The sequence below is a fragment of the Buteo buteo genome, chromosome 13 (assembly GCF_964188355.1).
Source record: "Buteo buteo chromosome 13, bButBut1.hap1.1, whole genome shotgun sequence".
Taxonomy (NCBI): Eukaryota; Metazoa; Chordata; class Aves; order Accipitriformes; family Accipitridae; genus Buteo; species Buteo buteo.
Genome location: NC_134183.1, coordinates 21,523,214 through 21,667,392, shown reverse-complemented (window position 1 = coordinate 21,667,392; position 144,179 = coordinate 21,523,214). Strand labels below are relative to the sequence as shown.

Sequence of the window (144,179 nt, the reverse complement as noted above, 5' to 3'; positions counted from 1 at the left end):
GAGGTGTGATTGGAAGAAACCATAATGGACCCTATAGTGTCATCAGTGGGGTCTTCTGCATATAGTTAAGATGCTGGAAAATATTACTGTTCCCTAGGTTATCCATGTCACATATCACTGTTGGAAGAGGTTGCCTCATCGGAGGCTCAGGCGGAGTGATCTGCTCCCTGGGTGGACTGAGTTGGGTGAGTAGCAAGTTGCAGGAGCATCTGAAGGGGGCTGGGGAGAGGAGGCAGAGTCCCCTTCTGCTGACACCAGTGTTTAAAAGGCTGTTGAACCTCAGCTTCTCTTTCATAGCTACAGAGGAGATGGGTTCAGGCAAACGTGATTCTCAGCTTGCATTAGCCAAAATAGCTACTTAAATTTATGCAATCAGTTCAGGTTTTTCCAAGTGATGCAAAACTAAGCAAAGTGGGACAGCCCCACTGGCAGAGTTTCCAGAGCTGAATAAAGAGCAGAACTCAAAGGCCAGGCTATTTGGGAAGAGTTTTGTATGAATGCTGCCAGAAACAAAGGCTCTAGAGTGTTGGGGTGTTCTGTGTTTTGTTTTCTTTTTTTTTTTTCTCCCCAGAGTGTAATTGTTTAGCACAATTGCTACCAAATGCAGTGAAGGGGGGAGGAAGATACATGTTGGATGCTTGACTACAGGATTAGAGGGGGTGGGAGGGTAACGTGAAGGCATCTTTTAATTAAGTTGAGCTGCATCAGTATGAAAAGGAACTGTAATGTGTTGCACTAACTCACCTTGTGCTGCCCCAGACCAGTGATCAGCAGAGCTGTCTGTTCCTGTGTGTCCCCATGGCCCCATGCTGCCCTGGACCAGGGCATTGGATGGTAGGAGCTGTGTCCTCTCCCCTCTTCCAGGTGGAGCAGGTAAGTGTCAGGATGCTGAATCCCCTGCTCATTTAAGTTTTGCTGCTTAGAGTGTCTTTGCTTTTTCTGTCAGGATTATATCAGAGTCTTGGATTTTTTTCCTCCCCATCTAGTTCTGGAACATCCTGGAGTATTGGCCACAGGCAGAGAAATGGTGTAAGATGAGCCAGACTGGGTGTGGAAAATAATTTGGGTACTAACTGGAGGATATTGCTTGCTTTTGGGGCTCTGCTAGATTTGGTGCCAATATTGGCATGGACCTTTAGAGTCTTTATTCTAATGTGGCACAAAGGTCTGCTTTCAGGGACTATCTGCTATTTTTTACAAAGCTACTATCTTCCTGTTAAAGCAATCCAGAAGAAGAGAAAAAATTCTTAATGCTCTTACCTGATATTTTTCTGAGGAACCCTGTTTTCTATAGCTTGTGGTCTCCTATGAAATAGATCTAGATTGGTCCTAAGGTACCATGAGGGTGTTTTGTGGCATCTGGAATAGCAAGTAAAAGTTGTGGACAACCCTCTGGATTGATCAACTGTAGCAGGGTTGCCTGTGATTGCAAAGCTGAGTCATGATGATCTACCTTCTTTCCTAAACTAAATTTTAAGGTGTTTGCTGGTGGTGCAGACAAGAACTTATACATTTCAGAAAACAAATACCTGTTTCCTCTACCCAATACATATCCCCTTTCTCCCTGTGGTACCCTATCTAACTTTCCAGGTTACTTGCATGTTATCAAGGTCAGAGACTGGAAGGATTCCCAGTTTGCTCCACTTAGACACCACTGTAATTATAATTTCACACTTGGCCTTCAGCAGAATTAAGTGCCTCATCTCTTGGAAAGGAATATGCATAGGAAAACAAATACAAGCACTTACCAGCTGGTGCCTGGCGAATTACACTGTTTGATATTCAAGGATATAGCAAGTAAGTACTTGATTGGTATTTATGCGGATGTTTGACTGGCACCATTTGACCCTCTCTAGCACTATATTCAGACATATATATGCTAGTGTAGTTTCTGTCTTGTGAAAAAGATGTTTAAGCTCTCATGAACTTTCCTTTTCCCTCTAGGTACTTGATCTCTTCTCTTCTTGCCAGCAAATTGCCTGGGTTGGTTCCCCTCTTTCTTGATCCCACAGAATTGCTTTCTTTGGTCCTCTTCTTGTAAAACATAGGTGGAGTCAGTTTACAGCAACAGCTGGCTGCCAGAAATGCCTTGATTGCAGTGTGATTCCAGCAAGGAGATGTGGTGTGATTTGCCTGGCTGCTGTCAGCTCTTAACCTCCTGTGTTACTGCTGGACAACTCTCCCCCTTTCTGTTTATCCCCTCTACCCTCCTCTTCTCCCATCACGCAGTAAGTGGCTTTAAAAATTGTATGTGAAGGTTAAAAGGAAAGAAAGAATGCTTTGGTCTTCTCCTCCTGGTGTAAGAGGTGTCATGTCACAACTTCCTTCGCTAGTTGCTAGATCACAGCTTGCAACATGGAAATGTTGATTGTGTTGAAAGAAAGTTTTAAAAGTTAACATGGGGGAATACTTTTTCCCAGAACCATGGCAGACTTGGGGCTCTGGTTTCTACTGAACCTGACAAACAATGGAATCATCTTCAGTTGTCCCTAGGATTTAGTAAAAATATGACACTTTGGTGCTTAGGCTACACTGTGATAGTCTGCATTGCAAGGAGTTAATATGCTTTACAAAGCAAACAGTACAACAGCATACTTGTACTACAGTGTTGAAACTTCTATATTTTGTCCTCTAATGGTCATGGAGTGAGTTGAGAATTTGTACTTGCCTAAGCAGCAGCAGCAGCACAGCTCTTGTGAAGGGATTGCTGGCAAATTTCTCTTACCAAATCTGGAAAATGCTTATGTAGCTACAATGTTCAGAGGAGTTAAGAAGCAAGTATTTTTCTACAGTGGTAAAAATCCTGGTTTTTGAAGAACCAAATCTCTTCTTCTAATTTAGTCATCTAATCTTTCTCAGATACTAAATTATTTGCATAAATTTGAGATTCATAAAGAAAATGAACAACATGATGCTTAAGTGATACATAACATTGGAACATCTTACCATGTGATTTATAGAAATGCCATAAAAGTACATGTATTATGCTAAGCATTAGAAAGCCCTTTAAAACACCCACACTCAACAGGTTGTTTTTCTTTTCCTGTTTTCTTTTGCTGTATCTTAGCTCTAGATATTGAGGATGGTAAGTGTACAGACATAAGAATCTGTTTTGGTAATTCTGTACCATAACCTTTTATTCATATCCCTATGCAAAGCAGAATATGCTTTTATTCCCAACTTATTGATGCTTGCATATCTCTTATCAGCAGTCTTGAAGCAGGATGTATAAAGCACCTGGCTGTCATCTCCGGCTGTTACCTAGAAACATCACACTCAACTTTTAGTGCTCTTTCTCCCCTCTCACCCACCTAGTCCTTAGGTAAATAATTTATATTAAAACCTTTAAGAGTAACATGTTGGATTTACTGGGGGGGGGCAGGGAGCAAGCTCTAAATACTTTTGTGTATATATATATTCACTTTGTATGAGCCTCAAACTGCTGAGACAAGAATAAGGCATTTTTTTTAAGGCTGCAGTACCATAAATCTCTAGACTGGCACTTGTAGTTTATAGGGGCTGAGTGGCTTTGGTGATCCTCCATAAACAACTCAGACATGTGGAAGATGAATTTTAATGAGTGCTCTCAAAGCTACGTGCTACCTCTCGCTTCTACAGCTCAAATTCACCCTTTTTTAAACTTCTGTTATATTGGAGACTGTTCTGTGCTTTTTTTTCCTAATTACCTATACTCAGGCTGGATTGTCAAACCCAGAGGAAAGGGAATATAGTTGTGTATGCAGAGGTGGGGTTTTCACCTGGCCTTGCTAGAGCAAGAGTTTAAGCTCTCAGTCAGAACACCTGGGCTTTTAAAGAGAAGGGATTAGCATCTTGTGCTCAGGGATTGTTTCATTTACTTTTGCCTCCGCAAAAGGCTTTTGTTTCATGTCCTGTCTGCAAAATGTTCATCCTTGTTCTAGGAAAGGCTCCAAAGTAAATTAGAGCAGCCTCGGGGGCTGTTTTAAATCATAGCAGCTGAGGCCTTACCCCAGCACTTCATGCTCCACCCTCTGCCTCTTCCACCAACACACTCTACAATAACCTCAGATCTTCACCTTTTCACAGAGAAAACTCTTTGCTTTGCAGCACTAGTAGGTTTCCTATGCTGGGAAATCATCATATCTGCTTTACAATAAGCAAAGAAAATGAGAAATAGAGCCTGGCAGCTTTGCTGGAAAATGGGCATTCATCAGTTACTGTAATTTGGCATTACTGTTTATATTGTGAAGCACATAAACTGACGAAGTAGGAAAAACACAGCTAGAATAATTGCTTCTGGCTGTTGTCCTTTCAGATGCAAACTTAACCATTCCTGAAGCTGCTGAGGACAATTTCCCTGAACTTCCAGCATTGTGCAATCAACCATATGCCTTCTCTGGGGCTTCCACTTTCCTTAGCTCTGACAAATATCGGTCTCTGACAGAGGGAAATTGATGGATCAGTGGAGTGATCCAGTACCAACAAATCCATAGTTACAAAAATAGGCAGTTATTCTTATCATTTCCTTGCTCTGACACAATTTCCTGCCCCCTGTTAGGCTGTTCTGAAGATCGCCTGGATGACAGATCTGCTTTGAAGACTGTCAAACCCCTCTGCAAAGTACTACTCCTGTTAGAAAGAGCTGTCTTGAAGAACAATGGCTGGGAGCAGGGTGAGAAGCCCTGCGATGTTAACAGCCTTTGATCACGCTTGGCACGTATCCAACCAGTGCCTGCTGTGGGCACTGCTTGTTTTTAACATTTCTGATCATATCGCTCTAAAGCAGAGGACCTGTGCTTTGCTTGATGAGTTTTATTATATCTCCTACAGAATTAGTGATCTCCAGCCTTCCTGGAGCAGCTTGGAACAGGAGAGGGATGTAGGGACCACAGAGATGTGCCTGTATGAGCTAGTTAGGACATGACTGCAGCAGATGAGGGAGGAAGGTGAACTAGTTTAATTAATAGGGTTCTGCTAGTGCAGTTTATTTTGACAGAAGAGGATTAATGAGATTTCACAGCTGCAGCTCTGCTGACAGATCTGTGTGTGATAATGTCTGGCACAAGGTGGTAGTGAGCAGATGGAATTGGTAACCTCTTTGGCAAGTACAGCTGTCCTTGGCATAGGAAGCATGGTAGCCTTTAATACTCCCATCAAGACCCTTAGGGATTGATGTGCTAATGGCTCTAAGGGTGTATGTCACAGTTGGCCTAGCTTTGCAGACTGGTCACCTTTAGGTTGTCATCACGAAACCTTGTTAAGCTTAGTTATGGTATTTTTCAGCTCACCTTTGATCACTTCTCAGTCTTAAAAGACTAAATAGTCTATAGGTTAGTGGTTTTTTTAAGAAAGTAGTCTTTCTATTTGCTTATGGGATGACACTTGTCTACATATAAACAATTGTTCTGGTCCAGGGCCCTTAATATTGCATAATTCGTTCAACATCTTGAAGTATGTGCAAGACTAATATCCCTCAGAGTCAACAGTTCTAGTTAGTCTGATTAAACAATGTACTGGAAATATGTATTATTAACATGGATGGAGTCTGCTGTGCTCCCAGTTTTAGACTTTGGATTTAGGCTTAATGAGTTTTTTGTACTACAGTGAAGTGATAAGTGCTGTAACAAAAAACAACAGTAGTAGAAATGAAAGCAAGTAGCTATTTTTCCTCATTCAAGTCAGTTATGAGAAATGTAAACCTTGCTTCTTTGCTATTAGTGAACACAGTTGAAAACTCTGCTGTGTTAAAACTTCCTGTATATGTAACTTTTCCTTCCTTCAGCTATCCCAGATTGTGATTTAGGAGCAAATACCAGTTCCAACAGGTGTGGTGCAAGGTAGGAAAGTAATCTCTTGAACGTGCACTTTTTTGAAAATAGGCATAAAGAAAAAATACCTTACTTGGTAGATTCTGGAACAGAGTTCAAATCTTAAATTCATGTCCCTGTTCTGTAGATCCAGGACTTGTCTAGAGCACACTGTATTACTCTTCTAGTCTGTGTTTGCATGCTTTTCCCATGAGGATCACTTTGTGAGAAAGCCAGGATAATCTGCGTTTAATAACTCTATACATGAAGGAACAGGGAGAGGATATTTAGGGGAAGTTTTACAAAAATATAGAAATACTTTTTTTTTCATTTTTCTATCCCTGTGTTTCTTCGTAACTTACTTGCATTGTTCAGAGTCTCTATAGCTTATGTTTTCTGTTGCTGGATTCATCTTCAAATACTTTAAAGGAACAGAAAGGGAAGAATATGAAGAAAAGCATGGCTCCAAAGAGCAAAGATTCTCTGACTTGAGTAGATGTGTTCAAATCATCACACCGGGGATGTTTCTCAGTGCCATAGGTTACAGGAGAAGTCAATTTGAAGATTTAAAGAGAAGTTAGCTAGGCAAGAGATTTCTGTAGGGTGAAAAAAGATCTTAGCATGTTGCTGGCCAGAGCCCTTGGCATTCTCTGTCACAGTAAAATTAATATTGTGTCAGTGGTTAAGTTTTAACCTGTATTACCTTTTGGTTTAATGTTTAAAGTTGACAAAGAGGAATACTATGTGCAAAGCAGTTTAGCTGGTGTCAAAGTAAAAGTGGGTTAAATATGGGAGATGCAAACTTCTGGCTCTGGGCTTCTCCTGTGTTTGGAGCTCAGCAGGAGCTGGTGCTTCCTTCTTTTTCCCATGGCAAGATCTCAACATTTCCTGAAGCACCTTCTGAGCAGCTGAAAGGGATAGGGAAGCAGCGAGGGTGCCAGCCTCACCTATTTCAAGGACCAAATGCCTCACTGCAGGGTTGGAAGATGAAAACTCCAGGGACCCGTTTTCCCTGTTCAAGAAGTATGAACAGAAAACCGAAACCAAAGTCACTCACTCATCTTTTCCTTCCCTACCAAACACTTTGGTGTTACGGGAAGGATGAAAATTTCATATTCTATTCCTGACTCACTGGTTTCCTATCTAAACTTGAGCCAACCATAAAACAAAAACTTAGCTAGTATTAGTAATTTTTATGACAATACGTCTGAGATGTATGAGGATGAATTTATTAATGCTGGTAAATTCCTTGGATATTCTTGGATAGAATTCCTTATTCAACTCCCTGAGTAGGTTTTTGTTCTAGAAGTTGTCAGCTGCTCTCAGGAGCACAGCACAGCTCTGCACTACTTCTGGGATGAATCAAAAGCTGAATTTTCAAATGTTCTTAAAGTTCATTGCTTGCACAAAAACCAGTTCTCTGCATTGCTGCTCAATGAATTGTGTCAGGAAAATGACTATGTAGACACTAAATTATAAGATCTGTCACAAAATGCAGCCTGCTTAAACAGTTTTTAAGAGCTATTAATAAATCCTGAGTGGTTGAAACAATTGTCTTGCATCTTCATTCTTTCTCACCAGGTACAGCTGATCAAAATGTAATCAGCGCTGAATGGCTTGAAATGGTTGAGTTGCACACAAACATGGGCATGTGATTGAAAAAGAATAGGAAACTTGAGGTTGTGATGGTTTCATTTCTTTGAAGTTTAAGCTCAGGTTTCACCATGCGGCATTTCCGCTGTTCAGACAAAAAATGGTCAGTGACATTTCAGAGAAGAGACTCCAGCTCTAAACAATATATAACATATCTTTAGCCTACAACGTGAATCATAATGATGTTAAATGGGATAAAAATGTGTTTTTTCAGGGTAATCTGCTGGAGTTGCAAGTGAGTAGTCAAACCATAACTAATTATCATCATTCATGTCTTAATCCCAGACTACTGACATGCTTAAATCTCCTAAGGTCTTCGCTACATTTATTTGTACTGTTGCAGAGAATGACTTGAACCTTGCAGCCACCTTGGTTTGTATTCTGGGAATGGCTTGATGCTCACAGCCCTGGAGAACAAGCAGAGCCTTGGTCCTGCTCTGAATTCTGCCTGTAAACCAGGTACTCGGCTGCAAGGAAAATGAGCTGCATCTTAGAGACTTGTAATTCTCTGTGTTGGGGTCATCAGGACTCCTGGGATCCAATTGTCCAACTTTGGAATAAAAGAAATAAAACACAACACTTAGCTCTTGCAAGAGATTTCACCTTGGGTTTTTGAAAAGCCTTTATCAGTTGCATACCTGAGGGTTTGTACCCTAGGCTAACAAGTGTCAAAAGCAATCTATTAAGCAAATTCTGTAAACAAGTCAGTGAAGTTGGTGGTGAATAGGTGGGTGCAAACAGAATTGCTCAGAATCACGATAAGAGGGTCTTCAAAGCTTCTGGTGGTGTTGCCAGTGAACACCTTCTACCTGTAGGTCAGATAACAGAAGTGAGGAGCAATTGCTCAAATGCTTTTTATTTGACTGAGCTCTAAAGACTTGTGTTACTAGATACCCTTTCTCCTGACCTCATAGGCAGGTCTGTACATGGAAGGACTGTTTTCTTCTGTGATTTGATCTCCTTACGCCCTGTACCCTCAAGTCTCTTCCTCATAGCCTGTTTCCAGCAGCACATCTTCAGGGTTATGCAGAGGGGTGGGCTGGTTACTAATGCTTCACTTGTTGCATCTCTGAAGGGCTGCAGCTGAACCTGTGATTAGGAATGCAACTAAAAGCAATATCGTAAGCAGCCTCACATTGGTCCACATTGGCCAGGTTTTGATAAAGGCTGATGAGGTCATTTTTTCTTTCAGAAGTCAGACTACAGGGGGAAAAAAAAAAAAATCGGGGCAAAGGAGAAAAGTTGCAATTTTTTCTTTGAGAAAACAGCTTTTCTTTCCCTTATGAGAAAGGGAATGTCCCTTTTGACATTCACACAAAAGATGAGTAGGATTTGATAATTCCAGCTGTGGTTCTCAATTATGTATTTTTCTCTTCCCTCAAAGGAACTGATAATGCCATACTTAAAATCTAGAAGAACATTTGTGTTCGTGAAGGGAAGGTGTACAGTGGTTCTTTGAGTATTCCTGGAAAGGTAATAAGGAATCTGGTTTAGATATGCACACTTAAATTTTTCCTGTTGAAATGTTTTTGGTTGCTGTGTTTTTAGCTGTGCATTTGTGTTTTGATGGTGTGTTTTACAGTGGAATTTAATTAGTACTTATCTCTTAGTCCCATTCTTAATGAGTTAATGTTATAATAATGAATATCTTGGCTCTTGATGGTGTCAGAGTGCATTTGATGCATTCATAAGATATCCTCGCATTGGCTCTCCTCATGTTTTACATTGATATTTTGTTGGCCTCACTAGGGTTTTGGTGATATTTCCAAAGTGTCGTGTCCCCTCATCTCTTCCCCTCAACTTGCCAGTGATGTAAAGTTATTCCCCAGAGGATCTGCCTGGTAATGTCCTCCCTTTCTTTTCTTGGTCAGCAGTGAAGTAGCAAAGAGCTTTGACATTCAGCATGCTGTGGCCTCAGATAGCATCCCACCACTGTCCTTGCAGTGGCTCTCACCAAATTTTGGCTCATTTCTCCCATCACTTCCCTTTCATTCATGTGGTGAGGATTTTCTTTGCAATTGTTGTGGTCCACTTTAGAAAGTGTGAGGCACCCTTTTGCTTCTGAAAAAAGTCAGCATACAGAAGGGAATGTTTAGTTAGCTGAGAAATACCTCCAATAAGTCATCAAATTTGAGGTCTGACCATAGCACACGATCTTTCTCCATATTATAGGGGTTTTTTTTTCAGACATAGTATACCCATATAGTGTAGTAAACTGTCTACAGGAATTGTTAAAGGCTTTTTTTTTAATAAGAATAATAAGCACTAGCACTTGTTTAAAAATATGAAGAGTTAACATGAATAGTAGTAAATAGGTGTATTGTTTCAAGTATAAGATAAAGAAGGGACAAGCTCTCAATAGTTCTGGTTTCTTGTCTATGTGCTACAATTGGGTGTTCTGGGAAAAAATTTTTAGATTACTGTGAATGTCTCAAAGAGAGGAAAGAGGACCGTGAATAGATCAAACAAGGAAAGCATCTACAGGGGCTGAAGAGTAGCACAATGAGTCACCACATCCACCGGCCTTCACAGGCACTAGAAACCAGAATGTGATTTCTCACTCTGAATATCAAATTGCAGTGGTGTATCTTCAGTGAACAAGCAAAACCAGCACTTATAGAATGTGGTTTTTTCAGCTCTGTTGGCACCTCCTTAATCTTTTTACTCTAGTCCCATCATTCTGCTATTTTCCCAACATGGCACACAGTGAATGTGTACTGGTTTTCCACCTGTTGCATATGCACTGTTGAAGGACAAATGTAAGCAGTGACATGGTCCTGGTGGGATAAAACACAAAGGCCAGGTATAGTCCTGGTAACTGGCATGTCCCAAGGCAGCTGCAACAGTTATCACCAAAGACACCTTAATATTTATGCAGAACTTAATACAGTTACATGATGTCCAAGAGAAGAAAATTTCTTAAGCTAACCTTTTGAAGAGTCTGTATTTGGGTAGTCATGTAACAGTTATTTATCTTTTTATCGTCACTAACTCATGGCAAGCTTTTCTCATTTTGATGGATACTGGGTACAAGAATTTAATTTGTGTATCTCGGTCTTCCTCCTGTTGCACCCAAGGAGCACTGTTACATTTTATTTTGGCAGACACAGACAAGCTACTTTTTTTGCTACTCCAAAAATCAGCAGCCTCCTTTATTAGAGCGCCCTTGGGCATGTTTACAGTTTTTTCTCTCTTGGCTGTAGTCTTTGACAAAACATGAACAAAACTATTTTTGATACACATTTTGTGCGATCACAGAACTAACAGAAAAGTATTTTAAAGACTATGTTGTTCTTGTTCCAAACTTGCCTAATTATCTGAATCTGATAGCTTTCTTGGTTTAGAAGAAAGGATGTCAAAAATATTAGTGGCACAAGTTTTTTTTCTTCTCTGTTTTCAGTTTAGGTGGTTGATTAGTTTTCCATTCTCGGCCAAATTCCCCTTAAATTTTTGATTGCATGAGCTGGATAAAACTGGCCTGCTCAGCATTTAGCAAAACTTTGGAAAGTTACATGCACTCTAGGAGTAGCTGCGTACTTGATATAATATTGACCACAGTAACTGATGTTCTCATTGAGGCTGTGCTGGAACATTAGGATTCGGCCAATCAAACATGACCTTTAAGTCAGGAGGCAAAATAAAGAGTTGACAATTTTTTTTTCCCTGATGCTGTAAAATTGTTTACGTGTCGAAGCAATAATCTTACTGATGCGTAGCTCCTTGCTCCTGATCTTGTGGATCCATGTGGGACCATGCATATATGTGAATTCTTCCTCTCCAGATTTGGTTGAAAGAATTGGAGTAATGGCTTTTATAATGTTTTCCCCATGTTTTTATCTCGTGGTTAGTGGACTGATTCTTTGCACTATGACAAACCCTTACCACATGTGCATGGCAATTTCTATTTTGCAATGGCATAACATGATTGCACCACCAAGTTTCAGTAGATGATATGAGGTTAGTGTCACGCTACGTCAGCTATAGTCTTAAATAATGTGCAATTTCTGTTGACGAGAATGATAGGCATGGAATGTAAAGAAATTCCATCACTAAGCTTCCCCCCCCCCCATTGCTCTGCACCTCATGTAGTGATACTGTGCTCAACTGGGGTTAGACAGCCCAGGCGGGAGCAGTGGTGATGCGTGACGTGTGTGCGACCCAGAGTGCTCCAGAAACGAGCTGGTGTTGGAGGGGCTGCTGGGGAGCGTTTGCCTGTCTGTGTTGTGGCAAACTCATGAAGAAACACGTGTGGGACCTCGCTTCAGTTGCAGATGTGCCAGGCAAGCAAGTCATCTTACCCAGTCCTGCCTCAGTTGCCTCGCCTGAAATGCACCGCTGTGGTATCTGGCTCCCTTGTTAGGCACCTGGCCACGCAGCCAAGAAAAACTGTTACGTGGCAGCGCTGCTGTTGATTTTATTTCCCTTTGCCTGTAGTCATTCCCGTAGTTTCCTTTCCAGCTCCACCCTCGCCCAGGGCTCTCCAGAGGAGTGCTGCCAGCCCACCCCCCGCCGCCCTCTGCCGCCGGGGCCTCCTTTGGGACAAAACCCTCCGGGCTTTGGATTTGGTCGGGGGATGCCCCGGGGAGGGGGGGGAGTAGTGGGGACGGGTAAAGGTCTGGGCGGGGATGCTCCGAGGGAGCTGGCCGGGGGCTGGGGCTGGAGGACCGGGGGGGGGCGCTGCCCTGAGGCCCTGAGGGACCTGTCCGCCCTGAGGGACCGGTGCGGAGGGGACGCCCGGGCGGTGGGCGGGCTGTGGTAAAGCCCCGGGGGTTCCGGGGGAGGTGCCGGCGGCGGCACCGCCCCGGGAGGCGCGCGGTGACAGCCGCACGTGCCCGCCCCGGGACCGCGTTTGCCGAGCGAGGGCGGCGGCGGAGGGGGCCGGCGGCGGGATCTCCGCGGGCTCGGCCCGGCGGCCAGGTAAACCCCGCTGCGCCGGGGGGCCCCCGGAGTGCGCTTCCCCGGGTCGGGATCCCCCCCCCCCCGGGCTGGCGGGGGCTGCGGCTGGGCTCCCCTTCCCCTAACGACCGCCTGCCTCGGTGCTGAGCACGGCCTGCCGAATGCGCTTTGGAAGAGGAGCCTCGGCTGGTCGTAGGGGTGAGGGGGTTATGTGTGGTGTTCGTTTTTCTCTCCTCGGGAGGCTCGGTGGGTTTTGCCTGGTTTGTGGCAGCCAAATTGCTGTCGCTGTTCGTACTTCCTCGGGTACCCACGAGAACGAACTTTGTAGTGGGAGGCTCGAGGTTAGCGCACGCTTTGCTTTGCTTTCTGTGTGTTGCTTCAGTGATGCTGCACGAGATACTTGGACCGTGCGTGAACGCTGGTTTTTTTTTTTTTTTAATCTCTATGAGAAAATTATGCTGGAGAAATTCTCTCCTTTCCCAGCCAACTTTCAGTGGACTGATTCATCCCTATGTATGCTTGCTTCCTGAAATTGGGTTGGTTGGTTATTGGCTTTAGTTAAAGAAATAAGCCACTTAATAATAGTAATAATTCCTAAAATAAAAACAAACAAACAACAAAAAACCCACTCATACACGTACATCAATGTAGCCAAGTTGCTTTAAGGGTACCTTTGAGGGAAATTTAAGATGTATAGTTTAAAAAATAACTAAAAATCCGTCCACGTGCTTGTAATGAGAAATAATGCAACTTTTCAGTGATGTTAGCATAGCACAACTATGGCAACTGGTAAGAGACCAGTTGGTGCCCTTAGTTTTATGATAGTCTGTTGTTCAGAGCATGCTGGAAGCCGAATTACTACTAAATGGCATTAAGAAAATAGAAATTCTCACCTGGATACTTTTGTATAAATTTTCCATGATTAAGCTGTAGAATTTGTCATGATTCTTGTAGTGATTTTGATTCATTCTCAAAAGATGATACTGTTGAGTGAGTAGATTTAGCTGACGGGATGAACGGGTGTATTTGAGTAATAGTAGTAATAATCTTATTTGTTTGATTTCTTGCTGCTGTTCAATACCATCATAAAATAGCTTATTGTAAAGCAAATAGGCTTTCATATGATGTAGTCTGAAGATGGATTCAGTGTGTGTAGTTTTGCTTTGGCAGTAGCTGTGGGAAGAACAATTTGAAGAAAACAGTGCAGAGAGGAAATTTTCAATTTTTTTTTTTTCTTAAAAATTTTTGGCATGTTCATTTTTTTTCATAGGGATGGTAAATATTGTGCTGTTAAGAAATGCTTAACTTTGATTATATTAAAGAAGCTACGGAATAGTTTGTAGATGTGTGTATTTAAGGTGTCGATTAAGAAACAAGGGCATGAGGAGGGGCACTGCTGTCATTGACAGCGGTGGAAGGTGGGTGTCTAAATGGCATGCGGGTTCCTGTAATCGTCCCCTCTTTGGCCAGTGCATAAGACCATAACAGAGGGCTAGAAGTGTTGCTTATCATGTCATTTGAGGTAATTACTACTATAACTGGCTCAACTTCACTGCAAGTTTTATTTCCCAGTGGCTTTTGCATTTAGTAATGTAAGTAGCTGCTTTCTGACTGACTACACTGATGAAATTCCTCTTACTTGAACAGATAATTATTCAAAATGTACCTGCTCAGGCAAGAAATGCTGCTGAAGAGAATAGTGGTTGTGCTTTGAATGTTGAAGTTCACTGGGAGTTGGGGCTGCCCATGATGAAGCTGGGGCTGGGCTGTCTGTGTGGCTGGGTGGTCTTGGGACAAGGGATAAACCTCACCCCAGAAGCCTCTTGGTTCTTCTCACTGAGATTTCCAGGCAATATTGAGTGTCTGCTGCTGCTGCTTTAGTCTATGTTGTGCTGATGTGCCCACCTCATCTCTAAAACTAATTTCTTATTGATACCTGAAGGTTGCCATGAGGCCTCCACCAGTGGCCGTGAAATTCATTCAGGACACCTGTAACAGCTTGTGCTGTCACTTTGTTATGAGAATCTCAGGTTTTATCCCTTTTGGTCACTCACTCCTATACCATGAACTGATTTTAGTATGGGGCTTTGAATTTCAGCCTCCCGTGGTACAGAGAGGTGGGGTCTCCTGTCACCTCCATGCTGGTTGGGGTCCCTCTGCCTGAGCAGCACCTGCTGGTGTGGGAGAGAGGGAAGCTTTACCTTAGCAGAGGAGAGCAAAGCATGCTAAATATGCTCTGCATTTCCTCTGTGCCATTTCCATTCTTGAGTGGAAAATTGCTCCTGATTTCCTCAGATTTGGAGGATTTACGTTGGCACCCTTCCCACATTCCCGTTTTACTTCCAGTTGTATTTATTAGATAACACACTCGCATAGAAGCTTGTTTATAAGCAAAAGGAATGCTTTTCCTCAAGCTATTCCTACTAAAGTTAAGCAGTTAAATGTTCTCTGGTTTCGGGGGGGGGCTGTTTCTCAAGACTAAATTGGTCTTTGCAGGGTCATGAGGCTGTCAGAGACACGAGTGCCTCAAACTCTGATTTCAAAGTGAGTATCAGCATAATAGCTGTACCTGAGTGCACCTCTATTTTCTAAGCTGTTGATACTATAAAATCAAATCACAGAAGCAGAGGGGATATTCATATTTAGGCAATTGTGTGTGGCAATATCAAGGCTTTCTTTCTATGTTCCACATAAGGATTGACTCCCCATTGCCTTCTGCGTGAGGGTCCTAATGATGACTGAGAATAAGAGAAACTGGGCCAAGTCTCCCATGTTTGATCAAATGACTGATCGCCTTATTATATGCTTGGCAATTTCTCCCTTGAAGAAATTAGTTTGGGTGTAACTACAGGTTTGCCAGCATTGCCACAGAGTGGGGTGATCACTGTGTGGGCAGACGGTTTTGGTCCAATTTAGGGATCAGTAATAAGGAAGCCTTGTTAATGGAGACTTGACTTCTGCTACACGTGCTCCATCTTCCCTGGATCTTGGGTATCTTGGGAGTAGTAAGGCACTACGGATGTGCGGTCTGTCTGTCCTGCCCTGAGGATTCCACCTCCTAAAGCAAACTCTGCTTTTGGCACCTGGATTGCAGCACGCCTCGTTGTGCTGGGTAAATACCTGCACACGTGTTAACTTTATTTGTACTGACTCTTCATGTAGCTGCTCCGCACTGATATAAAGGAGGCTCTTGCTTTAAAAGTATTTAGGAATTAGTAGGTCTCTTATTTATCAAAAAAAATGCAGTCCTTTAAAAAAAGCTACACAACCAATCTTAGGTGATTTTAAAACCCTTTAACCTGTTCCTTCCACTTAAAAAAATTTGGTTAGTTACACCTGATGATAAGACTGTGGAAAATAAGATGGTAGTTAACTTTTCTTGAAACATTCCTAGATGGTTTTGGATTTTGATTGTTTTGCACTACATCATATATTCAGACAAATCAGTTATCTCAGAAAAAAAACCCGTTTTTGTATGCCTTGTGTGTGTGCCAGTTAAGATGTTTGGATGGTAAAACAATAACCAGGCTCCTTGAATGATCTGTGCTTTTCAATTGAGAGAGGATAATGCAGAAGTGGGCAAAATCCGAGTGATACAGAGTAAACAGAGAACAATTACTCATCATTTCACATAACTCAAGATTTCAGAGGTGAGGATCAATGCGCAAATTTTTTTTTTTCTGGGGTAGTTTTCAATAAAAGGAGGTACCATTTCACACAAGCCCAATTTGTCTATGGAGCTCATTACCACAGTGTCTTCCTGTTGCTTAAGATATAAATGAGTTTTAAAAGTTGTTAGGTAAATTAGTAGAGAAGAAGTATGTTAGGACTGTTAATTACAGAGATGCAGATACAATTTCTAGATGAACAGCCTGTAAATCACAGATTCCTGGAAACTAGGAGCTTATTTTGCAGACAGAATCACTATATAATTTCCTAACCTTATATACTTCCCCTGAGCATCTGCTTTTGGTCAGAGTTAGAGGCAGCTTATTGGGCTAAATATATACTTGGAGTGATGCAGTTCACTTACATGCTATATGTGATGAAAATGTGAATTTATTTATTTAATATATATATATTATTTTTTTTTTAGATCACTACTACTTTGTCCAAAATAGTTCTAGGCAGGTGAACATTAGATGTAACTTCAGTTTTCATGCTTAGGGAAAAACTGCAGTAAATAGTGTGGTTAATGCTATATTTTCTTAAGTTTTGATTAACTGGCTATTTGTAACCTTCTGGTAAGAATGCGGACTGATCTGATGTTTTGCAAGGCTACACTACTGCTGCAAAGCTTCGTTGTTTTATCACTTGTGAAATAATTAGATTATTGTGTGAAAGTCTGGACGATGCTATGATTTCAGGTTTGATTTCTATTTTCTTAACTTTATACTGGTTTTATTTTTCTTTGTTATCATCACATAAGCAGTCTGCTGACCTTTAGGCATTTTTTTAACCTTTGTTTTTGACACTTCCACTGCCTCCTGTTAAACCCTGCAGCAGGTCTGATGGTGACAAATTGTGTGTGTCTGTGCTTTCCCATTGACTAGCTGCTGCCTGTCTAAGGAAAACGGACTCTTGAGCTGGGAGTCTTCAAGGCTGTTTATAGAGTTAGAGCTGGAACTTTCCCAGTTTGGTCATGTAGGTGTCCACCCCCCTGCCACCAGAGAAGACCCTTCTGTGGGTAGGTAGGATGTGTAGTGTGACCACCGTTGGTCTTACAGGAGAGCATCTCGGTAATGCTTTCTGGTGGTCCCTAATTAAAACTGGTTAGCTTGATTGCTTGCTTCTGGTTTCTTAGTTTAGTGTACAGTGAGAGTTGGAAGGAAGTGACCCTGAGGGTGACTTTTCTGCCTGCTGTGGTGGGTGTCTGTTTCATATGTATTTACACAGATGCTCCTTTGCTAGCTTGTTTTCACTTTCCCACAAAAACAACTTGTTAAAATACAAGCAAAATAGTAATGTAGGTTTTGAGATCTTTGTTTTGTTTTGTTGGCCTTTTGGAATGAGGAAAAAAAAAAAGGGATATCTTATTCATATCCTTCCTTTCTGGGAAGTACTTGTACTCTTGACAATTCTTCCTGTTGCCCACTCTTAAGAACTACATTTGTAGTTTGCAAAGTAAATTTTGCTTTACTGGAAACTTTATGTTTGGGCAGACTTCATTGTTTTGGAAATTCTTGGAATTGTATAGCTTTGCTACCTTAAGATCAGAGATAAGAGCTAATTTGGAAATAAAAGATTTCTAGGTCCGTGTACCACCATAAATTACGTTGCAGAAGCAGCTCTGTTGTCTTTTCAAGATTTACAAGTGTGTTCTTTCATTCTTTGCTCCTAAATAGATAAGCCCTGGTCTAGAAGTAAGTTCTACCCAGGATAGGGTGTATAATCCATATTGTTTGATAATCTCTTAATGGAGATGAATGGAAATGAGATGGCCATACTAATTTATTTGAGCAGGCATTTGTCTTTGTTGCCATTGATGTGGAGGTGGCAATGATCTGGAGCTGTCAGCAAGGATGGGGCAGATTCTCTCAGCTCATTATCATGGCTGTGAAATTTGTTTTTAAAAGCCTGGCTCATTTGGCTTTGAGAACAGGGATTGTGGAGCTCAGTTCTTTGAAATTTTATTGGATACAAGTTCCCCTTAAAGTAAAATCCTATTGAACCTAATGGTTTTGACAATTTCAAATAAAAATATCCAAATTAATAAAGTAACATAACTCAGCTCCTTGTTGCTGCTTCCCTGGGTTTCAAGTGGAATGTTTTTTGCTGTCTTCCCTCATGGGAAACATCTGCAGAACCAAACGACAAATCATTAATGCTCATTCAATAGCAGGCTTTGTTCCTGGTTTCTTGTACTTGGAAACAATTAACTGTAGAGTTTTGTTTTGTCTTGTTTTTCTTTTTGAATGCAAACATGTAATTCCAGTTTTATATATTCTAGTGGATTTCATAGAACTCCTGCTATTTGGAATTGATTGTAATTATTTTAGAATATATGCTCTCTTCCCAAATTCAGATGGTGGTAATTGTGATAGTACCTTTGTGGTTGGGGTGTGATATTTTTTTTTTTTTTAAACTTAATGTATAAGTGGCTGAATTATGTTTAACTTTGTAAAACTATAATTTAGGACACAAAGCTCATTACTAGCTAGGGGAAGATATTTGAGTTTTGAAATGCAGCCTGTTTCCTCCAGGTCAGGAAGGTTTCTGGTTCCTAAAATCCACCAAACAACTTTGAATGCCTCATAGAAACATTTAGCAAAAAATCTGTCCAGCAAGGAAAGCTGAAGAAGATCAAGCATTCACCCACTTAGGTGCAAAAGTTGTCAGAACCAGAAAACCTCCTAATCTATTTAGCTGACAGTGGGCAGTTTGTGTTTCAGGGCACTTGCTGAGTTACTGACTGTTTCCATACCTGCTAGACACAGGTAACTGGAATGTAGATAGCTCTTAAATCCCGTAAACATTACTACATCTTGAAAGGTTTTTATTGACACCTGTTGCAAAAAGTTTGGTTTTGAGCTCTAAGTGGTTTTAATCCATGAACAAGTACAGGAGATTGTAGAGTTATGATAGCTGAATTAAAATGAATTAAAATCCACCAGAACTAAGCATCCGTGATTAATAAACTCTGCATTTTGTTAATTATGGTCTAAATGGTCATAACTTACAGACTTAAAACTTAGTTTGAGAATATGTGAATGGGGCATGATTATGATGAGCATAGTGGTCAGTTGGATCTGTTCTGAACTATCCTGCCTGGAGCTATGTATGCATGAAAGGACAATTAAAAACAAAAAAACCCACCCCATTGCGGCAACAGTGTACAAATGAGCAGCCAGTGCGGTTGGGCAGCATGAGAAAGGAGCTGTAGATATGCTTAAGGGAAGGTATTTAAGGTTTAGCAAACTTTACCCCACCCTGCCTATGGCAAATTTACCCCGGATGAATCAGGACTAAAGTGTTTTTAAGGACTATGTAATGTGTCTGCAGTTTTTCACAATAAAAGTAGCTTGATTTGCGCAGAAGTTAATGTCTGCATGGGTCCACCGCTTAGATGTAGCATGCCAGGAGCTCTCTGTTTGGACCTAGGGTTTGTGTTCTTTAGTCTGATGCAACTGAAATGGGATAAAATCCAGCAAACTCTGGGTCTAAATGGAGAATCTCTTGGATTCTACTTAAAGTACTTTTATGTTGAGGTTTGGGTGTCTCATGCCAACAGATAAGGTAATCACCCCATCATTTGATGGTGTACGGTGGGGATGAATAAGGCTTTTAAAGGTGCCTGCAAGTTCTGCCATGAATCACTGGTCCGTAACAGCATTCCTCAAAGCGTGGGGTGTTTCCTTCTTCCTTCTTTCCCAAAATGCATTTAAGGGAGGTGCGAATGAGTAATATGTTGTGCTGAAGATGCTGAAGTGAGGCAGGCATTGGGATCGAGCACCACTGTGATACACACGTCAGCCCCGACTTTGGGACAGTGGCTCCAGCGACTGGTTCTGTGCAATGTGGTGATGGCCATACTGGGTGAGATCAAAGGTCCATGTCCCCAGGACCTGATCTCTGACAGTCACTGACAGGGCATGCAGTCAGAACAGTGTAATATCAAAGAAGCCCTTACTTGGGGCCCAGAGAGACAGAATATTTTGGAAAATTCTGGATTAGAAACAGAAAGCACTGGAGAAAATTGTCCATGACACCAGATCAAGTGACCAGAACACCAGTGTAATGCCAGTGAGCCTAACTCCTACGTAGAAGCTGCCTGTAAATACAGTGAGGGCAAAGATGTGCAAAATGAAAGCTACAGAGCAGGTTTGTCATGTAAACCAAATATCTCAGAATTGAATTTTAAATTACTTCATCAAGTGCAAGTAGAAGAGGTGTCATCCTAACTCAGCAGTGCCAATATTTCTGTTTTGGGGAGCTTTTCTGATTAGATTACTTCCAGGAATGCACCAGAATTAATAAAACCAGGCTTTTCTATAGAGTTGAGGTTCTCTGAACTTCTGCAGGTAAAATCCTGAGCAGGTCACTTAATATTGTAGCAAATTCTTATATTTTAATTTTTGACCCTTTTATTCAAACTTAAAATAGTTCCTGGAATCATAGTTTCTGGTTTTCTTGATAATTATGTCAGTATTTAGGGGCTTCAGCTTTAGCAAACCGAAGCCCCAGGGTTAAGACTTGGGAAGTGCCAAAGTGTAACTGCCAATGAACACGAGTTAAATTTGTCAACTTTATCTGACTTCTCAATGAGAAAATAATGCTGTAACAAAACCTGGAGACAAGGTGAATATTTCTAGTGCCAGGAGGCTGAAAGCTCAAATGGTGTATGGAAAGATAAACCTCAAAGCTGGTTCTCTTCTGTGAGAAATGACTGGCATTTAGACATGTGCTGGCATGCACTTAAGTCTCTACAATTGGAAAAAAAAAAGTTTAAAGGAGTCTTGAGGTTTATTCTGCCATTTGTGTACTGAACATTTTACTGTCATGACTTCAGGGGAGCAATATGACTGGTTTTAGTTGTATGCATTGGCTTCTTCATGTTTAAAGTACTAAATTATTGTCCAGCATGAAATTTATTCCCCAGAATCACAGTTATGAGTAAGGATGAAGCTCCTTTAGTCCAGGAGAAAGGTATATTGATGCATTTACTTGCTTTTCTGTGTGTAACGGAAACTTGCTAATGCAAGTTTTACCCCGAAGTCAGGCTTTTAAGCAAGAGAAGTTTTCTTGGCATTAGTAACTAGTTTGTATGTATCTCTTTTTGCATAGTTTGTTATCTGACTAGGTGTTTTGCTGCTTAACTTTATGAAGTTAGCAGTATAACTTACAGCTTACTAGCTAAACTACTGTCATCTGTAAAAGCATAGCTTATTGCCGATTGTTAAAATTTCTCCTAAAATTGCCTTTCTCCCCTTTCTGTAGCAGGTATACCATACCCTTATTGCCATTTAGCCAGTACAAAACCATGGCTTTTAAAGATCTTTATGTTCAGTTGTTGTTCCCTAGTAATTATCTGCTCCTGCTTCAGTATTTTTCAGTGTCTTATCTCAGGATCCTTTGTAACTGAATTTTGGAGTATCTGAGGATCCATGAAGCCCACTAAAATGTTAAAGTATTTTGAAAAAAGTTATGTGGGGGAGCTTTGTGCTAAAGACACTGTGCTTGTAATATGGGTGTAAGTGTGCAATAATTCTGCATACTCACAGTTGATTTCTTTAAGATTTAAGAAATACTGTGTGTCTTCCAGCAATACTCCCCTAGAAAAACACACCAGTGACAAGGAGGGTTTTTTTGTCTCCCTGTAAATAAACACCTGTTTACCAGTTACAGCCTGGAGGTTGGACACAGGTTCATTGTGGCTATGAGTAAGTGCCTTCTGAGGCTAAGGATCTGAAGACTGCTTTGAATGCTAAATACTTGTTTTATTCTTCATTTAAACTCCCCTGTGCTTCTCCCAGGCTTTATTTCACTTGTGGTTGTGGTCTCTGTCCATCATCAGTCTGTGTGCTGTTAACTAGGTACAAGTTAGTTGCACTGATGATTGTGTGATAGTGCAGGAGATGGCACTGAAACCCTCAAACATTTGGCTTCACCAGGAGCTTCCTGAGGGCTTTGTATGTGGGTTTTCCAGTCTCCCTTTCAGCTTTCTCAGTGGCAACGCACAACACCGGGTATCTAAGTGCAGTGATTCTCTGTAAGGAGGCTTGTAGTTCTGGCAGAAAATGAGGGCTATTACTGGTGCAATTCCCTCATTCAGTGATGCGCTACAACACACCAACCTCTGTTTTCTTTAGGGCCTGTTGCCTTCAGCCTCCTACCTTTGTGAATTAAGAGACTGTAAAAACACTGGCTCATTTTATCTACAGATATACCCAAACAGTGTGGAGATACTAAATGTGAAAGGGCACGTAATCTCACAGGTCAATACAGATTCAAAGTAATCTTGTCTCCCCTGTGTACCTAACTTTCACCATGAGCTCTGGCCCCGGCAAGTGCCACGTTGCTTTTGCGAAGAGGAACATGCTGCTTTAGTAAGGAAGAGAAAGGGCAAACTAACAGCTTGCTTAGTGCAGGCATTTGTCCTGTTCAAGTTAGCATCAGGCTATTTCCATGGATCAAAACTGTTCTGTTTAGGCCAGGTTGGTAAATTGTTGTTTAATAGAGAATCAGGCAGATCTTTTAATAGATCTTTCCTCTATTGTCACTGAGTTTTGAAAAGTAGTGTGACAGTAATAGTAGTTATTTAGGGAGCAATGCTGGCACATGCACAAGTAATTTGCATATAAACACAAATTTCTTTTATATAAATATGTGACTTAAGTGCTAGTAAAAGGCAGTGGCTGATTTGGCCTCCAGCGGAAATGAGTCTCCAATTTCCTTCCTAGGTTTGTTTTCTCAGAGTTATGAAAAGGGTTGATCTATTTCTGTGCACCTCTTGTTGTAAAAATACACCTTTTGTTATGAAAGAGGTGAACAAGGGCTTGAAGGAGAGAGTGAGGAGGAAGGAGGCTGCAGGGCTAGATTCCCACCAGAGCTCCTCTGGATGGGCACCAGCTCCTTCAACACATGGGTCCTGATCTTGTTTGGCTTCTCACGTGAGCCCTGATAAACCTCTCATTTTTCTGTTTATTTTAGAGCTCTTATTATCTCACTCTTACTCTGCTTGTACCTACACCTCTCCTTCTCCTTGCTGCTCATAAGCTTTCCCTCTTTCTCTGCAGGTGCCCTGCTCTAGGGCAGGCACCTTTCCCAGGGATCACCCGATGCAATTGGGAACAATGAAGCAAAATAAAAAACAGATATAGTCAACGGTAAAGAAATCTCCCGATTGCCGGCATGATCTCAGCATGTGGCACAGTGTCTTCCAAGGGCAGGACCTGTCACTCTAAGATCTTTCTTGGAGTCTAGTTTGACATGCACATCGTCCCCTGCAGTACAGGGCTGCAGGAAGCAAATCTTTATGCATAGGTGTCCCCGGAGGGGTCTGGTGCTTGGCAGGTGTGATTGCACTGTAAAGATCATATTTGAGCAACTTGGTACAGTCCTATGAATTAGATGGAAAAGATTGAAGGGGTCTTCCGGCTTGCACAGGTACAATTACAAGCTACAATATTTTGAAGGCAGCTGAAAGGGCGGAAGGAATTTGTGAAATATTTTTGTAAAAACACACCCAAACACTTCCTCCTTCATTTCCTCCATATGTACTCATCATTTTTCTTCTGCTTTAGAATAGATAGAAACAAACCGAAAGGAATACTTTTATAAGCTGGAGGCAGGTGCAGGTTTTTTTCAGTAACTTTCACTATCAGATGCTATTTTAAATGCTTGTAGCAGCTGGTCGTTCTGTTACTTCTCATGGTTACTGTCTGCTCATAAATGTTGAGAAAAAAGCTCTCCAGATTGTGCAAAAAACTCTCTAAGGAGTTAAAGCATCCCTGTTCCTCTCTTGTGTGATAAGTGGAGGAAGATGTGTGCTCGTTTCATGTGTTTGTGAAAGATGGAGCTCATCACATTTGAGCCAATTAAAAAACAAAAAGCCAAGCGTGGGATCTAAAAACCCAGGGATCTGTAAAAAACGCCCCCAAAACAACAAAGCCAAAACCTAAAAAAAAAAAAAAAAAGTCTGTCTTAGGGTGCCTGTATTATCTGGATATAATAAACATGCTTTTCTTAAGCTTTGTATTTACCCTAGATGGTATTTGTGATCTTCTGCAAGGACTGTAGATTTCTTACACCTTACATCAAGAAAACAAGGCTGGTTTCTTTTGGTTGTCTTATTTCCATTCAAGCATTGAAGCATATAAAATTATCTTTTATGAAGCACTTGTACTAGTTTGGTTGACGAAAACAGGTCAAGGTTTTATTTTATATTATTTTATATTTAAGTTTAGCATCCCACTATGCTGTGCAAATGAGTCTGTAACAGTGGAGGAACAGGATCTGTATCAACAGACTGGCATCATTTGAAGCCCTACAGGGAAGCCTAAGCTCAAATGCAATGGCAAGATTTGGAAGCTGGCCAAGACATGACCCTGCTTTTGCAGCAAGTTGGCTATGCAATGGAGATGTTAGCTACACTTCAGCAGTGCGCTCCCTTTGATGCTTGTTAGTACTAAAAATAAATGTAACACTGATTTCCCTGGGGTAATTATATAAATAGCCTGTGCAGAATCAGATTGATATTAGACTTTTTCTGGTGCCTTATGAAATTTAAGTTCAGGTATTTACCATATGCTGTAAGACACAGCTGTAGGAAGAAAAGGCTGTCTTAGTATCTCAATATTGTGATGTATGCAGCATCTAATTCACTGTCCCTTGTTAGCTTCTGTGATCATACCCAGGGAGGAATGGTCTCAGGCCCACTTAGGTCAGCCTTTTGTTTTGGACTTGTTCTTTCCTCAAAGGAAGGGCAATGCTTGAAGGTGTTGATAATCCAAGGGACATCCTGTCCCTGGTAAGGTACTCCCTTTTCTTTTAAATGTTTTAGATGCCATATATGAATGTAACTGGTGCTGGGTTTGGAATGCTCCAGGAGAAACTGGTAACTCTGAACAAAGGTTTACTTTATTTGGAGGATATTCTCTTATCTCCATGGCTGTTGATGCTTACCATAAAGCTACTGCATTTCCAGATAAGGTACTGAAATAAGCCATTGCAAAAAAGGAAGTGTAGGTTTCTTTTTCTAAAGTAATTCTACTCTTAGTAATGATTCTTATTTGACTGTGTTCTAGAAACAGTGATGAGAAAAGCCTGGAGTACTTAGTATGATCTGTTGTAGAAATAACCACCCAGCACATACAGTTGTTATTTAGCCAGCTGAGAGCTGTTTCCCTGATATTTTCCTTTTTCTCCCAGGGGAGGAATGGTTTAATTTATGGCTCCTAGGGCCAGAGGGTGGAATTGATAGCAAAAAGCTAGAAGGGTGTGAAAAGAGGATCCCAGTCCCTTTCCCCCCTGTTCCCTTACCTCCTATTTGATGCCAGCCTCGTTTCTCAGTGCACTGAATTCAGAAATTATAAATCTAAAGGGGATATACTCTTATTATAACTTTCAATAGCCAAATACTATGCTGCATAGCAGAAATGTAATTAGCTTTACTTGTAACTTGTACAATGTCTCATGCGTTAGGTTTTCAGCCAGTGAATCTGTGCCAGGCAGGCAGAGATTGGGGTAAATATCCTATGCCAGAACAGCCAGAATCAATAGAGGTTTTACAATGAGGGAGTTTCATTAATTCCTTCCAGTTGGAACCTATGTTAAGATGTATGCAGGTGAGGAAATTCTTCCTAACAGCTTCTAATGCATGTTAGTGTTTTCAGCTATGATGGGTTTAAATGTTGGCTAGCATTTAGTTGTAGCTGAAAACATACTGACTGAATTGGCCATTATGAAGATGGATGGCATGCAAACTGACCCAATGTTTTCACCTTAATTGGATAAGCAAGTTGAGTACAATGATTACTAGATTTATGAAAGTTGTAATAGCAGTGGTGGTGTGCTCATGTGCATTTTTACCTTCTTGCTGGCTTTGAGGATGCTTCTTAAAAGCATTAGCAGGGAGCGTTTCAGGGGTGCTTCAGTGAGCATTATACACTTCGGAGTGTGCAGGGAATGGTTACTTAGTGAAGAAAGACAATATATTCCATAACTTCCAATATGTAAATCAATTTGGTTTTGTTTGGCAGTTTAGTTATATTGGGCACTTTCATAATGTTTTCAGAGTGTCTTGCAGTATTTCTCACTTGCGGCTTTTCTGGCTTCCTGACAAGACAGTAAGTGAAGTAGAATTGCAGAATGATTTCTCTAGGCTTTTGATGGCATTTGAAATATCTCTTATAGCCACCTGCTAGAACATCTAAAAAAAAAAAATTTAGCTCTAAATATTATAACAAATTAAGGGAGTAAGTAGGGAGTGTTATAGTGAGAGAAACCAAAGCACATCAAAAAATAAAAAAAAAATCCCAAGGACCATAATTAGAAGATGCTTAAGGGAGGATAAAATGCTAGAAATACTTGTTACATCAGTCAGACGGTGAGCTGTGACCAACTTTTCTGTCACTAATCCTTTCCTTCTTGCCCCAATTGCCCCCCAAAGAGGAAGAGACGGCAAAAGAGGTGCAATCAAAAGTGGTCTCTGAAGTAAGAGATTAAACTATATGGATTCTTCTGAGCATCTGAGATTTAGCAGCATATTAAAGAGAAGGCTGAAGAAGATAAGAAAAAAAAAGTATTTTTAACCTACTACATAAGAACAAGGAGCCATTCAGTTAAATTAAAAACAACAAAGTTAAAATTGATAACAGGAAACATTTCTCTTTGAATGATTACTGTTTGCAGATTTTTGTTACAAAGTGCCAATGATGCAGGGAAAGAATAAAGAGGCCAAGCTTAGACCCAGAATTTGGCAAAGTACCCGTTCCCGGTGGTTGCTTAGGGAGTATTTGGTGATACAGTTGGCACCGAACTTCTGAGTCTGTGGAAGGAAGAGGGAAAACTTCCAGCCTGTGGAGGATAAGGAGCACATGAACAACGTGTTGGTACCGAGAACACACTTTTTTACAAGCACGGGAGAATTTCTCTCTCTTTAAAATTATGTGTCTCTATTGCTGTTGCTCAGTATGGAAAAGAAAAGCAGGAAAAATTTGATGTAGGAAGAAGGAACAGTTGTGCATGTGAATACATGCTGGTGTGGCACGGGGGTACCCCAGGAAGCCTGGCACCCCTGGCTCCAGCACTGCGTGGGGGACAGTGTGGTCCACAGCCGTGATCTTCCAGTGACCTCTCTGGGGGACAGATTTCTGGTCATGGTGCTGATGTGTGTGTTTTCTGCTTGAACTCGGGACGTGAAAAAAGTACCAGTCTGTTGATGGCTGATGTCAGTGTGCATTTGCCCATCAGACTGTATTTACCCTTTTCTCAGATTAGAACAGATTGTGTATTTATTTTTTTTTGTATTTTATAGCCATAATTTGGATTAATTTGTACAATTTTTATAAAAGGAAAGTTATAGCTGCGGCAGGAGTGTGGGTGTAAAGGTTCAGAGGCAGAGTACGGCCAAACTCCTTAGCAATCCAGGGATGGGCTTGTTTCTTCTGTTCTTCCGTGGCCTCAGTTCAGGCAACCCAGTGCTCCCTAGGCAGCAAATATCACCACCATGTTGCACCAGCATGGAAGCTGGAGTGGAAGCTGCTAGGCAGCAGGCAGCTGGAGCCATCCCTGTTGTCTTAACCAAAACCCAGAAACTTTTACCCCTTTTTTTCCTTGTTTTTTTTTTTGTTTGTTTTGTTTTGGTTTGTTTGTTTGTTTGTTTGTTTTGTTTTTTTTTTGTTTTTTTCCTTCCACCATGGTTCTGCCTGGCTTGAGAAGGACTCTCCTCAATTTGGGGTTAAATGCAAGTGGGTCTCAGGTACGGTATGGTCCCTGCACCATCCTTGCTGAATGGGCATTTCTATTCAGCAACCGAGGGAATGTAACTGGAAAAAGCATTCAACTGGGGGAAAGTAACTGGAAAAACCTACAGGAACAAGTCTGCTGCTAGGAAACAAAATCTCAAAGCAAACAAAACTGACAGCAGTGGGTCGTGAAAATGAGAGGGGTGGAGAATAACAGGAAGGGAATAGGAAGCAGTAAGAGCCTTGGGAAGTGGATGCTGAGCGGGGTCCTGCCTTTATTTACAGTGTCTTTATTTCAGCAGGTTTCTACACATATAGGCAAGCAAAGCAGAGAGCACTGGCAGTAGATGAGTTGGTTAAATGAGTCCCAACAGCGTGTTTCATAACGTGTTTAGCCTAATAATTTCTGTTATTGGCATGCGATGTAACACTACCAAGGAGGCCTGTGGCTGCATTGTCAAGTTTTTATTTAAAGAGGGAAGAGCCTAAGTGAAAGCTGTCAGCCAACAAGAACAAATTCAGCCACATCTCTGGTGAGCTTGTGCAGGGTGTCAGGTGCTGTTCCAACACAGGTACCCCTGCAGCTCCAGTCAAATGTGTTAGGGTAGGCATTTATTTCTTTCCTCCTCCCCCCTGTAAATCTGATCATCTTGCTCTTCACCCCAAGTTCAGTGAGAAAAGAAAGCCCCTCCATGCCTTTGTGTGCCTCAAATCTCCCTCTGGGAGGTTCGGAAAATTGTTTTTGTTTCTCAGTGATGCTGTGAAGGAAAAAAATATCTTCAGTTTGTCCATGTGCACTTTGATACTGGGTCTGACTTCTGGAGGTGAAAATACTGTGTTAAGCTGATATGGCTATACTAGTGTACCTACCTATTTGGGCAAAACTTGTTACTGCCTTGTGAATGCATGTAATGTCATTAAAGCTTATTATTTTTTGTATGGAATATAATGATGCTGATATTAATCATTTATATAGCAATATAAATGGGAGGGAGGATTGTGCAGCTTTAGTTACGTAGTAATACAGTTAAAGCATTTCTTGTAGATGCCTGAACACTCTGTAAGTATGGTGGGGTTAGTCATAAAATTATTTAAATAAGTTAAGTAACTGGCTATACAACCTCATTCAAATTATTGAATGTAAGAGTAGATTTCTTTGGAAGGAGGCAGTGATTTCTCTATCTGGATTCAACCAACAGTTGTATTTCTATTGCCTGTTCTGGCATTTTCCCTAGTGACCAGGAAAATAGTGGGGTAAATAATTTTTGATCAGCTATCCAATTGTTATAACGTAAATACACTGTGAATTTTGGAAGCAGCAGTCCATGTAGTTAACAGTATATATTTCTAAGGACATAGGTATATACTGTAACCTCTGTGTGGGTCTTTGGGACTGTAAAGGAATAAATCTGCAGGTTTCATCAGCTTTTTTCTTAATGAGTTTTGGTGATGATTTGACTCTCTCTGCCTCACAGAATAAGGATGGTTGCTCAGCTGTTAACCACGAAAGACGCTGTCCGTGAGAGTATTCCTGTGCGCAGAGTTGTCCGTTCGACTGCTCCCTTACGATGCAGATACAGTAGGTGATTTTGCTTTGGCTCTTTTCTCCCTACTGTATAAATGCTCAATGTGAATCAACTCAAAGTCAAGAGTCCACAAGTAGATTTTCAAAATCTGTAAGTGATCCATCCATCTATTTTTGTTCTCATTTTCTCTCAGTCGCCTTCTTTATGAGGAAGATTAATTGTGCAGCGGTGACTTTCACTGGCAATGGGTTAATGCAAGGGAGTGTGTTGGGGTCTCAGCTCGGATTCCTCATGTCCTGTGTGTCCTCTTCAGCCTCAGCCCCTTTGTGGAGCTGTTTTTCGTGTTGTTCTTTTCTGCTAACACATCGTGCAAGAATCCATATAGCTTAGGAAATAGCCACAAACCCCTTATATAGGCTGGAAAAGCGTCAGCAGAAATTACAGTGCCAGCTTTGCCAACATTTTTTCGTGTGGTAGCATTATCGTGATTTAACTCCCATCAGTAAGTTTTGTACAGAAACAGTTTCAAACTGGATAAATCTCAAATTTTCACAAATCAGGACTTAGCAGAAGAAGAAATATAACATCTCCTCTTAGCAATCATAAAGTAGTGGGCAGACATTGCATTTTAGTGTAGGATTAAATACTTGTTCTGGCTGTTTTCCTCCTAAATAATCAAACCTACCCACCAGATTGTATTTGGAAGGACTTACTAATGTGGCATGCTTTGTTTTAACTGTTTAGAAAAATGATTGAAAGTTTCAAGATGAGACAACATGAATCATAATCTTCAGCGGCTGTTCACTTTCATGATTGACTTGCCTTCTTCCTACGTTCCTTTGAGTCACCCTGGGAATCGCTGAAGCCGTTTTGTGCAGGAGGCATTGCTGAAATTCCCCTTGCAGCAATGGACTTGGATAAACCATCCGTCTGGGGATCCCTGAAGCAGAAAACTAGACCATTCCTGCAGAACCTAAGTGTGAAGAAGACAAAGAAGAGGTCTAGCAAAATGGTAGAGAGGAAGGTCCACTCCCTGGACCGACGCCTCAGCGTTTCAGTGCCTGACATGCTGGAGGTGGAGGCTCTTACGGAAGAAGAAACGACTTATTCGAGTACTCGGGTGTTGTCGAGCTGCTCCCCCAAGAGCTTTTCCAGGTCTGTGGTGTCCCTGAAAAGCAGAAGCACTTCGGTGAGGCCGGTGGGAGAGGACTGGCCGTGGGCATCGCAGCAGGCGACACGCACGGAGGTGACAGTCGCCCACCTGGATGCGCAAGTCGTGGGCAGCCCTGTGTCCCAGCAGAAGAGGAAATCCAGTGACAACCTCTTTGATCTGCTGCAGAGCGCCCGCCTGAGTGCTGCTCTGATGGACGAGGGGGTCGAGGTAGGTGGCTTTGGGCATCAGCCAGGCTCGGTGCCTGCCTCGGGCTTGTTGTGTTTCTCCTTAACTGTCTGGGTTATAAAGGGAGGAGGAGGGGGCCCTACTGAAGGAATGAATGGGGGATAAAAATAAGCATGAACCGTACATGATACACAAATTATTGGAGACTAATTCAGGTAGCCTTTCTGTCAGTCTGGAGCTGCAAAATAACCCTGCTCCATTTTTTTTTTATTTATTCTGGCAAGGTTATAATACTTCAGTTTTTTTGGATTTGTTGGAATTGCTTGCTTAAGTCAAAAGTTGTTGCAGCCCTCTGAGCTCTGAAATGTGCTGCTGCGAGACTTTGCTGTGGTTATCCTTTCTAGTTAATATAGCTTACTAGGATTGCTATATAGCAAAATCAATTTGCCATCTGCCCACGCAAGACCCAGATGAAGGCAAGAGGTGAAAGATGATGGGTGAGTGAGGTGAACTCTGCCTCTACCTGGAATTAACCAAAACAAGCACGTGATGGAGAAGAGTGAACACATAGCATCACGCTCAGGGCTGTCCTTTGGGGTTGCATTGTGATTATTTAGAGGAGGTGCAAACCCGAAATATTTCCTCTGCTTTCCCTGTCTTGTCCCCCTTCTTCCCTCGCCCTCCCCACCCCGTGGTCAGTATTTCTGTGATTAGAAATAATATCCCATGAACAGGAGGATCAGAGACAATGGGCTTCAAATCTGACATGAAACAGTAATTCCTGCCTGGCCTGAGCAAAGAGGGGGATACTGTGGAGTTGCATGACGACTTTGTAATATAGACAGCAGGTGAAGATTGTGACTGCATGAAACATTTTAAGCAAAATTTGTTTTCTTTACATTTTGTGGAAGTGTATCTCCTCCTGTTGAGTTTTCACTGGGAAGGTTAGATTTTGAACTTTGTATTGAGGCTTTTTTCCCATTACCTAGTTATTGCAGGTAAGGTAGCTGCTTTCCTTAGTCATCTGAGATGCAAAAATGGGAAACAGACGTTTTGGTTTAAAGTCGTCCTTTGGGAGTGGTGATTTCACAGGTTAATTAACATTTTTTTTAACTGCATGTTCAAAATGATGGTTAGTGTTGCTATGGGGAAAATGGTCCTTTCTGATATAAAACTGCTTGTTCTGCATCTCAAAGGTCTGTGTATTCTTATCAAATCAGTGTCAGCTCCTAGTCTGTTGTGATGCAAAATGTCAGACTGGTGGTTACTGACCATCACTTCCACTTTAGTGTTGCTAAATTGTTAACACATTGGCTTCAACTTACTGGAGTGTACCATTATTCAGAGAAAAATAGCTGAGATGGTATATCACTTTGTTTCTGCGTTTAAACTTTACTCAAAAGTTGTAGCAAGTCACTCAGTATAAGGTAGATTGGACATTATGAACATGCCATTATTTTAGGAGTTTTTCCATGTTGTTATAATGATAGCAGCAGTTCTTTCCTGCTGTTGTAGACCAAACCCTCTAACATAAAATTTACCATAGCATCACCAAAATTAATCCTAAATCCTGCTTTGACTTTGGGCAAAGTGCTTTAGGAGGAGGTACCTGTATAGTGATGGCATAGCTTAACTTCAAGTCAAGTTTCCTCCAGACGCACAGTCTGAGTCTGGCTTATTCTCTGCAGCATTTATATCTTTCCCAAAATGTGAATTTGTATATGTGCTTGTGTGTCTAAAACCTTTAGTATTTACTTTTATGGCAAATCATCTCACTATGTGAATATCCTACCTTCCTTCCTGTAATCTGCCTCCAATTACAACTTTTAAATGCAGAAAGATTTTTTTTCCCTGAAGAATACATAGGAGAGAGTGAAGCAAAAGAAAGCAGAAAAAGATAAGGAATACTGAACAAATTTCACTATGTTTAAGTTGAATATGGTGAAAAATTCAATATTCAGCTTTTCTTGTACTTCATTGAACAGCTACAAAATTTGTACTCTGTGGGCCTCGGATGGGAACAGTTTATTGCAGAGGCTGTTGGTCTCCTATTAGCGGCTGGGGTTGCTGAGGAGCATGGCAATGGTTTGTATCATTCTTTTGTGAGCATCCTTCATGGATCAGTGAGGTAAATCAGAAGGAAGGCAGATCCCTGGAACAAAACAAACTAAAAAAAGCAAAAATATAGGTTGAGCTTCCCCCCCACCCCTGAATTGCTTGTCACATGCCGCCTACTCATTTCCTGATTATCTTTGGTCACCCAACATCATGAGATACTTTCCGAGCCTCATGCATGAGCTCAGTGGGGACTTGTGGTTTTTACACTCGTCTAAACTCTCACTACAGAGCTGTCAGTGCTTGGAGCGTGCCATCTGCAATAAAGGCTCTTGCCACAGGTACCATATTTCCATTTGCTAAGAGATTTACTTTATCTGTTCTCTATTGCAGCCCAGCTAGGCAAATTGGAAGGGTGAAGAAACAACTGAAGTTGCATTGAATCCCTCCCTGATTGATTTAGGTTGCAAAGGGCACTGTTAACGCCACTTTTTGCAGTTAGGTTTTGCCCGTGGTCACACGTCATTGCTGAAGTGCTCTAACACCACTTCTTCGTCTTCTTACTAACACCTTGCAGTGAGTCACTGGCAACCCAAAGCCATGTCCCGTTGCTGATGCACTCAGTGCCCTTGTATTTTGAATCACTCTTCTGCAGAAAGCAAGAGGAGGTAGAGGTTGACAGGCGGAACATTTGATTGATATTTTTTTATATATATATACATTCATATATATACTCTCATTTGATTTGTTTTTACACAGATATACTTGGGACTGTGACCTGCTTGGTGGATATGGCCGCATTTGTTTAAAGTTCGGAAATGCCACTGTAGTTAGATAAAAATCAACATTTTAGGACCATATTTTCAGCGAGGCTGTTGTCTATATTCAGCAGTCTCATTGCAATTAGCTACCTAGAATAATAGCAATTTACGTTATATGGAGCTAAAATGAAAGAACAAGCTTTTTTATTTAAAATTATAGTCTTTGTTCAAAATCTGTTGATTTAATGCAAGTAAACAAAAAGCAGACTAAAGACCAAATTATAACTTTGAGGGTAATTTTTTTTATTATAAAAGATATCAAGCTAGCAGAGAGAGAACTTTATTTTAGAATTTCAATACAGTCCCTTGATTCTGTGTTTATGCCATGTAAAACAAGCTGTAAAGAGAAACCATTATCAGTGCCAACGATGGTGCCTGAAGGAGATTCCTGTGAAGCCAGAGACTACAAGATATACTAGGTTTAATGCACACAAGTGAAATTTTATGCATACTAGTCAGGAAATTCAAAGTTAGGGTTCCCCTAGCAGCTGTAACTCAGCTCTGTTGTGCGAGAAAACTCTTCTGCTGCTCTTTATGATGATAATTTTTCTACTTTTAATGTGTTTTTGCAAGGTGGCCAAGTTACGATTACTGTGGGAACCATAATGTTAAATTTCGTCTGTCATGCAAGTGAAATTTTACTTGCAATGCTGGATTACTGTACTTCCTGATATGTAATATCTGTATTTGGAGGGAGGAGAAGAATTACACAAAAGCATATTTATATTTATTTCAGCATATCAATATCTCTAAGATTTATGATCTTTGGTGCAGGAGCTGGGGTTTTTTTTGTTTGTATAGTGCTCCACACAATGCAGCTCTCATCGGAGAGATTTGGATGTTACCACACTGCACATAATAACATTTTCACATGAGGATCGAATTCCACCTTGTGTGCGTTTCTGTAGACTGAGGTTATTTTTAGTATAAATCTTTGTATTTGAATGGGCTGTGATTGCCCTGCATTAGACCAAAAGAGTTGCCTGGGTGTGTAAGTCCTCTTCAGCTAAAATGATGATCATAGACTGTTGTGGCAGTCAAAATAGCATCAGAGGTGTCTTGACCAATGAATCCCTTCTGTGTGTCCAGATAGTCTAGATGCTGTGCCACCATAGTCTCAAGTTTTTAGATGAGTCAGTATTTAAGAAGAAATGTTGGACTTCCTCTCCTATGCTGGGCATTAGATAAAAAAAAAAAATCCTTTGAATCTTCCAGTTACTGCAGTAAGCGGGGGGAAGCACATGTCCAACATCTTTTTTTCCCTTTGACCATTTCTTTCTTTTTCCCCTGAGTTTTTTGTGTGGTGTTGTTTGTTTTTTTTTTTTTTTTTTGTAAAAAAAACCCAAACAAACAACAAAACTTTTCCTGGACCTTGCCTTTTGGGTGATGAAGAAGAAATTGTAGTCAAGTGAGAGAGCAGCCAGCTCTCCAACCCCAGGATATTGCTGCTGCTGCCACTGCTTCACCACTTCTGGCATTTTTTTATTTCATCTTAGCGAGCACACTTGAGATTCAACAAATAAATTTCTGCTCAGGAATAGGGATCATCATTGCAATGCTGACTGACGAGTCACCAGATGCAATAACCTTCAGGCATCGGGAGAGTTTGGGGGAAGGACCTTCATCACTGAAAGCACAGGTCCATACTGGGGAGGAGAAGAATTTATTCCAATAGCTGGAAGCAGGCACTTACTGTTTTAGATTAAACTCAAGAGACTAAGTGCAGTTACTGTAAAAGAGGAAAAAGAATTGTCTATTTAAATTATGGAGGGGAAGGTTCTATAAGCAGAAGTAAAAGGATTTCACTGGTTACACGTATGTATGAGTACTTTCTTGACTGATACTAGGACTATTTTCTTGATCCCTATATTAGTGTTGTCTCATTCATTGTATCTTTTTTTTTATAGTACCCATGTGGAGAAATGGATCTAGACTCTTCCATATCGTCTCAAATTTTTGATAACCAGATGGTAAGTCCTTTCATATTAAAACATTTTGAAACTTGATCAGAAGCACAATTTATTTTAGGTTTAGGTTCTTACAAATTTAAACACCCAGCAGAAGAAGCCTTCTATAGATTTCTCCAGTGTGGTTTTTTTGTTTTTTGTTTGTTGGGTTTTTTGTTTGTTTAGTGGTGGTTTTGTGTCTTTGTTGTTGTTTTGGTTTGTGTGTTTGGTTTTTTTTTTTTTTTTTTTTAGTAGTGCAAAGCAGTTGCTAATGTTTTAAATAGACCTAAATGTTCTGGATTTTTTTAAAGTATTCTATAATTTCTATGTTTTACTGGTAACTGATGAAAGCATCAGCATAAATGCTCAACTAGAAGCCCAGGAACAAACTAGATTAAAACAAAGGCAGCAAATACCTTAACATAGCTGTAGGGCTTGATGGACAACAAAACCAGCTTTAGGGCAGCCTGAAAAGGCATTGGCAGTGTTTTGACACGTGCTTTTCTCATGTAAAGCATATTTGCCTATTCCGGATGAACTTCTCTACCTTTGCCCCCCCCCCCCCCCCCCCCCCCCCCAAGTGCTGTCCAGAGGCTGTTTTCACTTAATGTGCCGGCTGGATGCTGCTGCTGCTGAGGTGTGTAACCCTGGCAGCACCTCTGATGAACAAGAATCCTCTTGAGTTTGCTACTGCAAAACCTCACAACTAGCATTGCCCAGTGCTGCGTTTCTCTCTTTTAGAACTGTATAATGAAATGCTGTCCTCTTAGTAGCTATGTGAAATGTGTACTTCCTCATGAGGTCAGCAGATGGGTACAAATAGACTCGATGATCCTTACGGGTCCCTTCCAACTTGAGGCATTCTATGAATACACAAGAAACAGCTAGAAAAAAAAATGCAGTAAGTTGGTAGGATTTGGAAAACCTGTGCATGTGTTTGATTAATATTACCACTCATTTTCAGGTGTAGCCCTCCTTGTGTTACCACTTGCTTTTGTTGACCGTACCTGATGCTGGTAATTAGCTATTTGCATAATGAAACAAAGTCTGGGAAAGAAATTTTTTTTTTTTTTTTCTTTCTGTGAAAGCTGAGAACTTTGTCTCTGCAAAACTGAGAGAACACCTGGTTCATTCATGGTCCACTTCAGGAGGTGTGCAGCGGTGACTGACTTCTTTGTTCTCCTTAGACTCTAGAGGAAGCAAACGATTGCTTGAGTGACCTGCCCAGCCCCTTTGCCTACCTGCTGACCATCCACCTGAAGGAAGGCCGGAATCTGGTTATCAGAGATCGTTGTGGTGAGCCTGACCTTTCAGCTGATTTCCTTTAAAATTCACATGGCTCTTCTTTCACTGACTCCAGTCTGGCAGCAGTTGGCTTCTTTTCTTATCACTGGTACAGAAACTCATTGACTTGTGTCCCTTGCCCGGGTCAGAGCACTCAACAATTGGGTTTATCCACCTTAGGTACACAGGGGAGGGAGCTGCCCTCTGCTCGCTGCTCCTCTGGTCTGACTGTGCAGCTGCAAAGCACCTCCTTGGCTGGACTTAGCACCTGTACCTATTCTGGAACTGCAGCGTCATTAACCTTGAGAAATTCTATTTGAGCTTAAAAAAAAAAAAAAAGGCCAAAGAATACTTTGAAATTCATTGAGTAATGGAGCTGCTCTAGGAGTGCTTTTGGGGTTATCTGTAAAGATTTCAATAAAAGGGAAACCAGGGGAGCAGTGCTGTAAGCCAACAATCCCCTCTCTAATCTGAGATGCAATTTAAGGATGACAACATGCAAAAACCCACCCAAACCCTCAAAACCCACCCCCAAATGATGTATCAATTAAATTAGAAAAGATTTGGGGAATTCCTGGAAAACCTGTGTGAAAGTACCTGCTGTTCACCTGTCTCTTTTTCAGGCTGTTGCAACAGGGAGTAAAAGTGCTTGTAAATAGCCAGTTGGTAGTTTCTCCGCTTACTGCAGAGGGAAGAGCTGTCCTGCCAGAGGCTCTGCAGAGGCTTGTAGGGCTCTGCAGCAGCAGCTGCTGCAGGACCTTCGATCTGAACCTGTCAGAGAGCTCTTCCATATGGCCAACCTTTCTGCATTTTATATTTATTCTCTATTTTGTTTTTTTTTTTTCTGCATGTGGAAACAGTTCTAATACTTTTGCATTGCAAGCGTATGAGCAATTTCTGTCTTTTGAGATGAAACCATAGGGTTTATTCGTACAGTTTTAAAGAAAATAAATTTTCACAGGCTGAAGGCCTGTGATGGTTTGCATCTAGAGGGACCTGTATGGATTTAGAAACCTTCTCACGTGGGGTGCTTGTTGTTGGGATTTCTCTTATCTATTATCTCAGTTAACTTTTTCCATGCTAGTTTTTCATGTCTTCACCAAACAGTAACTCTTGGCCACGTGTATGCTTGTTTTTCCTCCCAGATCCCAGCTTTTGGAAGGAGTGAATGAATACTTAGATTAAGATCTTTACTCTTTAAACAAAAACATACATTTTCTAACAGTGTAGCAGTTCATCAGATTTATTAGCAAGCTGCACAAGTCAGGACACATCCAGCTGCTTGTATGGAAAAGATGCTATAAATGAGCAATTCCAGTAGAGTAGTATTTCTAAAGAAACCAAAGCATAGTTTGCTCTAGGCTGTGTTTTGATGCGTAAGAAAGCAAATGCTTGTCTTAGTGAAGCATTGGACAACACAATGAAACAACATAAGCAAGTGGGGGGAAAGAAAGCATTTTGATGGGTCTCTGTTGCTTTGGGGCAAATGACCACTCATTTAGTAAACCAAGTATGTGAGGTGATGCATCATTCAATAAAATTCCTGCTTTTTTTTTGCACAGACACTGGGAAGGGGGGAAATAGTGACTTAATGATTATTCTTCAGTCACCATCATGTTGCAGTGGTAGCTCCTTAAAAAAAAAAAAAAAAAAAAAGGCATGCTGCCTATGCCCTGATGCACATCCTTATAGGTGTCTGCTGTCGTACGTGTTACTTAGGGTTTTTACATGACTCTCAGGCCTAACCTGCAGCCACTGTGCTTTTTTGCAATGCACTTTTAAAAGCGGGAAGTTGTCAGCTTTGCTCATCTCGTCAACGTGAGAAAACCTCAGAGAAAACTTGTGGGCTGGGAGAATGCAATTTCCCCCTTCTATCCCCACCACGATGCCAGATACAGCCGCTGCACTAGGGTATACCAGCCTACTCCAAATAATCTGAATATAGGAACATGTTGTCCACAGCCGACATATCCTGCAAGTCAGATGGTGGCGTGGGCTGAAGGCTAAGTCGTCCTCATTCATGTTTTGGGAACAGCAAACCTCTAGAGCTAACCAAGCAGTGCTGCCTGACACAGCCGAGAGAGGGTTTCAGTCCCTCTTCCCCGTGGTTTTGTGTGTGTGACGAGGCACTGGAGCTCTCCAGTGGGTAATGCTGTATTGCTGGTTCTGTGTTTTGTGTGTGCGTTGGAGTTGGAAACGTCCTCTGGTCAGCCGTGTGTGAGCAACCGCAAAAATGCTCTGCTTAGGTAGCAGTGGTGGCAGAGTGCTGGAGTTCGTAGGTAGCAGTAGCAACGTCCTCCTTTTATTCAGATAAAGTGGTCATACCTAGTAGTAACTTCTTGCCTGGTCATTGATGGAAACTGACTCCAAATACTGTGTGGAGTCTGTTATACATTAAATAACAAAATGTTCACATGAAAAACCAGACTGAGTGAAGAGTGTCCGCCAGCATCTTTAGCCTAAATCAGGTTTAACTTAAGTTTTGTAAATCTTCTAAATTTTAGTATCTGGTTGTTCCGGTATCAGCAGTTGCTCTGGAAAAAAGCCTCAGAGCAGTCATCGACCCCATCAGTTCCCATTTTTTGGGGGGGGCAAGTTCCGTATCTTCTCAAAGATGAGGAAAACGGCCCTTCGGTGTGCTGTCCTACCCCTTTTCTCCCGCGTGGCCTCTTCCCCCTTCGTTGTCACTCAGCTTTGTGCCTAGCTGGGGCCGAAGGGAGGCGAGCCCCCCCAACGTGGGTGGTTGATGCCCTCTCGTGGCAGCTCCCAGCGCTGCCCGAGCCCCGCCGCCGGGGACGCCCCCCCGCTCCCCGCCCCAATGCAAGAAGTGGATATCTCTGTGTATATAAAAATAAACCGAAGGTGCGTGGCAAAGGAGAAATATTTCTGCCACTGGAAAGAGCTGTTGCTGGAAACTCCTGGCTCTACTCGGCAAATTCCCAGGGCTCTCCTTGAATTTAAGCATTATATGCTTAATAGTTATTAATTATATTTGGCTGAGTAAAAGTGAGGAGTAGTTCTGCTGATAACTGCAGGCTCTAAGACCAATATGTGACTCTACTTTCCCCCAAACTTTCCAGGTATTTTTTCAGGCTTTTTAACTCGCTGTGTACTGCACTTTTCAGGATATATGTTCCCTTTGGTGTGATTTAAATTCTTCCTTCACTTTACCAGATTTTTATTAATCTTCCCCACACCCCCTTCATAATATTATACCTGTTAACTGCTGTTCTTCGCTGCTTTCCTCTTCATCTTCTGCCTCTTGCGCTGTTTTTCATCAGTCCGTTGTCTTTCCAGTCCCTACTTTCTGTGGCTCCTCTCCTTGTACCTGCTCTCTATAGACCAGGTGCGGTGCATCAACCTGACTGGCTCAGTGGCACGTGCTCCCTGTTGCTTCCTGTAAAGTGCATACACGATGGAGGAAAAAAATCAGAATGGCAGTGTTTCTCTCTCTCCCTTTTTTTTTTTCCTTCCCCTTCCACAAAAAAAAAACCCAACCCAAACCCAACAAAAAAACCTCCGTACAGCAGCACCCAATATATGTACTTGAGCCAAGGAAGCAGAGTGCTGTTAGGATCTTGGTTCTGGTGGAAAGTGGAGAGGCTCTGAAAAATCCTTTTCAGGGTCAAAATTGCAGTGCGTCCCCTCTTGGGGGTGCAGGATGGCAGAGGTGTAACCTCTTGGCCATCAGTTTGCTTGGAGTCTGATTTATTTACTTCTCGCTGATGCTTCTTGGGATACAGTCTAACTCCGTCATACATTAGAAGCTGCCTAAGCACATGGCAAGGTGAGCTTGGCAAGCAAGCATTCACGTCACCCGCATGTGTGTTTGGTGCCTAATGTTAGATGGTGCATGGGTCCTCCCCTATTTATAGTTCTTGTAGTTGATGAACCAAACACTGGAGGTTATGGATCTCTGTGTGTATCTACACAGTACCAACAGTTTGGTTTTGTGTGCTTTTTGTATTGCTGTTATTAGATGACATGGTATATTACGGCGATGGTGAGGAGTTTGTGATCTATGTAGTTTTAATACTGTAGTAAGAAAGCAGAAATGCATTTTATTAATAAAAAAAAAATCTGTGGAGTACTGGTAGGTCTGCAGAAAATAGAGATAATTGTATCTTACTTGGCTTGAAAAAATATTACGCAATCTTAATCACTAGTGCTGTAACTGCTGTCACTTTGTTGCACCCTTAGTGTTTTTATGGCCTTGTTGAGGCTTTTTTTGTGAAGCTTGCAACTTCCAGCTCCACATGCTTTGAACTGGGAGAGGCTGGAGCCCATTTCTACTCGCTGGTTCACTTTTACAGGGCAGGGTGATACCTGGTGTTCGTTTGAGTCAGTCTAATGAAATCTGAAATATCCTGCTCCCTTATGACAATGAGATGCTCTGACTGTGCACTTTGCTGCTTGTACGAGTCACCTTTGCACAACGGTGACGCTGTGATGCGGAGTAGCGATACGATGCCAGAGCTGTAAGGAAGTGTTACCTTCGTTGAGCTGACAAACCCAGCTCTACCGCTATAAGAAAAAACCAGAAACTGGGTTTTGAGTGCCTGTAAAGGCAAGAAGCCCCTCCTGTTTCCAAATCCTGTACTTTCAAAGTCTGAGTGTGTTTTTTTTTTCATCCGTTAAATGGTGCGGTTACAAGAAATGTATTTCTTGGATGTGATGTCAGCTGGTGAGTGGCTGTGGTTGCCGTCTTCCCCCCACCCCCAGCTGCGTTGCTGCAGTCTGAATTTTGTGTGTGTCTCTTTTCCGCACGGTTTTGTGTTTTCTAGATTTTTACAGGATCTTTGTGCCTTGTCTCTATCTCTTTCAGGTTTCCCTTGTTGTTTCCTGTTGCTGCACTTTGGTTTTGCCCTCATTTCTTTCCTCTCATGCTACAGGCGGCAGAACGTGTGAAGGGAGCAGGGTGGGTCGCAGTAGTACAGGATGTACCATCATCTTTCTGGGTCCATCCTGCCTCCCCCATCCAGAGCGTATCATTATCTGCTCTCCCACCTAACACCACCCACTGCCAGAGGGTCCCAGTGGGCTCCTGGAGCTGGCAAAGAGGCTGTGCTGCTCTGCTGCATGGGCAGCTCCTAACATCAGTGCAAGCTGTGCCAAAGCTCAGTCTCCCAAGGGCAAAATAAAATCAAAGAGGGCAGAACAACAGGTCCTTTTAACCTCAAGCAGTAACGAATCTGCGGTAGCCCACCACTCATAGCTCCCATCTGTCTGCTGCCTGAGTCCTTGCTGGTACCAGGGTGCTGGAGGAAAGGATGTGTTTGTGCTGCGCTGGGTGTTTGTCAGCTTAGAGCAAGTCCATTGTTTGGAAAGCAAATGCTCAGAGCAATTAGGCTGAATCGCTCCCTGCAAACATGCTGATTAATTTAGTCTTTCTCTGTTTTCAGGGTATCTGCAATTAGATCATTAGTCTTTCAGATTTATTAATTATTGAGATGTATTGGGCAACTTTTCACACTTTTTGAAAGGCGTAATCATGGCTAATTTACAAATGCTAAGAATTTGAATGGTGCTGGGTACTTACTTTGATGTTTTCTGGATCCGGTGTAGCTCTCCATACAAGGGCTTGTGCTGCAAGTGTTTGTCTGTGCCGAGTCCTGTTTCTGGAAGTGCAACACGTGCGGCTGAAAGTTTGCCCTTATACACAGTGATCCCAGTGAGCGTGCCTCCTGGACTGGCCATGGGAAATGAATGCACAGGGATAGGAACCTCAGGAAAATAGACTGAGTTAAAACAAAAGCAATTAGTCCATTATATGCATAGCCACCTTTGGTAAATTAATGTTAAATTAAGAACTATAGGGATGCCAGCACAGGAAGAGAATATGTAGGGCCCAGAGAACACCCTATGAGTCTTCTTTTGTAGGTAATTGTAATTTGGGTAGCAGGTTTCTTGAACAGTTTAAGCTCTCTCAGTTGTCAGAGCTGGCTCTTGGGGGGGCACCTGCCTGCGTTAAGAACTCACACTGCATCTTTCTGAGACCATTATGAGGAGACTTTATTAGGCCAAAGACTGAGAATACAAGAAGATGCGACTAATCCCACCGAAGGTCCTCAGTGCTGCCTAGTAATATAAACGTGCCTTCTGCCCTGTCCTCGTGCCCTCCTGTGCTTTCATACCTGACCCTTGACTGGGAATATGACATTCAATTGGACTAATTTTTGCCATAGGCAAGTCTGTTCTGTGTGTTGTTGTGTCCCTGACGTATGTCATGTGGTCTTTTGGTAGGGTTTTGTGGTTTTTCTTAGTTCCTTCAGGTTTTTTTAAACACTGTTTCTGAAATGTCTTGCATAGAACATCCTGTATTCACTGCTTTCATTCTATTAATGTTCAGTTCAGGCTTTTTTTCCCCTCTCTTTTCCTCATCATCTGTGGGTTTGCATGCATTCTTCACACTTCTCTGGTCTTTTTGGTTTATTGGTTTTTGTTGTGGTGGTTTTTTTCTGGTTTGCAGGGTTTTTATTTTTTTGCTTATTTATTTTCCCTTGGAACCTATTGGTGATGCTTGTTTCCAAGCAATGTTTCACTTCCATCTGGCCATGTAAAACTAGCTGGGCACAAAACTTCCCAAAATTACCTGAATTGCCTGCCAGCAGAATACTTTTTTTCTGATTTCCGCTTTAAGCCTTGATCTCAGCTATTTCACTACAAGAATATAGTGGTTTTCCACTTAAAAAGAAAAGTGTGTGTTCCATTTTAAAATGTCTTTTACTCCTTGTTGTAAATAACTCTAGTAATTCTATTTCTAGGAAGACTAAGAAATTTATTTTTTATGTGCATATAAAATAAATCCTTCATTTCCTTCTTCAGATTAAAATTTAGGTTTTTAACCAAAACTTAAGATGGTCGAGGTTATATTTCACACTGTTCTTTGATTTTTCAGGATTTTAAGGCAAGTTGGTAGTAATTTTTATTTATTTATTTATTTATGTAACGAGACTTGCTTCATATGCTACATTTCCAGTAAGTTTACTCCTATAAAATAGTGTGTGGCTTGAAATTATATCGGGTCCTCTGGTTTGAGGTTTTTTTTTAGTTATGAAGCAAATGTGTAGTAGTATTAAAGAGTTGATGTGATGTATCTGTCGGTAGCTGCTAGAGGGCAGCAGTATCCGTTTAAAAACACCATTAACAGTTTCTTGGGCTACTAAACCCTCTCTGCTGCTGTCCCAGCAACTTTTGCTCACTGACGCTTGCTCAGATTCTAGCTGATGTTTGGTCTGCCTGCACGCGTTGCTTTTTAGTGTTAGTGGAAGAAAATAGAAGTAAATGGACATTATGCAAATGAATTCAAGGGACCATCGCTGTTGAGATGCATGTTCTTTCTCTAATGGGAAAACAGGCCCAGCTGATGCAATGATTTTTTTTTTTTAGAGGTCATTCTTTCTTTTTACTCTTACTGGGTTTGTTTTAGGCTGAGAAGTAGATAATCTTGTTTGTTTTATATATTTTGCCCATATATTTTACTGTGTGGGAACCTTCTTGTCATTGCTTAACACTTAAATTAACCTCAAAGCATCACACCTTGCCTTTCCCACCAGAAAATTATTTTTCTCAGGCTAAATTCTCAGCTGACTTCAAGAACAATCAGTCTCCTTGCGTTACCCCATTGACATTGCTACAGCTGATGTGACAGATGAACAGGTTCAGACCTTGCAGTGCAGAAGAGTCTGGGTTCATGTGCTTAAAAGTTGTTGACTCGGTTGCCTTCACTAGTAAATGGCTGCTAAAAAGCTTTTTTTTTTTTCTTCTCCCTAATGGTCTGACTTCTTCAGAAAATTATCAGTTTCTCATGTTTAAAGGAAAACTCTAAAAAAAAATCCTGTTTTAGACTGGTTCATCTCTAAAATCCCTAGACACTTTTCTGAAAAGCTATGTTTTTCTGGCCAGTTTGTAGATTGTCTCTAATAAATAGCTTTTAATAGAACCAGACATCTTTCTGCTCTTGAATCTAGAAGGCTTCAAGCGCTGAATTCAAATGCAGTTAATAATTTGCAGTGTGCGCTGTTCATCCCATCAGGTGATGCATGTCCACCTGGCTTATTTCTCATTCCCTGTCTCCTTTTTAACCTCTTTTCATCGTCAGGATGCAGTCTGGGGTGTCTTTAAAGAAAAACAGAAATGGGCACAATGACCCAGGGGGGTACAGGAGCTTTGTCAACATCACAGGAGCAACTTGGGGGAAGCCTTGAAAGCCCCAGAAGGGGCTGTGGTGCCATATCCAGGCCCATCGCTTCTCTCCTGGCCATTCAGGTCCACCCCAGCGAGTGCCACCGAGCCCCGGTGCACGCCAGCTCCTGCCGCGGAGGTGAAAGTCCATCTGTTTGTCGGCGCGGAGGTGTCAGCCCGTCATTTGTATGATCTGGGAGCCGCGCTCCCGCACCGCCGACCCCTTTCCCCTGCCTGCCTAGTTGAGATGTTACCCCTCTGACAGCCAGACAGGCGAGCGCCGCCGAAACCCGCGCCCCTCCACAATTATTTTCCCTAACAATTAACACCGGTACTAACTTGACACCTTTTCCTTGTTTGGCTTTTGTAAACCATCATCCCTTTTTCTATTAATTCCCAGCATTAATATTTTTCTTTCGCGCAAGTGCCGCCGTTCACCCGTGAAACAGTTTGAACATTATGTAGCTGTCAACATAGCGAGGGATTACCCAGTGTGCCTTGCTAGAGTAAGTGACACCACTGAGGCCCCAGTTTGAGATGTTTATTTTGAGAGTAAGCTGACAAGCATGAAGGCCTGATCCCAGAGTGGCAATCTTATTTAATTAAAGGCCTCTTTTTTTTTTTTTTTAATAGCTTTTTTCCCCTTACTGGTTTTTATATGTTTTTATATAAATATATATAGTTATAAAAATATATAGATTCCTTTTATATTCATATGTATGTTTTAATATATATAAATATACGTACATATATAAAAATACATGTAAATATAAAGAAACACATTCTTTTATATGTATAAATTTCTCTCTCTCTCTCTGAGAATGACTGCTAAAGCCTGGCTCACATGAGCAGTGCTGGGCAGCCCTTCCCCCTCTTTTATTTTCCTTTACTGTAGAACAAGCTGGAAAGCTTTCAGAGCAATTGCAATGCTTATTTAGCTATAGTCTTCTTGCTTCCCATCATCAGAGAAAGGCCTTGGAGTTTTGTACTTGCAGATATTGAACTTGCTGGCTGTTTGCTTTCTCTGTCTCCTCTTTCTCTCTCTCTTTTCAGGTTTTGCCCTCGTTCATGGATTTTCTGTGCCAAAAGCAGATGAGTTATGGCCATAGACCACCTGCCTCTATCACCCTCTTCATGCTTTCATTTCATCAGTTGCTTTCCTTGTCTCAGCCAGTTGCTATTTCATGCACAGAATAGCGGACGTTATTACTATTATTGTTATTTTTAATAATGGAGCTTGCTCCTGCTTATCCTGTAAATAAAAGCCAGGGTTTCTTTGTTTTTTGTTTTTTTTTTTTCTTTTTAAAGGAGCTAGAAGAAACTAACACCGAAGAGCTTAATGCTGTTATTACTTAACTTCTGCATCCTCTGAAGGCTACTTCATTGTGGGGCTACGATTTATCTCTGTGTTCCCACTCATTTTGGAAAGAGTGCTGGTTTTAAGTTGTCCGTTTTATAGAAGAGTATAATCATAATTCAGAGTAGTCGTCTAGGGAAAGGTCTAGTCCTAACACACTGAAAACAATGAGAAGCTGCCCTCTGACTTCCCTGGCTTTGGATCAGGCCTTTATTATTCTTCTCTCTTAGAGGAGAAGGAAAAGAAACTTCTTTTTAAATTTGCAGCATTTTTCACAAAAAGGGGTTGATTTCAACAACTACTGTTTAGGAAAGGGATCAGCTGCAGGTAGTATTTGACAAACCAACTGCTGTTTTACTTCTGTGAATGAAATGTCCTTTATGTGCAGAATTGGCCAGGCCAGGGCTCTACAACTCTTCCCTTTTGAATTTAAAACAGAATAAAAACTTTCTATAGCTCTTAGAAATAAGTCAGTATGTCCCAGGAGCACAGTTCTTTACAGTACTACGTAATTCCAAATAGATGCTAACACATAGCTTTTTTTTTTCTTGAGTCTATGTCTGTCTTCACATAACACTGATCAGAGCTTTGGATGTTTAAATATGGATTTTTCACATTCTCACTCTTTCACCAAACTACTGACAAGACTGAGTATTGGCCTTACGCTGGGTTATCCTGAACTGCTGTGTGTTTGTCGGCCAGTATCTCAGTGGGAACTGGGGAGGACAGGTTCAGATTAGTCCTGAATATGAAGTCTGGTGGAGGAGTCAGTCTTTTCCGGCTGGCAGCCCACACTGCAGGCTGGGGGGCAGCCAGGACCATCACGTTAGCTGTTATTCTTCTAATGATATTGAACTGTTAGGAGGGAAGTTTAATTCTAATTATAAGGTATAATACAATATTGAATATGACAGATGAACGGCACCTGGGATCAGTTGATTGTATATGCTGCTACACGTCAGTTTTATTCTTTCCCTTATTTGCAGCTTGTGAGATGTATTTTTTTTTTTTCGCAAAGTCTGTATGCATTACTAAATCAACCATCTAGTTAAATTCTTCATGTACCTTGTTTCCCTTTTTGTATGGTGCCTTGTGAGGTGGTTGGTGTTAGTGCAGATGCCACTGGTTTAATAACAATAATAAAAAGTTGATTCCCTCTTCTGTTTTCCTTTGACAGCTGCAAGTCTTTCTATTGCTGCCGAGTGGCGCGAGCCTCACGCTCTGTCCATGGACATCTGCTCCATAAAAATATGGGACGTTATTGCCATGGCAAATTGTGCCACTTGGATTAAAAAACGTGTTACCTGAATATTGTTTGTTGCCTTTACGGAATCCATTCTGTATGTGGTTTTTATCCTGAGCTGGTGAATAATGTCAGTATTTTTTCACTGAAATTTCAAATTTGGTTTTAAGTAAATTGGCAAGTGACACCAGTGATGAAATCCTGACGGGTATTTTAGCTATTGTTACTGGTTTCCTTGGAGCTCCTATCCAAGTTTCGACGCTTTTGAGTTTTGGTATTTTTATATATTCATAGTCACAGGATCACATTTTCTTTCTTTCACTGTCTGTGGTGTTAGTTGGCCTGCAAATCGTCCTTCATCCCTGCTTGTGTTTGCTCTTTTCCCAAGTTAAAATGTTAACTAAGTTACTAGAGAATAATTAGTGCTCTTTAAGAATAACACAGCTTCATCAAGCAAACTATGAAGAATTTTTGTTGCGTGCTTTCAAACAACTTTCTCGTTCTGTCTGATAGATTTCCTGTATGAACTAGCAATTTTTATATAGGTAATTAAGTTTATGCTCATATATATAAAATAAGTAATTACCATTCGTAATTGTTATTTATTGTTTTATGAAAATATAGTTTAAGGTTGTGGGGTTACGTGAGGGCATGCTAATCTGTTTTTTTATTAATTATCACAGGTACAAGTGACCCATATGTGAAGTTTAAACTGAATGGGAAAACTCTGTACAAAAGTAAGGTAGTCTACAAGAACCTCAACCCAGTTTGGGATGAAACTGTTGTGCTACCCGTACAGACCCTCGATCAAAAACTCTGGATTAAGGTAAGTTTTGGGTTTAGATTTTTAAAAGATGTGTCAATATTTTTTTAAGCAATTATTTTTGACTTTAGAAATGTATTGATTTTTATTCACTGTAGCAATGTAACATAAAACACAATCCGGTTTAAGAGTTTCAGCAATTTCAAATTAAAATGCACATATGTCTTTTCCAGATTTTACTTGCATGTTTTGCTTTCCGTCTGCAAAAAACCCAAGTTGAAATAAAACTCCTCGACTGGATATGTTTAAAGCTATGGAGCTAAATTCTGCTCACTCTTACCGTGCTTGTGCAAACTCAGTGAAGCCAATAGCGGTTTCATAAGCACATTTTAAGAGTGTAATTTGGCTGGGTTGAACAGAATTATTACCTGGGATGCAGCCGTGACAAGTAGCAAAGCCTTTTCTCATTATGAGTAACGTTACAGTTACCAGAACTGCAAGCTACCAGTTGCGAGCACTAATTGCTAAAACATCTGTAGCCAGAAGTACCTGATTTTTGTGCAGTGTTTCATTATGGTATTGCGCAGAGCATAAAGGAACAGGCACAATCCTTAGCAGCGCACATATCTCTGTTTACATAATATTAAGAAGATACTTTCAAAATCCTGTTTAAATATTTAGTTAAAAATACAAATTAAAGCAGGGAGATGGAAAATTATCCCTGAATTATATCTAAGCTTTGATCTTTCAAACATGAAATTGAACTGAAAGGGCTTAAAATATCTGTTCTTTTATCGGCTGGGATAAAACTGGCTTATGATGTAAAAATTAGAAATATTTATTTTATTTTGTTACCAGGTGTACGATCGAGATTTAACCTCTTCAGACTTCATGGGTTCGGCATTTGTAGCACTCGCTGAGCTTGAACTCAATAGGTAATACGTTTATTTAATCAAAGGTTATTAATGCAGCTTAATTGAGAAACATAGGAAAATAATGAAATGCTTTTGCTCTAGCTTGGAATTTGTCCATTCATGAAAACTTATTTTGATAGAAGGGTGGGGAGCACATTCTAAAAGAAATCGCTCGAGATAAATCCTGTACATGCATGCTTTTATCCGGCGTTACGTACCGGATTCAAATCCAACCTGGATGGAGCCCAGTTCAGCAGAAGGCACCCTTTCCTTTTCATCTCTAGGAATAAGAGTTTCTATGTGCAGCATTGTTTAGGGAGAGCTACACCAGAATAATTTATGGAGGTGGAAGAAGAAAGGGGGGAGAAGGTTGAGACCCCTTCTTAGCCCCATGTAGCGCAGGGTGCCTCTTTCTGTGTGTAATTGGGCTGGGGAGCGGTTTGCCTGGCTGGCTGCGAGCGCCCCGTTTCCAGCCTCCCCCCGCAGCCATCCATCCCCGCGGCAGCTCATCTGGCCCTGATTTAGTGCGGAGGCAAGCCCTGCGCCTTTTGTCTGCTGCTGCTTGGTCTCAATGTGAAGCTGGAAGCCAGGAATTCAACTTTTAGTTCTCTCTGTTATACTCCCTTGCTGTGTGACTTTTTTTTTTTGAGAAAATGAGTTTTCCCTGAGCGGATACATTATAGCTCCCGTGGCTGTTGTATCTGAATTTCTAGAAACATTAATGAATTTATCCATGAGATAGTGCCACCAGGTAAATACCAGCATTCCTGTTTTCAGAGAGGGAAGTGAGTCATGGGGGGAGATTAAACGCACACGGAGGTGAGGCAGAAGACAGGTCTTCTAAGTCGGATCCCAGCCATTAATCTTAGAAAATTCACTTGAATGGGTTTCTCTGTCACTATTCTTCACTGTGAAGTAACTTAATTCAGTGTGCATCTGCATATGGAGAGTTATGAGTATTAAGCAGTGCTATATAAACATTACGCTGCGTTATTAAAACGGGGGTGTATTTTGTTGGAACTAAGAAGGAACACTCCAGATTTCCCGTTTTAACATTTAAACTCAATATTGGGAATTTCAGACAAGAAGCTGAAATTTGCACAGCTCAGTGTGACCTTTAATAACGAACTCAAGTTAACTGGAGTCAATAAATGCATGTCTTTTTTTTTTTTTTTTTTTTTTTTTTTTTGCTTGTAGAACTACTGAACAGGTTTTAAAACTGGAAGATCCCAACAGTTTAGAAGATGACATGGGAGTGATTGTATTAAATTTGAGTCTAGCAGTCAAGCAAGGAGAATTCAAGAGAAATGTAAGTGGCTTAGGAAATCAAATTTATAGCTGGAATGTGTGTGTGTGGGGGGGAAGAGCTGGCATAATCTGATTTACTGGGAAATGCCACCTTTATTTTCATCCTCTGAGACTCAATACTGAAATTAAGATAGATCATAACTTAAAAAAAAGCCCCATATTTAACTGGGTAAAAGTTGCATAGACATCTGTAGCTGGATGTCTCTGTCTCATAGGCATGACGTGCACTGTGGCAGTGCTCTCTGTGTACCGTGCGTGTGGTATCCACCACTGCAACGTGCAGGTTGCTGAAGTGAATGTATGAACCGTACCTGTTGTGATCGCTATTCCAGAGCATACTATTTTCTGATTTCCACCTAGGAGTTTAACACTAAAAAAAAAAAAAAAAAAGTTATTCTTTTTTTCATGACAATGACAAAAAAATTTATTCATGTAAAATCTAAAAGCAGAGATTTGATGTTACAATTTAACTGCACCAATCCTGGGGAGGAGCATGCTGGCTAAGAGGAAGAGGTTGCTTTTGAAAACCCTGATTTTGCCACTGACAGTTTCTTGACTGAGTTCAATTGAACTTGGCTCCTGATGCTGAAATATGGTACATTTAGTGATGCTAGAAACGCAGAAGAACCTGGGCAGAGACTGGTAACACCACAAGTGAAGCTGATAATTTTCAAATTTTGGGTCTGCATGTGGTTTTTTGCTTTTGTTTTCATCATTTAAGATTCCTACTAGTGTTTTACAGTGTGTGGAGCATACCTGTGTGGTGAACTCATCCTGTTCCTGTCCTGCAAGGGGTGGGGAAAAGCCAAGATCAGGCATTTACTGAGCTCTGGTTTTCAAGCCAGTCTAATTTTAAATATGTGTAATAAATATGTAAAGAGAAAATCTTTCTACAAGTCTTCAATGTAGTCTAGTATGAAAGTTGCTGTTTACAGCACTTTATTGAATTATAGGTATGGAATTCCAGTCTGAAGGGGATTTATAGAAACGTAAATGTTTCAAGGACTTGGAAGGCAAAATAATAAAAAGCTAACGTGGGACGTCTGCTGTTCATTATTTATTTTTCAAACAGTTGCCTTTTGAGTTGTAAAATCTCAATTAATATTAAGATAATTGTAGAGTTATTTCTACCTCAGTATGTGATTATTTAAAAGCTTAATGACAACATTCAAAACACTGTTGTCGTATGTATATATCTAGAATATGAGATGGCTTTGATCTGCGATGTGAATCCCCCCTCTAACTTGTACAAGAGCATTGTTGGCACGTACGTCAGTGGATTGCAGGAAGGGGGGAAGCAAAGACATAAAGGTTCTTTAGCAAAAAGCTAGTTTAGTCAAAGGAACCTCAGGGATTCTTCCGGGATTTTTACGAAGGCATGGGCTAAAGTGGACCTAGCCAGTGAGACAGAAAATACATTGGTTTAATGTAGCAGCTTTTGGTACTCTTGGGTGCTTAGTTAACATTCAGAGTGCAGATGATAGAAGAGTTGGTGCACACTGTAATTTTTTTTAAAGACGATGTTTTAAGCCCTCATATTTCAAATGCAAATTGCTTAGCCATTTCCAGTGGAATCAGAATAGTGAAATGGCTCTGTCCACATTAGCACTTAACAGCAAGATGATTTTTTTTTTCCTTTTTAAATTAGCTTACTGTGGAACCAGATGGCACCAAAAGTATAAGCCATGTTTCTTACTAATGGTTCTGGGTCCCTTCACTTTTTATTCTTGATTTCTTTTTTCTAATTTCCTCCTTTTTTTGGTGCAATGCAGGTATTTTGAGTTTGATTGTTATGTTCCATGAGGGAGGGGAGGTAGATGAATGCAGTAGTAGATCCAGCCCCCTACTTATTACTAAGCTTTTCTAACACATTTGACAAGCTGCTGTTTGAATTATTTTACTAAACACTTTCTCTGTTTTACTTCTTCTCTTTTTCCTCTCTCTGGGTTCTTTTTGGTACGATGGTGGGGGCTCATGAGTAGAGATGGTCAAGTCGGAAGAAGCGAACCTCATCCAAGGTAATCCGTGCTTTTTTTTTTTTTTTTTTTCCTCTTCAAAAAAAGTCCACTCCCAAAATCTTTGTGCCCTCCTCTGAAACAGAAAGTGTGAAAATATGAAAACTCTGAAGTCTAGACGCAACCTGTCCAAATGCAGTGGCAGCTTTTTTGCTTTTTTGCCTTTTTTTTTTTTTTTTAATGTTATGAGAAATTGCTGCTGTTCTCTTATTGTAGGTCCTACTGTAGCGTCTAGTGGCAAGTGACAGTAAGCCCCACTCAGCAAAGAGCTGTAGAAAGAGAGAAAAACTGTCTGTGCTACAGAAATGGGTGTAAATACAACCAAAAAGGAGCTATGGGAAACTTGAATTACTTAAGGATAACCAAAAGGTGGCCAGTAGTCAGTACTGGAGTTGAACATGGCTCTCCTGGTTCCCAGTCTAGTCATTTAGGTTGCCTCTCCCATTGGGGGAATTTGAGAGGTAGTATTTCTTTTGGTTGTTCCTGTGGGTTTTGAAATTCCTTTTGGTTTTGGGATGGAGACTGAGCAGGAAGTTTTCATTATCAGCAACATAATAGGTTTTCTAAGATTTGTGTGTTGCTACATATCTACATAACTTGCTTCCTTGGTCTTCTGTAGTGTCCCTGCAGGCTTCCATTACTTTTATATTCCTGTACTGTCCCATTTTTGCATTAGATTTTAACTTGTTTGGGAAACAGACTGTGGCTTTTTATTTGTTCTGTAAAGCTTTAATTTGCTATTGAGTAAATAACAATGATATAGAAACTGCAGGCCCAAGTACCCAGCTTGAGAGCTATACAGTCTAACTTTTTGAAAAACAGAATTTGGCTCGTATGAGAACACATACGCATCTTGATATTTTCCCTATATAACTACTGGTTTACGCCTAAATAAATTGAATAATTAACCTCCTCTTGTTATATTCATTACAACTGTGGTGTGCTATGTAGAGGAGCCAACCCTCTCAGGTATTGTGGCAGCAAGTATGTTTTCGTCAATAGAAGTGCAAAGTAGAGCCCTTGGAGCTGGACGGCAGCTCCGCGAGCCCCGCTTCCAGGGGTATCGCAGCCCTTCCTGCGGCGCTCGGCACAGAGAGCCGCCAGGCATCCCTGAATGCCGTATGACAGAAAGTGATGGAATAATTGAAGAGCTCAGCACTTTAGTTTTTAACTAAAGCTCTGGAAATTACTGTGCCTTCACTCAATCAGTGTAGCTTGATCCCCCATTTTCTCACGCATGCACACACAGCTGTCTCTTGACGCTGGTTGGCTCTGGGTCCTGGGAAAGGGAGCCAGGTTTTTAAACTCTGGTCCTTTTTGTCCAGAATAGCCAATCTTCTGTCTTGGTTGCTGTCACTGGAATTTTTTTTTTTTTGCTTGTACACTATATCTCACTGCATTTTAAAGAATTTTTTTATGTACAGGTTTTTGGATCTTAAGCCATAAGCCATACTGGCAGGTCGTTCGTGTCTCAAGACTCTGGCTTGTGCCGTAGTGTCTTTTAAAATAAAATTAAGAGATGCTGAAGCATGGTACTGATTTAGGAGAAGTGAAAGTATTGTTTAAAAGAGGAGGGGAAAAAAAAAAAAAAGCTGCAACCCTGTGCTCTATTCTGTTCCAGTCACTAGAGGGTAGGAGAGCTTCAGTTCTTCCTAGGGAAGACACAGTTCATGCTCCAGTGTGATCTCTAAAGAAAAGCTCTGTGACCATCCAAAGGCAGTAAAAATATTTCCCAGCATGCACTGGAAAAATCTGACAAAGCAGTATTTCCTAGTTTATTGATTCTGCTACTGCACTAAAACACTAGTACTGTACATCAATAACCATCTTTAGTTAGGAAACTCTGGTCTGTGGAAGCAGTAGTAGCAGTTTGTGGCAGAACATAAAGGCTAGAAAGAAAAATTGTGTGCATGGGGAATATAGGTGTCTAGGGAAGGCACAAGAGGTTATGGAAGAATAGCCACGGAGTATGATGGGGTAGAAAACAATGCTGCTGGACGAGATAAAGACACAGGAATAAGGAGGGCAGGGGAAACGGAGAGAGCTCTGTAATGGACACACAAACTCGTCTCTTTTTTGGCTACTGAGCTGACTGTGGTTGATTGTTGAAGGAGAAAAAGGCCATATACTTTCCATTTGAACAGCTGAACTGAGACAGATCTAAATTTCAAAATTTCATCTCTGTAGGTTTAGGCAAACAAAAGTGTTGTGTGGGTTTTTTTTTTAATTCGAAATAGCTTTCCTGGTTTGTTGGTTTTTTTGTTTTTTTGTTTTTTTTTTTTTGTGCTGAACTATAGCTGACCTCTATTGTAATATTTAGCTTTTCTTCTACAAATACAGGGAAAATGACTGTTTTAAGGATGGACAAAAATGAATATAACTTTCACAGCTCTTTTTAATCTGTATTGCCTATATGAAAGAAATCTGGTTATACTCTAATTTGACCATTTTATGTTATCTTAGTGCAGATTTGGCACATCCGTATTGTAAATGAGTCTTTTCACATTAATCACGGGATTCTTGCTGACTTCCCAAATTCACCCCAAATGGTTAGTACCTTTGTTGAGGGCATAAATACCTGATGCAACTCCGTGTCAGACTGGCAAAGAGGTTCACGTGAGCTGTTGTGGATACCATACACTCTTCACATGTGTTCTCTGAGCAACCTTGCTTTTTGAAGAAAAAGCTACATTTCAGACAACAATGAAAACAGCAGCAGTACAAGATCTTCAGTCCAGCTACGGTTGCCTCACGATCATTACAGATAGTATGCAGGAAGGATTTCAGAAACTGAATATTGTCTTTTAAATCTTTTTGGTACAAGAGCTGTTGAACTGCATGATTTAGCTATCCGTTGATTACACAGTGTATATTTTTTAGTGCTGCTAGAAGGGAATCATCGCACATTTGGGCGGACTCCCAGGACATGGGTAGCACATCCAGATCCCTCATTTTTCATGGGAGCTGAGAACGGCATTGTCCTCTGTGGGAGCTGTCTCCAAGAGCTCAACTTTCTTCTTTTTCTCATGGAGGGTGGCATTGCAAAAGGAAGAGGATGCTATTAGGCAGTATTAATGCATGCACTCATATCTGTGTATTGGCAGGCTCTCCCCTCTCTTCTGTTTTTCTTTCTGGGTCTGTCTGGGGTGCAGAGGGAGTTGGTAGCTATCTCCGCTGGAGCCCAACATGCTGATGCTCAGTAGCCTTGTTTGTCCTGGGTGGCTTGAGTCTCACCCTGAGTGCCCCACACGCTATTTCCAGCATTTGTACAGCTGAATAACCTTTAAGTGTTGAACATCTATGAAGCAAATAAGAGGGTTTGCTTGGGGTGGATTGACCTGCAGCAGTTCAGTCCTGAAACAAAAGCGACGCAATTGCCACCTTGATAGCCTAAGCTGATTGAATAAATTGGCTGAAAGGCTGACTGGACCAAAGTGCTCCTCGGCATCTCATCGCAGGGGGAAAATCCCTCACTTCCCCCCCCCCCTTTTTTTTTCTTTTTTCTTTCCTGTGTGGGCTGTTAGGTTTCATTTTTGCCTGCCTCATTGTATTTGACTTTCTCCCACAATACCCTGTGGGCAGCGACTCTCTCCAAGCGTTTTGCGGAGCGGAGGGACTCAGTTGCCACAGGGTCACGCATTGTGGCGGCAATCTCTTGTCGGTTCACTTGCCTTTCTGGCTGCCCTCTCCTCTTTCCCAAGGGGAGACTGCCTCTGCAAAATGGTTTCCCTGCCTAATGAGGAGAGGTCCAAAGAGTCTTCCTATTTGTGTGTTGTTGTTTTCTCAAATGGCAAATTACGTGGCCCAGTTTTGACGTTGACCTCTTCACAGGGATTGCAGCAGGCTTTCTGTTGTCCTGTCTCATCCTTTTAAATGAAAGATGTGAGAGATGGGCTCGCTTCACACTTGGCCACCTCGCCATGTCATTTAAATGTACAATTTTTCTGCATCTCTTTATTGCTTCAAAAACAAGTTTGAACTTGGGGCATGTAAGTATGTGTCAGGAAAAGAGACAGATTTGAAAGCAGCCCTGATGCACCAGAGGGGATTTGCTGGGTGCCTATAGAGGGAGATTATATACAAATGGTGTTATCAGGGAGACTCGAGCTCCTAAAGAATTTTGTGAAGCTGGGTCAATGAGCTGGTTCTTTCCCCTCCAAAGCTCTGTCATTTTTGCTCGTCTCCTGTATTTGGCTCTGTGAAGTCAGAATATGGCCCACCTCATTCTCGTCCAGCTTTCTTCTTTAAACCAGAACCAGAAAGTAATAAAGAAATGAAAGTTGGCGTGAGAAGCTTTTATATTAATTTTGAACCCAGAAACCAGACTCTGAAAATGGTATTGTGAGCACTGATTTTTAATTTTTCTGTTCAGAGACATGGGATGTTTTCTGGGCAAATGTTCTTTTGAAGCAGCAGGGAGAAGAACCATCTTCTGTTCTTCATGTGGCAGGGTCCTGCTCTACAACCAGGCCATACTTTTGCTTCAGAGAAGATTACTCATTACTTACCTGATGTTGCCCAGTCCTTAAATCTGCAGTAAACATGAGCTCTTAAACATTAAAAGCATCTAGTTTGTTTTTAAGAGTAAAGCTTTCTGGATATTCTTGTGCATATTGTTTTCTTTCTGGCTGGCTTGTTTGAGGGATGCTTTTTGTTCAAGTTGTTATCCATTTTACAGCAGTGAATGGCTCATGAAGGTAGCCTTTGTGGTATCACTGGTTATTTGCACCCAGAGCCCAGTCAAAATCAGAGCTCTATCTGGAAATAACCCCTTGAATTCTGGTCTCAAGGCTATCTTGATTTCAGAAGTGATTGGGGAGCAGGAAGGAATAAGCAAACTTGTCCAATGTCTCGTGCTTGGGACTTGTGCCAACTTCCATCATAAAGCATGTGTTTCCGAATTTCCAGCCCTAGAGCCTGATCCTAGCTTCAGCCAATTTTTCTGTACCTCTGCAAGGCACCTTTACTTTGGTCTGGGATGTAGCCAGAGTGTGAGCTGGCTGACTGCAGAGAGTTTACAAGAAAATATAGCAGGAGAGGCCTGAAGGACCTGGCATCCAGTCTGGGAGCACAGCTGGAAAGAGCTGGGGTTCAGCAGCAGGAGGAGCTGAAGTACCCAAGTGCAGAGGTGTCCGTAGCCTGGGAGTTAACAGGGAAAGGGAAGAGCTGAATAGATAAAAACACTTTAAAATTGTCACTGATTAAGCAGTTATGTCCTTTTCTGGCCAGTATAGACAGGGGCTTTGACTTTTCTGCTCTCATTGTGAAGGCAGGTTAGTGTAGTGATGGCTGGAGGGAGGAGGGTTTAGGGTGGTTTTTTTCAGTGCTTGTTTTGCCCCCGAGTAACTTTGTTGGACTAATCACTGCACTTTTCCGTGCTCTGCTCTGTAATAGCTTTGCTAGCTCAGAGGGAAGCTGTGAACTTTAATCAATTAGCTCTGTCTAAATCAGTTTGGAACAAGTAGGTGTGGGGTATCAGAGAGGAGGTAAGACTTTGAAAATAAATAATGCAATATCAATTTCTTGTCACCTGGGAGGCATTTTTCCATAGTTCAGTCTTCCGCAGGCAACACTAAAGTTGACTCATTGATGGTCCAGGTCTGTGGCTCTACCACACATCTGGGTTTCCCCAGATGTGTTTCCTTCCAGAAACTGAGTGGAATCTGAGACACTGCCTGTTTGGCTGGGATTTCCATCAGGGTGGTCAGAGGAACAGCCTGCCAAATACCTGGGGAGGCTGGAGAGGTGGCTGCAGAGCACGCACAGAGTGATTCTTTGGTGTGTGTGTAGATGATACGAGGCACAAGAGATGTGCCAAACCTGCTGAGCACACGCTGTGGGAACGACCTGGGCACGTCCGGGAAATCCAAAGCATTCTTAAAGTGACGGGCTGTCCTGCAGGGATACGAGGCAAGCAGCCTTCCTGGGCTCCATGCTGCTCCATTTGTAGAGAGGCTTGTGAAGGTGGCAGACCTGGGTTGGGGGAGGTGGGAAGCAGACTGCAGTCATCGAGCCTGTGTCGAGGTGCTGCAGAGCAGCACTATGCCCTAGCCAGTTGCAAATGTTTTGGCTTCTTTGTCCAGCGTGATGCTCTAAAGTGATGCTAGATCTTGTCCAGAAAGTAGCCAGGTCCTGTTAGCTGGAGACCAACATACGCCTCTTCTGAGATGAGCACAGAGCGCTTTTGCAGCTGCGCAGCCATGCGGAAAGGGGGTGCACGAGGCCATTGGTTAGAGGCCACCTGCTTTGGAAGGTCAGAGCTGATGCATTGCAATGTGCTCTAGTAATACTGAGCTGCAGGCGTGGATTTTTCCCGGGACCGTGTGGAATCCAGGCTGGTTTAGGTACCTCCCAACAGTTCTTTGAACTGTCGAGTCAGTGGCTAAAAGGGTGGGGTTATGCATGCTACAGAACTTGGGTAGGAAGGCCCCCAACGCCGAGTGACTCCCTAAAATTCTGGCCTGGTTAAAAAATGAAAAGAATCTAAATTTGATTTGAAAACTGAGTGATAACAACTGTCTTTGGTGTTCAGCCTGGAAGCTTTGAAGGGAACTGGATGCTTTATTTTTAAAAGAAATTGTAACGTGGATAATAAACTTTGTCTGTTTTTTTTTTTGTGTGAACTAACATCAAATACGTCTTCCTCCTCTAAGGAAGAAGCTGGGGGGGGAGGAGGGAAAATCCTTGGTCCTAAAGCAGCAAGTACATCACATCAAACATGACTATGTTAAATACTAAAATGTTCAAAGTACAACCGAGATAGATAAAGGCTTTGATGGGAAGTGGATATTTCCCAGGGACATTACAAGCAATAATCCAGATGTTATGGTGTAATGCAACGAGTGTCCATGGATAGATGGGGAGCTCAAGCCAAGCAGCGCCTGCTGTAGGCCTTAGCCCTCCACTCCCATGCTGTTATGCCATATGGAAGCAATCTCCAGGCCCCCTTAATAGCCAGCTTTGGATTCCATTTTCACAGGGCTCATAGAGCTAAGTGGAGCTGTTTTATGGACAAGTTAGATAGAAGCCTTTCCAAGATAAACATCCAATTTGAAATTAGGACATACCAAGCTGCAAAATTATTTTAGGGCATATTTCATGGAAGCACTGCCATTTTTCTAAGGCGATTGCCAGACTGTAGAATGCCCTTTGATCCCTTGTGGACATTACTCCCTTTTTTATAAAAAGGATTTTGAAATAGTTGCAGTGTTTAGGGAGGAATATATCTGCCGGGACTTTGAAGTATGTCCATGGGAACAGTCGTGCTTTAGCTTTTTGGCCTAAAAGACGAACTTAAAAAAAAAAAAAAAAAAAAAAAAAAGAAATTACATTGCAGCTGGATTTATGAATCAAAATCTCGTTTTCTTTTTAAAGGTAGGAATTTTTAACCAGTGTGCCAGGAAAGCCAAACGGGGTGTTTAAATAGAAGTATATTAATATGCTTGTGGGATTCAAAGAGTTAGGTATTTTAACCAGTAAAAAGCGAGTAAAAAATTTGTGAGTTCACCACCCATGATTTAAGAATTTTGTTGCTGGGTAATTGATCCATAAAAAGTAATCTTCAGACATCAGGTGCTTTTGCAATCGTTTTATTTAGCAACAACATTTCTTACTTGCTTTTAAAGCTAACACGTCCTGTTTTAAAGTGACTTGTGAAATCTTCTCCTCCGTCTTGCTCCCACCTGTATATGACATGATTGAAGCTCTGAAGTGTGGCGAGTTAAAAGTTGCTTCACGAGAATAAAATATGGCAGGATTTTTACTGCGAGAAGAAAAGTATAGCCTTGAGTTTTAATGTTTCCAGCTCACTCCCCCCAAATAAAGACCTATTTAATCATCCTCTGTCCAATAAAATATTGCCAGTTAGCAAACTGTTAGCGCAGCCGTGCTGTGTAGGATGAAGCTGCAAAGGTAACAAATGTGGCTACCAGGTAACCATAACTCCAGATAAAGAGCCCAGTGGTGTCAGTGTTTTTTCAGCAGGCATCAGTATTTTTGATTCGTGAGCTCAGTTTCTGGAAGCAGGAGCTCCAAAGGCAGGAGGCGAAGAGCTAATGCGGGTGACGGGCGGTTGAGTGACTGAGGAGGTGGAAGATGCATGTTCAGTCTTTCACCTGGCCATAGACTTTATGATTGTGGGCTGTCTCCCCAGAAAGGACAGACCTGCGTTTTATGGACGTAGCTGGAAACGTGTAAGAGTTTACTTTAGTTTCTCCCCTCTTCCACCTCTCCTCCCCATCACTCTCCTGTGTCTTTCCCTGAGCCAAGGTGACAGATTGCTCTCAATGATCGAGGTCTGCTCTTGCCAAAGCTCAGCCAGGTTAGCTGAAGTCGACTTCTCTGGCGGTTTAAGCTAACCCTGCTGATTTTGCTCTGATGCTGAGCACCATCCCTTCCTGGGGCCAGCCGTAGTACAGTAGAGGCAGAAAATCCAGAGCATCCTACTGCCTTCCGTTCTCTGCTTATTCCTAGGGGATCATGGTACCTCTCTCACTTCTGGTGCCTTCATATCACAGTCAGTTTGGGCATAAAAATGTGGGTTTGGGTGTATAAATGTTTTGTGTCACTGACTTGCTTTTCAGTCGAGTTTCATGCGGAGCGTGCGACTCTCTGACTCTTTGCGCAAGAACCAGTTGTGGAACGGGCTGGTCACCATCACGCTCTTGGAGGGGAAGAACATCCCCGGAGGGGGCTTGGCAGAGATTTTTATTCTTCTCAAACTGGGAGATCAAAGATACAAGAGTAAGGTAAGTATTAAGGATTTCCTTAAGTTTGCTGAAGCCAATAAGGTAGTTGCTGTTTCTTTTACTGGTGTTGCTACCTCAGATGGAACTATTCTTGAATCTCTTTTATGTAAGTGAGATCAAAATTAGGAGACCAGATGAGGGACACTAACATTTTACTAATATGTTTTACATGCCAATATAGAAATAGGAAGCTAGGAATATTGTGTGTATCTGTTATTGTGCTTTTAACATACTCATCATATTGATGAACGTTTGACATTAATATGAAATGAAATAAAGCTACATGCATCATGTGTGTTGTTCTCTGCCAATACAGAAGTTAGGTTTGTAATGTTAGGTATTCTGGAAAAGCAGATCTGAAATGGTTCCCAGTGCAGGGGAATTTTTTTATTTTTATATCTTTAAAGCAGCTTTCTTGAAAAATGTTACCTATAACAGGAAAAAAAGAACAAAACCAAAACACACAGAATATTCCATGGTTTTGATTTGAATTTTTGTTCTTCTAGGCTGTGTTTACCTGTTTCATGGGAATCTGAGAAATGAATGGGGTTCCCAAAGATACACATTTCATCTGCAAAGTCTAATAAGGAGAGGGGCTATAATTAACATAATATTCTGTTGAGAAAATAAGAGTTCTGCATGTCATGAACTGGAAGTGCAGAGGGAGGAGGAGAAGGAAATAAACCAACCCCCTCCTGTACAAAATGTACAGAGGAAGTTCACAGAACATGATGTTCAGATGTAGGCACATCTGAAACCTGCACTCTGTCCCCCACATTGGACCTCAAACCAAGGTCATTGTATAATGTTTTTATTTAGAAAAGCAGCTTTGAAAAATAACAAATGGGTTAGTTATTTTAGAATAAATATGCATTATTCCAGTTAAGATCCCTTTTCATGTTTCTCTTTAATGGTCCATAGCCTGTGTCACGAATCTGCAAGACTGCACTGTTTACAGTCACAGAAAATTAAAAAGTTTAAAATGGGGAGTCAAAAACAATGCTGTCTGCAGTGAGTTAATTGCTTAGTATTTCCTTCTGGGGTCCAGCAAAGGCTGGGGACTGCTGCTTTTACACCCTAAGACAACTTAAAATTAGCAGTACTTCACGTTCTTTCCTGGAATTTATTCAATTTACGAAGTACAATCTCTCATGGTCCAGAAAAGCAGACAAGGTGGGAAGAATCTCAGTCATGGTCCAGCTAATCCCGTCTCCTGTTCTCGCAGTGGCCATGCTGGTATTGATGTTGGGTAGTGTAGTGTGATATGAATTGCAAGTGATTTAAGTCCCAATCTAGTGAATACTCAGAGTAACCTGAACACATGAACAATCTCACTGAACTCGGACAACTTAGAGATACCAAATTAACAGGATGTTAACAATTTTAAGGCTGTTCCTTCTTTGACTATATCTCAACATAGAAGGGTAAAAAATAATGGTTTGGGTTCCTTAATTCAAACCCATTTGCTGGTGATTGCCCTAAAAAGGTTTATTCTTGATGTCTTCCAGTGTGTGTTGTTGAATGATGTCCACTGTCCACTGAAAGTGGAGCTGGTGGATCCACCTTGCATTTCAGAATTTCTCCAGCCATTCATTCATGTCACACATGCATATTATCTCCTGGGAGAGAGGAAAGAGTTTTTAGGGAAGATGAGGCTATGCACGAAGGCCTGGGGAGCTGTGGTTGGAAAGACCTTAGTACTTGATGCCCTAATATCCATCCTTGTTCTTGTAGAAGAATTAGTATGTGCTTTACTGTGGAAATAAGTACCATTTAAGAAAAGTAAATATTATAACTGCATGTTTTCTAGACACTGTGTAAGAGTGCAAATCCTCAGTGGAGGGAACAGTTTGATTTTCACTACTTCTCTGACAGGAAGGATATGTTGGACATTGAGGTCTGGAGAAAGGATAACAAAAAGCATGAGGAGCTTTTGGGAACGTAAGTTGGTTTGGGGTTTGTTTTTTTTTTTTTTTTTTGGGCGAGGGGGTAGGTACAGAAAATAATGTGATTTTTATTACTATTTTTTAGATTGATCAATTTATTTTCATTACAAGCATCATACTACATGTTTCTTTATTCCTTATGGTCATGTCCAGTTACCTCTGTAAGGGTATGTTTATTAAAACCTATTAATGGGTAATTGATGAGCCACAACCTGAAAGCAGACACCTAAGCTGACTCTGCACATGCTGACTGTAAAATCCAAAGTACTGCGGGAGCTCGGTGTTAGCCGTTTCTGGGAGAGTCGGTAGCAGCAAGGAGGCCGTATTTGTCTGCGTTTGCACGGTGATATTGCTCCAGATTCTGTTGTGTTCTGCAGGGCTGATTTGTGGCTTCAGGCTGGTGCCAGCTCAGGGATCTTTGTGCTCCTTTTGAAAGTGGCACTGGTGTCCCTTTTTTCTGTTTGCACTTTGATGGTGTGTTCTTGTAGCCTTGTTTACATAAGGGTCCTGTTACCTGCATTTCCTTTCTTTGGGTAATCTCTTCCCCATTGCCACAGAAGACTGATCTCTCCGAGTTTGGTGCCCCACGCTATTGCACAAGCTCATGTTGTTTAAAGCATCATTTTCAGGGGCAGCCTCACAGGTGATTTACCCATCTTCTGACTGATACTGGATTTTGTCCCACTGCATTATTCCATTATAGCTTCAAATTCTCGACTAATGATCTTATGCCACGTTAGCAGATGAGACTTTTTGTGGGATAGCAGTCAACCTTTTATTTTATTTTTTTAATGGGAATAGAGTATTGTTCCTACTCTTATGTCCTGCTCTTTCCCTTCCACTCTAACTCTATCTTATTTTGTACAGTATTAGTACAGTCTTGGTTTCCTAGTAGTAACTGTATCTTCTTCTTGTGGCTTGCAGCATTGTCATCTAGACCCATCTCCTCAAACTGCATCTGCTCAGTTGGCTACATGCAGCAGCACCAAGAACTGTTTAGTTTACTGGAGCGCCTCTTGGGTCTGCCCGTGCTTACCTGCTTGCAGGATCGGTGCCACAACCTCTAAATTCTTAGGGGCAGGGATCCTGTCTGCAGTTGTTTGCTGTTCTCACCTGGTGAGGGTTTCACAACTTGCTGACTAAATAACAGTAACTAGTAAGAACATTTTCTTACTTTAAGCATTCAAATAGTTTGAAACTATTCACTGAAAAGAACAATGCCCTTTGGCTCTACAAATATTTGTGGTTTTGCAGAGCAGGAAATGCTTTCTGGCTGAATGCTGTTGCTCATCACATGGAGAAGTGGCAGAAGATGAATCTGTTCCTTCCATTCTCACAGTTACTTTTATTACTTCTGATATTCTATTTAGAGTTAAGGAATGTAGCAGTGTTTGCGGCTTGCCCCTGTTCAGTGTCCCTGATGCTAGACCAATTCTTCCTTAGGTTCCCCCCCCCCCTTTTTTTTTTTTTTCTCCCCCTACTGATTTCTGGCAGGTGATATTCAGTGTGGCAAAAATTATCAGCAAAGTGCTTATTCTGTTATTAAAGATTTCAGTACTGGGAAAGCCTGCATGTGTTAGATTTACCTTAAAGTTATTTCTGCTCTCTATGTGGAGAGAAAAATATTGCTGTTGTTGCCTTAAGCGCAGCAAATTCACTGTAGCATCAAAACAGGAAAAAATTATACTAGATTTTAAAGACCGATTGCAAGAATAGGTAAACACCAAATGCATAATAACAAGTCTTGTTTTTACAGTGTAGAAACTTTTGACACCCAATAAATAATATTTTATGAAGGGTTCAAATGCAGTCTAATCTGGAAAAGGATTCTGTAGGAAAAACAGCATTATGAGGTGCCATGTTTATTGTCTCCATGACTTCCAAGTTGAGTTTTGAGATTTTTGGATTTCACAACATCATTCATTGTAAGAAAGATCCTTTAGTAAAATGTTTGTGGGTTATTTTTAGTCATTACACATAGTAGTACACCCCAATTGCCCTCAAATAATTTGCATGGTTTAAAGGAAAAGGCAAAATTTGCTGGATCTGAATTAATAATTCTGTGGTCTGTTTGTGGATAGAGTTAGGATTCATTCTGCTCCCCGTAAGGCTGTCTAGGTTGAAATGTGTTGGTTAGACCTTTATATATATATATATATATATGTGTGTGTGTATATATATATATATAAAATATATATATATATTTTTTTAATATTTAAATAAAGCTGAGGAGATGCACAAGGTGGAGTCATGGCTGATAATCCAGACTGCTGAACTTTTGTGGAATAAAGACTTCTGTTAATTCCTTTAGACCCAGGTTTTCATGTGGGATGGATGCCTTAAGCCCCTGGAACATGGCTCTTCTCCCAGGCATAATTTGGTTTCAAGGTAAAATATTGTTCTTGAAATAGGACCTGAAGTGCCTGTGGAGACTATGGAACATGTAGAATAAGAAATGTGTTGGACCTCTGGTACTAAACACTAACACCTGGGTCATTTGTCTGCTGCTGAATTAGCAAGGAAACATTTGGTGCAATTTCATGTCACCCTTCTGCTATCACGAAACAAACCCTCACTGTCAGTACACATCGCAAGGTAAATTATTACATTCAGCCTACCTGCGTTCTCCTTAGATTTTCAACTGGGTCCAATTTCTCTTCCTCGCTTAAAATACTGCAGGCTTGAGTGGTTCAGCTGACACTGAGGGGTGGCTGCTGTGTTTTGGTGCTGGATGAAATAATCCCTCTATTTAGTCTGCACAGAACTGTTAGTAACGTTTATTGAGTGCTTTTCGTGTCCTTTGGGATAAGAGGTACGCTATAAACAGGAGACTATGTTAATGTATATTAATAAACAAAGGTGTTAACGTGTGCAGAATTTGTCCAGGCAGAGTTAAATTGTTTATGCTAGGTTGCTCAAGAGTGTTTCTGCATTAAGGGATATATTTTGAAAAAGATGCTGCAGAATGTTGGAGGTTTTTTCTTCACATATTTACCTCAAGAAAGAGGTTTTACAAAAAATTGTTAGACTTGAGACCATGAGCTATGAGATTGGAGTGCATCCAATATCTTTATGATGAATGTCTCCAGGAAACAGTGTCTTTGCAACAAGAAACAATCCTTATTTTAAAGGCCATGCTGTTGGGATGGAGCGGTAAAATCTACTATGACTGCATCCAAATATTTCATTTAAATTTCACCAAGTTATAGGAAGCATCAGACAACCAAAATTTATCTGTAGAATAAGTCAGAATAAGACCTTATTAATTGTCTCCCTAACACCTGTGGCATTTGAAATTCCTTTTCAAATATTAATCATAGAAGCATCTTACTGTATACTGTGATAATGATTCTGACCTCTTGTAAAGGGCTTTCAAGAATTCTGCAGGGGGAAAAAATGGCAATGTTGTGTGCAGATTTTTTTATATGTATTTGTGTATATCTGAGGATACTTATAATTTGATGAACTGTGGATTGGGTAATAAAATACAACTCCACGACTACTGGTAGGAGGCTAAGCTCAGCACCTTTTAGTGAAATTCTAACATTTGATTCCCCAATAAAATTAAATAATTTAACCCTAAATATTTCTCTGCAAAATGAATTAAAAAGGGGGGGGGGGAGTTTGGCAGCTAAAGATGAGGACTGTGAGTCAAAAGAACAGTCTTAAATGAAAACTAAAGCTGTTGTGATGTAATTCTCTACAGGACTAGAGGTTAATACAGAGGTGTAGACCTCAGTATCGATCAGGAGGAGGAAGGAAAGCATTTAATTAATTGTGGTTAAAAAAAAAAAAGATACATTTGTGTGCACAATATTCTTAACTTACAGAACTGTATCTCCTGTAGATCAGGCATATAGCCATGTGTGTGAAAGATTGTACCTGAATTTAATATGTAATGTAACAAACGGTGACAACAAGCAGAGCTATCCTATTCTGAGATAGGATTACAATGTTGCAAATGATCTCCTGAGTTAAATTCTCATCACCTAAAATACACATAATCTGAAAGTTTTGTCCTTTGCATTCAGATCAGGCAACTTTTGAGCAAAAAGTGGATTGCCTCCATTAGTTTTATACTGTGCCCATCATGATAGTCTCTTACCACTTTCCTGTGAAATAATTATCTGTAATAAGGTTTTGCAGATAGAAAGCTGAGAAAGAAGGAAAGGAAGAGTTTGTTTCAGGAGGATGGAGGAAGTAGTTTGGAAATCATTAGACTCGTTTTAATAGTGTAGAAGCGTTTGTGTGGAAACTGCTGAATTTATATAGTAAATTGAATGTCTAATTGTTTTACCAAGCTGCATTCTTTGCAGTCTGATCAATTATGTTGTATAACCTAAATGAAACAGATTGTCTTTTTTTCTTAAGCCTTTTGCCATTTACAAGTGCAAATGTGGATTTTCCTTTCAGTTCCTCAAAAGAAAATACAGAGGCATACCATCACCTTGAGTGAACACAGATGTTTTAAGGAAGTTAGTTTGCACGGAAATCAGACATGATTTGAGGAAGAAATGCTTATACTCCACCTCCTGCTGTTTTCCCCTCCACATGTGCATCCCTCCTACCCCCACGCCCTTATACTCAATCTTTTCTTTGACCTTTGGCTAATCAAATTCTTTTAATAAGAGAAACAATTCCAACTTGCCAAAACAAGCTAGAATTATATTTAACTTTGCCTTTGAGATACAAGAGATTTCTGAGGTTATCTGTTGGTGGGAGATGCACCCTTGTCTGAATGAGTTGTCATTTCTCTCTCACCACGTGGAAAGTTCTTAACATAAAAAAGCAAATGCAGCTTTTTTCCCCAGTTGTGGACTGTGTTGAGTGGGTGGTGTATGAAATGCTGATGTGGGATACGTGGCCACTATTGCCAGCTGAACTACAGACCAGCTGGGTGACCTTGAATTTTCCCCTCTCCTTTCTTCAGATTCTTCGTCTGTAAAAAAAATAATAAATAAACCCCAAGATAACGATACATCCTCCCTCTTGTACTGATACCTAAAGTATCAGTAAAACTCTGCAGTTGCAGAGAAGCAACTGTGTTAATGCAGCCAAGGTGATGTTGACCTCCAGTGTGGAAGTGATAAGGTCTTTTTCTCAACTGCTTGCCTTTTTTGTTGTTTTGTTTTCCTTTCTGCTGTAACGTCTCTTGTCATATCTTTCTGAAGAGTCTAGGCGTAGCAATGAGCTTTAAATGCGACCTCTCACACTTGGAAATTGTGTTGAGAGGCAGCCTACGCACCAAACAGTGTCGGTACTCTTCCTGGTTTATTTTCTTTCTCTTTCAAAGCACTTGAAAGCAGTTAATAAGAGTAAACTTGCAACCTGTTGTACATTCAGTGCGGTGAATAGCAAAGAGCACACTTAAGGCAAAGTCATCCCTATTGATTGTGGTCAGAAGAATCTTACAAAGAGCTGTGTTTCAATACACAGAGCTACTGGATGACTTACAAACTCATTAGAGCAATGACTTTTCCTTCATAACATAGCTTCTTGGTTTTTCAGGCTGAAATGTTTTGGGATTTTTTTTTTTTTTTTACCCCCCTTAGCATTCACAGAAAATAGGCTGTTAAGAAGCGGAAAGCATGCAATTTATAGCAGATGGGTATAAACTGCTCCAGCTCTACTACTGGAATGGGATCAATCAGGAACACTACATGCACCATTTACCCAGAAGAAACCCACCTGGGGGAACCCTGTGGAATTTTAGCCTATTAAGACAACACCTTAACAAGTTTAGTTTAAATAAAAACTTGTCGGCAGGCAGTAAGCGGAGCGAAAGCTCTCACTCTCCATCATCCGCTTGCAGTCCCTTTGAGAAATGTGACTCCCCTTGCACTGTGGCAACAAAGCTTCTCCTTTCTTATTTTTGTTTTTTCCTTTTTCATCTGTAACTTTTGTTCAGCCTGTTCTTAAAAGCCAAGCCCCATGGAGGTTCAAAAAAGTTCCACTCCATTTACTGGACTTCTAAATAGAAGGCATTTAGCCGAGCCAAGTGATTAGGCTTTCTGTTGCATTTAACCGCTCCCTTCGCATATAACTGGCTGTCTAGTGATCTCTCTCTGCTTTAGCCCATACTCATCATTTATTAGTGTCTCCTTATGAATGTTTCTCTTTTTGCCTCCTTATTTTTATTTAGGGGGAAGTATCAGGTTAACGTTACATATTATGTGCAGGGGTTGGGGGGGACTTTTAAGACAATCCTTCCCTTTGGGAAATATAACAGTACACTGAAAATGTAGCTCTAGTAAGGCTTGTAAAAGAGATTGGGGCATACAGTATAATGTAGCATAAAATGGAGTATGTGACTTTAAAGAAACTAATCTATTTTAGGCTAATGTTTTAAATTTTGTGTTTGCCCCTTTTCTTTTCCCCTAGGTGAAATAAAATTGTGTTTCAAATCCATCACAAAACACCAGGGGATTTTAGAGAGGAAGTGAGGCAGGCCAGAGTTAAGTTTTCCTACTGTACTTGCAGCCCATACCTTTTACCTCTGCTTACCAGTAGGTGAACCAGAAAGCAAAACTTGACAGTTAAGTGCAACACAAATTGGTTAATTGGTTTCCCATGTTTAATTTTAAGATGCTTTTTTTTTTTTGCACTCTTTCCATCCTGAACAAGCAATAAGTTTTGGTGCTTGCTTGCTACTGAAATCAATACAAATGTTGCCTTTTTTTTTTTTTTTTCCCCCTCAGCTCCTTTTTCTTATTAACCGTTGGCAATGTCATTCTAGGTGCCAAGTTGACATTACTGCCCTGCCGATGAAGCAGACCAATTGCTTAGAGCTGCCTCTGGAAAAACGTCCAGGGTCCCTGCTAATGTTGATTGCAGTTGCTCCATGTACAGGAGTGTCTATCTCTGATCTGTGTGTGTGTCCTTTGGGAGACCCCAGTGAACGGCAACAGATTTCACAGCGCTATGTGAGTTTGCATTTTTTTTTTTTTCTTCTTTTTTTCCTCCTTTAGTTTTGAAAGTAGTCAAAATTGGGGGCGGGGGCGGGGAATTGTCGAGTCATAATTAACAGGTCTCCTACCAGAGAAAACTATTACATGGAATAGTTATTATGCTTAGAATGACAAGGAGATTGGCAGGGCAGATAGACCCAAGTAATTTGGCTGCTTGTATTTGTTGAGTTTTAAACTAATACTTTTCCTTGCAAACTTGAATTGTGTTAAGAGATTATCATGGAGAATGAGACACACTGAGTATCACAGGGAGATCATAGTATACTTAGCTTTTTTCCTCCTTTGGGGAGGATATGTTCTGGACTTTCAACTATTGGAAGATAAAGCCATATGATGGCTTCCACACCTCAATCCTCAAGAGCTGGGCAAGAAGGAATAGGTGTATCTCTCTGAAATGGGGTGCGAGACTGAACGTGATGAATTTGAACCACGCAATTTGAAGCTTTGGAGGACAGGTTCCTCAGTCCTGATTGAGTGTGCTGCCTTCCTGACCCATGCTGCTTCTCCAGGTCTACCTATGTCCCATTTTCTGTTTTAATTGGCAGATGATACTTGAATAAACATGCAGGGCTCCTTTGAACTTCCACCATAACGTTAACATGTAACTTATGTGAACGGAGAATTTCCTTAGGAGCAGGTAGCATGTGATGTCGTGAAGCTCAGGGTCATGATGCAGTGAGACTGGGATAGTGGACATGTATTTATGGGTTTATCAGCTGCTGAACTGAAACACCGCAGAAATAGCAATGGATATAATAATGTAAGTCATTTAGTAGTTCAATAATTTCTGTTTCTTACTGAATTACAAACAAAATATATCTTTATGCTTTCTTCTTTGCAGTGTATAAAGAATTCCTTTTGGGACATAAAGGACATTGGCTTCTTACAAGTTAAAGTTTTAAAGGCAGTGGACCTGTTGGCAGCAGATTTTGCAGGTATTTTAGTTCTATTTTGCAGCATATGATGCTATAATATATTGTGAGTGCTACTTAGACTTTGTGCAATACTGTCTGTTGATCAAGGAAAAGTAAATCTTCCCATCATTTCTCTAGCGGTGAAACCTGCCTCAGGAAACTGAGATACCAAATGGTTTTGACTCCCAAAAGTATGTAGGAAGGTCCAGTGGATGGAGATCTGATTTCCCCTTTGTATCTGAGTGGTGTGACCGATAACTTAACACTTGGCATGGTGTACTGTTGTATTTTCCAGCAGGAATATGTAAAATAAGAGTCGATATAAAATGATGGTGCCCGCAAAGCAGCCTCTCCATCTTTTATCCAGTGCCTTGTGAGTTTGTGAGCAGGACTGAAAGATTTTGGGGGTGTCTGACCTGGTGCTGAGTGGATGGGCTTGGATGGTGCTGCAGCTTTCACCCAAAAAAGAAAGCTTGCTGGTGATGGGGATGTGAGTGCGATGGTTTCTTTTACGTCTTGTTTTAGGCTTCAGTTTGGGATGATCTTTTTGGCACTCTTACTCCAAGAAAAGGATGGATTTTCCACTGAGCTGTACCTCAAATTGTGCTTGGTCCTGACAGCAATGAACACTAACACCTTTTAAAAATACAACTTTATATTGTTTCTCCAGGGAAGGTCTAGCGAATTGATACTTCTCTGTAGCGACTGCCTGGATATTATTATTTTAATTATCACCTTCTCCAGGATTCTGGAGACCTTTTAATTCCTCTCTGTATCTTGCAGCAGCTCATAATTCAGACATAGCATTGTGTGTTTTGTATTTGCTGACATAGTAATTTTTTAAGATAACTTGTTGATAAAGGCAGGAAAGATGGTAGAGAGAAAACACTTTTGCCCCATTCCCTGGTATTCATGAAGATATTGTAACATAAGAGAATGTTGCACCTAAAATACGGACCGAAGGAGAAAGCCCAGGATTAATCATGGTACTATTTCATTTTCAATTCACTGCTTAACCCTGCAGTGGGAGAAAAGGTCACTGCAGAGAGCAGTACTTTAAAGAACTGAAGAACTTAGTTTGAAAACAAACAAAAAACGTGCCAATAATGAAAGGTAGCTTGTACAGAAATGCATTTCTAAATTGACATGATGCATACATCTATATGGAATTAGGAGTGTAACTGCACCTTACTAACAAATTTAATAAGTAGTGTACAACAGCAAAGCAGAACTTTTGGCAAACGGCAGGGCTAGGGCTATCTAGAAATATGTGAGGTTTTAACATAGCGTCCAGGGAAAGAGCTGAGCCTGGAAGGTTATTTACCCTTTGAAAAACTTCATGCTAATGCAGTTGCATCAGTGATGGATTTGGTCCCCTTTCCCTCAATACTTAAACAGGAGCGTGTGGGTGGATAATGAACATTGGAAGAGACACGCAGGTTCTTGATTCTGCAATTCAAAGACTTTTCATACAGAGTATGTGACACACATTCCTTGTGCATAGCACAGAATGAAATTCTGCTTAAGTAAAAGGTTACTCAGTCTGTCATTATATTCAAAATAACCCAGGCTTTGAGCCTGATTCATGAAGCAAATGACAAATTGTTTTTCAATGGCAGTGCTGAAAATATCCTAGTATTATGCTGTAATAGACCCACCAAATTGCAAAAGGATGCAGCCATTTTAGGTAAAAATAGCATAATTTCTGATCGTGAAATGAGAGACATAAAGATTAATTATCTGTTCTGAGCCATTCATAAATGATTAGTGCAGCAATTATGGGCTTCCATAATAGAGCCCTCCTAGAGCAGTGCCATATTTCCTGCATTGCCAGGGAGACTGCTCAGATTTATTGTTATTGATAAAAGTAAATTCAAAGTCCAGCTAAAAATCTGATAAAGGCAAAATTGCAGAGACAATAAGAGGTACAAAGATTTCCAGGGGTTAATAGAGGAGTAGTACGAGCAGGTAGCATTCCCTCCTTGTCCTGTCCCGTAGAAGTCATGAGTCTTGTGTGGCTGAACTTCTGCAGACCAGTTATCTGATGACAAGTGTAATGCCACCTTATACCATGGTAAAGATTGGATTTTGGTGTGATTGGGATTTCTCTTGTCAGTCAATTATATGTTGGTATTACAGATTTTAATTGCAAGTTTTTAGCCTACTACAATAATAGCTATCAGAAAACAACATAGTATCTCCTTTGGTTTTGAACAGTGTTTTGAAAATCCATATTTTACCACTTGACATAAATTTTAGGCTAGTTTCCACACAGCTATATCAAATATATAGAAGCTCTTCAGCCACAACTAGCCCAGTTTGAGCCTTCCATACTTTTATATTCCTAGATAATAGTTTTGTTGACGTGAAAATGACTTTTTCTGCTTTGTTGGATGTTTTCTGTGTACGCATGAGAGTTCTCCTCAAACACTGCATTTGCTCACTGACCAAAAAATAGCATTCAGAATACCAAATTATACAGTGGGATTGTTTTTGGCATATACCAGTTTGCATTTCAAGCAGTTCTCTGAAAAGCTACGTGCATTTTCCACACTTATTAGGGAATGGGCATGTAAGCTCAAAAGGAGAAGACAAATACATTCCAATAAAATGGTCTTTAAACTTTACCAATATTGACTAGTTAATACCCACTGTTTACATACTGAAAAGATTCCTGTTTAGTTTATAAACTTCTCAGAGTAAGAACCTTAAGAGCTCTGCATTAATAATACCAACAATAAGAATTAAGAAAAAGACAGCTTTTGCTTAAATATCTTGTTTTTCTGCTATCTAAATCCCTGCATTGCTGACATATTTAGTTGCCTACATAAAAATTAGGCTGGAGTGTCTGTGACTGAGTTATACATGAACACTGAAGATGAGATTAAATCAGATATTGAGCCAGACATGCTGATAAAGGCTATTCTGTTCACAATGGAAACTGCTGAGCTGCAATAAGTTGTGAAAGCTACAAATTCATGTAATGTGAGTTATCAAAAAAATACATTAGCAAACACGTCTTCGCCATGATAGGTTCCACGCTGACATCCTTCTTTTGAGAGCAGATTGGGGGGGGGTTGTTGTTTTTGGGTTTGTGGGTTGGGGTTTTTTTTGTTTCATTTTTTTGGGGGTTGTTTTTTTTTGCTTTAAGTACGATACCTGGTTCATGCATGGATTCTCCAGTTGATGTTGGGTTTTGTTTAAACTGTGGCACTGTGTGTAGGGTCTTCATAGTTTCAAGGACTTGCTCACGTGGAACTAATTGAAGAAATGCTGCTGATACAGACAGTGCCGTACTTCTCTTCTCATGGTGCCGCTACTTAATCCTGTAATCAACTGAAGAAGACCACAGGCTCTAAGCAGCAGATAAAATAGAGAGCTGTAACTGCAGCACTGATGCTTACCTGGGTCAGAATGATGGTACTGTTTTCATGTTGTCTGAGTAATTGTCAACATGAGCAGATTTTTCTTGCTATAAAGACTTAGAGATGATTCACTGTAAGTCTTGGATTTCAGGTATTAGAGTGAAGCTACCTGAACGAGTTGTAAGGTAAGTGTTGAGTTTCTAGAACTGAAGATGCATCAGAGATATTGTTTATTTAGCAAATCATTCCAACAGAACAAGGCAATTTGTAGCTGTCTTAATGGATCTAATTTTATTTGACCGATCACTTCCTCAGCCCTACTGCAAAGAAAGAGTGTGCATGCTAAATACAATAACTGGTCCACTTAATTTTTTCTTTTTTTTTTTTTTTCAATCTATCTGATCTTTCTCTAGGTAAAAGTGATCCTTTCTGTGTATTAGAGCTGGGAAACGACAGTCTTCAAACACACACCGTTTACAAGAACCTCAATCCAGAGTGGAACAAAGTTTTCACATTGTAAGTGGATTGCTTTTGAAAACATGCTGCAACACCAAATAGTTAGAAGCTTAACTATAAAAGCTATCGACTTTGGGAAAATACAAAGGTCAAGTTTAAGATATGTCATTTTTTCATAGTCAGAGAGGATGTTGGAGAAATATCAAATATAACTCAATTAAAGCCTTTTGCCTTTTACTAGTTCCTGCATGGAGTTTATTAATAGAAGTCATTAAAAGAAAAATTATAGTGATATTTATAGGAAGAATCATGACTAGACATAATGGAGTCATAGCTGGATCCAAGAGATAATATAACAGAAAGTAGAGACCAGATACTCATGCCTACATTTTCCGTAATTTAAAATAAAATGTTTCATTGAACCATGGTAGAATCCTTGTTTAATTTGTAAGTAAGCAGAAAATTAGAGCTCATGTTGTTCCTGGTATATCTTCTGAATTTAAACTAGTCAAACATAGATTATCCCAAAAGAGAAGCTTAAATTTTTATGGAAGTCAAAGTAATCTTTTTTTGGGTGACTTTATTAATAGCAAAAGTGATAATTTAGGTATTGCTTTTAGGCAGCACAATTTTTTAGTCTTGCTTTATGCTGACAAAAATATTTTTGTGAATATAACTGAGTAAAATGTCTCCAAGACTGTAGCGGTCTGTGGCAAAAAGGCAACCGTGAGGGCTAGCAATGGAGCATTTATGACATTTGCACCTGTCTACTGGAAGAACAGTTTGAGAATGAAGGATTCTTGCAAAAGCAACATTCATAAATAGCGGGCTGAATGCGAACACAATAAAAAGTATCTGATCTCTTTGGTAGAAGTACCTTGCCAGATTTCTGTTTAATTCATAGATGCAGCTGAACGCATGTCTCTTGGAGTCCTTTCTCTTACTTTGTCTGTTCTCAAGAAGCTTCCACACATCACTGTTTATTCTGAGATTCTGCCAGCAGATAAGCCTTGTCGGATGTTCAGCCAACAAAATAAATCTAATAAGAATCCAAAATTATTTTATTTAAAAAGAAAGTTTGTGTCTCTATTTCCTGTGGGTCTCAGAAATGTCTGCTATGGACTTTCTTTAACTTTGTTATTGCTTTTGCGTGGCTAGTCCAAGCACCAAATCTGCAGAGCCAGTCAGGCTCTTGCTTCTCTCCTTAGATTTTTGGTCATTTTTAAAATTTCCAATTAAGCATCTTAAAAGCTATTGATGATTTAGATTTATTTTGGAGCAGAGTAGACAGTTTTGAGTGGATGAATCCATTTCAGCTGGAGTGTTCAGTACCATCAGAGAGCCCTTCCCATCATATTCAGATTTTCTGCAACACACTTATCTCTGTGTGTCACTGTGGGGTTTTAATATTTTATACCACTGGTAGTTATATCATATGGAAAATGATAATGGCTTGGAGAGGAATATCGAAGTATGGTTGCAGAACTGGCAGGTTTCAATGTATTTTAAAGCCATAATGTCTTGAAAACAGTGCATTTCATGGTGGTTTGGCTGCCACTGGGTCACATCACAGAACATGCTACAGCTGCTAGCTGGAGAAACAACCCAGGTGGCTTTTAGGTTCAGACTCTGGTATGTGAGGAGCAACTCCATGTTGCAGGCAGAGGGTCTGGGAGCAGGACTGCTCTGAAACACCCTTCTTTTGGGCACAATGGCTGCACTTAGTTAACTGACAAACACGCTATACCATGTACCTCTTTCTTTAACTCTTGCACATGGAGAAAGGAAAAGAGGAGATAATGAATGCAAGTCATAAGTCATCTCCACTTACCCATGCTTTTGCAGGCACGCAGATATAACTTTTCTCAAATGAGACTCTGATTTGTTAATGATCTGATAAATACTTAGCATCGAGTGCCTGCTGCCACATCAGTAGAGCATTTACGCTGAATGGAACAAAAATATTGTACATTTGGCCTTCAATTAGGGTTGATAGGTTTGCAGGTTTTTTTAAAGTAATTGATTTGTTAGTACCTTAAAAAGGAGATAATTGTTCAAGTCAGATGGTTGCATAAGTTTTGTTTCCTGGATTATTTCTTTAATGTCCTGAAGCCTGGTTTTGAATTCAGCCCTTGACCTCTCCCAGTCACCAGTTTGCTCTGTTGGACAGCTGAGTTTTACACTGTTTGCGTCATCCATGCACAAAAAATGTCACCATTTGGTAGTTTTCTTCACCTAGTTATGGGACTGAAACATGAGGGGAAAGCGTGGGGAATACCCATCATTTGATTCATTTTTGGGGGGATTTAATTAAATGCTAGTTTTATACTCCAAGGTAATAGAAACTTAATTAGTAAAACAGTGTTCTCAGATCTTTGTGGAGGAGACTGAGTGCATGTGTATCGAATATTATTTTTTTATGTGTCTGCACTTTTTGTTCCAGTCCTATTAAAGATATTCATGATGTTCTGGAAGTGACAGTGTTTGATGAAGATGGAGATAAACCCCCTGATTTTCTTGGAAAAGTTGCCATCCCTTTGCTGTCTGTAAGTTACCTTTGCCACATATATCATTCCAACATTGATGGTTTTGCTGGGAACGAGTTTCATTTCTTTTCTCCATAGCACAAACCAACACAGATTTAGAGATAAACAGGTTTTGTGATCTATATATGCCTTAGTTGGCAGTGTTTATAGTTCTCCTTAGTGTAACGAGCATTGCCAACCCATTTTACTACAAATTTGGTTGATTGGAAAGAAAATTGCAGAAGTGTCTGTACTCCATCAGTACTATATGCCATGTAGGTCTGAAAACATAATTGAGTTCTGTATGTTTCCACATCATCTTCTGAAGGTAACATTTTAAGCATGTCTTTGTTCTGTCTTGCTTTTTACTCCAGGAAAGTAATTGCACATCACAGTAGGATTGACTAGAGATAGCTGTTGTTATTGGCACAGCTGAATAAAATTACCTAAAAGGGGTGTTTTCTACTCCATAGTGCTTTTAAAGACTGGTGGCTTTTGTTCTGTAAACAAATATGTGAAGAGTCAGCGCTACCATGAGAGTATAAAATCAAAACTGGAAACAAAGCAAGCTCAGGGGAAAGTGGTTGCTCTGGAGATTAAGGAGAGTTGAAGCTTTTTCAGAAATGGCCAAAAAAGGCCAAGTTAAGGAGAAGGGAACATAAAAGGGTCATTAAAAGACATTAATAGAGAAATGGGGGAAAAGCAGCTTTGTGTTTGGTGAGACTGATTTAATGTTGGAACAAGGCTGGTAATAATAGAGTGAGTAAACCAGATCAAGAGGATGTAAACAGCTCCATGTGTATGTGCAATATCACAGAAGATTCTGGTAACTTTTGCAGTAACATTTGGGAAGAACTTTCTAGGCTGTGACTTTTAATGAATCAATTAGTAGATGGAGCTTTGAAACTTCATGGGACTTTTGTGCTCATATCAGTCAAATCGTGTAAGCATGTGTAACTGGAAGCATGGGGGTTTCCTTGAGTTTTGAGGCACTGATGTTTTGCAGTAGTTTCCCTATGCAGAGGATAGGGTGTGACAGGTATTTATGCAGTGAGTACTGTGTTGAGCCCTGTACAAACATTCATGCTTGCAACATATAACGTGATTCAAGCGATACGTGCAGTAGTGAGATGCTTTTGGTAATGCACAGTGTGATGCCGTGGGTAATAGCACTCTCGAATAGGCAGACGGTGAATCCTGATTGAGATTAGAGTACAAAATTGCAGTATTGTTTTGAAACATCCCTGTGAAAGCATATTCACCTCCTCAGAAAGGCTGGCACACATCTTTTTAAGGCAAGAGTTTGAGTTTTAGAGGTGGGCTGCTGCAGGAAAGGCAGTATTGCAATAACGGGTTAGTGGGGCTCTGTCCTAGCAGAGACTGGAGAAACGGGAGGTTTCTGGAGGGGAAGCAAAGGTCCCATCTGATCAAAGCAGGCCATATAAGCCCCACAGAGTCAGCATAGTTTAGGGACCAATCAAGATCAGAGAGGGTAACTGCAAATATTTGATGTTTCCAAATAAATAATGAACTGCCCAGAAAATTCTTGAACTGGCTTAAAGGATATGATCCCAACCTAAGGAATGCTTTATAGTGGTAACGTAATAGGCCAATGTGCTCCAGTTTTGTTGTTACTGTATCTAAACAAGTGTATTTCTTGTGTATGTGAGCTAAAAGCAATGTGGCTTCTGAATCTCTTCACGAAAGTGTGTTTGTTTTCATCCACCGTGTGCTCTTTCCAAGTTATACTAGATTACAGAACAGGGGAACCCCTGCAATTTGGGGATATAAAGAGCCTAAGCTAGAGAAGCTGAGGAGTAAATACTGAGCTCTTGGGTGCCCCACACACTGTCTTGTGCTTTACAATCCTCTTCCTTCCGTGGCTTGGACTGCAAGTTCTTTTTAAGGCTGGGAATGTTTTAGATTGTTTGTCTATTTTAGTGGCTTGAGTTGTCAATATCTCCAGGTTTAGAACAATATTAGAGTCAGTTGGGCATGGAGGATGATTTGATGTTTACAGGGAGGAAAAAACCTCTTAACATCTTTTATTCCATTTTTGATCACTTTGTTAATTTTCCCCCAAGTCCTCGTATCTCTGATGTTACTGGAAGAGAGTGGCTGGAGCAGCTGCTCTCCTGCAGATCCAGTGCTTGCCAAATGGTCTGCATGATCGGCAGCAGGCTGTGTGGGCTCACAGTGAGAAGATGTTAGATTTGGATTTTCTGTTGATTTTATAGGCATTTGTCAAGTATCCCTTAGGAAGCGTGTAACAAGGCAGAGGAGGGGAGTGCATGTGTGTGGTAATGTCCAAGCTATTCAGCGTAGGCTTTTTGTCCAAGGTTTGAGACAAAAAAATAAAATAAAAATTGTTTATGCTTTCTCTTGCCAACTGATCTTCTTCCTTCCCATCCAAACTTCTCTGCCTCCTATTTCAGTCAAATCTAGTGTAAATATATTCGTCTCTGCTTCTGATTAAAAAACATTTTGCACCTATTAACTTAGTCTGCTCAGACAGACAACTGCAATTTTCTAAGCTCTTTTTCTTGAAACGGGAATTTCGATGTATGTTGTCATTTTGACTATAAATTTGAATGTATCCTTTGAAACATTTAGATAAATATGCTGAAAGAGAACAATAGCTAAAGACTCAAGGAAACCTCGCAAATCATATAGGTTTAATTTCTCTAGGTAATCAGGCCTAATATTTGCTTTGCATTAAATTATCTTTTGAAAATAGAAATGCATTTACCATATTTTTTTTTTCGCTGTTAAAAGTGCACAAGTTTGACTTGTGAGCTGTCAGCGCATGAAGTAAGTCTACTTCAGGAATTGTTCATGGATGACTAGATTCTTTTCTTAATGAAAAATTGCCTTGAATAAAGTATATGTTGGAGGGATATGAAATGTTTAATTAACTTGACAACAAGTTTTGGTTTAAATGTGTTCAGGAGTCTTACACTGGCGTTTTGCAAACATGCATACACTTTCATCATCACATTAACATTAACACACTAGTAACCTTACTGCACAAAAAATTCAGAGATGGTGATGTTACTTATGCTTTACAGTCATTCTTGACTGTGATCTAGGCTTATTGCAGGCACCGAATAAGAAACATAAAAAATTGGGCAGTATGAGAAGAATTTTAAATTGTCAAATGATGAATAAAACTGCAAACTTCATGTTCTTTTGATAGGTATGAAGAAGCAATATCGGATGAATACACAATTTGCTTTGTTTCTCATACAGCTCTATTAATAATGCACTGTAGAGGCATTGATTTTGATAGCATTACATTGAATTTGGAATTTTCTTTACTTATAGGTAGGTGGGGGACAGAGGAAGAGAAGTGGTTATTTGCTTGCATTTTATCTTTAGCTTTTCCATGTTAATCAACGCATTGTATCTTTTTTTTTTTTTCCTTGTGCCCTTCTTTTCATCAGACTACTGTTCTCCTCTAAAGTACGTATGAGAGACCTCATATCAAATACAGGTCTGGTCAGCCACATTCACAGAAGTGGAATTTAAACTGGAAAAGTCATAGAGTAGTGCTACCAGGATATTCAGCAAAATGGATCACTCTCTTGCCAGAGGTGACCTGTAGAGTCTGGCTTGCCTAACCTTTGGGTTGAGAGAGAGATTGCTTTCTCAGAGCCTGGGGGATGAAAGGGAAGACCATGTACACCCTGAACAGAGCAGGCTTTTGTGCTAGAAACTGAAGAAGATCCTGGGGAATGGAGAAGTAGGGCAAAAACTTCATTGCTTCAAGAAAGGATTTTGATAGGTTTAGAAGTTTTGTAGGTTTGGGAGGACTTGAACTAATTATCAAAGAAGTCCTTTCCATCTCTGTGTTCCTTTGTGCCCTAGATCTTACTAAAAGCAACCGTGTTTCTCTTTGTGAGGGTCTGCCTTTTTTGTTTTGCTTCAAGAGACTCCTGTCTCCTAGAAGGCTGCAAGTTATTAGAGACACGGGAGCATATAGTGTGCTTCAATGAATTTGAAAGCAGAGTATATCAAATATCCTCTTGTAGAAAGACCTTTGAGTGAAGTTGTATCACAGAATGGAATGGTTTTTATCTGCTGAATTATCAGCTCAGAGTAGACTTCAGCTGCACCCTTTTTTCAGCAAACAGGAAGAGGTCTGTGAAATATTTTCAAGTGCCAAGCAAGGTTGGTAGCCAATGATACACTGAAAACAAGTAGTATGCCTTTTGCAAGCTTAATTATCTAAAACATGGCCTGGATTCAGAGAGCAGACACCTGACGATTGCAATTACTTAGCACTTGACCATAAGTGCACAGCCTTTTCCAGGAGAAGCTTCAGAGCTTGAGAAAAATGAGAATGCTGCATTTATGCAATAGAGGCAGCTGTGAAGTGGATAGTCTGTTATGACTTTTATCCCTATCATGAACCGGAAATTTTGGAATGGGGAAAAAACCACACATCTCTTCCAGAAAAAATGACACCTTGTTTCTGAAATTAAGTTCTCCCTTGACTGTGCTCTACTCACTGAAACGGTATCAACAGGAACATTTTTTCTCGAATACCACCTAGGATCCTTGTGCTCCCAGGATTTTCAGCCCCTCCTCAGACTTTGTGGAAGCCCTCATGTGGCTGCTTGCTTGCTTTCAGACCATCAGCTCCATATCTATTTGGTCTCTGGATATCAATCCTCTGCCAAGAGCCCAAATTTCCATTCTACTTTGGATCCCACAGAAGGTTGTTAAAAGTGAAATGTTTGGGGCAAAGAGTTTTGAGATGAATGAATGGACATTTTGTACAAAATCGAATCAAGGTATATTGTAAGACTGGGGAGAAACAAAAACCCCTCTTTATTCACGTCCAGGTGGATCAAACATGTGGCTTGCTTTCATCTTTTCCTGGGGAAATATGTCCTTTGATAAGGGTAGGTGTGTGTCTATTACAAGACAGCTTTATGTTATTCAGGGCAAATGGTATGACATTGTGCATCAGCAATGAGCTCAAGCAGGAATATCAGAGGTCCCAAATGCTTTAGATGAATTACCCTTGGAGAGTAGCCATTACCCTTTCCACACGTCACGGGTGTTGATGTACAGAGGTTTAACCCAGCGTTCTTCTGTCAGGTCATCAATATATGACATTGAATCTGCATCAAAGCTGGATACAGAGTGAAGTTTTCTTAAAATCAATGTAAAAAAAAAGCCACTAAACCATATTTCTTTGAGACAAGAGCAATGAAAAAACACCCTTTGCTGCGTAAGGGTCCTGTCTTCTCCGTGTTTTGTGTCATATCAATCTCTGCTTTTGCTATTTCATTAAAATTCCCAAGCAGTCAGAAGGTTGTTGCTTAATAGATTTAGCATTGGCTGGCTACATCAATACTGTGTTTAGTCACATTTGTTTTACTGGGGACATCTGTGGGAAGAGTTTAGCAAATATATTCATTCATTTGAAAGGAACCCAGTGCACTTTGGGCCTTGACTGTATAGTGGTCTCATGTACCTGAACATTTCCTTCAGCTAAAGCACTGCCAGAAGTTGCTTCTGTATGAAGTGCCTCTGTAGGTCCAAATGCTTAATGTACAAAGAATTTTAGCTTTTCTTCCAACTGCTAAATTCCTTTGCATCATCCTGTTTGGAGAAGGGACTGTGGTATAGAATATATGAATTGTTTTGTGAAAATATTGATACTGGTATTTTGTCTTTCTGTGTTGATTAAGAACAGGGAGATGCCCCAAATATCGGCAATTCCTGTAGGATGAAAATCTTGACTTTTTTTCAGAAGTTTTCTGATGGTGACCTTGCAAAGTAAAGCATGTTGGTGGGGTAGTCACAACTGTCCTCATGTTAATCACATGGTTATAGACAGTCTTGGTTGGTGATTGAGCTCCAGTATGTTGTGTGCTATTAAGAAGCTTTCAGAGAATGCAGGCATTAGTGTTCAGTGTGGATATAAAACATCATCAATGAAGGAATAATATTGATTATCTCTTTGAGGACCTTACCCGGAGGTATTTTCACTTTAATTTGAATATTCCATTCCTTCCCTTTTCCTGTAAGTAGATGTAAACATTCATAGGAAAGATAACCTATTTTAGACACAACTACCAGGAATATGCATTGAGTGAAATCCATGTGAGATCATCAGGTATATAGCAAAAGGTGTTTGGGTGGTAGAAGAAATCTGATCTTTCTGACACTGACGTTCATCCTAGGACCCCAGCCCTGGCTGCTCACCTTTTCCACAGCTGGGGAGAGCATTTAAGCAGTCTTTGCGAACAGCAGAGACTGGGGAAAAGTACTCAGAGAGGAGAAAGAAATAGATCCAAAATGAAATTAATATGAGTGGCTGTCTCCTGAGGTTGAGAGATGTTGAACAGAATCTGAACTCTGGCCCAAGAACAGTGTGCAATGAAACTGTAGCATATTAAAAGCTATTTTGCGTGTTTTCTTCTGGGCACAGTTGAGACATGCCACCGATCTAATCTCCATGCCGTCATGGGTGTTAGAATTACCCTACACCTTTTGTTGAACCACACTGGCTTAGCATGTTGCCAAAACTGTAAGAGAGACTTTTGTTTGACATTTTGGTTGTTTTTTTTTTTTCTTCTTATCCAAATGAAAATGCAATGGAGACATGCCATTTCATAGCCAGTTCTTCTCTCTTGTGCTTTTTTTTCCTCTGAAGAAGGTCAAAAGCTAGGATATCAGTATGAATGTTTAGTCTTAGGCTGGGTTATAATTGCACATCTTTTACCAGACAAGTCAAACACTTAGAATTAAAGATGCCACGTGAAGCTGATTATACAACTGTATTTGCACTGCATTACTTTCTGCCCTGTTCAATTTTAGAATAGCAGCAACAACAATAATGACATCATTTAAAAAAGTTTCCAAGGAACAAACCACCCCTATTTCCAAATGCAGAGATGGAAGTTATTTGTTGCTGATTTGAAACTTACTGTGCAAACACACCTGCAGACACACCCAAAATATTTGATTCAGCTCCAGCTCTTAAAATGATGAGTCCTTTCCCCAAAGTCAGGAGCATTTTTTGAGTGCAGAATACCATGATATCAGACTCAGACCTTCTCAGAAATGATAGCATTTCTTTTCCTTTTTCTATCAATTTAGCAGCATGTGGCATTTTTTTCCTTGTTGGTTATGCTCTCGAAAGATGTAAGCAAGAAGTATATCCCAAGGAATATAAAGAGAACTTCCTGCTAGTTGTTGCTCCTAGGGTAATAGGATGAAATGTTATGGGAAATATATGTAACTGGAATACATGGAAATTCAGCCCCCAAATTAATAACTATGGAGAATCCAGAATTATGATATTGTGATATCTATTGGACACCTCCATCTCTGCAGACACATTGGGAACAACGTACCTTCTATCCTGTTGCAGGAGAGTCCATAAATCAAAGCTCAGTGTAAACCTCCTATGGGTGACATCCCCTTGGACTAAAGGGATAACAGCTTCAAACCAAGTGCTTCTGGCCCTGTATCTCTACCATCAGTAAATCCATTTTTCGCTTAGTTTGGAAAATTGAACAAAGTCTTTAACTTCCAAATAAATTTTGCTTTGTTTTCATTCAGTAGCTTTTAAAATTAATTTTTGCCCTTGCTTTGTGTGTGTGTGTGGGACACACCAAACAGATGAAATAGCAGAATCCTTTATGATGGGACCACAATAGTTTATGTGGCAGTTGGCCTGAGGACCTTCTGATGCCAGTCCAGTTGGCCCTAGAAGAGGGGCTAGCCACTTTAGCAGCTCCTCTGTTTTGGGGCTGCAGGTTATCTGAGCCTGCTGGTCTGCAAAACAGAGGTTTTTTTGTGATCACTTTAGTGCAGTGCCCATTATTGTTATTTACTGTTATTAAATAAATTCTATATATGCCTGTGTAACACCTAGCATCCTGTTAAGCAAAGCTTTGGATGAGAACATAGTTAAAAGCTGGAGTTCCTGGTCGGACACCACTGAAAATGCAAAGCTGGTCCTTGTGACAGCCCTCTTCCCTTTCAACCATTAGCCAGAAAACCCATATACCCTTTGGTGAGCTATTTGGTACAGAAAGGGTGGAGCAACATTGGGAAGGAGAGTCACCTTTCCCTTGTCTCATGAAATCACTGGATTCCCATTACCATTATGCCCCCCCCGCCTTACCCATTTCTACCATGTTATATATGAGTGCCTCTTCTAACCGCCGGAGCAGCAATAGCCGTTTTAAATATGGTTGCAATTTCATGCCCCCAAATTTCCTCTGTTATCTTTAATCTTTGATCATTACAGTCCCTGAACGTAGCTTTTGGTAAGCTGCAGTTTTTTATGTTACTGCTGTTTAGAATTAACTGGTCTGCTTCCTAAAAAGCCAAATGTTTAATCAATACATATCCTACTGTGTATAATAAATACATTTCTGCCATCACTTTTTGAAGAGAGAATGCTTTTCATTTGAGCCAAATAGTTTACAAAATGGTGAGGGAGGGTTTTTTTGTTGGTGTGGGTTTTTTTTGTTTTTTTTTAATAGACGTTTAATGCGATAGGGCCAACCGGTGGATTAGAGCATAGAAATGATATTGAAATTCAGGGGTGGGGTGGGGGGGAGAAGTCTTTTACATGAATTAGTTAATTTTGAACATTTGTTACATTAGCATTCGCTCCACTTAAGCTGATTAATTTCTTTGGATTGCGTTTGTTTCCTGGGTAATAATTTGACAACCTTGCAATAAACTAAGCGTTAAGAAGTGGGTTCATGTACTGGAGTGTGCAATAGGTAGGTAAGCTGTTGTTTGTGGCTTTTTTCCTGAACTTTGGAAGAAAAATCCCATTTTAAACCTGTAATAACGGAGGCTGATTACTTCCCATCAACTCACTGGCTTCCAGGGCAGAATTTTCAGACTGGTTATTGCATGCACTGCTCTACTATAAAGTACAAGGTCTGTAAATTAAAGTTGGACCATAAGAGATTTAATCTGCAATTTTATAGGTCTCTAATCCAACGGTCATTTTGTATTTCAGGCTCCAAGTATATTATCAGGGTTTGGGGAGGTTTTTTGGTTTTTTTTGTGCTTGCAATTTATTTATTTGTTTGTTTGTAGTGTCTTTAAATTATATTGTGAATTACAGCTGGGAAAATATTGATGCTTTTTCTCCACACACACCACCCCCCCCCCCCCAACTATAGATTAGAAACGGTAAACAAACTTGTTACACACTGAAGAATAAAGACTTGGAACGTGCTTCAAAAGGAGTAATTTACTTGGAGCTGGATGTCCTATTTAATCCTGTAAGTTGAAATATTTTCTCTTTGCTTATCACTGGTGTAAGAAATGCGTGAATCTGCAAGGACAAGGGTGGGGGATGATGCTTTTAAAACCAAGAGCCAAGCAGGAAAAGTCCTGACCCAGTTGCATCTGGCAGTGGAGGGGTGTTTCACGCTGTGGGTGAAGAAGTATTGGAATATCAGAGCTCTGCGATGCCCCTTCCAGGTCGATGGGACAATACAGGAGCATTTTTGGACTGCCAGGTGACCACAAGTGCCTTAGGAAGGAGGTTTCAATCACTGGGCGCCATGGCTTCATTTGCAACAGCCAAAAAAGAGGCTTAATATTTAGATTATTATACATTACTTTTAACACCTACTTTCACCCCAAAAAGCTGACCCACAATGTTCTCTTCCCAGGGTGTTGACAGGAAAATTAATGAGCCATGGACACGGTGCACTTAGTTTTTAGGTGGCTGAGTCAGTCTCAATTGTTTATGCCCTACAGCCTTTTACCGAGTTAAATCCTATTTATTAAGGCCATCGTGGGCTGCACTGCAGCTCTGGTCTTGCTGAAGTGAGTCCAGCCTTGCCCAATTTAACTCATCCACGTTTTTCCTACCAGCTCCTCCTGAGCCATGTAGAAGCTGAAAAGAGTGAAAGATCCTGAAATTCTGAATCAACCTGAAATAATGCACTTAAAACTACATGACATCTTTTAAAAATTTTATTTATTTTTTTTTTATTTTAGGTAAAAGCAAGTATTAGAACATTCAAGCCCCGAGAAAAGCGCTTCACTGAGGAGAACCGCAAATTTTCTAAAAAGGTGAAAATTGTGTCTGGGCTAAGCTCTCGCATTTGTTTTGGAAAGATTTGAATTGCTGTACCATGGTTGCAAGAACAAAACCTATTTATGCATAAAATGCCAAACACATGTAAATTCTGTGTATTTCTGTATGTATTAAAAGGTTTGTTTTTGTTAACATGAAATTGCTTTCTGATCTAGTTTGCATCAGTAGTTCTGCTTTGTGCTTCAGAGTGGGGAAAATGATAGTTGTGGATGTTGCACAGTTCACAGCACCTAAAGCTCAACAAGAGCCTTATTCCCTTCTTTGGGAAGGAAGAAACCAGGTCTACATTAGTTATTTAAAAAGTCCATAGGACTTTAGAACAATGGCCATTATCCTTTTTTTAAGTAAAAGTGCCCTCTAATAAGGCTAGAATTTCCTATTTATTTCTACGGACTAATCCAAAACATGTAGAGAAGAGGTTCAGTGTTTTGATTACATTCTCTCTGGCCCTTTTCCTGAGACATTGCTATACACTGAGAATTGAAGGGGAATAGAGGTAGGTTTGTGTTACTGTTTTATTTAGTTTTGGCATCAAGATGTGCTTTTTTTTTTTATTTTTTTTTTTCCTAAGAGATGAGGAAAATCTGGAAGGTTTGGGTGTAATCAGAAAGCAGATAGGAGCTGGAGTGTGTCTCTGAAATTGAGGCTTTATTTGTAATATGTGCCCTGGCATGCATTTGTAGCTTAAATTATCCCTGTTTCTGAAGCAATAGTAGGATATTAGAGTGTTTGATTAAACTCCTCTTCTCCTCCCCTCCTCCCACTCAATATTTATCAGATCTTATCAAGAAATGTTGATCGCGTGAAAAAAATCACCATGGCAATATGGAATACAATACAATTCCTTCGGAGCTGCTTTCTCTGGGAGTCCACAGTAAAGAGCGTGATAGCATTTGTGGTAAGTGGATTTCTTCTTTTATTGCATGAGGCTAAGTGATAGAAGATCTTGAGTGTTACCGTGCCTTCCTCTCCACTGGCGTAAAGCCCTTTATCGTTTGCTGTTATTGGTATTTTGTAGCTGCAGGGCTGTGGGTTTCAAGGCAGCTTGGGCCACAATGGGCCTGATAAAGAATGGAAATTAGACCTTCAGACACAGCCTTTCTTTGCTCGGTGCAGAGGTGTTCACCAATCTGTACTGAGCACTGAGGATGCCCATGTCCATGGTGGGTGATGCCACCCTGTAGAGGCTGTGACTGTGTGATGACTCTGAATTGTTTGGTTTTATTTTTTTTTTTAATTTTACAAATCATGGCACCTGGGTTGTAGGAAAGGAGGGAGGTGGTGGCCAAGGGGGCGATGCAGGGAGATGTCTTTGATTTGGGTGATGCAGTAAGCTTATGGGTCTTGCCCCTTCCATCTTCCATTGCAATAAGGAGGCACTTTGCTGCAGGTTATCAATGCCTGCTATGCCCATGTCCTTATGGCACGTGAGCAGCTCTGCTGACATCGCCTGTTGCAAATCTATTTTCTTGATGGTAATAATATGTTGCTTTAAAAAAAAAAAAGAAAGAAAAGGAAAAGGCTTGTCAGTGAGTTCTGCTGCGCTCTGCAAACAAAAAGCCAAGTTCTCCACCTGCCTGTCCCACTTTTCAGCTCTCTCCTTTTTCCTCTTGGTAGTAAACACCCCATTTGCAGTTTTCTCATAATCCACTCAAGCACAAAAAGGTTTTGCCTGCTTTTTATTCTGCGGTGTGACATTTTCTTCATGCTTGAAATGTTTGGCATGCCATTAAAGGTTGCAAAATCGTTTTGTGGTGGTCCAGCATGCAGAAAGAAAGTTTTTGAGTTGAGTGTTTATTAAGCAAAATAACAGCCGCATCTCCAAGATTTCTCCCCCTTTTACTGTCTGTGAATTACAAGTCTCTTAAAGGTTCTTTTGAGGAAAACACTTCACAGTGTATTTGCTGCAGATGAGTAAAGTGGACCATCCCTGACTGAAAGAAGCTCCAGAGCAAAGACGGAGCTGTCTTTCACCCTGCAGGTTAGAGGGATGACTGGCACATAAGAGTGGGTAGGATGAGAGGGTCTTTTCTCTTTTTTTTTCTTCCTGTTGCTTAAAGCTTATTTAGATCATATCTAAAGTTAATGGTTCAAGAGCTGGTGGAGAGCAGAGCAGCTGGTACTTTGTGGAAGCAACTATGGCTGTGTAAGGGAGCTGTACAGTTGTGCACAAGGGAATTGGATGGTCAGGCACACGGGGGCTGGAAAGGGGGAGACATATGTAAAATCCCAGTGCCAATGTCCTACTGTCACTATCCAGCAAGAATCTAGGGATGTGCTTCAGAGATTTGCTCTTAAGAGAGTTTGCACCAAAGTACTTGTGAAGTTGCAGCTGTAAAGTTCAGCTTTCTAGACTTAGGAAAAGTTTGGAAGTGCTGGAGAGGCAGAAAAATAAGAAGGTGGGAAAGCGTGTCTGCAGAAAAAGGAATTGATTCCTAGTGAAAAGGAGAGTGAGCACAAAGGTAGAAGGTTATAAGTTACAGATTATTAACATCTCTGCAGGATACCATAATATCCTGGTTTCCTGACAGAAAGTGGGTAGTGGGAAAGGAATAAAAATACATGACTCCAAGAATAATTAGAGCAGGTGTTTCTTCTACAAACCAAAATTTAAGTCGATCTGATTTTTTCCACATGGAAAAAATTCAGCTCTGGCACTTAAAATGAAGTGCTAATTCTGTATCTTTTGCTATTTCCAATGTGTGTGTTCATAGTAAAAAAACCCCAAAATATGCACACAGTGTGGTAGGTGCAGCATCCCTCCCTGCCCCAATCTGTATGTGAAGTGTGCTCTCAGCAGGTTACATAAAAGGTGTATCAAATATCGCATTTTTAAAATCATCGTTCCCCAGCAAACAACATCTAAATATATCTTCAGTATGTGGCTTTGAATCAGCTTAGCCTGTACCATATTTGTCCTTACTGATGACTTGTGAGTGACAGTGGATACTAGAGGCGAGGAAGATGCACAAAACTTCTCACCCATTTTTCATGTGGGTTCGTGAAACTATGGCTGGTAACTTAAGTGCCAGCCAGGCCCTCAAACCATAAAATGCCCTTTTTTTTTTTTTTTTTCTTTTTCTTTTTCTTCCTCACAGACGTTGTCCCTTGGGCCACTGGCAATAACTGTTGTGACCATATTCTACACATTTCACATACCTTCACTGCTTTAATGCCAGAGATTGGGTGGTCCCTTAGGACCCCCCTCCCCTGTTGTATTGCCCTTGGTTTCCCTCTACAGGTAGCCCATGCTCCTTCCTTCAAGGGGGAATAAAGGGAGGGAGGAGGATGAAGACAAGCAGACAGTATAATCATGTGAACCTTCTTTTCTTGAGCAATCAGACAAAACCCACCGCCAGACAGAAGAAAGTATTTGTAAGAGATCATCAGAGCATGGCAATGGGCGGGGACATGGTATCTTACACCTTCCTGTTTTAGTCTTCATTACAGCGCACCTCCCTCCCCATTGATGCTGACAGCTCCCGTGTGTGACAAGGACATTAGCTGCTACTTCTGGGCACATGAGAGAAAGAGAGGGACAGATAAAGAGGGAGGAAACAGAGGACAGCACAGGCAGGACACAAGTGAATGAGAAAAATGCTATCACCTCATTTGCTCATTTATAGGATACATCATCCCAAGCTAAATTTCTTTATTAGTTTGTAATGGTGAGAGGAGATAAGCCAAGAACTCGTGAGTAGATTAGGTTTTTTGTGCTATAAAAATGAAATAATATTTTTCATCAGCATTCTGTGATTTTAATCTGACAATTTTTAATCTGCGTTAATTGTATAGGCACAGAGAACACTGATTGGGCCTGCTCAGGCACAAGTAAAATCAGAAGTTTTTCAGGTTTAGAGGTTTTGGAAAGAGGGTTGAAAGGGAGGTGAGGTGAAAAGCAAAATTTCACTTTTGGTGATGTTTGCCCTGAGCACAAAGGGTTTGGTGCAAATTGTGTTACACAAGTTCTATAAAAAACATCCTGGGTCACGCACCTGACACTCTTTATATCCTACCCTGGACAATTTGCTCCCAGTTTCCCAGGTGAATGTTGAGTTTTCAGCCTGGTCCTTACAACTCCTTCCTCTTGTCACACCTTTCTCCATTGAGACGTCACTTCCATGCTGCCTTACTGATGTCCAAAAAAGCTGGAGGTGCATGGTGAAATGTGCCTAGGGCAATGTCTGCTCACAAGTCATCTTGTATATCTGTGTGATTGTAAGCTGTTTGTTTTTCCCACTCTTGCACACGAAAACTTGTGTTCTTATCTTTCCGATGCACATTTAAACCGAAATTCTGGTCCTTCCTTCTGCGTGCAAACACTCCCTGCCTGCTCTGCTCCCCCTTCTTCGCTGGTCGTGGAAGTTAAGTCCTTAATAACTGAATCATTCTTACTGTACAATATGTATTTTAAAAATATTTTAAAAGTTAATTTTAGTCACAGAATGATTTTCATCAGGAATTATGCATCATTGCACATTGTGCTTGTGATTTCATACAACATAATTACACCTTCTATTGACAGTTTTCTCTGCATTAATGGTAATTATGTCATTTAATGAAATTACAGTAATTGCATTAAAAAAAACTATAATCTGGTGCAAATTAAAAGGATATATTGAATGGAATTCTTACTATCATATATTTTTTTTTAAAGTTTGCATGATAGTTGCAAGAGACATTGACAGGATCAGGCAAACGATGGGAAACCAGCCACCAGAGCACCTCCAGCGTGACTGGCGGTGCTCGCTGCTGATTTGCTTCAGGGTCCCTGCACACTCACCCATGCCAGCATCCTTCATTTTTACTGGCAGCCTGTCCCACTATATCAGGTTTAGGTTTCTTGCTAATCAAGGCTGCTGCCAGGGTGGGTACAGGTGGGAGCTATTTTTCAGGCTCAGCCCTAGCTGGCAGCCTGGGCCAGCCAGACGAGGAGTGCAGCATGCACAGGCAGTATTTATTTATTTTGCAGTGACATTGCAGTGTGTCTGATAATTATTTTATGATGGGTTAGTACCGGGAGGAAAGGAAGGAATATGTGGTGACGCAGCATAATGTGTTCGAAATGTGGAGTGTCTGGTCAAACTGACTGCAGTTGTTTAATGGTGGGCAGCTGGGAAAATGACAGGCGTGGGATCATTTTGGAGCAGTTTGGGCTTCCCAAAAAGCCAGCTGATGCAAGAGTAGGGAAGCCCTGGGATTTCTGGATGCCCAGCAGAGCTGCTTAGGGTTTGTGGATGCAGCAGAAAACCCAAACTTAAGCTTTTGAGCTCCTTGCTGCAGAGGTGAGATCTTGGCACCTGTCTCCATTAAGATCTCCAAAGCTTTTTAAATCCAGAGAGAGCTGGAGGATGCCCTGTTTTTTTGGTGCTGGCCTCTTGAGATGTGGAAACTGGAAGCCTGAGGACTCATAGGGCAAACTGGGTGAGGCTGCATGAATGTGCATTACTGTGCCAGTTTGCTTCAGTCTAATCTGGGACAGCAGCAGAGAGATAGTTTAGACTCTGCAGCCCTTGAACTTCTGGGCATCTCTGCCGAGTGTGCCATTTAATGTGCTGCCACTTAAGCTTGGGATACGCGAGCTGGATCTGAGCCCAGGTAAACTCATCTCATAGAGAAGACACCAACCGTCTTATTAGACACGAACGATTTTTAATCCCTGTTGAGCTGGGCTATATTTATACTGGTGACCTACAGGCAAAAGGCTATTAGCTTGTTGACAGTGTACTCTAAAATTGCTAATTGTGTATCAGTAAGAGGGAATGTTCTTTTCCTTCAGGAAAGATGCTTCTTAACTCAAAAGCTAAGCCTTCTGGAGTTTACTTGGGGTAAATCTTTCATTCTGCATGTGGACAAGTGTCTCCTGCATGTTATGGTTAGACTTTCCCAAGGAAAACACAAAATGTTCCAGTCCTGTTTGTACTAAGCATAATTCAACCCTGGACATGACAATATATAAGTAAAACATCCAATTTAACTCGTGCATTGTTTTGCAACACAGTAATTTTTTTTTATTTTTTTTTTATTTTTTTTTGTTGATGCGAGGAGACTTATAGATCAATAAAGGGAAATTCTTGGGACAAAAGTTTAATGGGGAATATAAGGAATCTATGGAAAAGGGAGACCAGTAACAGCTATGAAATCTGAACAGCTTAGGATAGAGACTGAGTCAACAAGAATCCCTTGGACCTCTGGCCAACCAAGTAGAGATAGAGGTTAATTTTAAATGAGACTTTGCTCGTGGCTTACCAGTAGATGGTAATAATTCGCTCTTCTGTAGGGTGGGGAAGGAAGATGTGCTTTCATGTGAGCTTCCCTAAAATCTTTCTTATTTTCCTCATGAATTGTCCACTAATATTGAACAAGCAGTTCCCTGATACAAAGCACAAACCAGCCTCCCATGACTACATGTGTAACTGATGAGAAGGATATAGTCTCCCCCCCCCTCCCCCTTTTTCTTTCCCCCCCAACCATCATAGCTGAAGATGAAATATAAATCATTGTTCCCAAACTATTCGGGAACAGCATTAAAGTAATAGTAGATTAAAATGTCTCCACATTAAAAAGCTAAATAAAATGAATAGATGTAATCCTAAAGAGAGAAGAATGAGTATTCTTCAAACACAGAATAGGGAACTTGGAAAAAGAAAAAGCCTTAAAAAAAAAAAAAAGAGAAAAAAGTATTAATGCAAAAGAGATGGTCTTTACTTCTGCTTTACTGTAGAGCTTTTGCTAAGGGCTTTTCTCAGCCCATTTGCAGCTTGTGTTTGCTACACTTTTAAAGAAGCAGTCGGCAAAGGGACAAATAAGGAAGCTGAAAAATAACACTCTGGTACAAAAATTTGTTCATATTTAAGGCTGGAGCTAGTGCTGGAGGAGCAGTGAAAGGCAGGGTTTCAGGAATTTGACCTCGTAAGTAATTCTTCAGAGCCCCTAACATTTCCTCCCCTCTTTCCCTCTGTAAATCCCTGGCAAAGGCACATCTTTAAAATTATTGTCTCAAACTCCAGTGAAAAGGCTGGATCAGAGGTATGTTTTTATTTCGAGCTATTATGTCCCAGTAAAAGCGTTTTCCTAATGACGGAGGAAACGTTTACATCCTGCTTCCTCCACGCTGCTCATGGCAGTGCCTGTGAAAATTCACCATTTGTGCATGCAAAGCTGTTAAGAGCACGTTACCTGACACATGCAAGTAACTGCTCAGATGAGAAACAGGCTTCTCTAGACAATTAAAGGTGGTGGTTTTACCCTTCTCCCAGCGATTTTTACATTTCCAGTATTATTCTTCTGTGGTTGAGGGGAGTATGATTTAAGCTTGAGATCCCAGGCTTTGCTTTGCTGCAGCAGTTAAAATTCCTGGAATAGCAACAGTGATATTGATGATGCTGAGAGACACACAGCAAAGTAAACACATGTTATTTCCAGCTCTTTCAAAAATGCAAGAACAAACAAGGACAAAGTTAATAGGGAAATAACCACTTAGAAGCTTGACAACACGATAAACAAGATTTAAAAAGCAAAGTTTGAAGCTTTGGAGTCGGGGTGAGATGGAGCTGAGCAGAGACCAGTACAAATATCCCTTTTAACTTTGAAAAGGGTACATGGTCTTATGTTTCCAGCTCAGCGGTTTTGAGGATTTGCTTTTTACCAGTGAAATGTTCCAAAATAAAAACAAAACTATAGTTTGCGTCTGAGAAGTAATACTCATTTCCTATGGGCCTGCTTAACAAGGCACTTACCCTATGTAGAGAGTCCCTTGCTTTTGGGGTTGGGGACCTTCCTCTTAAATTAATATGCTGTGCTCATATTTTTGAGCAATAGTAGTGCTTTCTGTGCCGTGTACTCAAAACTTGCATGCATCACATAGAAATGATTCCCTCAGCCCTGGTAAGAAGAGAGACCTAAATCACTGCCTCTCACTCTTTAATTGCATTATGTTGTTTTTAGTTGATGATAAAGCTTTTTAACGCCTTGGTTGTGTGTGTTAAACGATATAGTCAAAGTATTCAGGTAAAAGCCCAGTCCTGCCGGAGGATAAGCTTCTGTACAGCTGGTCAGCAGGAATGTGTATGCAGGCATCCAGTAGAGAATTAAGGCAATGAGAAAGATATTCAGCTTTGTTATAGTAAATAGATGTAGCCCTAGAAGGTGCCTGTGTTAAGATACATGTATCTATCTAGTTATCTGTCTGTCTCCAGAACTGGATTAGAAATACCTAGTTTTCGTCTGTTTGGCTATCTAACGACAGCCCACAAAACCAAGACCAAATGTGCGAACATTTTATCTAATTAAAAGAAAAGAAAAGAAAAAGGGCTCTTTATAGCTAAAACCTGAGCTAAATGCATCCACAAACAGTTCCGACTGCCTTTCTGCTCGAGTTGTGACCTGTTGGAGAACTCTGCTCGGCGCTTGCATTTCCAGCTAATTTGATATTGCCTTTTTTTTTTTTTTTTGTGGTTGAAGCTTTGTCATTTGTTTCAAAGCTGTCATTTTTATTAGTCTCCCTGGCTGATCTTTTTGGGCTCTCGTCAGGTGGTGTATGTTCTCCATTGTCTGCCTGGTCTTGGCAAGCTGTAGGTCCTTTTATTGCCATATGACGTGGGCGTGCTTGCAGCAGTAGCCTGTAATTATACCCACCACAGGTGACAGTTACAAGAGAGCTTTGGTAATAATTTTAGCTGCCTGATCTGATGTTTATGAAGAGCGAACCCTCTTTGTGGTCTGGCTGGAGTTTGCTATATTGTTTTGTACTTTAGCTATTTGATTTATGAAGCCCCTTTCTTTTTTTTTTTTTTTTTTTTCCTAATATATAACGGCTTGAGTCTTTTGGTGTTCTGAAGTTTTGTAAGAGATTATTGTTGATCTTAAGCCGACTTGTACATTTTCTATTTATTTATGCATATCTTGTATTTATTTTGCTTTGTCCGGCAGAGTAAAATTATGCTCTTGCCTGTTGCTGGTTTTATTTGTATATTTAACATTGCTGAACTCCTGTTTCGAACTACTCGTTATCAGATATGCTGTGTTCTCCTAGCCGTGGGACTAATCACAGATTAGCGTTTAATTATGGTGTTTTTTTTTTTATTTTTGACTATTATTTAACTGTTTTGTAAAAGATCAAATTCACTATCCTCGAAGGCAGCACTGGTTCCTTTACTCTCAGTGGAACTGCAAAACTTGAATATTCCAAAGGTGAATTTAGCTCATGATTCTTACTGTTACCTTTATAAACCTACATCCCGATGTTAAGAATTTGCCACAAAAAATGTGGAAAAGACTGAGGTGCACACTGCCTGAAAGCTGGCTTTCTTCTTGTGGTGTCTTTCTCTGCAGTTTTAGATTCTTTAGAGGAACTTCAGACTAAATTTGTTGAGCATCTTCTGAATTTGTGAGAAAGCAGTAATTTGTAATTCTTATCAATTGACTGGTAGGTTGAAAAGCAAGAGGAATTTATTTGTAACCATTTGCTAGCTTGTCTGGTCATAAAGAGACAATATTATATATCATGATCCTGTCATTTTTATTTTCCCAATTTGCCTGTTGCCTTTCCTGAAAGTTCACTTTATTCATAGATTAGAAATTGCATAAACAAAGATGAAATTAGTATTCTAAATTTAATGAATGCTGCATCTATGTAAGACTCATTAAACAGGAGTGTGAGAGAGAAGCTACTTACCCACCATTATTGGAAATACCACAATTTGAGAAGCTTATGGGTAAAATTCCCAAAGATTAGCATGGATTTGCACTATGCAAGCTGTATGGAAAAAGGCATACAGCTCAGCCAAAAAAAAAAAAAAAAAAAAGGTAGGAGACCCACAGTGTCTGTTATGAAAAAGGTATGTGTTAGGAAGTGAAATTGTCATTAAAAGTAAAAATTCTTCTACTTACTTAGTGTGCTCTTTTTTTCCCCAGAACCCTAGGTATATTGATTTTCTTTCAGTCAGGATATGCTTGGTTTTGTCTCATTATTCACATTACTTTGACCTGACACCTCTTAGAAAGTACCTTAGAGCACTTAGTTTTACAGGAAGATTGTAGATGTTGACTATTATCTCCCTTGTCATTGGTAGAGCAACCCTAGCAGTATTTTGTGGGTTTTATCCTTCTTTTTTTTTTTTTTTCAATTTCTAAAAAGGCAAATCCTTTATTTTTAACATAGATGTAATCTTAGAACAGTGCATTCCCTTGAAATATAGAGGAAGTTGTCATTGTTTTTGTTTTTTTCTAAAATAAGGGAATAAGTAGTGACATGTCTGTAGGTGGTTTAAATCACTGTAACTCCATTAACTTCGGCAAGCCTATGTTATTTAACATCAGTTAAAAAAAAAATCTCCATCCTCATTTTAGGGCAAGTCCTGAGTAGGAGTAGCAGGTTTCCTGAAAAGGAGGAAAATCCTGTAGGTGGCGATGGACCCTCACAAATGATCCAGCCCTGGCATTCAGGCTTTTGTCAGATTTTTCTGGCAGGTTTTCTTTCTCTTGCTTGAACTATTTTATTTTTAATTTAATTCACCCGTTCTCTCAGTGCTAATCTAACACTAGTTGCAGAAATCTTGACAACTGGAAGAAATTTCCTATTTGAAGGTAATGCAACATTTTGGTTTTATGATGGAGACAGATGCACCTTGAGGGGTTTCTCTTACAGTATTCTACTTCTTGTGGGTTTTTTTTTCTGTGTGTTTTTTTGTTGTGTTTTTTTTTTTTTTAATAAGAAAGAGTTGGATCCTTTACAAGATCTGAAATAAAAGGGGATTAGTATAGAAGCTACAGAGCAAATACTTTCTTTTAAAAGCCTGCTCTCTTTTACTTTTCTTCACTAGCAAGTAAGATGTGCTTTGTTAGAGCTTAGTCTTAAGCAACCAGGAAGTTCTGGGGTTGTTTAAGGATAGCAATAATAATAAAAATACCCTAAATCAGGATATGTTCCTTCCTTTTTTTTTTTTTTTTTTTTTAAGCATTCATTAGGAAATAAACCTGGAGCAATGGGATGACTGCAAAGTCCCAGAAATCTGGTTTTTAAAAAATCTGTACTTTTAATTATTAATACACTTGACTACTGCTACAGTAAGGATTACACTGGTACCAATACCATCAACAGAGTTTTGATCACTTCCCCTCTGACTTCATGAAAATTATATCTATTAGTCTTAATTGTGACATCCACACTGTAGTCAAGCTTAGCTTGGTTTCAGGTGCATTTTTTTGCTTTAATTAAAAGCAGTGCTGTGATTTTGGGAAGTGTTAATAAATATGTAAAACATGTAGTGTTTTGTACTAGTCTAATATGCTGATTTATTTTAGCCTCAACATTATCCATGTAAAGTCAGCATGTTTACTGAAAGATGAGTGTCATATGTGAGCAAAAGTCTCCACTAAAACAGCCTTATCTACTCTGCTAGCTCAGGTTCAGAACTTTCTGCTTGCTTTTTGGGAGAAGTCACCGTCTTCTGTGCTTTCCTTCAGCTTTCATCTTTTAATGGAAGAGAGGAGCTGCACAGCTCTGTATCAAAGCCAATTGTCAACTTTCATTAGCTGTAGTCTATTGTTTGTTCAGATTAGAAATAACTGCATTACACTTTGACTTTGAAGGCTTGTTTGTTTTTCAATATACTAGGTATATGTGACCTTTTTGTCATCTGTGATGCACTTGGCTTGACAAATTTGAGATACACATTTAAACAGCAGTAAAAACTATTTGTAATGCAGGCACTTCACAAAAGGCACTTTTTGTAGGTCTGGAAAAGTAAAACAAAATCCTGCAGCTAATACAAAGTATAGAATACAAAGTATAATACACATTTAATAGATTCGTATAAAGTATTGTTAGCTAGTGCTGTACTTCAAATACATTGCATAGGGGGGAAAAACCCCACACTACTTAGTGAGAATGCAGCACCCGTTATTTAGCAGTGGGTGGGAATCCAGTTAGCTGGTCTTAAAAACCCATTATGCATTGTCCATATGAGAACTGTTCAGATGTGGCCTCTGTCAAAACATCATAGCAAGGAAGTCTAATTCCATTAAAAAAAATGCGCAAAGCAAATTTTCTTAAAATGTTTAGAATATTAAATGAGAAATGCATAATTGATAACAGTGATATTAGCAGGGGTTTTTGGTGTTTTGGTTTTTTTTTTACTGCACATGCCCATCAGGAATTAGATGATGACTTGTTCTAGCAGTTAAGAAAACTTCCCCAGATATTTCCGTGTACACATTTGGGAAAATTGCTTGCAATGATATATTTCAATTTCCTTAATAAACTGGACCTGTCTTCCTAATTCCCTCTCCCTCAAGTCTCTCTAAGGGGGTTAAGAAATGAAATATTTTGAAATTATTATTAGACAACAGTTTCTATGAATAAAAAACTAATCTGTGCTTTTTTAAAAATAGATTTATATTCCAAAGCTGGGAAATAAACAGTGGCAGTAGAAAGGAAGTATGAGATTAATAAAAATGAAGACATTTTGCAGACCTACTCTGGCTTGTTTTAATTTTTTTATTTTTTTTTTTCCTGGGAAGTAGTACTTCTGTAGCAGCATGCATTGCAATGGCTTTCCTGCTTTGTATTTTCAAAGTTGTATGAACACTAGCAGAGATAGTGGTCCTTTAGTGCCCAACGAACACTTACACACTGATACCTATAGTAATGCATGCAGAGTGACTATGAGATCAAATGCTCTGGTTAAAAAGCCTTAGGGAAGCATTATGTGTCTGAGGTCTGATCTATTGTCTGGGAGGTCGGAGAGTGTTAATGCACTCTGCAAAGATTAGACTCCCTCTCTAATTGCTCCAACACTTCCTTAAAGGATTTAAACAGTCAGGAAAGGTGATGCTCCTTGTCAATTTTTGTCTTCTGACAGCCGTTGAAGTTTATCTGTCTTTCCGCGGAGACCACTAGATCACGTAAACCAGGCAATGTCAAAAGCATGAACCCTGAATTAGGACCGAGAGCAACGAATGCCATTATTTTACAAGTACATTATTTCAGCTTTTAAATACTTTAAGGGTTGGTGACCAGATCGCTCTTATGTGCCATGCCATTTACATTTGGTGATGGGAACTCCCAAAGTCCCATGAAAAGCTTAACTCGCCGAGTTTGACGAAAAGTCACCCTTTTAATTCTGAAGTGGATCACATTATTGTCTGCATCCCTTATAGCATGGCTGGTGCGTCCCCACCTCATCTCTGTGGTACCGAGCCGGTGCACGTAACAGGCACTGCTGTTGGATGTCGTACTGCTTATTTATCTAAGGGCAGTGCTAAGTCTGAGCTACTGTGAGGCACTGCTTGCTATTTACCCCCAAATTTTCCTTTCCCTCGCTAAGTCTGACAAGGATTTGATTTCCCTTGGTTCACAGAGCCTAAATCATGGACAAAAAAAATGACTCAGAAATCTGGTAAATCTCATGCAGGAAAGTTTTTATGCTGCTTAACCAGCATATCCACACTGACAAGTACCTGACCCCGTCACTGGTTTTACGAAGCAAAATAGAAATTTGTCCAATGGATCAGAACCACTTAAAAGAACCAGATTGTTGTTGTGTAATCTAGCTATTTGAAAATCAGTTTGAAGCACCAAATAGTTTTTTTACTGGTTTAGAAGACTAACCTGTTGTAGAGGCTTATGTTTGCAAAGGATGCTTCCTTTGCTTGGAAAAGCACTTTAAGAGCAAGAGATGAAAAAGGGTGAATGTTATTGAGAAAGGAGAGGCACAGTTCAACCCTGAGAGAATTTGGAAGACTTAATGTTTCTGCAACAAGGCCATGGTATCCTAACGTTGACAGTAGGGTAACGTTATTGTAATGAGAGTGGAATTTGACCCATCTTTTTAAAAATGACCATTCCTGTTTCACAAACAGATGTGAGTGTGCCCTGTTTCCCTGCAGCTCATACAACACAACAGGTCCTGCCGAACAGAGAGCTGTCCTGTAATTATTTTTTCTGGTGGATCAGAAGCTTTTTAATCTGAGATTGTGTCTGTGTTTTTGCTAGTCTTGCAGCATCTAAATGTTGTTGGTGTATACAATCCATTTCACACATATAAATGTATAAATATGACCTATATAAATATACATATATTTAATGCCCCTTTTCTAGACTCTGAGCAGATGACTAATACAGCTGTTCAAAGCAGAAAAGGAATTTTTTTTTTTCTTTTTTTTTCCTTTAAAAAAAGCCCTCTTGGCTCTGAATCGGAAATTGAGGAGCAGAATTCATCAAGTGTATTCTGATCGTTCTCACGTGGGTAGTTCCTCCTTCCCTTCCTGCATAGCATGTTCCTTTGCACTGTTGCTATATTACATGAAATGTTTCATCTGTATATAAAAATTAAAAATTCAAACAAAAATCTGGCCCACATGAAGAACAGGCCCTTTGGGCATATGGTTCATTATGCATATTCGTTTAATTACTAAAACACTTGGGATGTCTCTACTGCCCTTGCTTTCAACTTGTAAAGTTGGATCTGTTCTGCAGCACAGAATATGTTGAACAGGCATGTGTCATAAAGGACTTCAGTTTTTCCTACTTAAAACTCTATATAATGTTCTTGGCTGGATTGTTAGAATTTACTGAATATTAGTTCAATCCACTGCATCAAAACAGCAGTTTGGGATCTCTTTTTCCTTAACACCTTCCCTAACCCCCAAAAGGCAAGGTTTACAGTGGTTAGTTCAGAGTTGTGTTTAGTATCAAAGTAATGTGAGACTAAGGATTTAGATTTCAGGCACATTCCCACAAAGCACCTAAAGTTGCATGTTGAAGCTGTATAACTTTTATTAGCTAAGAAGGGATTGCTGTGATAGTGTGACTTTAATTGATTTTCAGGGCAAACAGGTGGTGATGGTTTAGGCATCCCCTAGTCTCCTGCCATTCCTAATTTGGAGCTGCACATATAATAGCTTTATTAAAATAAACAATCTTCTGGCTTTAGTTTTACCCGAACAGCTGCCTGAAATTGCGAGAGTCTTGCAACTTTTTTTTTAGATTGTTCTGTATTTTGGAAAGCAAGATGCTATAGGTCTGCTAGTGGAAAATCTCTATTACATAGTCATGCTGGCAATACTTAGGATTTTTTTGTGTTGCTGCTGTTGTAGCTAGCTTACAATAGTAACATATTTATGGTACAATTACAGTGAGTCTCCCAGTCATCTTCATGCATTTGTTCTGTAATGCAGCAATTTTGTCACACTGCAGATTATGAACCTGCTGAAATTGTGTTTAAGTGTGTTGTAATCACTCTCACTGTTCTTGGTGTCCACTGTGTGTGTCAGGTGTGGGGAGGGCTGGGGTTCAATTGCAATTTTTGCTCTCCTCTTGACTGTGGGAAATGGGTCTCAGGTAGATAAAGAGACCTTCTGGGCTCCGGCACAGAGCTCTGGTAGGGAATCCCATGTACAGCGTAAGGAAAGAGAATAATCTGAAATTCTTTGCCTGAAAGGATGTCATCTTACTGCTTTATATGCGCTTCATAGGTGGTTTTAGATTTCTGGTTTTGTGATCTGGGTTCACTGGGATTTTTTTTATTTTAAATTTTTTTAATTTAATTTTTTTGCCCCTTCTGCTCTGTTTTAGTCTGGAAACATTTCTTTAGGACCAGAGGTTTTGGAAAAGGGTATAATGGACAGTTTTGCAGTGTTAGTATGTACAAGCATCTATTTCTTATTTTGGTGGGTTTACTGCAACCTGATTTTTAATTTATTTTTTCATGCCATAGCTAGAGACTGCTAGGAAGGTAACCTTATGTGCGATCCTCCTGCCACCGAATACTGAATTAAGTCTAATCAAACATACTTGCTTTATTAGAGAGCCTGTTTTCCTTTACTCATTCAGCTCTAATATACACTATGAACATGAAGGAGGAAGTCATTAAAGTAGTTTAAACATATCATTTATGCCTCCCATTTGCTACCAATTGTAACCCTCTGTTGAGAGCCCAAAGTTAAAGAACACTTCCACCAAATAGTCTTTCTACTCGCTGTACAATTACGTCACCATCTGACCCTCACTGCTACTGTTTCTCACAATGTTAACAAATATGTCTCCAAAGTAAGTGGACATTTATCAGCTTAGCCAATGATAAATTTTTTCATGACCCTTTTAAGGTGTTCACCTTATCCAGAATAAATAAAATTAACCTACATTTTTGCCTCCTTTTAATAGCACAGATATTTTTTTCTGACACTTTTTGGAAGAATTATTTACTATAAGATCAGGCTTTTAACTTGCATAATGCCTGCCTTCCCTGCAAATAGATCATAACTTTCTGTATGAGAGTAATTCCAAAACTATGACCCTGCTGATAAACAACCGAAACATTAGAGATAAAAATGACCATTTAATTTAGCTACAATATAAACCAACAGATTTTTAAATTTTTTTTTTGGCATGCCACCCCCCCTTTGTTTTAGGAACTTCCCCCATTGCCTTTGTCTGTGATAGTTACCCCTGTAGAAATAACATGAAGATTTATTCCCCTGACCTACTCCCAGCAGATTACCCCAAAAGATAGAAAACTGTTGTAATATTTTTTTCCCTGTTTTTTCAATTTTAAGCTTTATAGCTTGAGGGTCTTAACTGTATTTTACTTGGCACAGGAAATGTAAAATATGTTAGATAAAAACATGAGGGAAAAATTAGACCAGTCAGCATGCCAGCAAACAGCTATTTCTTCAGTGTCTGCAGCCTAAAAGGATTTGAAATCTTTTACCCTAAAACTGTTGTACGTACATAAATATAGAACCCAAAACTTGTGTTGTTGTAGTTGGTTTTGTTTTGATTAACCTCTTTTGGGGTTAGGAATAAAGAAGAAGTAGCAGCCACAAGAAAACTGTATAGAGACACCCCATTAGACATGTGGTGGGCTGTTAGGCTTTGGGGTCTGAACGTATGTGTCTTAAAGGACAAAGACGACAACCCCAGACACACACCCGTTTGGGTTGAAAATTATCATCCACACGGACCAATTTGACAATCTTCCAATAGCTGGAATGCAATGTATAAATCTTAACTTACATATAAACTTAACAGGCCATAAGTTCAGTAAAATAAATTTGAACCAAGAGGCTCTTCCCTGACCCCTCATTAAAGAAAGATCTCTAAGGATCTTGGTTTTAATTTCCTAGGCTGGCTAATCTCATTAATGTAACCAAAATAACCAAAATAAAGGAAAACCCTCACTTTTTACTTAGTTCGATTTTATTTTCTTGTTGTTTATCTCTTTCTGATTCCAGACATTGGTATGAATAAATAGATCCATTGAACATGTTAATGACAAAAGTAATTCAGGATCAGAGTGCAGACGTTTTGTAAGTGTTTGCAGTCTTAAGCGTAGCATCCCAGCCTTCCCTGATGAAGTTACCGATGACAGTGTCCCAAGAGGATGGGGCAGAACAGACTGTAATATTGTCAACTTTTCTGATTTCGCTCTGACTTTTGCAGAATAACATGCTTTTTCGTACAGTGCCATTTCTTAGAGTCCTGTGATTGCACATGAATCACAGCTTTCATTTAAAACACAAATGAGTTTCTACTCCCTAGCAGCAGCAAAGAAAATGAGATCCCCCTGAAGAGTCTAAACCAGTGATAAAAAGGCCCTAACACATATTGACTTAAACAGTATGAGATTTTTCGTATGTTCTTCAGCGATTTTTTTGTTGATTGTTTTATGTCTTATTTTGTTGGGAGCGGGGGAATGTTTTATGTCTTATTTTGTTGGGAGTGGGGGACATTGGGCTTTTTATTTTCTTTTGAACATTCAGACTGGCGTTAAAATTGTGGCCCTGATGACCACAGTTCCTATTCTTTGAAGGCTTTATTCTATCGCTCCTTTTCGTTGGTGTATCCTCACAAGTAATGTAAATTGTCAAGCACGGGTTGGGTGTCTCAGGTTTTTCCCCCCCTTAACCTCACCCTGGGCCACTTTCTCATCAAGCTGCAGCTGGGACAAGCAGAGATGGGACATGTGGGTAGGGCAGCAGGACATGGCTTTGCAGCTGTGTCATTTAGCCTACACAGACAACTGAGGCAACTGAGCTGGGTAAGCCTGGCCACATTTTTTCTGTTACCCAAAGCATCTTCTGAAAAAAAATCAGGTAGATCTACATGGTAGCAAATTGTACAAACATATCTTTTATTCCTATTTGTCAATTCTGCGCCATCATGCATGTAATACAGACTGAGTTATTTTGGGGCACAATTTGACATTTTGCTTCGGCTTTGGGGTGTTTAGATGGATTTTTTCAGTGTGTCTGTGTTTAGAGTCCAATTGAGTTTGCACTTGCAACAGAGCACTTGTGTAGAAGAGCTAAGCTTTTTGCCTGTGATATGCCCTTAAAAAAATTAGTAAGTTGTACGCTGTTGTGTGGAGCAATGCAGAGATAATTTGTAATGTGGCATAAATATTTAAAGACCTCTATTCCTTCAGGTCATTTTTGATTTTGGTCATCACCGTTCGATACAATGCACATTTCATACTGCTGTTGAGATGCTCTGCGTTCTTTTGCTGGGGACACGAAAAAGCAAATTGAATCTAAAGTAAACGGGTTTCTTCTGACAGTGCTGGTTTATTTAAGTATAATTTCTCTTCCTGCCACATTTTTTGTTACTGCATCGCAATGAGGGAGCAACTCTGCTCACAACCGACCCCTCCTTGAGCTCCAGCTTGGTGGTTATGAAGTAGCACAGGAGCACTCTTAGCTGGCCGTGGCACGGTGAGAGAGCATCATATGGATGCGGGAAGGAGAGTATCAGTAAGAGCCATTATGGAATGCATCTATGGAAGAGGATCTGTTCTTAAAAAAGAAAAAAAAATCTTAGGGAGAGGGCCTTTAGTGGGAAATACATGCTATGTGACTGACTCAACCTTTATTTGCCATGCCCTGAGGTGGGGCTGTATTAGACTAATTTCCATAATTTTAATAGGCTTCTTTTTTTAATATTCTCACTAGTCCAATGCACAAGCCAGCCCAAGAGCACAAGCCTTGTTACTGCACTCACATCAGGCTGAGCCCACACCATGTACCCTGATTTTTGTTAGTGTGGGCTCAGCACCATCGTGTTCATGCGTCCATATTGCCCGTATCTGGAAGAGATGCCTCCGTTTATACAGATATATATACACATATGCACAAATGTACTGCTCTATGTGAGTGTGTTCATTCTCTCCTCTACTCTTTTACTCTCCCTTTCTAACGGCAGGAATAAGTATCTGTCAGAAATAATTTGTTGTCGACAGGCTTATTGCCTCCAAGGGATTCGAGTGCCCTTTTGGGGAGCCAGTATCTTACATTATTGGCTAATATCCTGTATTTTGTTTGGGGCAGAGGGACTGAAAGCTTTAAAAAAAAAATGCTAGAGAGTTTGTCCCTGAATATTTAGCTGCAGAAATTTCTTCTTTTTATTAGAGTCCATTTGTGCATACATGGCAACTTGAGACTACATAACCCAGAGATAAGTTAAAAATATGTAATTCTTCTCCCCTGTAAATAAAGGGGAGCACGTCTTTGTGTCTCAGATCAAAGTCAGTGTTTTGGTTTAGTGCAAAACATGGACATTCACAGCAGTATCAGCTCAAGTTTTTCTCCTGGCTTCGTGAATTGCACTGACCGTCCTTATAAATTGCAAGGAAACTTTTGACGAAGCTGTTAGTAGTTTAGAGTTTGGTTAAATTGTGTGTGGTTGTGAAACTTGGGGTTTCAAATAATGTTTTTCACAGCTCCGCTGATGAGGCATTTCATTAGCATTGGAGCCTACGCTGGCTGAGAAAATAACCTTTTACCATAGGTTCCTTGCATGCATTTAATCTCCTTTCACTTTTATTTTTTCCATCTGATGGACTGTATCCCTTTACTTCTCCCATCACTGTTGTTTTCCAGGAATTATTCTGTCACACAACACAGTATCTTACTTTTCCACAAAGACTTAGCAGGTCAAAAAGAGCCTGCTTTTTAGTGTTAAAAAAATTATAATTACTGTGTAGAAAAATTACACAGAAAATACTAGGTTTCTAAACCTCTTAAAACTGTTCTATCCCATGACTGTGGGTTTGCTGGTGACAAATGTTTTATGGGCATACTTTAGTAGACACCCGTCTAAAATCTGTTCTTAATAGTCAGATCCTAAATTGGAACCAGAGGGGCAGAAAAACCAGATTTGAAACGTGTTTCTAAGGGTTTGTTTTTACTTTCAGTTGAGACTGCCTTCTCTCATCTTTTGTACTGCTGTCAAAAGGGCCACTCTCATGGTTGTTCAAACTCCATGCTTCTTGACAGGAACAGTTGGACCCCTCTTCAATGATTTTCAGATGAAACAGCTTCCAAACCTCCAGAGCTTTAACTTGTAGTTATTAGGCCCTTTGAAAAAGCAACACATTAATCAGCTGAAATCAAGTGGTCCTTTCTCCAAGGCTGTGATATTGCCATTCTCTTCTAGGTAGAAGTCTAGTCTAAATATTAGTTTCAAGAGATCTTTTTTTTTTTTTTTCTTTTTTTTTCTTTTTTTCCCTCTAGACATGTCTATCCCATTTCTGTTTCTATTTTGATCATTGTTTTATAATGCTGTGAATTAAATTGCTCAGTTCTATAATAGGCTTTTATACTCTCAAATTGCATTAAAAGAAGTAATGCAGAAAGCTAGCTCCCACTTGTTTGACTTTTATTTTAGAAGTTGGCTACTATCCTTTTAGCTTCTCTCATGCACAGTATGAAGCCCAGTAGAAAAGGTATCAATGATGTAATGGATTATGTCTGACAGAACTTGGTCTAATGATGATCTGAAACATCGAAAAAAGTATGGTTTCTGTCCTTGACTTCTGTGTTATTGAGCAAGTGATCTGAACATGTTAATGACTTCCCTTACCAGTCTATGTATTAGGCAAAAGACAGATTGGGGATTACAAGAAATCAGAAAGATATTGTTCCTTGCAGTAGCCATTATATACATGCGCAGCTGAACCATTCTCGAGTTGTGGCAAAAAGTATTGCTAAGAAAATAATTTGGTGAGGGTAGTGCAGGAGCTTCTCCCAGGCATTAGGTATCACTGGGGAGAAAATAAAAACATGCATGATTCAGAACCTTGTAATTTGAGGAGTGGGTGTCTATATCACAGGGCTGCTGATGCTGTAGTCAATGTCAGGGACCTGCATGAGAGTTGATAAAATAGGGCACGGGCCTGTTTGGGAACTGCTTTGAAAACTGGTGCTGCAGAACTACTCAAAAGGCTGTTAGAATGCAGAAATATTTCTATTCGTTTTATAAACACCCTCTGAACTTTTATTATGTACTGTACATTCACAGCAATCATTTCCCATACCTCTAAGGCTACATAATTTCTGAATAGCTAAATCAATTTGTCTTGTGTCTGCATTGTGTCACAGTAAGGAAAGTTCCCTTTACTGCGGCTGTAGCTGTAAAGCAAGTCGTCTTAAGGAGATGTGGGAGCTCTATCAAAGCATCTCTGCCTGAGTTATAACTCAGCAACTGATTAATCAGTCAGCATTAGGAAGGAAGCGGCAGTATGCCTCAGCTATCAATTGAGGCTACAGTGAGATTTTGTAATTAAGTTTTAAGTTTTATTTAAGGTCTGAAACTTAATGATACACAAAATGTACTGTTGGATCTAAAATCACCAAGGTCTTGATTTTGTATCTTGCCTAAATGACCTGTGATTGCAAGGTTGTATTATACTTGCAACTGAGCAGAGTGATGTTCATATAGGATGGTGACAGATGCACTAAAATTGGTTCAAGTCCTGCAATTGAATGAATGAAGAGAGGTTCTTCAAGAGCTTCATTGACTCCTGTAGGACTTTGCCTAGCTGACTGCTGGTGGAGTCTTTTTGCTGTGTTAAGAGAATGGGTTTGCTAATACCCCAGGGAGATGATGTAAATGCAACCTCCTCCAACAGGCTGAAGCAAATGTTTTAAATTAATACCTGGCAGTATGAATTTCCATGAAGGAGTTTACATAAGGATCAGATGTATTTTTATATGTGTGTCTGTTTTTATCTATCTATATATAACTGAGATAGATACCCATACAGATATCTACAGTAACAGGTCCTTGTTCTTTAGAGTGACATTCGAGGTAGGACGGAAACTGGTATCACCTTCACTTTGTCTTACAAAGCAAGTAGAGATTCATCCAAGGGAGTTGGATTAGCTTCAGAGGAACTTGTTCAGCTTAGAACTTTTCATTTATGGAAGACTTTTTAGCTTGGAATATCACAGTTTTTGAAGTCTTCATTAACCAAAGCCATGCAAGACTCCTGTAAGACAGATCAAGTACCATACCTTCTTGGCCAGGATTCTTCTGTTTCTGCTACCTTGCTTACATATGAAATGTGACTGTTGGAATCATTATCACTTCTAATTTTTTAGTATGTTGAAAAGCAGGATCAAAAAGGAAAAAAAAAATCAAACCCAAACCCTATGCTGCAAATCAATAGTATAGGGATATATTGTCTGGAGGTCAGCCCACTTTATAAATGAATATATCTCAAAGATTGTTTTACTGGCCTACAAATGCCAAGAACAGGATAACAGTCTAATTCCTTGCATAGCAACAGCTTACATAAAATCAGGTTCAAACTAGAAAATGTAACTGCTGTTTGGGCAGGGTTATGGTTACAGTCATTTTTTCTTGGTTTATGTTTGGCCCCTGGTAGATATTAACTGGCCATTTGTCTGATGTCAGACAAGTCTTTTTGTTTAAAAGTTACAACAGCTGCTGTTTTGTAGGGGTATAAATTCTCACCCCACTAAATGCAGTGGGAAGTGCTTCTTTGGTACAGTGTGGTTAGACTTTCAGGTCCATAACACAAAATACATTGCCATAAATATCCCATTTTGTAAGTGCCAGCATTGCCTTTATATGTAGCGTCTGACGGGCCAAGAATGAAGGGAGGTAGAGATTTAGCTTTCTGATCACCCATAGAGTTTTCCCTTTGTTGCAGTTTGAGGTATATTAACTGGATCTGACTCATTTTCACCTACCTGTATTATTCTAAAAACATGATTTTTATTTCTGATCATTCCAGGTTTCTTTGGGGAAAGAAAAATCAGATAAATGTGTTTGTGCCTTGTCTTTAAAGGAGATTGTTTAAAATAGCTTCAAGTTACTACCAGCATTAGGCAGTTCTCCTGGAAACACTATGTGTGAGTAGAAAAGGAAATGGGATCACAACATGCATTTTATGGCAGTTCTGGATTTAGTTTATTAACTTTGCATTGCCAACCACTCCAAGTTTGCAGTCCGTTCAGGTATCATTGGTACTTGTAAGATAGGGCTGCAGTTTGGCTTGGTATAATTTTTTTTAAAAATCCTAAGTAATTTTTAAATCCCCATCACATTAGTTACATGATTTGCCAATCTAGTTTGCAGAACAGAACTTCAAAATTTGGCTTCTGGTTTTGCTATTAGTGGATTTTGTCAGATACCACTCCAAACACATGAACTCATACCATTTCTGGGCAGAAAGACTCCAAGCGGCCAGTGAAATCGGAATATGCTGTGCTAAAAAATGGCAAGTTTGTGAGATTGGAGTCTAGGCTTACTGGATCCCTTTCCAAAATAATGCAGCATATGCTATCTAGAGCCTTGCCTCCTGGAAGGTGATGGTCCTTTCCCTGTGCTGCTATGCTGAGAACATAGGTGGGTTAACGGTGAAGATGGATTTGCTGATCATCCCCTGTGGAGTGACAAGGGAGCTGGATGGCTCCTGTTGCACAAGAAGAAGAAACTCTCCTCTAGCCTTGTGAAAGACCCCCTGGTAATTAGGGTTTGATGAAGTGGAGCAGGTTTACCTCTTAAGTGGGTCTGTTATACACTAGCACTAAGGACAAAAGGCTTTCAGGCTTGAGGGGGTCCCAGGAAGGAGTGAATAAAGCCTTCGGACTAACCTTATGTTGTGGCCTTGTACTTCACCAGAAATAGAGGAGGAGAAGCTAACAAATGGCAGCCTAATGGATTCCAACAGAATAGAAAGAGAGCATGCTTTGCGAGCAGATTTTCTTTGCCAAAAAAAATAACATGAATGAGGTTAACAGAGATTCAAGGATGAATGTACATAGGGATAATGACTGAAAGGCCTTCTTAAATATCTTTCTCTTTAAACACTTGTATGTGTTCCCTTCTGCTGCTTTTTTTCTCCCAGGTATTTGTGGTCACTGTTTGGAGCGTGGAACTGTATATGGTGCCCCTGGCTCTGCTGGTGCTTTTTGCATACAACTTCTCCCTCATCACAACGGGGAAGGTCAACAACACGCAAGATGCCCAGGCAAGTAAAGTGGCAGTAATGTTTCTGGCAGCCCCAGCTTGAATTTGCCCTTGAGCAAAATGTCTTGCATTTTAATGGTATTAAGCTAGTTGTGTAGCTAAACAGCATTTTTATTTTGAAGTTACTAAGAAGAAACCTCAACCCTCTCAATTTTCATGATTCAATTCAAGCAATAAACCATTCAGAGTAGTAGGAGAAGACAACAAGAGTGCGTAGGAGGGGGTTTTCACTTACTAAATAACTACAAAGGTTTGTAACTAAATTAAATTAAGAAAGACTTACAAAGTGACAAGTTCCTAAAACCCATGCCCCTACTGCTCTTAGACTTTGCATCACACTGATGATTCACGATTCGCAGAACAGGAAAGTCAATAGAAGCTGAAAGAGAAGTTGGTTGTTTTTAAACCTTGTCCTGTGATCCGAGACTTTAAGAAGCCCTTATTCATCCCCCCCACACCTCACTTTTAAATGACAAATGCTTTTTTATTTTTTCCATGGAAATGTAGCCTTCAGTTTTTGAACTCGGAAAAGATTTAAATATAAAAATAATAAGAATATATGTGGCAAAGTGCTACTGTTGGGGTATGAAATGCTGTTTGATGTTGCCCACTGTCTTTACTTACATAACAACGGTAATTACAGTTAGAAATGAGAGCAAATTCGTGGATGTCCATAATACTCTGCTTTTAAATGTGTAATAAGCACAGTAACGAAATACAGGCTGAATTATAGCTTCCTTATAAATTTTGATAAAAAGACAATTGACATTTGTACTCATGAAGAATACCTGTACCCAAACAAATCAAGTGGATTCCATACAAAGAAATAATATCCTAGAATGAAAAAGGTCAATAGCTGGTTTATTAGTTTTAGCAAGAAAAGCTGCTCCTAGTTCAGTTTTCGTCTGTTCCCAAGTGGAAGGATTGTTTAAAAATACAGAAAGTTGCATTATCCAGACTAGGACATAGACTTGATTTGAAAACAAATGGTAAAAGAAATGCTTTTCTCTAATTTCATCCAAGTCCAGAATAATGTAAAAAGATATTGTGTGTCTTCAGTGATTACTTTATTTCATCAAGAAAATGAGAACTTCTCATGTGAGAGAATCCCAGGCAAACAGATGTTTTTGTTTTTAATGCAAAAGGCGGTATAAAATAGTAACTTACCCAGAAAAAAATACACAGAGAATACCTTTCAGCACCCATCACTCATCCTGTCATGAATTTGTTGCATGTTCAAGTGAGGGGAGTCTCACATAAGTCAGCAAAACTGAGCAGTACATCATTCAAGTGGATACTACAGAAATGCTATATCTGAAAATACAGGTTAATTGTAGTAATACTGAAGAAAGATCCATCAGAAAGTTGGCCGTTTTCCTGATACACAAACTATAAGCAATGCGATGCTGCGAAATTCAGGGGTGCATTTTGCATAAGCAAAGTTACACATCTGCCTAAGTGCTTTGCAGGATTGGGATCATATGGAACAAGTAGTCAAAATGCCTTTAATATTACCTGATTTCTTTTTTATGTGTGTCTATGATTCTAACCATCTGTAGGTCAAAAATAGACAATCAGGTGCTACCCCTAGTCACATCTGTCCTGCATATGAGAAAAGGTTTTCTTCAAAATACCGGTGCTTTTTACACAGTCATTTATTTATTTTTTGCTTCTTCAGACCTTGGCTGCACATGCACTTTGGTTTTTCTGTGCCTGCATGCACTTTTCGTGTACATAGAGGAATGCGAGCAACAGTCTTTGCAAAAGTGGACCCCAAATTCTCTCTGATTTCTGTGCTATAAAATGGAAATAACAGTATTAACCTTGTACGCATGATCCAGTTGCCAGGAGGCTAAATTCGTGAATATTGGCAAAATGGTTTATGATTTACAGATGGGGAGCTTCTATAGAAATGTAAACCACAATCAGTGTTAATTCAGCCGCTCAGGGTATTCCAGAGAGCCAAAGAGTAAATGTGGGTATCTGAGCTCTCAGTATCTTCTGCATACTAGATGCAACTACTTTTTCGGGGGGTTTGGGGGGGGAGGGGGACCCAAGAAAAAAACCCAACAACCCTAAAACAAAACAACAACACCCACCCCCAAAACCCAAATCCAAAACATCTTTTGATTGTGAGTCTTCACATTCTTTGCATGTTTGCTGTATTTAAACTTGTAGTACACTGATTCAAATGTACCCATTAAGTAACCAAGAAAAACTTGGAGGACCCTGTTAAAGGCTCGGCTTATTGAATACCTGAACTGAAAGCAAAGTGCTCCTAATTTCAAGCTTTAGCCAAGTCTTTTGTTTTCTCCCTACCTGTCAGCATAGCAGTTAAAGGGAGCAAATAATGCTGCATAGAAATCCGACTGTGATTTGTGAGATTGATTATGTTCATACTAATGTATTTTCTGAAGTCTAATGTTTCAGTAATGGCCCTAAAGGGAGGGAACAGTCATTGTAGCAGTGAGGATGGAACAAGTTGAGTATAGAGTCCTCAGCCTTGACATACCGGCTGGTTCATTTGTCAGACTAAGAACAAAGCTGTTTACAGACAGTAAAAGTCAGCAATGAATTTGAAAGCTTGTTGCCTTCAAACTACTGGACGCAGCCACTAATGCTTTATTTAGACTTAAAATTTGTATAGGGTATTGCATGCTTTGTTCAGGATATTACAAAAAAAAAAAAAAAGTCGTCCTTGAATACAAAACGTTATTTCTGAAAGGTGAAAGTGGTAGGTTTTTTGATGACTTGCAATAGAACTGGGAGAAAACTGTATAATGAAACATTGTGGGAGTATCAGAAGCTTTTGAATATTGGCTGTCACTGAAAAATAAGCTTAGTGTTTTGTAATATGGACATCTGCTTTTGCAGGAGCTTATGGGCTTGGATGAAGATGAGGATGAAGATGATAAGGTAAGCATGTCTCACAATTGTGTTAGCTAGAATCAGAAGGAACGTAGGAGAGCAAAACCCCACCATCCTATCTCCATGAGATCTTCATTTATTATCTGTATTAACTGGGAAAACAATTGTTACCAGTTTGCTGATTGGCAAATTTGAAAGTATGAAGAGATTGGTTTATGTAACATTCCATAGCGGTGTTACCTACGCGAGACTTCTGAACATTAATGGAATCTGAGCAGTCCCCAGTTAGTGCTTAAAATCAGAACAGGCACATGTTCATGTATGTGCATTTATAGGTATGTGTATGGGTGGATGAGGTGCAAAGACATGCATGAGTATGTAAAATCCTCCATCACTTCCATTTTGAGTGTTGGATGACATTCTGTACTAATGGCTTTCCCCAAATGATTTGGGATTTCCATTTATGTAGGCCAGAACTGGTGTGATTTGTGGAGGACTGGTTAGAATTTTCTCAACATTTCTTTCAAAGCCTGGGAAAAAAATGGTTTTAGTTCATCGTCTGAAATGTAGAAAGAATTGGAATTGGCAAGGCCTGTTTTTTATTTTTATTGGAGCATACTTACTCATTCTTCTCACTATGAAAAATTCATTGGATTTTTTTTTTCCAAGTTTATCAAACCAGTGACAAATGATAAAAGGATTAGAGGGCATGACATTTGAAGAAAGATTAAGAGAACTTAATGTATACAGCTTGAAAAAACATAAGTAAGTGAAGGAGGATCTGATAATCTATAAATACTTAAAAGCTAAAAGGTGAGGAATTATTTAACGAGCAACAGCATGCAAAGGAACATTAGCTGTTAGGAAGAAAATGTTCACAAGGCGATGTGAAACTTTCAAATTGCATGCGAAGTTAATAAGACTCTTCTTGAATATTCTATGTTTTAAGAGTGTTACAGTGAAATTGTTGATCATTGAGAACTAAATCAATACCACGGTTAGCAAGTGCACCTTAACTCTTCTCAGTCACAGACACTAGAATTGAAGCTCAGCAGACTAATTGATGGGAATGGTTATTTAAATTTAACCTGCTCTTCTGTGGTGGTTGTATTTTATTGAGCAACCAGAAATCTGTCAAAATTATGAAATGAATTTTAGACAATCTAGTTGAAGATGATCAGAGGGCTGGAGCACCTCTCCTATGAGGACAGGCTGAGAGAGTCGGGGTTGTTCAGCCTGGAGAAGAGAAGGCTCTGGGGAGACCATATAGCAGCCTGCCAGTACCTAAAGGGGGGCTGCAGGGAAGCCGGAGAGGGACTTGTTACAAGGGCATATAGTGATAGAACAAAGGGTAACAGTTTTAAACTGAAAGAAGGTAGATTTAGATTAGATATATGGAAGAAATTCTTTACTGTGAGGGTGGTGAGGCACTGGAACAGGTTGCCCAGAGAAGTGGCCAGGCTGGATGGGGCTTTGAGCAACCTGGTCTAGTGGGAGATGTCCCTGTCCATGGCAGGGGGATTGGAAATAGGTGATCTTTAAGATCCCTTCCAACCCAAACCATTCTATGATCCTATGAATTACAGGTTTCTTGCAACACACAATTGTTTAAATGTTCTCATTTATAATTCACTCTTTGCATCGTAAAATTGGTCAACTAAGTGGACCAATGTCTGGAACTCATCAGAAATTGCTAAATGGAAGTTGCATCTTTTTCAAAGGAATAATGTGTATCTCTAGAAGTCTGTAATTTCTATTTTGTGGGTACCCGAGGCTAGACACATGTAAACATTGACCCTGCATCTTATTCGTGTGATCCCTAAAGGTGTAACTTATTCGCTGGAACCAATCCCATTTGCTTTCTTGTTTTTTAATAGTCGTCTTTTTCATTTGCAAGTGCTGAGGTGGGAAAAAAAAGTAGAAATGTATTAAATAGGTATTTAATCCTCTGTTTCCTGTGCTGTGCAACAGATTCATTGCTGCAAAGCCAAAATATTCTATGTTACATTTACCCTAGATTTAACCACAGTGACTTTGGTTCTCTCTATAAATACAGCTGGGTCACTTAACTATGGATCTAACCACTGCATTTTTGCCACACACTTCCCCTGCCCCCCCCCCCCCCATCTAAACAACTTCACTGTCATTCTCTTTTGTGGTTTCTTTTAACTAATTATGCAGGTTTGTGAAAACTCTTGAGAGTCAATGTTGAGCTGCTGATGATTTGGCCCTACCATTTTGTAACCAGCGTTGCCTCTATCTCCATTTCATGCATGCACAGTGAATCTTTGAAATGGAGAGCTGGCAGCATTGGCTAAAGCTACTCACAGTAGACAATTCCAGTAGGCTTTCTCATCAAGGTAACACTATATATCCCAACATTACAGCAATAGTAATTCATAACTTTTATTAATTGATATACTAGTGTTATGGGCCTATGGAATTCTGACACAGAATTACCAGGAGAGAGAATTGCCAGCCACTACATGTGTCCCATGTCAAGTGCTGTGCAGCATTGCTTTAATGTCTTTGTCCTGTCCTGAGTATATAACCTTTGCGTCAGTGATAGACTATGCTTGCATTCTGATGACTTGCATCTTTAAGTACATTAGGTTATTCTAAGTGACTTTTCCAAGTCTGAGGGTGGCCAATGCTCTCTAGGGAGTGTAAGAAAAATGTAATTTTATGACATTATCTCATGGCAATGTCAACATTTAAACAGACAACTATACTTTAAAAGAAGTCTGTGTATTTTTTTTCCCCTCCCTAATACAAGAGTTCCTAAAGTCAAAATCTGCTAGTTGGGTTGTGGTATACGAGGTCACTGTTTCTGCTTCCTATCATCATGCTGTATCAAAATACTTGCACACATAGCCTTTCTGGGTTCTGCTGCATGTCAGACATAACAGATCATGCTTCTGGGAATTGTAACACACCCTCTAAGAGATGAATTGTTTACAAATTATAAATACACAGACACTTAGTTCAAAAACCCAAGAGCAGATTAACTCCCTCCACCTAAACTATCTGTCTTAAATGACAGGGCTTAATTGCCAGCTCCCCCTTTCTTTCCCCCTCTCCCCTCCCCAAATACCAGCATGGAGGACTGTAAAAGATAAGAGAGCTCTGTCCCTTTGGCACAATTTGTTCAGTGGATGAATGCCTTCTCGGACTTGTGCCATCTTGGACATGGAGTTCAGGCTGCATCGTGTCAGCTCTGGGGTCTGTCAGGCTGCCTGAATAAGGATTGTTTTAAAATTACATCACCGAAATATCTTTTGCCTGTCAGTAAAGGTATAGACAAGTTACATGCAGCTTAGTGTAAGTTGTCTGATTGTTGACCATTTCTATTTATTTTACTTTTTTTTTTTTTTTTTTTCTTTTTTTGACAATGGCTGTAGAGCTTCAAGAGCAGGCAGTTATCCTGTTGAATGAGTGTATCATAGCACCCGGCTGGAAAGAGTCTTGGAGTCTTCTCATGATCTTATGTTGTCTGGATAAAAGATTGCATCTCTTCCAAACCAGACAAAACTTAAATTACTACTATTGCCAGGTCTGGTAACTGATTCAAAAGAAAATCAGAGGCAAAACTAAATCAACAATTCCTACTTTTTTTTTCCTTCGAGGGTTTGTATCCAATGGTGAGCCAGCATAGCCCTGCTTGGCTAGTGGGATGCAATAGGGAAGGATCAGATGACACTGTGGCTTTAAGCCAAATTATTTGGCAACTTCCAAGAAATGTTTAGTATCTCATGTATTGGAAAAAAGAAAAGTGGGAAAAAATCCCCAAAGAAGAAAAATCCAATGTTTCTAATGTAGGAAATTCTCTGTCAAAAATAGGTACCAAAAATATACAAAGTTTCATGAACACAATTCAAAAAGACTCCAGCTGAACAAATTAAAGTCAAATTCATCCAGTAGCAAACAGCTGACATTTTCCATTTGAGTTAGATTCAGCATGTGGAAACCTTCCGTATGGATCTTATTTGTACGGGTGGATTACGATGAAAATTGCATTAATTTTCTCCACAGTAAAGGTCAGTAATTGAAACATGAACCAAGAGTCTATTGTGTAAGATGCTATATCCCCATACTTAGGAAAGGTCATTCAAGACAATATCATCTCATTGTTTTCTTCCCTAGAAGTATAAATAATTTCATTAGTTTTTCTTTTTCTCTTCAATACAACAATTGCAATATAATATTTCAACATCTCCCATTAAGATTGCTGAAGAGAAATGATGGTAAAGACTTGAAAATACCCCATGATACACAGGGTAAGTTCAGACTAAAAAGGAGCACCCACCTTCTCCACAAAATTATGGGCAAGATCGTGTCCTACAAACCCCACAAGGTGTATGTTTGTGTAGACGTGGACTCCCTTAAATTGCTGTTCTTCCTTTGGTTGGCTCTTTGTAGCTTCTCTCTCACTGCTTCCTAATGAGCCCAGACCATGAATGCATTAGTGATGGAGAAGCCTAAGGGACAGATTCTGCTACTTGCCTGAGCTATGCTCACTGCAAAGCTGGAGGGTGGGACACTTCTAAGCACACATAAGCATCTGGTCTTGCAACCGTCTTGACTAAAGCGTAATACAGGTTTCCAGGTATCACTTAAGACACAATTATAGCTTCTGTAAGTTTTCTCCAAGCTTCTTACTAACCTAATCAACTTCTGGTTAAGACACAGTGCAGGGGTTGCTCTGGTTGTGCTTTGCTCTTTGCTTGGGAGCCTCCTGTGTACAAGAAACAGGAAGATATATGGTCTGTTATTTCTTATTTACACCGCAGCATTGTTTAGTACTGCTTTTATCCATAGGCATCCCATAAATTGGCACGATCCTTGCTTCAGCATCATGACTTGTGCATTTGTAGGTTTAGGAGGGATGGGAGAGAGGAGTTGAAAGGAAGGACTTGCAGAGGACTTTTAGATATACTAGGGACTGTGGTATGGCTCTCCTTACACAGAAACCTTAGCAGCCTTATGGCAATTTAAAATTCTTCCTCTTGCCCTGGAGGTAGGTAAGCCAACACTGTAACTTTTCTAAATCTCTGGAGAAATATTAAGTAGCACTAGGCAGGTCACTGGGCCGAGCACATAAACTTCAGGGAGTTCTTGTCCCTTAAAAATTCCAACTATTTAAAATGTTGTTAAAATTTATTTTGAATTGGTCAGATATGTGAATAGGTCTTTCTCCTGTACCCCAAATTGCTAAAGATCATTACCTAGATTATAGATGATGATCCAGTAGTTTAAGTCTAATCACCATGCGATTGTTCTTAGGTCTTGTGTATTTCCAGGAGAAAGCACTTATTTTGACCGAAGTTGTTTTCTTTCCCCTTCCCTTTTTTAAATGAAAGATGACTGATGACTTTTTATCTCCATTCAGGCTTCTCTCTTGTTGCTTCTTACGCACATGTTCCTCACCTGAATGGTGTTTTATTCTGTTGTGACTACCAGTATTACTTTAAAACTTGTAGCAATACCACCAGACTTTGGGTTACTTTACATGTCTATGAAAACGTGAGCAAGTACAGAAAATGCCCCTTAAACACCCTGCATTTCACGCCTGTGCAGAGAGAAAGCAACAGAGTTATGGCCTAAGCCTCTCCACGTAACTGTTTCTTGGCTTGGGCTTAGGAGACTTTTGCCGGTCCTCTGCACAGATGAAATTCGTCTAACGTAAGCAAAGAAAGTGTAAGCATTGCTGAACAAGGCGTGAAGTGGTCATCTTCTGCCTTTTAGCCAGTGTTGCCCCAGCCTTAGCTGTAGGATGATGTGCCATTGCTTTTAAAATGTGTCCTTTTAAGGCTGATGGTGCTCTCCTTCATATCAGTCTGAAGTGATTCTATTGGCTCTGGTGGAATTATTCCAGATTTCACACCTTTTTAACTGAGAGCATAAATTGACCTGTATGTGTTGCATTTCCTCTATTTGGTAATTATTTCAAGTACACTCAGATTCGCTAAATTTCCACAGCCAGGCAGGCACATTTGCAGCATGGTGTTAATAAACAAAAAAATCCTGTGATGCACAGTTTCAGGACTGCACGAGGCAATTGCTCAGAGTTTGGCAGCCGTCCTCTCTGGGTACCCGTCCTCCTGGAAGTGCCGAGAAGCCCTCCTTGACACGCAGCAGACATTGCGGCACAGGGCAAGACGGTGACTCAGCAAGGCAGATTGCTGGGTTCGTTTCAGCCGCCTTTGGCTCCCACCGAAGGCAGGATCCAGTTCAAGGTTGCTGTGGTGACTATTTTCAAAGCTCTGCCTGGAATTCATTTTAGCTACCAAGAGACTGTCTGTCACTCCATGGCTACCACCTCCCACAAGAGCTTCATTCTGCTGCTAGACTGAAGCTGTTAGTGAAGTGTTCCCTGCAGACAATAGAGGCCAGTGGTCTGCTGTTTATATCCAATAAAATCTTTTTGATTTCAGAAGTTCTTCATCTACAAGTATTTTGGCCTTAAGATATTGTTTGGCACAGGTTTTGCTGGACACCGGTAAGGTCAGAGTTTTGTAGCCTAGCGCAGAGCAAGCTGCAAGTTAAATCCCACTTTGGGTAAGTTTGCTTTTCTCTAAATAACTACAGCATGGGTTTTTTTGTAAAAAAAACCAAACCCAGAATAATAGTAGAGCAAAAAGGCATGCATGCCTGAGCTTTTTTCCTTTCTTTCTTCTTTCCATCAATCTTGTTTGTTGCTAATACACTGTGGAATTCATATCCGGTACATGGGATAAATCCTGGTGAAACGTTACCCTAATGTGCTGGTAGCAGCAGTGGCGTAATGAGATAGCTACTGTAAAAAAACTAATCTTAAAAGTTAGGCCAGTCCAGGGCTAGGCAGACTAACTCTTTGAATTCCTGAAGATATTCAAGATTTTCATTCCTGACTTAGTTGTCTGTATCCTGTTTTCTTCCTCCTTTTGTATTAATCCCTATTTATTTTTTTCTCCTCCCCTTTTCCTCATCCTTGCCCCCAAGTGTTCCTCAAGTTAATATATTGAGTTTCCCTTGGCATGCCAAAAACTGCTGATGAATACCACTTGTTTGAAAGTCACATTCATGATTTCTTTTTGTGCGAGTGTTTTATACGAAATCCAAGTGAGCAAGTATTTAGAACTTGCTTGTGGCTTCAAGCCTAAGTTTTTAGTTGTGTGCATAAGATATTTGCAGTATGCATCAGAAATATGCTTAGTGGACAACATTGGAGTGTTGCTTACTGGTTTGGATGTATCCAGAAGAAAAATATCTGAAGGATAGATTTAAAAAATAGGGAACAGCTTTTTGTAAAGATGAAAGCTATTAATCTTTGAAACAAATGTTCACAAGAAGTTAGAAGATCTCCACCATCCAAGTTTTCAATTCAGTAGCGGATGCTTTGCTAGAGCACAAGCAGAAACTAGCGTTATTTTGTCTTTGTTGCAGATCAGACAGTTGATAATTTTTTGCCTTCAGTCTCTTCCTCCATAGCTCTTCTGATTTTCCCTTGCAAGCCCAGCTCTGATAATTGTTGCTCACTCATTGTGAATCGCCATGTTAATGCTGGAAATGTCCTCTCCTGGCCCGCCCCATATTTCACACACTTTTAAAGTCTTTGGCATTGGAAGTACCTCAGTTTTGTGGTTGCATGACAGTTTCTTTTGCAACTGTCCCTGAATGTCTGGGAGCAGCATAACATTGTAGGGAAGGGAAGGAAGATCACAGAGCTATAGTAACCCTTTGAATGCATTTACATATCCTGTTTATTAACTTGTCCGTATTTCAGAAATAGAAAAATCCAGAAGCACCTTTCATTCAGTACGACAGAGATTTGGTGTCTTCCTTTACAAATTTAAGCTGAAGACTTAATTTCTGAATTTGCTGGATGTTGTTTTTTGTTTGTTTTTTTTTTTTTCTTCCCCTGACATGCTTAATCTTTTGTAAGACCCCTTCTGTGTTTTTTGTTCAGGCAATTAATGTAGAAATGAAGGTTTCTTAAATCAGGATATGCAAGGAAGATTTGTAGTAACACACTGATTATATAATTAATTCTCAGTTGTAAACTCATTTTGAGGGAGTTAATTCTTTCCCAGAGGCTGAAGACTAGTTTTGGTCCACCCACAGTGCTGTAATCAGCTAAGAAATAAAGAAGAAAAAAGCTTGAAGGAATGGAAGTTTCATGACCGGTTTTAGGAGAAAAATGCCAGAAACAGGCAGGATGTTTTATTTTTAATTCAAGCCAAAGCTTCTGAGCTGTGATTTTTGAACCACGGGTATCTAAATCCTGTTTTCAAGCAGCATAATATATTGAGTCTAAAAGAAATCAGAAAGGTATGATACCTGAGGAGGATGGAGAAAAATTACCTGTGTGGTGGGACCTTGCACAGATGGGAAAGTGTGTTTAGTGGAAGATGTATTTAAGACTATTTTTTACATCTTCCACAAATATGGCGACATTCAAATATAGCTTTCTGTATGACAGTTGCCCATTTACTAATAAATACGGACCAGTGACTGTCATCTTGATGGACTAATAACTCTCTTACTGCTTCTGACAGTGTTTTGTGAGGTACTGACTTCAGAAAGCATAAACAGCACTCCAAAACCTAAATAATTTGGAAAATCCTGTTTGTTGTCCTTCATTTGTCTGCTTCTTTCTTGCTTAACCAGTGATGTAATCATCCTGTAGATGTGTTTAGACTGCAGGTTTCCAGAACAAAACACTAATAACAAAGAAAAGGCGTTGACAAATTTCCAGGATTTTCAAATGATTCTGCGCACATATTGCAGTGCATACTGCAAGAGCAGTTGCTAGCCTATTTTACTCTCTAATAACTGATTTCCTTTACAAGGCTTTCTAATCCCAGTCTGTCTCTGCCTTTTCCTTGGTTGGGCATATTTTGTATTATAAGTTGAAAACACCGTTGTCTAGGGGTGATTTTAGCATGCATGCTAGATAACAATATGCATGCAATTATATCCTAGGAACTGGTAGTTTCTGTTTTATTTTCTTAGTCTGGTTGGTGGCTGCAGCAGAAGTTATGTTGTATTGGATAAACTGCATTACAACCACATTTCTAAGCTCAATCGAAGACGTGTAAATGAAGTCAGCATGATGCAGATAGAGCTGACAGATGATTTTCCTTGCAGGTCTGGGTAGCAAGAGTAGGCTTGCCCTGGAATATCACTTTATCTAAAGTGGTTTCTTGACCCCTCTGTCTGAATTTGGATGGAATGAAATTCCCACTGGCTGGTTCTCTATGAACTGCTCCCCAGCTATCTGCTTCCAAGTTTGGTGCAAAAAAGGCAACTATGGCTAAGGGACCATTGCACCATTCTAGTGAGTGAATAGTTAAATATAATCTTAATGTGTCATTTACATTCAAGCCTAACAAGGTTATAACTGGAGTTGTGTGAAAATGACTTTTTGGTGCTATTTTCACATAAACTGACTATTTATTTATTTATTTTGTTCTGGGGTTATTTCACACCCCAAGGGTTTCATTTTTGTTGGTTGTTTTATTAATGTAAAAATACTCATTTTCACACCCAAATGTGTGATTATTTAAAATGCTGCTTCTATTCATTGTGCACTCACTTGCAACCTAAAGGCAAATATTCAAATGACTGGAGCTTGATAACTCCATGGTGGTTTTGGCTGGCTTTTTAAACTCAAAAATACTGTGAAGAGAAATGGGCAGTAAGTAATACAGAGGGTTACAAGGTCTGTACTGTCATGTCTGCATCTCAGCATCCAAGGATGGTTCATATGTTATTCCAGCACACAACGATGTAGTGCAGTGCCCTGTCTTAGATGCATGCAAACCCTCTCACAGCACAGTAATGCCAAAAGGCTGTAGCAATGAGCCTTCACCTCTGTGGCCCAGTGTGACTTTAAGTAGCCTCTGACCCTCTCTCCTGCATGGAAGAATAATGTGGGTTCACAACACAGAAGCAGAATTGCAGCAGTGTTGATCCGAGTGTCTCTGGCCCTTGCTTACTCCCACCCACCCTCTTCCCTGCCCCAGCAGCTGAGGACCACAGAGAACATGGATGCAATGTGCATTTTACCAGCATCTCCCCTCTCTGGGCACTGGCTGGTTAAAACACAACTTAAAATGTCTTTTTTCTAAATTGGGCTGATTTTGGAGAGTCTAAATGTGATGTAAAATCAGTGTCCAGGGCTCTGCATTTTGTAATAAGTGAATGTTTTGCTGATTTCTTGCTAGAATATCTACAACCACGCCAATTTGCATGCCTGTATGTGTGTTAGATTGCTGGCAAAGAAATGCTGAATGCTGATAATTGTATACTGATTTCCAAGGCTGATTTAAGTCATTTTGATTTTTAATTCATTCTGTGCTTCCTTTTTATTTCTGCACATGTGTAGTAATGTCCTGTAATGTTGTTGCCTAAAATAAGCAGTAAGAAATGAAGTTGTGAGATGGCTGCTGTAAAAGGAAAATGACATTTTTTCCTTTGATTCTTTTTTTTTTTTTTTTCCTCAGTAAAAGAATAGGTCTCTGTATACAAAATGTTCAAAAAAATGTTGCATTCACTATCTTGCTGCTAATTTATATACAGAAAACAGCATGGCTGTTGGGAGCTTACAAAGCTCAGAAAAGTGACATTCAGAAGTTCTGTACAAGAATATTCTTGTTCTTGAGAAGCACTGAGCACGCAGCACTCTCCTGCAGGTCAACTGGACTCAGGGGTGCTCAGCGTCTCTTCTGGTTTGGCATGCAGCTGGGTTCTTCAGTGAAAGCCTGGTTTGAGATCCTGGAGTCGATTTGTGTTAGAAGATGTAGAAACCTCTGCCCATGTGCTGAGGAAAAGTAAGAAAATATAGGGAACCATATGCCTTCATGTTAATTGTATGTGGTAAACCCAGGGGGTGTGTTCTTTCCTTCCTTCATTGATAATACCCGAGTTTATGGATGCATCAGCAGTAGTGGGAATCTTACTTTCTTCACATGAACATGTTAACAAATACTGAATGTATAAAAAGTTTTGGTTTTCCTTTTTTTCTGTTAGGAATCTGAGAAAAAGGGTTTAATTGATAGAATCCACATGGTCCAAGAGATCATCATAGCTGTTCAAAGCATCCTAGAAGAAATAGCATCATTTGGAGAGAGGATTAAAAAGTAAGTGATAATTTTTTCTTGCTTAGCCATGATTTGCAGTGAAGCAGAGCCAGGAGGAGGATTAAGGTGGAGAGAATTTCTTCTGTGAAATGTGAAAAATGACTGCAAGGTGCAGCAGGAGACCCTAGCCAGTCCTACCACTGTTCCTTCTTCTCATGGAGTCCTTTACTCCACAAATCTTTCCAAAGTATAGAGAAGGGGAGAAGCCATGTGCTCTGCTGATGTAGCTCTCACATTCACCTATTTGCCCAGATTTCTGGTCTTGACTGTCTGTGATGCGGTAGGGAGTCATGATGCCACACAAGGGAAAATACTGCTTGAAGATGTGGGCACAGAAGTATCAGGTATTTCCTTTAATTTCCTTCACAGAAAATAGGTAGGAATTGATGGTTGGTGTCGCCTTTCCCATGCCCTCCCTGCCCTGGCCTGGTTACAGGGGTTACCAATCACTTATTTCCCTGCCCAACGCATTGATGTTCTTCTCTCTTTACCATTTTGAGCTGTCTGCTTCCTGCGGGTGCTATGAGGAAGCCCGGAGGGGGGGGTCCGGGTCTGTTTGCAAGGGGAGGCAGATAGGGTATTCCTGACCTTACAAAGGAGAGAGGTGAAGAGCCTAAAAAAAAATTCCCCACACAAACACAACAAACTTTTATAACCCAATCTGTATTGGAGCTTAATTGACCCACATTGTTTTCTGTTTTGAACACAAAGTGATGGTTTGTGATCAAACCACTCTACTGAGGAGCTGGGTTCAAGCTAAAAATACAGCAAACGCATGTGCTGTGGTTCCACGCCGGACACCCCAGCTGGGGTGGAAGTGGCCCAAAGATGTATTCCAGTCTATGAACAGGGCACTGTTCTGCCCAGCTGCATGGCAGGAAGACTCAGAGCGCTTAAACACTATTAACTCTTGTATTCATTTTGGTAACAATGGTCTTAAAGAACACTTTGAGTATTAATGTGGATGCCCGATGTAATTTCAGAAGAATTCCATTGTAACTCAACAGTGATGTACCATTAAAAAATTGCCACCAAAGTTTTTCTGTAAGTGACAGACTGAATTGTGCTACAGTTTCCGTCTGTCACTCTAGTTATACAATCATAGGGAGTTTTAATAGTTTAATTGAATTGAGCTGTTTTGCTATTTTTTTTACTTTAACTTAAGCTACGTTGATTGATAATGATGGGTCCTCTCCCACCTATCCTTACTTAATATTTAATACATTTATTGAAGCTTAAAAGTAATTCTTTTAGCATCCTATTAATTTTATCTGTCAAGGGAAGTTCATCTTATTTTATAGCCTGATAAGTGGTCCGCATTGATTCTGTTCTTCCTACTCCCCGTCATCACGATGTGATGAAGTTAGCAGGTAGATTGTATGAAACGGAGATGCCCAGATCTGTAAATCCACCTATGAACTAATTGGCGTTCCTGTAGGCCATGTATCTCAATGTTCGGTGCATGCTGTAGAGATGTATCTTACAAGGGCACAGGGGGACAAAGTAGCTTCAAAGGTGTGTTAGCAATAGCTGCTCACCTTAAGTCCATCGTGGGCTTACAGATGAGTGGTCTGAGTGAAAGAAAGTCCTGTTTTGTGCTACAGTGCTGCAAAAGTCTGAATGACTGTGGTGACTGAACCTCTTGAGAGTGCTCCCCTTGCAATGTTGGTAGTGGGCAGCAGCTTGGACTGCTGCTAGCATACTATAGCTTACCCAAGACAGCCTCCTATATACAATATAGTAAGGAATTGTTGAAAATGTGGTGAAATAAAAGCAGATATATTAATAATGAGAGAATTATATAAAATCTTAATCCCTAATAGTATACAAAGAAATGACTTTAACTGCTCTTTTAAGGTTTAGCATCAGTTGTAATTAATCCATTCCAAGTTGTTGTTGGGGTTGAGTCTGGCTACCTGCCACATTTGAGTTGTGCACTGACACACATCCCATGTCATCCCCACTGTGGCCCAGTGGAGCCAGCTCAGATGGCTTGCACCTGCAGCACGGCCTCATCTCCAGATCAGATAATCTGCCTGTGAATAATGGAGAGCTGACCGGTGAGCAGAGATGTGTAACAAGTGTGACACGTATAAGAAGAAACAAAAACAACTTGCTACATGCCTTACAACTTCAGTGAGTTCCCCAGAGACCATCTTCTCTTTTCTTTATTGTGATACCTGCCTCTCGGATATCTCCCTTAATCCGTTATACCATTCTGATGGAGGAATCTGCTTCTCCACCTTCCAAAGGGTCTGCAATTTACAGTGCATTTGAATGCAGCGAGCACTGCAAAGAGGTCATGAAATTATTATGGGGTAGCAGAGTACAAGCTGTGTCCAAGAACAGAAACAATGAGAAAGATTATTGTTTTTCTTTACAGCACATTCAACTGGACGGTGCCTTTCCTCTCTGTCTTGGCCTGCCTGGTCCTGGCAGCAGCAACAGTCATTTTGTATTTTATACCACTGCGGTACATTGTTTTAATCTGGGGTAAGTACTCCACTGTGTCTCATTTGCATACTATAAATACAATATATATCTACAGAATAAAATCAAACAAGCTTTAAACTACCTGTTACACAGACAATCAGGTACTGTTCCTTAGAGGTGAATAAATATGCTACGAACTTTTTAAAATTACCTTCCCCCTCCACCCCCTGCCAGGTGATCCAGCAATCTGCTTTTCTTCGGGTTCTTTATAAGTTTCCAACAGCACCACAAGAAAAGCATTAGCCTAGATAAGCTACTTTCAATATTATCATTCTGCAGGAGAGTAATTAACTTCCTGGTTCTGGAGCCCCCCCGGCTGGGAAATCGTAAGGAGTGGGCAAGAGGTGTTTGAAGAGCTGGACCACGGGGGCCTGGACCCCAGGAGCCTTTTGGGTCTTAACTCCCCTGCAGTCAGGAGGAGCAGTGTGCCCAGTACTCCATGGTCTAACGGGAGACACTGAGCATCTCTGTGTCCAGGGTCAGAAAGTATTCATTTCAAGGTGCATCATGAAGTAAAAGAGGAGCTTTTAAAAATGAAGTTTCCTGGTGGTGTTATGAAGAAGAGTAAGATGGTCTTTCACAAAAGGAGATGGCATTCTAGCTGCTGAAGACTTAATCTCAAAATGGCCTTCTATCTTATTTAGGGTGATAGCTTTTATCTTGGCCTTGAGGTACAATGGCTGAGAACACAGTGCAGGTAATCCTCACAAAACCACTGAAGCTCGGCCCTGGTGTGGCTCTGGGCTGTAGGGACCCCCCGTCACCCTTCCAGGGCTGAGCCATCTGCTGCTGTCTTGGCTCTCCTGCATGCAGAAAACGGAGGGAATGAGAAGGTGGCAGTACAAAAAGCCACTCTTGGGCAAAAAAAATAAATGAAATAAAGGATTAAATCAAACAAAAGAAAGGGCAAAAGGGAAGGAGAGAAATTGCTAGGAGTAAAAAGTTCAGTAACAAAATATTGCTGTTCTTATATGGAAGACATGGTGAGTACATGAAAACTATACATCCGTTCAACATCATCTAGACTGACAGGGCCTTCAAATATGATACATGTTAAACAACTACCCTGTGGCAAGGCCTCAAAAGACCTTATGGTATTTTCTGTTTTTTAAAAATCAGGTACACAGAAAACTGTGTTGGCATTTTGCTACAAGTATGTGGCTTAAAAGCTGAATCTCAGATGTGAAGCAGGTACATTTCAGAGAGAGGAGAAGGCTGGAGCAGCCATCACATTTGAAATTGCTTTCAGGGAAACTACTGTGAGATTTTGGACAGGGGCATGATGGAATCGAGTGCTGTATTATGATCCTTGGAGGCAACCAACATTTGAATTTTTTTGCTGTTCTTTAAAATGGGTTAGCTGATTTTCTTCACCTAATGAGCCTTTGCTCTTCTACTACGCCTTTACATAGCCACACTACTAGTTGCTGTTTCTCAGTGGGAAAGTGGTGGCAACAGGGTGTTAAGTGGCTGCAGTGGCACAAGGGAGGGCTGGGAAGGGTGCTCAGGTCTCTCGCTTTCTCATCCCGCTCCATGCAATAGAGATGGTGCTGGCTGAGGGCTGCTCATCACTCCCTTTCCTCAAAGGGAGGAGAAGAGAAGACCTCATGAACTCCACAATAATATGAACAGTACGTTCCCATGGATCTTCTGTCCAGACTAGGGACCACCTCTGACAGCTGAAGTACAACTAAGTCCACGGAGACGGGGAGTGCTGTTGCTGCAGTTAATAAGCCAAATTATTCATCCTAAGATCAAAACAAAGTAAACCTTGTGATAAGTTTTTACAGTTTCCCACAGCATCATAATATGGCCAACTTGTCAAATTTGGTTCTGCAAAGAAGGATAAGCTATGAGACATGATGGGGAAAGGAAGCTTTCATTTTCAGGAGAAATAGAAGGAAAAAAGCCTTTATCCTGCCCAATTATTTTCTGAACCTTCCAGTTCCCTGGCCAAGACGAGAGGGAATGTCTTTGGTCATGTAGGATAGCAGATTTAACAGCAGTCTCGGCTGCAAATTTGTGTATTCTCCCCACAATATCCCCCAGAATGAATGCATGCTGCAATCTCTTTTTGCCATGTTGTTGACAACAGATGATCCCTGAAGTAGAGAAATACTTTTATAAATAATGCCCTCTACTTCCTCCAGGAGGCACTTGTGAATGATTCCACACGACAGGGAACGTGCGCGTGGCTTTAAGTCCGAGGCACTGTTTTCACACTAATTTTTACTTGTGAATTCCTCTTTCCTTTTTCACCTTGCCTGAACAATTTAGGAAGGGAATAGAAAAGGGTTGTATTATTTTGTTTGCATTTCTGGTTTTTTTTTTCCTAGGCATAAATAAATTTACTAAGAAGCTTAGAAATCCCTACGCCATTGACAATAATGAGATACTAGATTTCCTCTCCAGGGTACCATCTGATGTTCAAAAGGTAGGTAATGAATGACCACTACCAACCGAGGCAACAAGCGGCACTGAGAGCGCCCGGGTGCTCTGCTTGGGGAATATGATGCCAGTGCACTTTTGAATAATGGAGATAAGGAATCAGGGAAAATCCACAAAGCGGGGGGAGGTGTTAGAAGAGAGGGGAGCCAAAATCCTTTGTCAGAGGGATAAAATGATTGCAGAAAAATTATCCTGAAAAGACCTACTTAAAAATGATCTGGAAAATCGCCCAGCGTGGTTACTGAACTAAGGTTTCTGTCACCTTTCTGCTCCAGTATTTGTACTGAGGGAGGGGAAAATAGTCTCTTTGATAGAGATAACCATCCAAAAGGATTTGCTGTATTCTCCCTTTTCTCAAGATGAAGGGGGAAGGGAGGCATTATTTCTGTGACTTTGTGCTTGCTGTGTTTTTTTTCACATCAGCTGTCCCTCAAAATTCTTCCTCTCCACCCACCTTGAGCTCCAGGCCTCCCTTGGACAATGATCTGCTCATGTTTTTCTTTAAAGAAAGCCTTGAGATGTGTATAAAATACTCTGTGGTTGATCAGATCAATCTTCTACCGTTATGGAATTATAACTTTTAATCTAACCAGAATCTATTCTCCCTCCATTTCAGTCAAGTCTCGTCTCTTCTCCTATTTCTTTTAAACACCACCACTGTCTTCAGTAATCTTGCCTATCTTCCTGGAAATTATTTGAACAATAAGTCCTTTAGAATGTCAAGATCTGTTTATTTCTCTTGGAGCAAGGAATATAGTCTTGCTGGGTAAAGAAGCCACACAATATAAAGAATTCTTTCTTTTGTTTTAATCAACTGGAATCTACGTCCTCATGTCCTGATCCCGATGCCCTGGATCCCACTGACGTTGTACCTTCCTCTGTGAATCATGGTCCTTTCACAGTGAGGTGCTGCTCACTGTGAATAAGAGGATCACAATCTCTCCTATAGTGATTTTACTCTGTTGGAGACAGAAAAATAATTGCCCACATGCAGTGTCAAGGCATCTGGTAGAAAGAAGGTTGAAAAAGGCTTCTGGTGACATTTATCTCAAGAGGCCACCAGATTGGTTGGTGGCAGCACTAATAACTTGAGAGAAATCTCGCCATAGACTGGTGGGAGGAAAAAAGCTAAACAGAAATGATCATAGAGACATTAAGCTTTAGTGTATTTTTATTTTTTGTCATTGCTTTTGTAGAGCACGCTGGATTTGCAGTGATGGTTTGCATATGCCCTTTTAGTGTTTATGTTTAAAGATAAGCTGCTTTTCTTTTTATGCTTTATTTAACATTTACATTTATAACATTTCCTTGAGTGGCTTCTATCATTTTGGGATCCTTTGAGCTCTCCAAGGAAAATGATAACCATTTTCTATGGGAGGAATGATAAAAATTCCTAGGATGGGAGAAACCTTCTCAGGGTTCTCCACTAGTGCTAAAAATAGGGAGCTATGTGACAGCCACATGCCCTAGTGAAAAGTCATCCATGGCAGCTCCAAAGCCCCTCTGTCTGCTTCATTTTACATGCTATCAGTGCATCATCATTTCACTATGTTACTGCAATGAGTTAGAAATTACCTCTGTCTGTACATTAGCCATTTACAACCCATACGTGTTGGACAAAAGACAGTGGAGGAGTGAAGAAGATGGCACGTTCAGCAGAAGTTTCCCCATGATTTCAGTGGGAATACTTTTCTGTAGCACAACAGACAATTTGGAGATTACACCATCCTTGTCAGTTTATCACACGTTTTAACCATTATATTGTATATGAAATTGCTTTGAAAGGTGGAGGCAGCTTTGTCCAGGTTCTATTTGGGAAAATATTTTCCTTTTTTGAAATGATTAAATATGTCAGCCTCCCAAGGTCTGTGTATGGTTTTGACAACTGTCATCTTACTGCGCATTGGGATCCACTTGAATTGAAACTCCTGAGAGAAGTTTATTAAACTTATAGGTTAATGCCAGAAAGATAAGAAAAACAACTCCCAAACCAAAACAAACCCCAAAGATCTAGCCTACATTGCTGAAATCAGGTAGAACCCCATGTATCTCATTAGAAAAAATCTGCTTTTAATATTTTCGTTTCAAGAAATGATGCATGACTTCTCAAATCCTTCCTGCAATTAATCCCCCATGTTCCTGTGTTTAGAAAATGATTCATTACTTTTGAACCTTCCTTAGTTTCCCTTGGTTTGTCCTCGGGGAGCCGTTAACACACACTGTAGTGAGCTAGAGTTACCTAACTGCAAACGTCATGTCTATTTGTTTTTACAGGTGCAGCATGCTGAATTGAAACCATACAGCAGCTCTAGTCCCATTAGGAAGAAGCGGAGTGCACTTTAGGATGCAGCGTGATTTCAGAATGCAGCATCTCCCTCCGTACCCGCTATAAGAGCACATGTACTTCCCTCCTCCCGTTCTTCTTGCTTCGGAACAACACTATAATCACTGCCACAGACTTTTTTCTTCTTTTTTTTTTTTTAAGACCTGGTTTTTGATAAACACCTATCTCGGGTTGTCTTTTTGGCATGGAGTCGTAGCCCAAAAAAGAGCAAGGTGGAATGTATGAACTAGTGTGTGGGGTGGGAAGAGAATGGGAGAGGATGATGCAACTGCATCTATTTTTTTTCTTCTTTTTTTTTATTTTTTTCTGCCCCTTCGATTGTAGAGGCAAGGCTGGATGTGGCAGTACTCCCTGTTTTATGTAGGAAGAGATAATTCCGCTTAGTGTAGCAGATCAGCTGAGCTGATGTGAGGAGGTGCTCTGAACCAGTTTTTAACATATCCAACAGATTTACATTAAGATATGAAAGCTATTCTTTTCTGAGTTAAATCACTGTGCCTAGAAAGGTTTAAGCTCTGAATTAACGAGTCTTTGATACCCATCTTCTGTTCAAGCAGTGTACATTTTAAAAAGTTTTTTATCATAATTAGCAGAAAGAGCTGGGAGCTCCAACAGTATCTCAATATTTCATCCAGCACTTGTGGGTTTTTCTTTTTCTTTTTTTTTTTTTTTTCTCCCTCTTTTTTTAAAGCCCACCCTGTGGTTAACTCTTTGGATACTGGAATCATTGGAGAACCATTGCTGGCAATGGATGCATGAGAACCTTCTGCTGTGAAAGGATTAAGAGACCGTAGAAAAGTCTAACTCACTGACCTGAAAAGACTCTGTTGACTTGCCTTTTATAATTCCATCTCATCAGATATTTTCAGCATAGCTGTTTTTTTCCTGTCTAAATCCAGAGGGGTCAACACTACAGATCTAAGAGAAAAAACACTTTATAGCCTTAAAGAAACAAGTGCTTGTGCAGAGAGAGAGCACAGTGCCCAAAGATGTGGTTGTGCAATAGTGTGCAGACTTTGGTCCACCCCTGATGTCTTGTTGGAGTCTTTCCTAGTGGCTCACAAGGAGAGGATCAGAAAGTGAAGTCATATGGAAACTGAGCAATGAAGAGACAGAAGAATGGACCCCATTTTCTATTCTGAGGAGAATGTGATTTCTTGCTTGCTTACCAATCTTTTAGCTGTTGTGCTTTTGCTTTATATAATTCAGATAACCAGCATTATTCATGTTGTTTGGGGAAACTGAAACACAGAATCATATGTAAATCCTACTTAATTTTGAGCAGAGTGTAGCCCTCGGTCCTTTAGGTGCTGTAGGACGTTGTGGGGAGTGACTTGCCACCACAAGACATCATTGGTAGCAAAAGAGCTGGAGTCGCTTCTTGTGATTCCCAGGCAGGGGCTACTACATCCCCTGGGGTAGTTCACAGTACAGAGAAATAGAAAATTCCAAGAGATGGGTTTCTTTTTAACAAAAGATGACTTTGGAAGTCATCTAATTAAAGGTAAAATGGGTAAAACCTTGCTTATGGATCAGCAATCCAAATGGAGTCACGCCATGTGGTTCAGTAATGCAAACTTGTGGGCCAGTTGCATGAATTTGAAGGAGGAAAACTAACACCAGAGTATATTCCACTGGATTATTAGCTAGATTCAGTGATTTTTCAAGAAGTTTATTTTTCAAAGTAACAAGCCCCACTGTGCCTTTGAATAAAGAGAGGCACATTTTCATAGACTTGATTGGATAAAGAATGTATTTTGCTCATGCAAAGCTGTGTGTAGCTGCAAATGGAAAGATAGAAAAAAGATTATCCTGGTTTAAAAAGCCATAAAAATGCCTCTTTGTGTGCATGTGTGCTTGTGTACCCATGCGTATACAGAGTTGGGTATAAAGAAAAGTACATGTATAATGTATTTATAGGCGAGTGTGTGTGGGAAAATGGGTGAATATACAGATTTAAAAACCTTGAAAATGTTTATGAAAAATGCCAAAGATTCTAAAGCTTATCATCTTGCGTCTGTTCTTCTTCATTTTGTATCTTTCCCGGCATGTCTCTCTGGCTGAGCCAGATCTCTGCATGATTTGATTTACTTCAAGTTAATGAAGCTGGTTGGAAAGAGCCTTGTAGAAATTACAAAATCTCCAGTAAATCTCCTTCTTGTACATACAATAGATGTCCACGGACCCCTTTTGTTAAACCAGTTTCTCAATCTTCTGTGTAAACAATGCCTCATTGTCTCGCTTTAAACTATCATCTGGTTTATCATACTGTAGTCTTGTCGTTTTGCAAGGACCAAAGTCAGGCATATTTAAGCAGGCATGTGAGATCTGATCATTGATTTGAGTGAAAACATTCAACTCCAGGAAAAATTGTTTGTTTATTCAAAAGTTGGGACTGATACTTTAATAGCTTTTTTTTTCCCCTATAGATTTTTCCATGTGGAACTGATTTCTGTTAAGTTGTTGAGGAGACAGGGTGATGTCTTTTTTTTTTTTTTTTTTTTTTTTTTTAGTGTAGATATGTTGTGTTACAGAATAATTTGTATTAGATTGTTATGCTGGAAACATACCAAATGAAGGGGTTTGGATGGTCCAGTACCTATATATGTTGTAATGAGCTGCTTGTTTTGATAAATGCTGTTGGAAATGCAATAAACATTTGAGGTTAAGCTGATGCTTTCTAATTTATCTGGATTAGGAGATATGTTTCCCACTCTTTGCAAAATGTTTACTGTGCAATAATGTTTAGTATCTGACTAGGTAAGCAAGTACATCACTTGACGGTGCAGTGTAACAATCCATGCCGGAGGTTGCTTGAAATGGAGACTGTGCTGCAGGAGATGAGGTGAAGCCCTACCCCATCTGCTTACAACTATTTAGTGGGATTTCCTAGGCCTTACCTAAAGGAAAGGAGGGTTGCGTGCATTTACGGCATACTCCAGTAATCAAAATCTTTATTCAGATTTTTCATTTGATTCTTAAAGCAAGAATGTTAGTTGATATGTATCTCTGTGTGTCCATTTGCCCACGCAAATTATCAGTTTTTACATTGTTGATCTGTTCAATGTATAGCATGGAAATTATAAACTTAAATTTTTAATTTAAGGTAGTCATTTCAGTGCAACAATATGTACATTTGCAGTCTAAAGTTTCTAAGACCAGAAGGCATTCAGAAATTTAAATCTAACTATGGGTCTTTTGGCTTACAAAAATCACGGCGATATCGGAATATGACTAAACATGTCCACTAACTGTACAGTGTGAAAATAACTGGATTTGACATATATGTGCAAATGCAGTATGTACTCATGTTTGCCCAAACACGAGCTAAAGGTTGGTTTCTTGAATAATCATGAATAGGACTGAGGATTCAGCTCCCCTATGGATCACTGTCAGTAAAACTCAGTCACTGAACGCACCTTATGGAAAGCAAGCAAGCAAGCAAGCAAACAACCGAATAAAGCAAAGTTGGTGGAAATGTCACGCACTTTGTCTTTTTTTCTGCTTGCAAAGCTCTGATTTTAACCTTCAGCTGCAGCCGTTCCTCCCTCGGCTTCCCCCTCAGCCCTCTCCCCAGCCACCCACGGAGCAGTGGAGAGCTCAGGCTCTGCCCTGCTGACCTGGGGCTCCCACCGTGGAGCACTGCCCAGCGGACCAGCCACCCCGCACCCCTTTGCGTGGGAAAGGGAAAGGGCTTGTCCCCTAGAAATTAGACGGGCTGCTGCTAATTCACTGTCTGGGCTAAGAGTACTAGCAACTCCCTGAATTGGGCTGTCCCACTTGAAAACAGAGACTTGCCGTTTAATTTCCTGTACTCTACATGGGGCTACATTTTATTTTATTTTTTTAATTTGGAGGGCCTGATCCTGCAGGCATTACCACAAGTGGAACTGGAGTTATTTTCCCATCAGACGTGTAGGTTCACACCAGGAAGGAATTTGTCTGCTCTGATGTGTTAAGAAGAAATCGACAAAATACATTCTAATCAAACCTTAACCTTTAGATTCTCCATCCTTTAAACTAAGCCGATAGACTGTTTGGGAAACGTTAGCTTTGACTTTAGAGACTGGCATGTGTTAGAAGTGAATCCTGTTCTGACTTAATATTGTACGTGTATTTTATCTGTAAAGCTACATGTGTCAGGGCCCTGGTACATCTACCCCCTCAAATCACACAGAGACATGATAAGAATATCTGCTCTTTAGCATCCTTAAAGTTAGCGACTCGGAAGGAAGCTGAGATAATACAAATGATTGTTAATCTGCTGTATTGCAGATGGAGTGTTTTAATCGTTCTCAAATTGGGGTAAGTTAAGCCAGGTGAAATTCCATCATTTTGGGACAAAGTATCTGCTTGACAGTTTATCAGTGGGGAAGACCCTCAGCAGCAACTCTAATTATATTGTTCAAGGAATATGTGAGCAAAAGTTGTTTTTATGATTAATGTAAATATTCACAAGCATTTAGAAATAATGTTGAAGTGAAAAAACAGCCTCTTGAGATTATAGCATTTTCAATCTACTTTTCTGTGTGATGCTTTGACTTAAAACAGTGCAGCATTTCAAGAGAATTTAGAAGGTCATTTTGTTTTGAATAAAAGACGTGCTTTTCTGACATGAATCATGAAACTGAGTATGGGGAAGCAGGAGGTGGCATTCAGGTCTCGGTGTTTGCAACAGCAGCAGCACCTGGGCGGGCATGAGTTCAAGTTCTCAGTGTGGCTTTAACCCGAGGGCTGGTGATTCTTGTTAAATTTTACGTGAAGGAACATTGCCAATCGGTTCCTGCGTGTTGGATTGAACACCTGCAATTTCCCTCTTGGCTGAACAAGATGATATGCCTCTTACAGGGAAAGAAAGAAAGAGCTGGAAGACATGCTGGTGTAAACTTCATTTGCGCTGATGTCCTAGTGCAACCAGCCATCTAACCTCTTGAGGACTTCCTTGCAGAAGGAAGGTAGGACGGGCTCATAGATGGGGCACATACATCTGGTTCTGGGTCTTCCAGGGCCAGCCGTGGTCAGATTTAGATGGGCAACAGATTGTGCCTCATGCCAGTGATCACTGGCTGCTAGAATGGCTCCGTGAATCCATGTGCTCATCTAGCACATTTAAAGAGTGGCCTTCAGTCCATGAAGGAAGGATAAGGCACTGGGCTTTGGTGATTTGAGGGGTAGATGGATGGGTATAAGTAGGGACCCTGTGCTAGGGACTGCTTCCCTGGGGAACCTAGGGACTGCTTAGCTAGGGATTTCTTTTTTACACCTGATTTGTTGCAATCAAATTTCTAGCAGAAGAATGAAAAATCTTTCTGCCCTTGATCTCTGCATTTGTGGTAAGTTACTTTCATGATGGGAAGACTATTAAATGTCATCTATCAACTGGAGATGATAAAACCTAAAGACTTGGGCCTTACACTTCCAAATTCATGGTCAGCCTGGATTCTCCTTCAGTCCCAAAGGGATGTGGGGATAATATGGTGTTGGATCCAAAATCCTTCAGGGAAGTGAAAAGTCTGCTCACCAGTATTGTTACAGTGACTTCAAACATGCTGGCAAATACTTCAGTTGCACGCTCAATAGGGGTAAGTGAATAAAAAGGGGTTTGTCTTAGTGAGACTACCCTTTATTCCTACTGTCGGTACTTTTTTTTTTTTTTTTAAGGGATCACCTGAAAGAGAAGCAAACCAAAATGCATTATTTTTATTTCTTGAGCAAACATTGCTACTTCTAGCTACTGTATGTGAAAGATGGCATTTGACTGATCTTTGATCTCTCACTATCATGTAGGGCAACTGCTTCTAAGGGCCTGAGTCTGCATAGCAAAACCACATATTATTCACTTGCTCAGTACTGCTGCCTCCCAAAGTAGAAAAAATATCTTGTCTTCCTTTTCAAGTGGAGATGCACAGTGGAAAGAGCATATGTTCCTACAGACAAAAAAAGACTGTTCGTTTCATTGACTTGTGTGCTAAATTTTGCTTTGATCATGGCTGTCTGATTTCTCCCTCCACCTTCTGTCTGCGTGTGGTCAGCTCACTCCACAGAGTAAGTATCTGGAACCACACAGCACATGCAACCTTAGAAAAAGGGGTGGGGAGGGGGTGAAGTCTCCCTCCATCTCTGGCAATAGACGACTTTACTGAAAGTCAGTGCCATTCTCTTGCATTTATCACTGCCACTCTTGCTCTGCATATTTTTGGTATTCGCCATGCATTGTTAGCAGTGATTGTCATGTAATTAAATCACTGCTCATCACGAGAGCCTATTTTTATGCTGAGATAAGCATCAGAAGTCTGCTGCAGCGTCCCCCGGATCAATAAAGATGTTCCCTGTAGGATTACAAATAGTCTGGGGTTGTACAGGGCACTAGAATTAATTAGGAATGATTTCTCTTTTTCTTTCTTCTTTCAATACATTTTTAATTGTTTATCCATTTTCGATGGGCTTGTTTTTAACTCTACTGTGATGGCCCAGATGCTTCTGTTCAGACCTTTCGAGTATGATATGATATCAATTTGGGCAATATCATTTGCTGTAAGCAGTCACTATTACCATCATCTTTCCATAGCCATGTGTGACTATTGCTTCAAAATATGTTTCTGAGTGAGATATTTGCATCTCAGGCTTTGCACTTGAGATTACGGTTAAATGGGTTTATTAAGTGCTTGAACTTGGAGATCCAAATGCAATGGGTAACCTTCAGGTGCTATCCTGAAGATTTTGGCATTTTGATTGGAAGACCAGAGGGCAAGTGGAGAAACTTGAGCCATTTACTGAGGAAGCGTTTGCCCAAGGTTGCAGAGCAAGTCTGTGGCAGTAAAAGGACTAGCACCCTGCCCCTTGAGTCCCATTGTTTGCTGTAGAGCTAAAAGCAGGTAAAAGTTGTAATGGGTCATGAAGGATAGGTTTCTTCAAAAGAGTTCTTTAAAAAAAGGCTAATCAGAACAAAGTCAATTAAGGTGTCTGTTTGGGAGCAGGGTAAACTAGAAGCACAGTGTTGAAATTATATAGGATTGACTGGGTATATGAATAGAAGCTGTGGCCTATGTAGGACACTGTATGGCGAGACAGAAGTTTCTGGAGTTTCTAAAACCAGAGTGGTGATCCATGAACGGATGAGGCATAGGGAAGGTGAAGGTCTTCATTTTCACTGCCCTTCAGTCAAGTGGCTGAGTGCCATGCTCTTCTGATCCAGCATAATCAAAAATGGAAATGGCTTCTTCAGCTGTGCTGGGGAGGGAGTGTTTGCTCTCTCAAAGGCTCAGGGAAAGGGTAAATTACTTTTAGGGAAGAGAAGCAGTGTCAGGATTCCTGTAGGGAAATATAGCCACTTCTCTGCATGGAAAAGAAATGAACAGTTGAGTGTTTTGTACTTGCATTGCTGTACTAAATTGTTGTTCTTCATGAGCTGCACTTGAAGTGCACTGATACCAAATGTGTGCTGAGCTCAAAAGCTTTGGATCAGTCTGGCTACCTCGATGAAAGGGATAAATAGTGGCCAAATTTGCTGCTGATAAACTAGGTGCACCTAATGCAGAGTGGATAGTGATGCCCTGGAGGAGCTTTCCTTAATGTGACATGGTGCTCCTTGGAAAGGATTCTTCTAATTGGGTCATGCCCACTGCCAAATGAGGGAGGAGCCGCAAATGTCGCTGTAAGCAGCTCTCATCTGATCGTGCACACTCTGTGTTCACACCAGCTTGGAGAAGAGGGCTGGAGCTCGTGCTCTGCTCTCAGTCAGTCTGTTCACTTCATTGCTTCATGGTGGTGAAGATGAACTGGCCCTCAGTTAGTGGCCAGCCCTGCTGACATTATGCCAGGGTATTCTCAGTTTCTGGAGAACAGAAAAACTTCGCCTTGATTCAGTGGGCAGCAGCTGTGCTTCAAGAAGCACAAGGATCCTCAAAAGCTCCAAGCTGGTGCAAAGATACTACTTCAGGTGTAGCTTCCCCCAAAGGCAGCATAGGACAGCCCGTGCCCAGATGTGCTGCAGCTGAGATGAAATACTTTAATTTGGACCCATCAAGATGCAAGGCCACGTGAACTTTCTGCCTGCCTTCCACTTGCATCACAAACCAGCAGAACATAACGTCTCTGTTGGTAGGGGGGTTTGGAGAGCACAAAACTCAGCAAATACCCCTGCCACCCCAAGGAGCCTGGTGTTACGAAGGCAAGCTTTGCATGGCATGGGCAGAGGCAGTAGCTGTTCAACTCCTGCCAAAATCTGACTGTGCCCAGAGCGTGACGCGATGCAGGCTCCTGTCAGCCAGAAAAAACTGATCTGCCCAGGATTTGCATGTGGCAGCACAGGAGAAGAGCTGGCAACCCCTGAACACCTCTGGGTTAAAAGCTTGCTGTGAACCCTTTGAATGAGCCTCTTCTCATATGATCACCTAGGAGGGAGCTCCCGCACAGCTCACACTGCAAAAGCGGCGTGTTTTCTCCTCCACTGCAGCATTGTGCACTCTTAGTAGAAAGGACCGTATCTTTCTTGCTTGTGCCAGCAGAGCCCTGGCAATTTCAGCACTTGGTCCTGGCCTAACCCTGTGCGACAAAATTCAAGCTTGCTGCTTTTCCAGTTGTCAACTCTTTCCTTCCTGGGAAGGGACTCTGAGGGATTTTGTTTGTCCCTCAAAGCTCTGCAGAGCTGTTGCTCACCAGAGGCAGCACCCAGGGTGCAGCGTACAAACATGCTCAGAAAGGGAGGAGTCTGGGGACGAGTGGGGTTTCTGCAATTTTCCTATTGCACATGCATAGTGTTAGGCTTCTTTACAGGGAATTTCTTTCCAAATACTTATTTTCCATTTTCTCATGTGTTCAGTCTTTTCCATCATCACAGTGTGCCTTGGATTAAGGTAATTCAGAACAGGAGACTCCGTCTATAAAATATATGCTTGCAACAGAAATTTTTACAAGAAATAATTCTTCCCGTTGCCAGCTCTTAAGGTCAGTTTGCTTGCCATCAGCCTTCCCTTTTTTTTTTTTTTTTTTTAGTAGTAGTAGTAGTAGTGGTGGAGTTCAAGTGTGTATGAGAGAAATTTAACCATATTACACATGTTGGTTGACTGCAGTTTTTGGGGAATGGTTGGCATTCATGCTACATCAAAATGCGTGATGTAAACTGGACTACTTAACCAAAGGGGGAAGTACACTGAGATTTTCGGTGGGCAGTTGCCTTAAATTTAGTGGGCAGCATCCCAGCCCTGCTGAAGTCAGTGCAACTCTCCCATTGTTCTGAAATTAGCCCTGGACAGCATTGCTGGGTAGTCACCTCTGTGGCAGTTGCATGGTTGCCTCATAGATAATTCGCAAATTGTCCATGAACCACGTGTACAAATGTGTCTGGTATGGTGCTAATTTACTGGCAAGGTCTGGGTACACAGATCCAACATGCTGCTCAGGGGGAGCTTCAGCCATGCCCAGCAGCTGGTTTAGAGGTTTGATTTCTATGGAGCGTGTCAGGGATATCCGACGGATGGGCTCAGCCTCCCCTTCACATGTGTTCAGAGATCTCCAGTCAGGCCAGGATTTGCCAGATGACCACAGTGGGGAAGGCATCAGAAATATTTCCATAAAAATAACCCCTCCACACCTCCAAAAATTTATCTAGTTTGTTCATGGGTGTTACAAAACTCTTGCTCAGGGCTACAGGATGTGGCTGGACAATATCTGTCCTGTGTTCCGACGAGGTTTATTTTAGGGTGGTCAGAAAGGAAATCCCAGTGTAGAGGTGGGCGGAACATTTTTGTTGAACTGATGTGAAAAAGAAAAATACCTGGCCATTTGGAAGGATCTGAACTCTTAGCATAAGGCTCTTGGAGATGGATGAACGGTCAGAGGGGAGGTGACGGGGGGTTCAAAGGTCCTACAGCATAACTCATCACTGTGAGAAGTCCCTATCTCACAGTGAAAGTAGAACAACTGGCTGGCAGCAGCATGACCCGTAGCAGTCAATTCATCAGAAGGATTTCCCGTCTGAATATGCAGATGTGTGCACAATTATTTTACCTATCTTCACAAACACTGTCTGTGTCCCTGCACGCTTAAATAAATCTTGGCGCTGTCCCTTTCAGAAGGCTTTTCAGGTTCAGCCTGGTTGCCTGCATCCTGCATAGTTTTGTTCAGCAGAGTCCTTGCAAACAGCCCGTCTCCTCTTCCCTTTCCGCTTCCCCTTCCTCCTCCTCCCATCCCACCGCAATCACTGCTGCCCAGACTCATCCTTCACTCGCACAAAACTGATTTCTGTTTATGGAGCAGCTGGCAGCAGCAATGCTCGAGCACTGAGCGATGACTAAGAAACAAGCCCACTTTTCCCTTAGCTGTCAGGAGCTTTTAGAAATAACACCCTCCTCTGAGGAAGTCAGAATAGCAACAGGAAAATAAGTAAAACCTATTATAAAACAGTTGTCCAAGAACTTAGGCACGGCGCGGGGTAGAGATCAATATGCTGTGAAGGTTAAATCTATTTTCACACTGTGTTCTATTTCACAGTTTAATGGTGTTTTAATGTGTCTGTCACTGAGCCCCCTTCATGTTATGCAGGTAGAGCCTTTACAAAGGAGAAATAACGTTGGCTTTACAAGCTTCACAGTAACATCTTATTTACCAGCTGAGATCTGACGCTTTCGTCTCTGGAGATATGCCAGGGTTTGACTATTTTATTTTATTTTATTTTTTAGAAGACATAATGTGGTGTTGCGGTTACAATAATTTTTAGATGGCTTTTGGGGAATGCCTGTAGGGATGGGAGCAGCAGGAGCGTGTGTGTGCCTGTGTAGAAGGGACAGAAATATCTACTGCTGTTTGTACAAGCTGAGTACATGAGGAATATGCAGAATTCCCAAGTTTGAGTTTGCATCCTATCCAAAATGGTATATTTGAAGGCATTAGCTTGAACTCAGCTGACACTGGGATGTTGCATTGGGCTTGGGGAGAGCATGGACAACAGGCCAGTGGACAGAGGAGTGACCACAGCTCAGAGAAAAGGTGCTGAGATAAGGTGGGGTAGAAGGAAAGCTGATTTCAGTATGTGCCAGTGGACAAGGTGAAAGGGGAGAGAGGTAGAGGGAGCAAAAGCAAAGAAAGAGGTGTGGTGTAAAACCCAGGGTA

At 40.4% G+C, this 144,179-nt stretch overlaps 1 protein-coding gene across 1 annotated transcript; it reads left to right on the top strand.

Annotated features, from left to right (window-relative positions):
- Nucleotides 1-29,255: 29,255 nt before the first annotated feature.
- Nucleotides 29,256-136,642, top strand: MCTP2 (multiple C2 and transmembrane domain containing 2). The gene is made up of 23 exons (XM_075045036.1): nucleotides 29,256-29,321; nucleotides 30,013-30,649; nucleotides 35,391-35,453; nucleotides 36,617-36,725; nucleotides 48,181-48,323; nucleotides 49,119-49,195; nucleotides 50,372-50,483; nucleotides 52,465-52,500; nucleotides 61,080-61,244; nucleotides 63,055-63,185; nucleotides 69,927-70,113; nucleotides 71,000-71,093; nucleotides 74,851-74,953; nucleotides 77,337-77,439; nucleotides 86,589-86,690; nucleotides 87,418-87,492; nucleotides 88,296-88,415; nucleotides 111,673-111,795; nucleotides 114,669-114,710; nucleotides 125,676-125,785; nucleotides 128,169-128,278; nucleotides 130,615-130,712; nucleotides 133,001-136,642. Exons 2-23 carry the CDS (start codon nucleotides 30,176-30,178, stop codon nucleotides 133,067-133,069), a joined length of 2,646 nt encoding a protein of 881 aa, XP_074901137.1. The 5' UTR covers nucleotides 29,256-29,321; nucleotides 30,013-30,175; the 3' UTR covers nucleotides 133,070-136,642.
- Nucleotides 136,643-144,179: the final 7,537 nt, after the last annotated feature.

Coding starts and splice junctions, on each gene's coding strand:
- MCTP2 (XM_075045036.1), top strand. CDS start 30,176: ATGGACTTGGATAAACCATCCGTCTGGGGATCCCTGAAGCAGAAAACT. Junction 30,650..35,390: donor TGATGGACGAGGGGGTCGAG/GTAGGTGGCTTT, acceptor TTTTTTTTATAG/TACCCATGTGGAGAAATGGA. Junction 111,796..114,668: donor ACAACACGCAAGATGCCCAG/GCAAGTAAAGTG, acceptor CTGCTTTTGCAG/GAGCTTATGGGCTTGGATGA.